This window comes from Canis aureus, chromosome 23, assembly GCF_053574225.1.
Source record: "Canis aureus isolate CA01 chromosome 23, VMU_Caureus_v.1.0, whole genome shotgun sequence".
NCBI classification, from domain to species: domain Eukaryota; kingdom Metazoa; phylum Chordata; class Mammalia; order Carnivora; family Canidae; genus Canis; species Canis aureus.
The window spans coordinates 2,766,866-2,880,867 of NC_135633.1; the positions used below are offsets into that span (position 1 = coordinate 2,766,866).

The 114,002-nt window shown below is 45.4% G+C and overlaps 1 protein-coding gene across 1 annotated transcript; it reads left to right on the forward strand.

Moving 5' to 3' along the window:
• Positions 1–11,352: 11,352 nt before the first annotated feature.
• On the forward strand, positions 11,353–110,815 carry LGR4 (leucine rich repeat containing G protein-coupled receptor 4). The gene is made up of 18 exons (XM_077866158.1): positions 11,353–11,552; positions 65,345–65,416; positions 83,894–83,965; positions 85,220–85,291; positions 92,940–93,155; positions 94,013–94,084; positions 95,827–95,895; positions 96,996–97,067; positions 97,242–97,313; positions 97,711–97,779; positions 99,499–99,570; positions 100,733–100,798; positions 101,498–101,569; positions 103,235–103,306; positions 103,594–103,719; positions 104,613–104,728; positions 104,986–105,069; positions 107,773–110,815. The coding sequence occupies exons 1-18, from the start codon at positions 11,368–11,370 to the stop codon at positions 109,047–109,049; spliced, it is 2,856 nt and encodes a 951-aa protein (XP_077722284.1). The 5' UTR covers positions 11,353–11,367; the 3' UTR covers positions 109,050–110,815.
• Positions 110,816–114,002: the final 3,187 nt, after the last annotated feature.

The following is a 114,002-nucleotide window of genomic DNA, read 5'->3' on the forward strand; positions in this document are numbered from 1 at the left end:
CTGTAGCGGTGAGGTCACGATCTGTGAAGCCCTTAGAACGGCGATCGCTGCGTGTGTTGGCTATTGTTTGCGTGTAAAAGCTTCAGGGAAGTTATTAGCCAAGGGAAGACTGTGGCCACGTAATTAAAACGAGCAAGTTCTTTCTTTTGATGCCTAGGAGTCCGTCCTATCCTTTAAATAATGCTTAAAAACAAGGAATAGGAATAAAAGTTTTGTAAGGAATAAGATTCCTAAGGAATTGTCACATTTCTGTCCACTCGTATCAAAGAAACTAACGGAATTCTAAGTGCAGTTTTAGGGGCGGAGGACTGGGGCCACACTCTGAATGAAAATCATACCAAGTGCAAGTAGGGGATTTGTTCCATCGGAAAGGAATTGGTAAGGACGATAGGACCTGGCTCGAGAGACCGCGGGGCTGCTGGAAAGGGAGCCCGACGAGCAAATAAATGCATCCTGCAAAAGGCATCATGAATTCTCAAAATGCACGGAGAGGTCCCGAGCCGCAGGGGGGTAGTGAGGGGCGCTTGCGGGTCGCTTCCACTTCCTTAGGAGTATTAGCCCCGTACCCGTTCTGGTTCTGCAGTTCAGGGTCTTTGTGATTTTAATGAAGTAGCGACCAGTTTTTGTTTGTTTGTTTGTTTTGGTGCACTTCTTTATTGCGTGGCAGATAGGCTCCACCTGAGGGAATTTTTAAGATTGTAAGGTAAGCCAAAGGTACATTCCTACAGATTCGTTTAGTGAATATTCTTTGATTTTAGATTTTCTTTAAAAAGAGCAGCATGCTTCTATACGGACTGTGAGAGCTCGCCTGGTTCTCGTCAACTGCAGAAGCGCATTTCCCCCCGAGCGCCCTGGGTTCCCTGCCGTCCAGGGGCGTTTGCTCAGCCCGAGCCAGCGGTGCTGCTCCGTCCCGACGGCTGACCCTTGTGCTCGGGAGACGCTCTGCACACCTTGCGATGCCCCTGCTCCCCCGCAGCCGCCCCTCCTCCCGCCCCCCGCTCCCCCTGCAGCCGCCTCCCCCCCCCCCCCCCGGCCGAGGCCGCGCTCTCCGCCCCCCCCACCCCGCCCGGGAGAGCGCGCCGCCGCCGGGCCAGGGAACCTCGAGCCTCAGAGAGTGCTTGGGCGCCCAATAACGTTTGAACCGTCGTTCAAATCATTTTTAAAATGTGCAGACGTTGGGAGAATGGGAGTTGTGTCATAAATGTTTTCGTTTTTAAAAAGATTTTTGAGAGAGACATAATGAGAGCGCCAGTGCCCCGCTTGTGCTCTTGCTCAAATAAAATGTATGTTCATGAGACACCCAGAGAGGGAGGCAGAGACCCAGGCAGAGGGAGAAGCAGGCGCCCTGCGGGGACCCCGATGCGGGACTCGATCCCGGGACCCCGGGGCCGCGGACTGGGGCTCAGCCGCGGAGCGCCCCGGGCGCCCCAGATAAAATATTCTTTAAAAATAAATGTTATAGAGGCCGGAGGGCGGCACTGGCACAACCCCCCACCCCCCACCCCCCACCCCCGCGCGGAGCCGCAGGGGTACCTGCCCCGTCGTTTTCCTCGCAGCCTTTCACGTTTGGCCACAAGAGGGCGCCCGCGGGCTGTCTTTCCCGCTTCGCAGCCCCGGCGCTCCACGCCCCGCCCGGCCGAGGCCCCGTGGGACCAGGCGGGCGGGCGGGCGGGCGGCTGCCCCCCTGCACGCGGTCCCGGGCGCGCCCCCTGCCGGCGGCCCCCGCGGCCTGCAGCCCGGCGGGCCCACCCCGCCCCGCCCCGCCCCGGCCCGCCCCGGCCGGTCTGCCGCCGCTGGCCCAGCCCGACGCTGCCACCGGGGCCGGGGCCGGAGCCGCACCGAAAGGCCCTCCGAGCCTGCGCTGCGTCCCGGAGGGTGGCAGCGGGAGGGCCGCGGGGGAGGAGGGCCGCGGGGGGAGGAGGGCCGCAGGGGAAGAGGGGGGAGAAGGGCCGCGGCGGGGGGAGGGCTGGGGGGGAGGGCCGCGGGTTGGAGGAGGGCCGCGGCGGGGAGGAGGGCGGGGAGGAGGGCCGCGGGGGGAGGGCCGCAGGGGGAGGAAGGCCATTGGAGGAGGAGAGCTGAGCGAGGAGGAGGGCCGCGGGGGAGGAGGGCCGCGGGGGGAGGGCCGCAGAGGGGAGGAGGGTTGAGGGAGGAGGAGGGCCGCGGGGGGGGGGGGAAGGAGGGGGGGGGAAGGAGGGCCGCGGGAGTGGGGAGGAGGGCCGCAGGGGGAGGGCCGCAGGGGAAGGAAGGCCATTGGAGGAGGAGGGCCGCGGGGGGGAGGGCCGCAGGGGGAGAGGGGGGAGGAGGGCCGCGTGGGGAGAAGGGCCGCGTGGGGAGGGCCGCAGAGGGGAGGAGGGTTGAGGGAGGAGGAGGACCGCGGGGGGGGGGAGGAGGGCCGCGGGGTGAGGAGGGCCGCGGGGAGGAGGAGGGTTGAGGCAGGAGGAGGGCCGTGGGAGGAGGGCCGCGGGAGAAGGAAGGCCATTGGAGGAGGAGGGCCGCGGGGGGAGGGCCGCAGGGGGAGGAGGGGGGAGGAGGGCCGCGTGGGGAGAAGGGCCGCGTGGGGAGGGCCGCAGAGGGGAGGAGGGTTGAGGGAGGAGGAGGACCGCGGGGGGGGGGAGGAGGGCCGCGGGGTGAGGAGGGCCGCGGGGGGGAGGAGGGTTGAGGCAGGAGGAGGGCCGTGGGAGGAGGGCCGCGGGAGAAGGAAGGCCATTGGAGGAGGAGGGCCGCGGGGGGAGGGCCGCAGGGGGAGGAGGGGGGAGGAGGGCCGCGTGGGGAGAAGGGCCGCGTGGGGAGGGCCGCAGAGGGGAGGAGGGTTGAGGGAGGAGGAGGGCCGCGGGGGGGGGGGGGAGGAGGGCCGCGGGGTGAGGAGGGCCGCGGGGGAAGGAAGGCCATTGTAGGAAGAGGGCCGCGGGTTGGAGGAGGGCCCCGAGGGGAGGCCGCGGGGGGAGGGAGGAGGGCCCCTGGGAGGAGGGCCGCGGGAGGAGAACCACAGCAGCCGCAAGGGAGGGCCGCGGGAGGAGAACCACAGCAGCCGCAAGGGTGCTGCGCACCTTCTGCGGTCACATAACAGCTTCTGTACAATCTTTGCTTTTAAATGCAAAATCAAATGTATTTTATAAAATTCAAAACTTTGTCACTGAGGAAACTCAAACACTGCCTGCAAGGAAACCAGCCCTCCCTCAGCGTTACCCACAGCCGAGCCTAGGTGGCCGCGGCTGGGCAGAGCGGGGCAGGGCCTGCGGGGCGCAGGGGCTGGTGTCATCTTAGGCCTCCGACTCCCAACCGCATCAGTCGACTGGGCAGTATCTTTGGCTTTCGGCCTCTTCCTTATCTTCCCCGGAGCCCAGACAGGATGTTTGATGGAGAGAAAAGTCCTTTCAGAGAGGACGGGCACGTTCTGTAAATAAACCAAAGACCATCTGAGGCCTTGCGATTACCTCGCTTCGTGGGACAGTAAATGTGTGAAGAATTTTGTCTTTTCCCTACAAATTAAAAACACAGAGTAACCCGACTATAGAGCCACTGGCCCAGGGACGCGCCCCGCTCACTGGCTGACTGTCCCCCACGTGCCAGCCTTCTCCCTCCTGCACGTCGGGGTTTTACACACGTGCTGCACGTGTCCTTGTACTTCTGAGCACTTCCCAGCATCCAGGAGGATGTAACCACACGGCCTGGTGCTTTCTGGAGGTCCACGGGCCCGTGGATGGCCTGGGCTGCTGGTGGGCATGAATGTGCTGCTCCTCGACGGATCCCAGAGTGACACAGACGCTGTGGCCCATTCTGCAGCCTCAGGCAGGTGGTTGAACAAGCCTTTAGGTCCTTTCTAGCCCTAAGTTTTCTAGATTCCATAAATTAAGGTGGACTAGAAGGCGCCTGAAGGGAGGCAGGCCTCGTCAGAGGCTCTTCGGCCGTGGACACGCAACTCGGACCACAGGGAGGCCAAGTGACCGACAGCCCCGCTGGGCTGGACCCGGACAGTGACCAGCACAGCAGCTGGAGACTCAGGAGACAAGGACTCTACGTGGTGAGTGTCCCCCAGACGGGGATGGAAGCGCCCTTCTGACGGAGACTCACCCACCCTCTCGCCCTTCCTTCTCTCCCGGCCTGGAGTCAAACCTGTGTCTCGACCCTCGTCCCACGGCTCCTAGCGTCTCACTCTGCCGTCCCCTCCCCATTTTCCTCAGAAGCATCGCCCTCCATACCCTCCCAGCTCCCCCAGTAGGCCGAGCCATCCTGCCGTCGGGTTTGCTCCCCAGGGAGCCAGCGGGCACAATCTTCTAGCAGAGTGTTGGACACTGGGGTGGGAGACGACCTCGGCATCGGGGACTTTGAGGTACTGAGAGTCCGGGCCCACCCCAGGCCTAGGACATCAGAACCAGTGCACGGGCCAGTTTTAGACATCTTCCTCGGGTGGTTGACGGTGGACTGCCCTGCATTAACCTAAACTCTTTATTCCCTAGCAGAGCAGTCTCAGGAGTAGGAAGGTGGTAAAAATTGCTTGGACAAAAAAAAAAAAAAAAAAAAAAAAAAAAATTCCAGAAAATGTTAGAAATCTTCGCAAGTTTGTGTTATTCTGAAATAAAAGGAGCAAACTGGCCAAGTGACGATAATATGTTTCTCTGTCACCTCAGGGCACCTGGCAGGTTCAGTGGGTAGAACATGTGACTCTTGATCACCGGGGCATGCGTTCGAACCCCGCACTGGCTGTAGAGCTCACTGGAAAGTGTGTGTGTGTGTGTGTGTGTGTGTGTGTGTGTCCATCACCTCAAGGTCCTCCATTCACTCTTTCATATTGAAATTTTTTAACTTTCCTCATTGTCTTCTATGAACTGAATTAATATATTTTAACACTAACATGAAGCTAAAGAGAGATTAATAAATAGTAGTAAGAGTTTGCCGCCCAGGCTCCCAGAGCAGTATTTTTGGCATCTTCCTAACGCCCAACACCACTGACCCAGTCTCCATTGCTTTCTTTGCTCCTTTCTCAGGTAATCTGGAAAATTACAGACAGTTGGTAGTTTGCCTGGGTTTTAAAAAGCGTGGTCTCTGCACCTAACTCTGGGAAACGAACAAGGGGTGGTGGAAAGGGAGGTGGGCGGAGGGTGGGGGTGACTGGGTGATGGGCACTGAGGGGGGCACTCGGCGGGATGAGCACTGGGAGTTACGCTATATGTTGGCAAATTGAACTCCAATACATAAAAGTTAAAAAAATTAAAAAATAAAAATAAAATTTCAATGAGCTTGCTTAAAAATAAAATAAATTGGGGATATATAAAAAAAAAAGCATGGTCTCTGATTTTTTGGTTTGTTTCAAAAAAGATTTTAAAGGCATTTGGGGGATTTGAGGATTGTTCAAGTTTTCATCGTGCTCGCCCCTCCTTGGTGTGAGGAGGTTGTCGTAACTGTCACCGGACAAAAAGAAAGGCCTTGGAATTACCCACGGAGGGCCTGTCCTCGTGGACACAGTCGTCGGCGTGCAAGGCGGGAGCAGGATGTGCAGCGCGTCCTGTCTTCTCTCCCCACCCCCATAGCTTCTCCTGCCGCCTCCTTTTCTCGATTCCTTCCCAAGTCCGTTCCTGCAGACAAAGAAGAGCGTTCCAGGCTATTTCGGGAGCCAGGTACGACCTGGCCCAGGGCTGGTCCTCTGTGTGCGCTTATTTTGTGAGCTGCACACATTTTGCACGTAGTTCTTTGACGTGGCTGTCTCGTGCTATGGTCTTCCTCACGTGTGCAAAGTTTTATTGGGAATCCTGAGAGAGTAAAAAGGAACCCAAGTCAGTGACAGAACTTTATCAACACTTTGGCCCTAACAAATCCTCAGTGTGACTAGGTTATAATCTTTCTAGACTTCCTTTCTGATTTTTTTTTTTTTTTACCTTTACCGTTGCACGGGTCACAGTGCCTGGCTTCTGTAACGCTTTTCCCCTCTGTCTAGGTCGGGCCCAGTACTTTATGCGCTCAGGCCTTGGGAGCCACAGGCGGTTCCGTCATTCAGGAGCTGTTCCCTTGAGTGTCACTCTCCTCTTGGGAGAGATCAGGATGAGAAAATCAGGTTTGCAAGGATTAGGTATGAATAGGCAAATATTTCTGATATTTACCTAAATGTGTGGAAATGTGGGGTCAATATGGGTCTTCAGAACTATTGAAAAGGGTCTCTGACCCCCCGCGATGTCCAACCAGGTCTGGAATCTAAGGACTCTTTGGTGACGTCTTGAAAAGGGCTGGTTTCCAGAAGCCTCGCTGCCTGTCCTCACATCCCAAGGGCTCTCAGTTCTGCACAAATAGCAGTAGACGAAGTGGGCCCAGAAGCCCAAATTTGGCCACAAGTGCAACTGAAGTGATTATTTTTAATATGTCAACAATTTTGGGGCGCCTGGGTGGCTCAGCGGTTAAGCATCTGCCTTGGGCTCAGGTTGTGACCCCAGGGTCAAGTCCCACATCGGGCTCCCCACAGGGAGCCTGCTTCTCCCCCTGCCTGTGTCTCTGCCTCTCTCTGTGTGTCTCTCATGAATGAATAAATAAAATCTTAAAAAAAAAAGTAAAAAATTTCACATTGTTATTTTTTGTGTTTCAAACTGATTGTTGTTGTTTTAAATTATCCCTAAAAAATAGGTCGTATCCACAATAGGACCACTCTAGGGACACTGAGTCATGGAAGAGAAGGACAAGGGGTGAAAGTGCCTATTTAAGACCAGGATGGAAAGCCCGCAAGCCTCTGAACCAGCGTGGGAGCTCTGCTAGCCCCAAATGCAAATGTGGAGGACTCACAGCATAGAGACAGCAGCCCTTGAGGACTCCAATGTTAGCTATAAACCGGATTGCTGATGGGTGTGATAGTCTTTCTTTATTCCCTGAATCTCTCATGTTTGGAAATGTTTATGTACATGTACACATCGATACCCGTTTATACATATATATATGCAAATCAATATGTCTTTAATAAACATGTTCAGCTTATAACTTGGAGTGGCAGGCTTGGCACTCATGCTTTTATAAAGTCAACAGCCATTTTTCATGCGATTGCCTCAGGTCAAAAATTTTGGGGGTGCCTTTTGGATGCAAAATAAGATAAACCTGAGTGCCCAGGACTCTTTGTGGACCATTCATTCCAGAAAGGGGAGCATTTTTTTTTTTTTTTTTTGCCTTGCAATGGGCTCTTCTGAGCTCATTCTGCAATATAAGCTTCAGTATGAGCTCACCACAGAGCCCAGAAATTTGCAAGTGCTTGATCTTAACTTGGAGGAAAAGATGATCACCTTTGAGGTGTGTCCCTGTGAATTTCACATAATCCTGCAAATAGTTTTCCAAAATAATCAGACTTCGATAGGCACTTAGCACCTATAAAACAGGGCTGGGAAACTATGGCCCATGAGCCAGAACTAGTCCAACATCTATTTTTGCCCAAAAAGTCTTATAGGAACACAGCCAGATCTATTTGTTTATATGTCATTTACGGCTGCTTTTATGCTACACTGGCAGAGTTGAATAGTTGTGACAGAGACCATATGGCTGGCAAAGCCCAAAGTATTAACTATCTGGCCCTAAAAATGAAAACAAATATGAACAACCCGATAGAAAACAAACAGGCAAAGGAAATGAATAGGCAATGCAAATGCACAGGAGAGTGCCCTGGAATGTCCAATAACTAGATGAAAAGATGGAGCTGTAATCAGAGAAATTGAACTTTAAACTACACTGAGATTGCATTTCATATGCACCAGATTTGCGAACATTTAGGTCGTGCAACATCAGCTGTTGGTAGGGCATAGAGAAATGGGAATTTTTATTCTCTGCCGTGGGAAGCACAAGTAAGTGCAATCACTTTTGAAAGCAATTTCACAATATCCAATAATGGTGAGTGCACATAATTCACTCCTAGACACACACGCACGCACGCACACATACACGTGTAGCAAGGAAAGGCACGTTAGAGAAGCTGTCACATGCGTGAACAAGGGGACTTGTACACGAATATTCATGGTAGCATTGTTAGAAAAAGTAGAAATGAGTTTAATATTAATAACAGAATGAATAAATACGGGGTGCATCCTTAAAATAGATGCTATGTAATAACGATGAATTAACGACGATGAGATATTTCATGAACACGTATTTCATAAAGCTACCAGGTTGAGTTGACTTGGGAAGTCAACAAAGATTGGAGAGAGGTACAAAGGGAGCTTTGCGTACGTTTGTGGCATTTTTGTATCTTAAGCTGATGGCTGTGAACTCAGATTTTTGTTTTTCCTATAAGTTGGAAATAAGTCATAAAAATGAAATTCTGTATGTTTGAGGCCTTTAATCATTACGGCATAGAGGAGACCCCCCAAGACCTCCCGGTTTTTATTTCCACAGCAGCCCGTGGCCCAGCAGCCAGAGCCTCTTGCAGACACTTATGCAGCCTGGTGAGGAGGTGAGTGGGACCAAAGTCTGGCTTGTCCACTACTCTGTCACCTTGTTGTGCCCGTTGCCCAAGAGCCCCTAGGTGAGCATCGCTCAAAAAGGGGGCCTTTCCCCTGCCCACGCGTGCCCTGTGGAGTGTGCAGAAGCTCTGCAGCCAGGCCGCACGTGCTCTCGCTTAGCCTGTGGGGCTACGCACGCCCTCACCCACCGCAGGGAGGAAGGGGGAAGGGGAGCCTGTCTGGAAACAGAGACTCTGCTGCCTGTTTGCTTGCTAACACATGTTGGCTCATCCTCGTATCTTTCTAGGTCCTTACGGTTCCAGAGCTGATCATTTTTCTCTAGTTATCTGGGTATAGGCTCTAAAAAATTAATTTGTTTTGCTCTCTTAGGACATCTTATCCAAAAAGTGAAGATTAATTGGCCAATTTATCTTCAGTGTAAAGCACATATAGGAACTGTAAGAGATAGTAACGTGCTAACAGCAAGGCCATTGCTGTGGATATTTTGTCTTCTTGGACAAGCTGCAAATTGGAACCCTCTTTTCTTACCTTCTTCACCTGATAGACAATAGGAACTCATCCTTCAGTACAATCTACATCTCTCTTTTCTCCAAAATCTGAATCTCTCCTTTCACCTAAGTTGCCAGCCCTAATATCTCATTCCTTGGAAGCAAAGGACCAATGTGGTTTATGGACTACCCATATCACTTTCACGCAATGTGCATCAAAATGCTGATTTCTGGGCTCCCCCCAAGCCTATTACATCACTTTGCATTTTTAATCAAGCTTTGCATGTGACTCTCAAGCTTCTGGAAGTCTAAAAACCACTACTTTAGAAGAGAGAAAAGTTATTTGGGGCAAAAAAAAAAATCACCCTAATATATAATTCTCATTTTAAAGCAGCATAGGAAAGTGGTATCTCGGCAGGAGAAATTCTGTCCTCTTTCATCGTTGTTATAAAGGAGCGGTCTTAAAAGAATCAAAGAAACCAAATTTACAATGTTTTCTCACTTCACTTTCTCATGGCAGTTGCTAGAAAATAATAGAAACGATTTAGGTGATGGGCGCCAATTTAGGGAAGGCTCTGAGGGCACAAGACAAGGAGCCGGGAGACCGGGAGTCGTCCTGTGATGGTCTTGGGCAGAGCACAGGACTTGAGGGCTTCAGATTTCTCATCTATGAAACCAGGGGCTTGTCCATATATCTTTAAGTTCTCTTTCAGACACACAATCAGAGGAAACATGTCATTCTTAAAAACTGTAAGTCCAAGCACGTTTGTATTTATCCACTCTCTAGCGTATAAATCACTTTATTGTATGTTAGTCATGGACCCAACGGGGCATTGTTTTTTGAAGATAAACTCTCAAATGCAAAGCTGATTGGCAGTGTTCCGTTTCAAACTTCTTAGGTCTGTTTCAACTTATTTCCATTTTCTTTAATTTTACCTAGGTGAGGTGAGTGGTAAACTTCACGGTAGCATCTTCAACCCCACCTGCCTTAAAGCATTCAGGAAAACCATCTTCGACGTAGATAATAAAACAACCCAAAAGGCGCAGTGGAAAGGGAGAGGGGAGGCGCCCATAAGACAGTATTGGGTGCGAATAATGACTTCCACGGGGTTGCGAAGCCACAGAAGTCCACAAGGGGAGGGGATGCTGACCATTACCCGCCCCCAAAGTTGCTGCTGACTTCTCAGTGTTTTCTCCTTTGCAAAAAGTGTGCAGTGTTTGGAAACATCAGCCCCGTGGCCTCTTAGGAGATTCCTGCGTTTGAGGGTTTTAAGGTCCCTGAGAAGGACTCTGGGTGGAGAGCACCCGAACTCCGTGTCCTGGGTGGTTCACTGCTTGCTAAGACCTAGCTCCCCGGTGCCTCTCCACGGAGGTGCACAGAGCTCAGGTGCAGGGAGGGGCCTGGATGCGCGGGCTGCGCTGCTTTGCTGCGGGGCAGAGCCGGAGCCTCGGAGCAAGCCCGCGTGCGTGTCCCAAGAAGGGAGGCTTGTCCCCTCCTCCTCGAGACCTTCTTCCCCTTTGCACAGCTCGCAGGGTCCGCGCCCTCCGGGCCGCGCAGGTCGCCGCTGTAGGGGCTGCCGCCGTGCCCCGGGGCCGGGCCGGGCCGGAGCCCCCCATCCCCCCCATCCCCCCCGCCCCGCCCCGCCCCGCCCCGCCCGGGCCGGCCTCGCGGAGGAGCGTCCCGGGGCCCCGCTGTCACTCACGCGCGGGGACCCGCCCCCGCGGCCCTGCCCCGGCCCTGCCCGCCGATGAGCGCGGCGCCCGCCGGCCAATGGCGCTCCGCGGGCCCGGGCGCTCGGCACCGACCTGGGTGATTTGCATAACCCGGCGGCCCGGGGCCCGCGGCGCGCAGCCCTGCACCGAGCGGGACGCCAGGCGGGGGCGGCGGCGGCGGCGGCGGCGGCGGCGGCGGGGAGCGAGCCCGGGGGTCTGCGCGGGAGCCGGGCGGGGGGCGGGGCGGGGCGGGGCGGGGCGGGATGGCTGCGGGCGGCGCCGCGCGGCGCTGAGGGGCCCGGGGGCCGGGCCGGGGCGGGAGCCATGGCCGAGCGCGGCGCCCGCGGCTGCGCACGGCCGGGCCGGCTGGCCTGAGCCGCGGGAGGAGCGGAGCGGGGCTGCGTCTGCGCTTCCATGGGGCGGCGGGGGGGGCCGCACGCCGGAGCGCCGCGTCCCTGCGCTGCTGCCGCGGGCCGCTGAGCCCGCCGACCACACGCCCGCCCCGGCCCGAGCCCGGGCTGCAGCCGCCGCCGGAGCCCCAGTCCCCGCCGAGCCCGGGCTGCACCCGGAGCCGCAGCCGCAGCCCGAGCTGCACCCGGAGCGCGAGCTGCACCCGGAGCCGCAGCCAGAGCCGGAGCCGCAGCCGGAGCCGCAGCCAGAGCCGGAGCCCGAGCTGCACCCGGAGCCGCAGCCCGAGCCGCAGCCGCAGCCGGAGCCCGAGCCCGCCCGGCCGCCCCGCCGCCGCGATGCCGGGCCCGCTGGGGCTGCTGTGCCTCCTCGCCCTGGGGCTGCGCGGCGCGGCCGAGCCCAGCGGAGCGGCGCCCCCCCTCTGCGCGGCGCCCTGCAGCTGCGACGGCGACCGTCGGGTGGACTGCTCGGGGAAGGGGCTGACGGCCGTGCCCGAGGGCCTGAGCGCCTTCACCCAAGCGCTGTGAGTGCGGGGACGGGGTGCGGGAGGCCGGGGCTGCAGGGACGGGGCGCTGCGGGCGGGGGCGGGGCCACCCGCGTGGGGGCTGCTGGGCGGCGCCCCCGCCTGCCCGGGAGGAGGAAGCCGGAGCCCCCCGCCGCGGGCTCACAGACCCGGCCGCGGGGGGACACCTGCCCCCGCCAGGGCGAGCCCCGCCCGGTGGCCCCGGGCCGCCCCCTCGGGCCAGGGCGCAGGGGCCTCCACCGCGGGGGGCGGCCCAGACCCGGCTCCTGCCCCCCCCGCCCCCCCAGGCCCGAGGTCCAGAAGCGGGAGGAGCCCGAGCAGGTGGGGGCGGCCTCGGCGGAGCCACCCAGAGGGAAGCAGCGCTGGGGGCCGCGGGCGGGCAGGTGCGGGCCGGGCGCTGTGGGCCGCGGAGCCCTCGCCGCGGGAGCGGAGGCTTCCGAAGGGTCCTGGGTGCAGGGACCTCCCCACCCCCCAGCCGAGGCGGGGACCCCCGGAGCAGCCGGCCGCCCGGGTCCTTGCGGTGCCGCCCGGGTCCTTGCGGTGCGGCCCGGGCCTCGCTGCGCCTCCCGGCGGCTGCGCCGAGGCCTCCCTCTGCTGCGCTGCAGCCCGGCCCGCGACTCTGCCTCACCCTCGGCCTCCAGCTCCCCCCCTTTATTTTTCCTGCCTCCCCTGTCACTTAGGGGCTTCAAGTCCTTCTCCTCCCGTAGAGTGAAATTGACTTTTTACCAAAGAAAATCGCTTTTGCGGCAAAGAGCAACTTACCCCCCCCCCCCAGAAGGTACATTGCAAGTGGGCAGGTGGGACTGGGAGTGGGGAAAAGCGAGGCAGGGAGGACGGGGTAGGGGAGACCGGGCTGTTTCTTCCTGTCTCCTGAAGCTTAAGGAATTCATGCAGGAAGAGGTGCCTCTACCTGACGTCCCTCAAGCCTCTCGAGTCCTAGAAAAGCATGTTTTTACTGTCGTGACCAGGAGTAGAGACCTTGTCTAGCCGATTCCTCCGGTTTTGATGAGGAGACTTGTCCAGTGATTAAAAGGGCTCTTTTACACCCATACCTAAAACCACGGTGAAATAACCACACGTCGATGACCGCGCGCTCCTGTCTGCAGAGCATCTTTAGGATGCGCTGGGGGTAGTACAGGGCCACGGTGTCCGCTGGGAGCCTAACAGAACTCAGTGTTGGAGGCTTGGGAAACCCGTGGTCGGCGCCCTGCAGGTTAGAGTGCCCGCTGCCGGGAGCAGGTGTGCTCTCTGTGACCTGCAGCTGCAGCGAGCGGACATCCCCATGATCCTTACTGCATCTCAGCACTCTTCATTCTCAAGAGCATGTATTATGGGACTGCCCCACCTAAAGGGCGTTTCAAGGGCAGTGGGTTTGCATTTTGAGAAAGCAGCTAGTTTGCTGAATCTCCAAAGCCGAGATGAGGCCGGGCAGGGGCCGTGGGTGTGCACCCTCCGATTGCTTTGGGATCACCTGGGATCTTGTTCCAAGTACTTCTGACCTGCTGCCCCATTATAGCTTTAGTGAGCCACAGTGACACACCAAGGGGCTAGACCCATGGTCCCGGACTTTTGTTCGCCGATTCCTAATTTCCGGAGCCTGCACACCCGTGCCTGTTACACGGAAGACTACAGACACAGATACACGTCAAAAAAGATGAGGCTGATGAATCAAAGTTCTTTTATTTGCTTCTCTTGGCTCAGTGGTAGATGGGGTTTCTTCAGCTCCCCTGGGGATGTCTGCATCCCACCTTGGAGACCCTGGGACCGAGCAAGAGCACAGATTTGCTTTTGCTCAGCTTGGGGTCCACGGGGCCTGGTACACAGGAGGCCCTTGAAAACGTTGCAGTGAAGAGAGAATAACTGGAGGCCACACCGAAGGCAGACTCGGGGCTTGGAATTCAGACGCCATTCCCACACAGGATTGCCAAATCCAGCATTCTCAGCATTTAGTCTTTTGTCCAGATTTGAGAAAGCCCCAGAGAGAGGATACTGCTGCTCCTCCTGTAGGCTCGTTTAAACTTGTTCAGTCCAACAGTGTCTGTTTCCTGCTGAAAGCTGCTTTATCCGAGTCTGGGGGCAGAGTCAGACGTAATCCCCAGCATTGTTGACGGGATTCCCGTGTTCACACTGGTGGCTGCACCTGTACTGATTATTTATATTTTGCAAGAGCAGTTCTCAGTCCTGTGTCACAATACGCTGGCTTGTCACAGTCCACCCTGGGGTGTTTTAAGGGAAGTAATCTCACTGGTATTAAAATTCCAAAGTTTATTTTATCAGAGAGATTCAAGGTTATTCCTATAGTAATGGTAACAGGTCACTCTTGGTCACCTGCGCGCCCAGAGTCTTGAGAGAAAGAGATGAAGGCCCAGTGGCGGGGGAGGCGGGGGGAGAGGATTGTGCACGCGTGGCCCCTGGTGTGTGTGTTGCTGCCTCGCCGTGGGGTGCCGTGGATCCGGAGCACAGGTCTCCACACCCTGGAGCATGTCTCATGACCAGTTTTACAATTATTACAGGCTGTGCCTGTGGCTTCATAGAGACCATGGTGGGTCTGAGCCGTGGTCATGGTCCTTACCAGCCACGAAGTAATTTTGTGGCCTCGGGCAAGTTATTGTCCCTTTTATTGGGGGGGGGGCGGAGGGGAGCGTTAACGATTTTCTCGTCTGAAAAATGAAGTAGTTGGATTCACAAGATTATATCTAAGGCCGCCTGCCTGTAGCTTCCAGAAGTTCTATGATTTTGATGATTCTTAATAATTTTAGGATGGCAAGGTGACGATCGTGTCACGATCCTCTCGTCAAAGATCCCAGGAGCACAGAATTTCGTTCTGGGTGAGGTTGCACAAGCCTCTTCATTACCACTCACTTGGAGGAGGAGTTCTTTGTGTTTAGAAGTGTGTGTTAGGAAATTTGCCATGGAGACTTGTTGCAGAATGCATGACTAGCTAAGGCGCTTCCTAGGGTAGAAAGCCCCGCTTGTTTCCTGTGGGTATGGCTTAACGCTCGGAAAAGAAAATCATTCTGTTTCAGTAATTTGGACACTGTACAGAAAGTTACTCAACGTCCTCACTTCCATGTAATTAGTCATGATCTCTCCCACCTTCACCGCGCGTGGGTCCCGTGCACTGGGGCGGGTGGCCGAGCCCTCTGTAAAGAACTGAGGGTCGCCCGAGAGGCTCCGAGGTCTTTTTTAAAAAATGATCTCTTCTGTTTTCTTCTTTTGGAAGCAGCATCTCAGATTCTTCCTCAAGATGTATTTTTTTCACTACCCCAGACACGTTTTTCTTCCCTTCATAGTATCATTTGCCAGCATTTTCCTCTGCTTCCTTCACCCTCTGCTGTATTCTCTGGCCGGTCAGTCATCAGTGGCTAAGGGTCTGCACCAGTTTTTGGGGATACGATTTTGACATCTCTTGATTTCTGAATTAGAATCTTCAAGTTTCAATGTCAGTGTGTAGTGTGTCTTTCTAGAGATCATTAATATCACAGACAAGTGCATTTTGTGCTAAGTTAGGCCAATATTTGAATATCTTTACATTTATTTATTTATTTATTTATTTATTTATTTATTTATTTATTTATTTAAAGGATATTATTTATTTATTCATGAGAGACCCAGAGAGAGAGAGAGAGAGAGAACGAGGCAGAGACACAGGCAGAGGGAGAAGCAGGCTCCATGCAGGGAGCCCGACGTGGGACTTGATCCTGGGACTCCAGGATCACGCCCTGGGCCGAAGGCGGCGCCAAACCGCTGAGCCACCCAGGCGTCCCATATCTTTACGTTTAGATCCTTTATTCTACAAGCCAGCTGAACTACTGGCTGGGTTCTCTTTAAATACAAAGGAAAGAGCGTTCTGCTGGGACTTGGAGAGCTGATTTCCTGACCTGTCAATAAATCACACAAGTGACCTTGAGTGGGTGACATGCTTAACCCCTCGGGGTCTGGGTTTCTTCACCTGTACCACAAGGAAGTAAACAACTCTAACTGCCAAGAGTTTCCTTTCTCTTGAATTAGATTTTTTTTTCTTCTACATTTCTTGCATCCTCTCGGTTGCTTAAGGGAAGCATAGTCTGAATTATGGAATGTGTCACCCACCCAGGAGACTTCTCCAGCCGTCCAGCTCTACTGGAATATTTCCATTGAATGGGGAGCTCACTGCCTCACAAGGCAGCAGTGTGCCGGGTGTGATCTGAACAAAACCCAGGACTTGAACCCATAAATCTCTTATTCGAGGCTCCTTAAGATTTCGCAATAACCGCTAATGTTTTATGATTTCCAATCGAATTAAATGCTAGTGACAGTTACGGTATCACAAGCATTTAGTGTCCAGGCCCTTGGCTCTTACCTTTAGAATTGTAAGGTAACGTTTGACAGCTTAATCTCTTAGGGAAGATCAAAGTTTTGTACTGGTAGGTGGATCCAGGCAAGTTTAGGCATTTTCTTGGCCTCTTTTAGTCTCTCTCTCTCAAATTCTTATTTTAGTCATCTTTAAAATAGTGAAAGTACCAACAGCTACAAGTTTGGATTTTGCTTTCTGGTCTCCGTGTTTGTGCCTATCCTTTCATTCCCACTTTTTCTTATCAATAAATGATGGATATTGGGTTAGATGATGGCAAATGTCCCTCACTGCTTTGAGTTTCTCTGAACCTGTGTAAACGGTTAAGCAGGTAAGGTTCTAGAATCCTTTGGTGATTTATTGAAATTTTTTCCTAAGACTGGCTGTCACTGTTTCTCTATAAAAAATATACAAATTTCCATAAAAGTGCACTATTTGTTGGTGTACTTGGGTTAAAAGTTAAACCCTGCCAGATGTGCCTTTCACTCTAAAAAATGTGACTATTATAACCCAGTGTTCTTGATAAGACAGCTTTGCTCTTTTAATTTTCTAAGCTAGATCTCAAGGTTTTGGCTTTAGGAAGGTGTTAGCCAGCTCGCCTTAACTGTCTCGGGCAGCTTAGGGTTTTGGCAATGCCAGCAGCTTTTCTTATATATGAAAGACTATGGATGACTTTTTCCTTTCCCTCCCTAGCTTTGTTAAGTGAACTGTAGTTTTCTTTTCAGAGCTTCGTTTTTAAGTTCTGCCGGAGAATAAAAGGAAAATACTAGGGCATTTAGCAAATCAGTACTCTTACAGGAAGAGTGTCCGATTTATCTGCCTTTCTAGGCGTTCCTTTTGTGTTGAATTCTTGATGGTCAAACTGAAGGCCACGTAGCACCTTTATGGTCTGAAATTGGGTGAGTTCCAAAATGAGTTTAGAAATCAGTCTTAGCAAGAGACAGATCATGATTTTATAGTTCATAGACATTTAATAACCTCAATTTCTGAAGACTTTAGCAAGTTAGTACTCAAATACCCCTTTTAAATGGCAAGACGTAATTATGTAGTAGTGTACGCTGGATTCACTCCCTCCACAGATACTTGTTCCTTTTTTTTTTTTTTTAATTAATTTATTTATTAGATCGAGAGAGAGCTGGGTGAGGGGTAGAGAGAGACGCAGACTCCCTCCCTGTGCGGGCTCTGTCCCAGGACCCCAGGATCATGACCTGAGCCAAAGGTACCTGCCACCCAGGTGTGTGCCCCCAACCAAGTATTTGTTCTTAAACACTGCATATGGCTGGCATTGTTTTTTTAGCAAGGTTCTTAAAGTGTCGCGAGGTGTGTTGTGTCATGTACAAGCAGTTAAAACTCTGAATGTTTGGCTTGGTTGTTTATACCCTCTAAAGCTTGTTTTGATACCATTATATATTTTAATTGCTGAACACGGTAGCCAGGTCCTCTGGCTCTGCACTAAGCCGGCAGCAAGGTTTGGCATTGGGCATCTCTTTTTTGAGATGCAAGTGGTCGAGGTTCAGGACTGCCCTTCCAACAGTCCAGGTCCAAGAAGCGAACATCTTTAAAAAATGTATTTTTCTGGTTTTCCCAGCTTTTCTGTACCGAAAGGCCATACAGGGAAAGCATTGAATCACCCCCCTCTCCTCCCTGTGGCAACATGTTGGCCCATAAGAATATAAGAATAGCCTTGTATGGAAATATAAACCATAGATATTTTGGGAGGCAGCTGGGCCATTTAGATCCCAGGCTGGTCTGATGTCTGTTCGAGTGAGAAACGTGTGTGTGTGTGTGGGGTGAGGGGGTGGGGGGAGGCATATCTAATATATTTCAACTTATTTAATGATGCTTTATCCTTTATATTTAATTTGTATTTGAGTATTAGAAATCAAGAGAAATGAAAGGTTATATAAGCCCCTTTAGCTAGTTTTTTCTTTTCCTCTATTTTTACAATGGAATGTAGCCTTTTTTTTTTTTCTTTTAACAGAGTCTTACATATAAACATAAAGTTGACCATTGAACGAATGGAAATCTTAGTGTACGCTGACAATAAAATATTTTTGATGCTTGAATCAGATTTCAGAACCTCACACAGAAAATTCAGGAATTAAAATTTCCCCAGTCCTGTACATTTTTAAGGTTTTATTTGGGGAAATTTTCCCTCCGAGAAGAGGGACATAAATTTGGCTGGGGGATGGTAACTTTATCTTGGAGCTGTACTAGGCGGGGCCAAGGAATGAGCCCAGTTTACTTGGGTCCCACTTCCCCATTCCCCCTCAGGCTGTGAAGTTCCTACAGGTCGTTCCTAGTGTGAGCTGCAGGCGGTGACTTAGTACATGTGGGTGACATCAAAGCCTCCCTGAACTTGATTACAACTGCTTTCCTAGGGAGATAGGTGGATGTGCCAATTCTCACTTTCATCATGGTTCTTGTTATTTGTAAAGATTTACTTTTTATTTGTGTGTGAAAGAGAGAGAGAGAGCTCAAGCACAGGGTGGGGGCTGGGGGTGTGTGGAGCACAGAGAAGGGAAGAGAGAGAGAGAGAGAGAGAGAGAGAGAATGAATGTCAAGGAGAGATTCGCAAGCAGAGTACCCGATGGGGGGCTGGATCTCACAACCCTGTGACCCCAAAATCATGACTGAGATCATGACCAGAGCCAAAATCAAGAGTTTGATGCTTAACCGACTGAGTCACTCAGGTGCCCCATGATTCCCGTTTTAAAGGTGCAGGCTAGGGCGTTCGCTTCCAAGTGGGCTATCTTTACTCAGAAACTCTAGGGATTGGGCTGTGTTGTTGATTGACTTCTGGGTTTTCCCCATTTTCCTAAGAGAAAATGTCAAGAGGGCCTTGGAGAAACCATGTGGGTTATCCAAGAAGGGCTTGGCAGACAGGATTTGCCCAGGAGAGAGGAGCCCGGTGGCCACTGCTCTGTTCCTAGAGCGTCACCCTGCTTGTGTGGGAGCCATCCCGGAGGGCTGCTTCTCTGTGGGGGAATTCTCCGGAAAAGGTCACGTGCTCTTCTTGAGTAATTTATACTGGAGGATCTCTGTTCTGAAGTCGGCCAACTCTTGGGGGACCAGCCTGGCCCAGTTGGCCAACCGTGCGACCCTTGACCTCAGGGTGGGGAGTTTAAGCCCCATGTTGGGCATAGAGTTTGCTTAAAAAAATAAAAAATGAAGCCTGCCAAGCCTTTTTGGAGTTGGAGGGAGAGAGAACTATGTCGACTGACCTTTCAGTTTCTCGATGTTCTTGAGGACTGTTCATACGTTCTGGTGTTTTCGGCACTTGATTCACGTAGTCTTTGCATTTTCCAAAGTGATAATTGCCCTTTGATCCTCTGCAGGTTCTCCTTTCTTCACATAAATGGAAGCATACACAGAATTCTTACAAAATATGATCAAAATGAAGAGAATGGGGCCCCTGGGTGGCTCAGTAGACTGGGCGTCTGCCTTCGGCTCAGGTCACGATCTGGGCCTGGGATCCAGTCCCACGTCAGGCTCCATGCTCAGTGGGGAGCCCGCTTCTCCCTCTGTCCCTCCTCCTTGCTTGCGCTCGCCCGCTCTCTCAAATAAATACAACTTAAAAAAAAAAAAAATTAAGGGACTATCAAGTAAATTTAATCCACTTCAAATACCTTAGTATCATGTTTTCAGAACTAGACATTGTGTTTTTGCTGATATTTAGCAGTTTCTCACGATCTCAGTTTTTATCCTTTCTGTGCTGCTTCTACTAGTTCATCTCATTTGATTAGTTTTTTTTTTTTTTTTTAAATCTTAACATTTTTCCTATCTTTGTAACAAAGAAAGATTTTCTTGTTGGCCTTCTGTTCTTTTCAAGGTCACTTTGAGTCCATGGTCACGTAATCCAGCTTTTCTGTCGCTATTCTCGAGTCTTTTTTTTTATAGGCCTATCTTTAGGAGCAGGCCTTCCAAAATGGTCTTGTTTTTGAGAGTCCGGCCCAAAGACTCAAGACCCCCTGAGTTCCCAAATCAGTGTGGGCACCACACTGTAATGTAAGCACTTTGAACATTGGCTTTTCCATCTGCAAAAAGAGGTGACTTTACTTTGTCCCTGAGGGTCACACCTAGGAAACCGCAGCATGACCCGTTTGAGTGACAGCAAGGACCCAACTGGTGGTCATTTCTTTCGGGAGTGATTAAGCAGTTGTGTGTGTGTGTGAAGCCTGTTTCTCTGGTTCCTGGAATGTATGCCAGGTCCAAAGCCTGTTGTCGACTTGACAAGTGAGCCCTTGTGCTAATAGCAAACAGTCTACTTAGCTGGCAGATTTTTTTCATTCAGAAACCCATGAAAGAGTAGTATATACACTCTCGCCAAAATACCTTCTCAAAGGAGGGGCTATTCCCCTTTTACCAGGAAAGCCCGGGGGTGGGGGGGGCAGTTACAGTTTCTGCGGAGGAGGGAGCTCAGGGGAAATTGCGTTTGCTCTCTGCATCCTGCATCTCTGCGGTTGGCCGTGTCTTCCTGAGGCGGCTGGTCAAGGGCAAGGGTGCTGCCCTGACAGGGCACACGGCGGGTCTGCCCAGAGCAAACAGGCGTGCGACCTTAGGCAGCGGCAGGGTGATCTTTAAGAATGTCTTATTTTGTTTGGGGATGGAGAGGCGCAGAGGGAGACGGGGAGAGAATCCCAAGCAGACTCCGTGCTGAGCCTGAGGAGGGGCTCGATCTCAGGACCCAGAGATCACCGCCTGAGCCAAAGCCAAGGGTCGGGTGCTCGACCGGTGGATCCACCCAGGCTCCCCGTCAGTGTGATCTTAAGGTACGAATTCTCTCCTTCCAGCCTTTGGAACAGTGGGGATTCTCATTAAGCCTCATGCCAACGACTGCCTGCCCTACTTTCTCGGAGCCTTCCCCATTTTGGGGATGTAAGATTGACTCTCGTGATTGACAGTTTAGGCGCGTTCTTGTTTCTCCATATCACTTCATTTCTAGAAATATTCAGATTATGAGACAACTTTTTAAGTACTTTAAAAATGGTGTTTTAGGGCAGCCCGAATGGCTCAGTGGTTTAGCGCCTGCCTTCAGCCCAGGGCCTGATCCTGGAGACCCAGGATCGAGTCCCACGTCGGGCTCCCGGTGCATGGAGCCTGCTTCTCCCTCTGCCTTGTCTCTGCCTCTCTCTCTCTCTCTCTGTGTGTGTGTGTCTCTCACGAATAAATAAATTTAAAAAAGAAGATATTTTATTGGATATTTAGATACCTCTGTCTTTTTTTTTTTTTTTTTGCATTTGAGATTAATGCTCAAGTTTTGTGGATAATTTGGGAACTGAAGTCCATTCTTTAAGATCTTCTGTATTTTTAAGAAGTTACGCAGCATTCTTGCTAATAAGCACAGTCAGATCATTCTCAGGAACTTTAAGAACTTTCCTGGGCTTTGACCGAGACCTGATTTGAGAGCGAACGATAAAGCCCCAACGGCGGCTCCAGCGGGTAGCGGCGCTCACGGCCGCTTTAGATGGGCCGAGTGTCTCCAATACAGTTGTGCATTTTCTACCCTGGGTCTCTCTTTCTTTAAACAAAAAAAAAATGTTTGAGATGTTTTTCCCATTACCATCTTGACATCTGCCTGGTTACACATGAATAGCTTGACCCAGGCCCGCCGCGGGGAGACTGCCGTGGCCTTGCTTTCAATAGCCGTGTCACTGACAAAGAAAACATATGGAATATTTCATTCCTGTCCTTCGCGAACAGTCTGGGGCCGTGAGGGCGTGCAGCAGAAGGCTTCGTGCTTCACGGCAGCCTGGCACGTCGTGTGCTCCCCGCGGGATGTGCTGCCAGCCGGCCGACTGTGCTTTCCAAAGCCCTGTTGCATTCTAGAAAGGCGAATCTTGTGTTTCGGATAAATCAGTTTCTAACACCAGCGTGAATGAAGGTTGTGTGAGCTGGTTCCGTGGTGGGTTTCCGACTCGATCACGGATTTCCCCGGGGGAACTTGCGTGGCCGCGGGTGAGTGTGAGTGCAGGACATGTGGATGCTGTGTCCGCGATGGATGCGCGTGCTGGGCACGCGGGCTCGGTTCCCAGTGGAGCGGGCCTCGAGGACCGTCTGCCTCCGCGTGTGCCTTCTTGTCAGCTCCAGCCCAAAGGAGCACTTTCTAGTAACCACGCTCGGCAGCCCCCGGGGCTTCTGCGCCTAGGACCGGCCTTCCACCGGGCACTCTGTCCGGCGTTGGCGGCTCTGCCTTGTGGCATCTGGGTCCAGGGCGCAGAGGCCTGGTGTGGGCCCGCAGGTGTGGCAGGAGAGGCTGAGAACGTGAAAAACGGGTGAATCCACTGTTGTCTTTTTCAGGTCTTCTTTGTTAAAGGAGTTTGCCCTTGGCACCACCCTGGCCAAGGTGGCATTCCGGAAGGAGGAAAAACTAAAGCCTGTGACGTCTCAGGATGAGAAGATGCATGACTTTGGTGGAGATAATGCCATATATATCGTCAGGGTCCTTTCCAACCAAGTTACCCCAGCCTGAAATTCTAGTTTCATTGTTTCTCAGACATGTGGGCTGGTTTTGACAGGAGTTGATTTACCGAAAAGGAAATGGGCTCCTGTATTATCCCAGATAGAGCCAAATACTTAAATGTCAACGTGCATCTTATCTAGAAGGTATTTCTGATGGTTCTTGGTGTCATTACTGAACATTAGCTGTAAAAACAATGTGCTAAGAGCAATCATTGCCTTTCACATTTTCTTATTAAGTGTAATTCCTTTAGTTCTTGATCATCGTAGTCTTGATTTATCTTTACATTTTATTTGTCTCTAGGAAGGTTACATTTTCAAAACCTTAGGTTTCATGGCTCTTCACAAGTGAGTCTTTTTGAGGTCCTCCCTTTTCTTTTAGTGCCTTCCTGTTTTTATCATAAAAAATTAGTTTGATCATCGGTGTTTCATCTTCCTTCTTTGACTATTTAACTCACTTTTCATAACTTTGAATTCATAGGAAAAGTCTCCCAAATCTCTCAATTTTAAAATGCACTCTCTTTTTTTTTTTTTTTTTAAGATTTTATTTATTTATTCATGAGAGACACACAGAGAGAGAGAGGCAGAGACACAGGCAGAGGGAGAAGCAGGCTCCATGCAGGGAGCCTGATGCGGGACTCGATCCCAGGACCCCGGGGTCACCCCGTGGGGTGAAGGCAGATGCTCAACCGCTGAGCCACCCAGGGGCCCCAGTATATACCCTTTTTTAGTGTACAGCTCTGCTAATATTGAAGCGCACAAAGTAACGTAAGCACTATCACAGTCAAGATCTGGAACATTTCCATTCCTCCTCTCCATCCATGTCCTTGGTCATCCTCCCCTCGCCTAGCCCTTGGCAGCTGGTGAACTGTTTTCTACCTTGGGCTCTTACATTGTTTTGCATTTATCAGAATGTCCTATAGATTGAGTGAAACAGGATGTAGTCTTGTGTGTCTGGCTTCCTTTCCTTACCATGGTGCTTTTAAGATTGCACCGTGTGGGACATATGCTATTATGTAATAGTCCTTTTCATCGCTGAGCAGCATTCCATGATACAGCCGTGCCACAATTTATTTGCCCATTCCCCATTTGAGAAACACTTGCTTTGTTTTCTAGTTTTTGGCAATTATTATTTTTAAAAATATTTAATTAATTAATTTATTTATTCACGAGAGACACAGGCAGAGGGAGAAGCTCCCCTGCAGGGAGCCCGACGTGGGACTCGATCCCAGGACCCTGGGGTCACACCCTGGGCTGAAGGCAGATGCTCAACCACTGAGCCACCCAGGCGTCCCTAGTTTTGGGCAATTATAAATAAAGCCAATATTAATATTCACATAGAGATTTCGTGTGAACATAGGTTTTTGTTTCACTTTTGTAAATACCTAGGAGTGAGATCCTGGGTCAGAGGGTAAGTGTATGTTAATAAAATGTTGGCCTAGGTGTTGATGACTTAGAGCTGGAGCAAGGTTTGATATTACTAATTACTTACGGTTTCAACCTATTGTTAGTGTGATATGTATGAAATAATAGCAAAAGGTGTTAAAAACCGAATTTGTTTAAATGCCTGTAAGTTTTAAAGGAGTAGAATTATTATTGTAATTTTTTAAAGTAAGCTCTCCTCCCGACGTGGGGCTTGAGCTCAAAACTCCAAGACCAGGCACCGACCTAGCCAGCCAGGTGCCCCGGAGGAGAATCCTTGGCTCCCTTCTTGGTATCCGACAGCTGCTGTGCTTCCCCCGGTGGAGGCCTTGCGGAGAAATGCCCCCGACGTGGAGCGCTGTGCTCATGGTGACGAAAGTTTGCATTTTTTAGCATGTCCATGTTTGGAAAAGTCTGACTCAAAAAATGGGAATTTGGTGAGGAATTGCTGGGCTTCCTTGTGTATCGGGCATGTTCCACGTGTGAAGTATAATTTCCGGGGTGATCATTCCAGGCCCCTGGCGTGGATCCCGCCTGAGAGCTGCGTATACGGAGATGTGAAAGGGCTCAGTGACGTGCTCCAGCGTCCCACAGCTCGTGGGTGGGAGTTTGTGGAGCTCAGGTGTTGGCTTTTTGTTTGTGCCTCCTGCAGTTTGCTTGGCTAGTTGACAAGTTTACTAGGAGAGGGGAAGGTAAAAAGAGAAGCAAAATGGGGCGAAGCTACAGGTTTTCACAGGGGGGGAAGGATCAGATCGGAAGGAAGGGAAAGCATCCAGCAAAAGCATCCACGTGTGTATGGATAGTGGGAGACGGAGTTGATTTAGGAGAAGCTTACAAAAAATACTATTTACTGCATAAAATTACCTTTTACTCAGGGCAGAATTTTTTTTTTTTTTTTGAAAAGTACATCTCCATCTCTGCTTTTTGTACTTATTCGTTTAAAAGCTTTCGCATTTTCTCTGTTGATGGTGTTTTTCTATGTCAGCAAAATAAATAGCAGTTGTGTGCATTTTGGCTTACCTTTTCTTTCTTCTGTGGCGTCCGCTTACATGGCCTATGAGGATCCATTAGCATGCTCACTTTTCTGCTTCTTAAAGCACAAATTTCTGAATATGCTGCTTTGAACCAAAACCCTGGAGTAAATGAAAAAGTGAAGTGTGCACTATGATGGTTTCCATATAGTGCTCCCCTGCACTCACTGGAATTTCCTGCCTCTCCTGTTGAAGATGTTTTTATAGGGAAGTCAGCATAAAAGTGAATCACCCATGAGCCTTTTTCCCCCCGAGGCATTTCATTTAGTCAACTTGGTATTAATTTAGTTGGTACTCTTTAGTTGACTTGAACACTGTGTTTGTTGATTGTGTGAGCTGATGTTTATTAAGCTGTTAATATTTTACAGACTGGATGGGCTCCTCTTTGGATCTCTGTGCCCTTTTCTTTACCAGCAGGGCTGCTCATGATGGACTCTGTGGCCACAGTTTTGACTTTGAATGGGGTGACGGCCAGCCCCACGCCGGACAGTTATTTGGTGACTCTAAAGGTTTTCTCTTGGAAGCATTTTTTCCCTTTTTCATTCCATTCACAGTGTGGTCTTGGTCTTCCTTGTGATCTGTCTTTCCATTCAGATAAACCGTCATTGTCATCTTGTTATTAACTTCGATGCTAATAATAATAAATGCTATTGAGTTACCAGGTATTCTATGGGAAGTGCTTTACATGCTATCTGTTGAATGCTTTTAAGAAATGTTTTTATTTTTGTTTTTATGGATATTCTTAATGGCCCTCTAAAGCACACGCTGTTGCTCGCTCCATTTTAGAGATGAAGAAACTGCAGGAGAGAGGGCACACAGGTCACGAACAGGGTTTTGTAGATGAGGTATTATTGGATCTCAGTTTTTCAGAGCGGGATTATGCGGTCAAGTGGGTTGTATGCTAGTGTTCTTTGGTGTTCCTTCTGGATGTAGGCATCCATCCGTCTTGTGTGTCAAGGATATCATGAACTGCCCATTTTACAGATGACGAATTAGGTCTGGAGAAGTTAGGTGTGGTTTGTTCTCAGCCTGAAGTGTTCTCAGCCCCTGGGAATATAGACGTGCACCCTTCCAGATCTTACGGGTCATCGCTACAGTGGTGCTAACGCGCTTCTGTGTGTGATGGGCCACTCAGCAAAGAGGCGAGGTCTTTCTTTCGATTTAGGAAACAAAAAGTCCATCTCTTCCCCAATCCCAGGACATACATTTACATGTTTATAGGCTCCATACCTATTTATTACTTGCTAAACCTTTCAGTTACGTAAATCGTCACACCAAATGCTTGCATATGTTTTTCAGACTCTCCCTCCTCAGTCTACTTCTTTTAAGACTAATCGAGAACAGGAGCCCCTGGGTGGCTCAGTTGGTTGAGCGTCTGCCTTTGGCTCAGGTCATGATCCTGGGGTCCTGGGACCAAGAGCCAGGGTGTCAGGCTCCCTGCTCCCCTGGCAGTCTGATTCTCCCTCTGCCCCTCCCCCTGCTTGTGCGTGCTGCTTGCTCTCGCAAGTAAATAAAATCTTTTTTTTTTTTTTTTTAATTTTTATTTATTTATGATAGTCACAGAGAGAGAGAGAGGCAGAGACACAGGCAGAGGGAGAAGCAGGCTCCATGCACCGGGAGCCCGATGTGGGATTTGATCCTGGGTCTCCAGGATCGCGCCCTAGGCCAAAGGCAGGCGCCAAACCGCTGCGCCACCCAGGGATCCCTAAATAAAATCTTTAAAAAAAAAAAAAAGACCAGTTGAAGACAGTTGATCTCATTTAAATTCTTTGTGTAACAGAGCAGAAGTCCACTTATATTTAATTGTATGACTTACCTAGAACTTGGTAACCCTCCGGGGTATGTTAAAACAAAGTACAAAATTAACAAAATAAAGCACATTAACACGAAAGACGGTCTTTTCTTTGAATATATAAACCTTTAGCATTTACTTTTTATTTGTAAAGATTTTATTTATTTATTCATGAGCGACAGAGAGAGAGAGAGAGAGAGAGAGAGAGGCAGAGACCGAGGCAGAGGGAGAAGCAGGCTCCATGCAGGAAGCCTGATGCGGACTGGATCCCAGGCCCCCGGGGGTCACACCCTGAGCCAAAGGCAGATGCTTAATCACTGAGCCCCTCAGGTGGCCCTAAACATTTAACATTTAAAAAGACTTTTGACTTGAGTTGCTTGTGGCTTGCACTTGGCAAATGTAAAATTTTCTGTGCTCTTTCCTTGTGTTTTTGTACGGTCTTTCATGGGTCCAGTACTTTGTTGAAATTGTAGGAGATGGTTGTTTTGTGGAGGTGAATTAAAAGGTTTCATACAAGTAATTTTACCAGTTCAACACTGTTTTTTGAGACCCACTATTTGTGTAATGGCTCATGAGATCAGTGGTCTTTCAACTTTAAAATGGTAATTATTGAGATAAGTCAATATTCAAAAAATTAATTAATTTAACCTTGACTGAGTGCTTCATGTGTTAGGAACTGTTCTTGGTGCTGGAGACAGTGATGAGACCGCACACCTGCCCTCATGTAATTTACCTAGCTTGGGATGGGATAGTGGTGGTGGACCGTTAAGGGATAAATACGATAAACCTGAGGTCAGGTAGTATTAAGTACTGTGAAAAAAATAACGGGGGGTGAAGGGGACTCGCTATTTAAGTAGGGCCGTCAGAGAAGGCTTGAACGGGATGATTAAGATAATTACTGATTAAGATGCCATTTATTGGAATGTGAACCATCTTAAGCAATGGCAAAACAAGACATAAAAGTTCCTCCTCACCCCATCGTGATGATTAAAACACAAAAAGAATAAAATCGATATGCCATCATCAACTGGTATATCAATGCCATGGAATAGTACACAGCGGTAAAAAATGAGATTATTGCGTCATGCCATGGATAGATTGCAAGGATCTTATGGGTAGATTACAAGGCTCTTGGGGGTAGATTGCAAGGATCTTATGGGTAGATTACAAGGCTCTTGGGGGGTAGATTGCAAGGATCTTATGGGTAGATTACAAGGCTTTTGGGGGTAGATTGCAAGGCTCTTGGGGATGGATTGCAAAGATCTTATGGATAGATTACAAGGCTCTTGGGGGGTAGATTGCAAGGATCTTATGGGTAGATTACAAGGCTTTTGGGGGTAGATTGCAAGGCTCTTGGGGATGGATTGCAAGGATTTTATGGATAGATTACAAGGCTCTTGGGGGTAGATTGCAAGGATCTTATGGGTAGATTACAAGGCTCTTAGGAGTAGATTGCAAGGATATTGTGGGTAGATTGCAAGGCCCTTGGGGGTAGATTGCAAGGCTCTTGGGGATGGATTGCAAGGATCTTATGGATATATTACAAGGCTCTTGGGGGTAGATTGCAAGGATTTTATGGGTAGATTACAAGGATTTTATGGGTAGATTACAAGGCTCTTGGGGGTAGATTACAAGGATCTTATGGGTAGATTGCAAGGATCTTATGGGTAGATTACAAGGCTCTTCGGGGTAGATTGCAAGGATTTTATGGGTAGATTACAAGGATTTTATGGGTAGATTACAAGGCTCTTGGGGGTAGATTACAAGGCTCTTGGGGGTAGATTGCAAGGATCTTATGGGTAGATTGCAAGGATCTTATGGGTAGATTACAAGGCTCTTGGGGGTAGATTGCAAGGATCTTATGGGTAGATTGCAAGGCTCTTGGGGGTAGATTACAAGGCTCTTGGGGGTGGATTGCAAAGATCTTACGCTGAGTGGAAAAGCCAATCTCAGTAGGTTGCATATGCTGAATGTTTTCATTTAAAACACTATAGAAATGACAAAATTCTATAAATGGAGAAAGGTCAGGGGTTGCTAGGGTTAGAGGTGGGAGGGCAGCGGTGTGACCTAAAGCGGGAGCAGGAGGGAGTGGTGCAGGAGCAATGGCAAAGGCGTGTCTCTGTTTCATTTTGCTTCGTTTTTATGTAGGTACAGTAGATCTGCAGCCTACAGCAAGGAACGGAGGGGGGGACAACATGTTCCCTGAGAGTATTTTTTTTTTTTTTTTGATTTCACGGCAGCACATGATGGGAAGTTCTATTTCCTTTTCCAAGTGGAAGTTTGTGGAATTGAAAGTGTCTGTTTTCTTCGAGGAATCGAAAACATTCTGCCGGGAGGAATTGGAGGCATTCATTCCACCCAGGGCTTCATTTCAGGTAGAGCCATATGCCCGCGTTGCCGTTGTGGCAGTGGAGCGGTTCCTTGTGATTATAGTGGTGACCGCGTGAATCCGTACGTGTGATTAAGAAATGAGTGCACGTAAAAAGTGGTGAAATCTGAGTAGGGTCAGTAGTTAATAGTGAACCAAAGTAAATTTCCTGGTTTAGCTAATGTATTATGCTTATGTAAGATGCTGCCGTTCGGAAAAGCTGGCTCAAAGATGCACAGGAACTCTGTACTGGTTTTGTAAATTTTGATGAGTCTGAAGGCGTTTAAAAACAGCAACAGGGTGCCTGGGTGGCTCAGTCGGTTAAGCATCTACCTTTGGCTCAAGTCATGATCTCAGGGCCCTGGGAGCAGCTGAGTCAGGCTCTCAGCTCAGTGGGGAGTCCGCTTCTCCCCCCCTCCCCCACTTGTGCACATGTGCTCGCCCTCTCTCTCTCAGATAAAATCTTTAAAAATAACAATAACAACAACAGATACACCAAATCAATTTAGGTCTTGAGAAATCTTTGTCTTGGCCTCACTCATTTTTTTTTTTTAAAGATTTTATTTATTTATTCATGAGAGACACAGAGAGAGGCAGAGGCATAGGCAGAGGGAGAAGCAGGCTCCCTGTGGGGAGCCCGACCTGGGACTCGATCCCGGGACCTGAAGGCAGATGCTCAACCACTGAGCCCCCCAGGGGCCCCCGGCCTCACTCCTTAAATAACAGGGGAAAACGGAGTCTCTGAAGTGAGACGATAAACTGAGGTTGCAGAATAAAAACTCTGAATCTAGATTTTTTATATGTTTATTTTTAAGTTTTGTCAGTGAACAGACATGCAGTACTGGCTTCAGGGGTGGAACTCAGGGATTCGTCACTAACCTACAGCAGCCAGCGCTCATCACAAGTGCCCTCCTTAACACCCACCCCATCTAGCCCACCCCCACCCACCTCCCGCCGTGAACCCTCAGTTTGTTCTCTATCCTTAAGAGTCTCTTATGGCTTGTTTCCTTCTCTCCTTTTTTTTTTCTTTTCCCCCTTTCCATATGTTCATCTGTTTTCTGAAATTCCACATATGAGTGAAATCATATGGTATTTGTCTTTCTCTGACTGACTTATTTCACTTAGCATAATACCCTCTAGTTCCATCTACGTTGTTGCAAATGGCAAGTGAATCCAGACTTTTTGGCTTTTAGGTCAACATTATTTTGCTCCCTTAGAACACAGCCAGTTTTAATTGCTATTGAGCAGTTGTTGGGACATTATGCATGTGCCATCTTTCGCCCCAGCTTCCTTAAGTCCCCTCCGTGTGTGTGTGTGTGTGTGTGTGTGTGTGTGAGAGAGAGAGAATTCTCTTCTATGACCTGCAGCTTAGAAAAGTGTAAGATAAGATAGAAAGTATGCATTGGGTTTATCATTTAAGTGGTTTTAGCCATATATTGGAGTAAAGCCCCGATGCCTGTCCCATTGAGGGATTTGGTTTCGGAGCACTTGGTATAGTCCAAGTAGCATGGGGATGATGTTGGATCTCTGCCTGTGAATTAGTAGCTGAGTGGTGTTTTACTTCTGATGATTCAGTATATTTGCCTTAATTGCTGGATTAACCAATTTCTTGCCTCCCACAAAAAGCACACACATTTGTGTAAAGAGAGGGTACATGAATGAAGTTTTAGGGACTAATTTTTGTGGTATTTAAACAACAATAGTCTAGATTACCCACAACCTTAATTTCCTTTCATGAGTCCTATAGATGGGCTTTGTCACCATTTACACTTGATTACTTCATTGTTAACCCCAGTGATGTGATTTAGCGTGCAAAGACTTAATTATTCCTTTCTGGCCTAGTGAGAAATTTCCTTCCAATAATTGCCTCCACTGTCCTTTAGCCTCTTAAGCATTTAGTTTGTTTGGAACAACATGGTTGCTCAGAAAGCATTTCCATGCCCAGCAGTGCCTGGAGCTGTCTCTGAGCCATAATTTATACCTTTGACGTAATGGCTTAGGTCTCCGTTCTCGCGCAGTGTGACTGGGGGATGCTCTTCGTTAGAGCAGGGGGGTGATACATGGGCCTGAGGTTGCAGGAAGCCAACCAAGCTCATGACTGAACGACACTGAAGAGTTCTCTTGCGGTCTCTCTTTCTCAATTTAACATTTCCTTATTTTAACTGAGCACTTATGCCAACTTTGGAAATAACATTAGATTCTAAAAAAAAAAAACAAAAAAAAGCTTTAGTGTTTGAAAGAAATGTTTTTGCAAGGCAGCCCCACGCAGTCCTGGTGTAGAAGGGATCACTGTCCCTGTCCACGTGAGCATCAGGCCTGCTGGATGAAATGGAAAGGTCTAAGCAGGGTTGGCAAAGATGGGTCTTCGTTTCCCTTTGATTTTTGCTATAGGCGTTGCATCTGGAGCCCTACAGCAAGGAGTGGAGATGAGAGGACAAGTTTCCGTGAGAGTATTTTTTATTTCACGGCAACAACATTACGGGAAATTCTGTTTCATTTTCCAAGTAGAGGTTTGTGGAATTGAAAGTGTCTATTTTCTGCAAGGAATTGAAAACCCTCTGCCAGGAGAAGTTGAAAGTATTAATTCTGCCCAGGGCCTTATGTCAAGTAGAGTAAAATTCCCATGTCTCTATAGGCAGTTTGAGGCTCCTTTTAAAATCCCTGGGGGTGCGGAGGGGGACAGCATAGTTTCAGCACCTTACTCCTAAAGCCTCTGTCACCCAGCTTTAAAATTCTATCCCTTTGCATTCCTTAAACAATATTAACCGCTCCACGTTTCCCAGAGAAGTTCTAGAACAACAATGGCATCATAGGGTAATTGGATATTCTATAATAAAAATACTTACGTGCCCTTCTGTTGTTGGAGGTACAGCTGATTCATTAGAAAGTAAACTATCAGATTCATCACACTAATTAGAAATGTTTCTACAGGAGGTGTCTTATGTAGTAGCCAGGTTCCACCTTTTCATTTCCATGCTTTATAAGACGTTTTTGGCTTAAATGACCAGTTTTTAGGAAAACAACTCATTGTGTTAACATAAGAAATAAAGGAGCGCTTGAGAGATGTAGGTAACGAAACGGTTGTAATTGTTGAAAAATTGTTCGGGATGCACAACAGAAACCATCGAAGCCCTTCCGTAATGTATTACCTGCCATAGTTTTAGAGTTTAAAATACTCAGCATAATCCAGAGATTTGCCCTTTGATATCTGTAAAGACTATCTCCAGTAATAGCATTTCGCTCATAAATGACACTTTCAAAATTTCACACAATGATCGAAATAGATTTCTGTTAAACTCTATTCTGATACAATAATAAATTCAATATTATCCTTTTTAAAGTCTCAGCGATGGTTTGAAGATTCAGTATATTTAAGTACGCATTGATTATTTTACAGACAGCTAATTAAATATTTGGACACTGTTAAGAGGATGGATGCCACTTTCTTGGATGAAGATAATCAGACTCTTGACATAGATCGATTTGTTGTTACAGCGTAGTTAACCTACAGTCATTAGATATTGCCACCTAGGTGAGATAGCCTCCCTCCGTTTGTTAAATGGAAATGGAAAAATAAGAAAAATAATAAGAAAAGCAAAAATAAGAAAATAAGAAAAACTAAGAAAATAAGAAAAGCAACCGAAATTTATCATGGTGGGGTTTCTTGGTTTTTTTTGAATTTGAAATATCCATGAGAGACGGCAAAGGATGCTTGTTGGTGATCTAGTCTGGTGAGAGGAGGTAAGAGGCCGCGCGTCCCTGCTTGTCTTCGGGGGGCTTGCTCCAGTTGTTGGCTTAAGGAGACCATTTCTGTTGGTCTGTGGCTACTCGCCCCTAAAGAGAATGGGATGCAGTAAATCTGTCTTGATGTTGGCAAATGCAAGTAGATGTAGATTAAGAATCTCATGAAATAAGTGTTTTATGACAAAAGGATTTGGGTCATGAACAAGTGTGTAGCAAAATCATTTTGGTTCCATGACTTCTTTTTAACTAAAGAATAACTGAAACTCTGGATAATTTATTTTAAATCAGTAAGGGTTTGTATTTTTTTTTATTTTTATCTTTTTTTTTAGTAAGGGTTTTTAAAATCAGTAGTGATTTCGTTGAAGTCAGTCTTAACTGACTAAACTTGCAACATTAACTAAATTAAATTAACTAAGTTTGCAACATTTTAAACAAGTGATTTCTGTACTTCATGATAAAATCTTTGAAAAGAGCATAATGGAAACAATGATTTTGCTACACATTTGTTCATGACCCAGATTTTAAAATTTCATGCGTAAGTAGTTTAGATTCTTACAGTGCTCCAGACAGCAATAACTGTTCTCCCAGAACCAGAGGGCATGGACCTGTAACCATCGCTTGCGCTATATTAACATGGAGCAGTAGTAAGCGTTACAGGGTTCATCGAGGTCTATAAAATATAACATCCTTAAACTCTTACTTCCTTTAGCTAAATGAGCCACATTGGTTGTACATAGTCTTTAAAATATTTGATGGTTTAGGGATCCCTGGGTGGCGCAGCGGTTTAGCGTCTGCCTTTGGCCCAGGGCGCGATCCTGGAGACCCGGGATTGAATCCCATATCGGGCTCCTGGTGCATGGAGCCTGCTTCTCCCTCTGCCTATGTCTCCGCCTCTCTCTCTCTCTCTCTCTCTGTGTGACTATCATAAATAAATAAAAATTAAAAAAAATAAAATATTTGATGGTTTAATATACTGTTGAGAAAATGCACGTTGTGAAACACAATCAGCCATGGATGTAATGGTCCTATATTTCTAGTGCCGCATGCTCAGAATTGCTGGTAAGCTTTTTGAGGGCGGGAATCAGATCTCATCCAACATGTCTTTAGCTATTCCCTTGCCTATATTTGTGCTTGGCATGAAACATGCCTTTTTTTTTTTTTAAGAGAGCGAGAGAGGGGGGTTGGGAGGGGCAGAGGGAGAGGTAGAAGCAGACTCCCTGCTGAGCCCTGAGTCTGTGAGATCAGGACCTGAGCTGAAAGCAGATGCCTAACCGCCTAACCGGCTGAGCCGCCCAGCACCCAGAAGGAGACAGATTCTGGAGCAGGCTCCCTGCTGAGTGCGGAGACCCAAGCGGGGCTCCGTGTCACGACCCTGAGATCAGGACCTGAGCTGAAATCAAGAGTCAGATGCTTAACTGGGTCACCCAGGCACCCCTCGCATGAAGCATACTCTTCAATGTCACCTAAATTGAAGGATGTGGAAAGATTACCTTTGGGGATTGTATTTTACTCATGACTTTTTATTAAAACTAAACTCGCTTAGCAGAAGTTGTTACCATGAACATGGAGTACCTGTTATCCCTCCAGCTGTGCTCCCTTGTTCACTGGGGGAGAAAAGATACAGATTCTGCTTCCATTTTTTTTTAAAGATTTTATTTATTTATTCATGATAGACATAGAGAGAGAGAGGTAGAGACACAGGCAGAGGGAGAAGCAGGCTCCATGCAGGGAGCCCGACGTGAGACTCGATCCCAGGACTCCAGGATCACGCCCTGGGCCGAGAGCAGGCGCTAAACCGCTGAGCTCCCCCAGCGATCCCTCTGCTTCCATTTTTAAACATGGGTCATACCGTCCTTTTTTTTTTTTTTTTTTTTTTTTTAAGATTTATGTATTTGAGAGAGAGTGTGCACGTGCTTGCACAGCTTGGGGGAGGGGCAGGAGGAGAGAAACCCAAGTAGACTCTTTGCTGAGTGTGTGGAGCCGTAGGCCTGGCTCGATCTCAGGACGCTGGGATCGTGACCTCAGCGAAATCAGGAATTAGACGCTTAGCTGACCGAGCCACCCAGGCGCCCCAACACTGGTCACACTCTCGATATGCACCTGGCGTCGGGCAAAGAGCTTTACGATTACATTGTGGCCGGATCGTCACATCAGCTGTACTCTTTATCCTCATTTTAAGCTGACAACTGTACGTGGCAGGCCGCATGCTTTATGGTCTGTAAGCAGGGCGGGAACCCCAGTGGCCTTACTGCAGAGCCCGTGATCCTGCAGTCCACCACGCTGGCTCCCACGGACCGTGCTGATGTGCTGTGCTGGGGAAGACGGCCCTAGACCCACCCACGGGGCGGCCTGCCGGGGGGCGGGGTGAACAAAGCCCGTGGGAGCAAAGAGGAAAGGGACTGCAGTGCTGTGGGGAGCTGGGAGGCTTCGCAGCAGAGGTGACATTTGAGCTGGGTCATTCAGTCTTCTGCGGGGCAGCTGCCCAGGCCGCCTCGTTTGAAATAAGCACATTTACAAGAGAATAGTAGAGCACATTCCACTTGATGGATTGGATTGACAGTTTGGAAGTAACTCCCCAGAATGATGGCTTTGTTAGGTATTTATTCTCCGAGAACCCTACCTGCCACTCCCCTTTGGTGAATTGTGGCAAGAAAGCTGTCACATTAAGCCGTCACTCAGGATATTTGCAAGAGGGGGAGGGAGGAACAAATTATGGGCAGAACTAGATATTTTCAGAACGGCCTAAAACCCGGAAAGATTGTATTTCAGAGTATTTGAAAGCGAACACAACAGCCTTTTTTAAGTCGTGCAAAAAAGAAGATTGAATAATGAAAACTTAATTAGGCTATGGATATTTTTAAAGCTAGACATTCTGATTCTTATCCACCGTAATTATGTGAAGCTTTGGGAAGGGCCAGGATGGGGGGCGGGGGCGGTGGGATCTTGGAGGCAGAAATCAGTTCTAGAACTGTACAAAGTTTTTAGAGATTGTCTAAAGGGAAAATGCTTGATCTTTTTCTACGATTTTTAAGGAACGTGTACGAAGTAGGTTCAGTCATGACTCGCGTTACCCCTCGTCCCTGTTGTCTAGTTGTTTGCTCAAAAACTTGTCTCCCGCGTTGTGCGGTTTCTTTGAATGTGTGTGTGTGTGTTAAGCTATTGAGGGGCTTGAGAGACCCGTCGAGGTCTTTCTAAATTATGTCCGCTAACAGTTTTATTTCTGGGGAGATGGTTGTGTGACGCTTCTTGGAGTTGGCACTCCTCTCCTCCCCCACCCCGCTTTCCCCACCTCCCTTCCGCACAAGCCCTTATTCACCCTCCGCTCCCCAAGCCCGAAATGGAAAGAACTTGCTTTGTTACTGATGATAATATTTAAGCTCTAAAATTTTAACAGTATTTCAGTTGCAAATAAATGGAAATTGTGTATTCTGTTTAATGTGTTTCAGAAAATCCCTGCTATTTTTTTTTTTCTTTAAATACAAGAAAACAGGCGTGTAATGCCTCATTGAAAAAAGCCTGTAGGGGTGCTTTGTGCAGGTCTTAATTAAGGGCTTTGAAAGACCAAACAAAAGGAAAAAGGAAAATGCTACAGGGTTATTGTTATTCCACCCCATTGGCTCAGCTAGCTGACCATCCATTGGAGCATTTTGTCCATTTTGAAACTGAATGACACTTTTGTTCGTGATTAACAGAGGTGAAAGAAGCCAATTATTGGGCCGTCTTTTTCCATAGAGCAGCTGCTGTTGGATTTAACTGCAGGCAAATATGGCCTTTTACTACCACAAGGATGTTGTGATGACAGTTTATTTTTATAGAACTATGTGGTGGAAAACAAAATCTGTCTGACTCCTGTTATGAATATGCCCTGGAATTTATCATGAAAGGGTGATTTTAATGTTCTCGCTGCGCCACAGTTCTCTTTTCCACGATAACGTCTATGTGTGTGTGTGCGTGTAATACACATCTGCACACATGCTTAGACGGCTTTTTATGTCTGAGATCACAACGTGATGGTCATCGACGTGTTAGTATGCACATCTGTAAGCTGCTTCAGCGTTTCCCCCACTGCTCGTTCAAGTTGCGGCGTAATTAGTAGAAGACAGAGTGCTGTTGCCTGGGTCTCCAGGTTTTGATGCGTGGACTGTTTAGGTGGGACAGATGGGTCTCAGAGACACCTACCCCTTCCTGCAGACTTCTGGCCTCTCCCCCTCTGTGGTAGGAATGTAACGGGAGAGGACTCTGGCGTTGGATGAATGTGTAGTAACGGGGTGTAGCTGGGGGAGGGCCCCAGGGGCTCTCAGATCCACCCTACTCTGATATGCTCCTAGTGTGGGGCAGGGGGTGGGCTTTTGGGGTCCCAGGGGTCAGCCAGGACTTTCCCTCTGTAAGACTCCACGTTTTGCTTTTTATGCTGGTGCCGTGGACAAAGCACCCTGTCCAGTCTCCTTGGGCAAGTTTCTTCTCCTTCTTCAGCCTATCCCCTTAGTTGGTGTTTAAAATGCCCGTCTTTCCTAGTGATTGTGAGGATTCAATGACTGAGTGTGTGTGTGTGTGTGTGTGTGTGTGTGTCTAGCACCGTGCCGTGCATGCGGAAAACGTGTGATGTGCGTGAATTCCCTTCCTCTTTTGCAAGGTGGCTCCTAATTCCTACATCTGAAGCCAAGGGGCAAGAATCTAAGAACTTGGCTTCTTACCCAATTAGTTTTGTTCTTACCAGATTTCCAAGTAGCAGAGGGCTGAGGTTCCAGGGATAATTTAATGAGATTAAATGGTTTCCCCCTGCAGCCTTCTCTTCCTCTTTGGCCTAGGACGCAACCATCATGACCCCGCCGTGCATCGTGGAGCATCTGCCAACAGCCTGCAATATTGACTTGGTCTTTGAGAGCCGTTGTCACAGGTCACAGTTCAGGTCTTCTCAGGCCTGGCTCTGTCTTGCTCCGTAATCCTGGGAAAGCTCAACTTCTGCGTTTCTTTATGGGCAGCATAGCAGTAATAACACTGAACTCGTTACCTGCTCTCAGGTATGTTTTGAAAGATGATGACGTCATAGGCAGTTTTTAAAGGACTTTATAGAAGCCACTGCATTAAAATGGAGAGGTGAGGTCCGCAAAATACGTGTTTGTGACTCACTACGTAAGTGAGTTGTGTAGCTGCATGGGATTCAGTTTCAGCTGAGCACGGCGTTTACTGAGGTTCAGTTTGTTAGCTCCTGGAGTCTGCAGAAGCATTTTCATCCCCCGGGGAAAGTGAGTCATTTTGCTAGGATTGTAGACTTCCCGGAAGACGTGGTGTTGGAGCTGGTTTGTGCCCCTTATCTCCTGACTTGACTTCTCATTCCTCCTCTCCATGCCAAATCCGTGCCCCATGTTCTCCAAAACTCTCCTTGGGCTGATGCTCTCTCCTACCCCCACAGCCTCTTCACTGGTTCTTCCTTGAGGACACTGCTTCCCTGCAGCCTTTGGGTTATGTGTTGCTCATTTTCTCATGCCATTAAAATCTTAGCATTGGAGTTTTTGCCACTCCTCACCGCTGCCTGTAGGTCCCTAAGCTCCCCTCTTCTCGTACAACCTCTGTCCCTCCTGCGGTGTGCGACCCCTCACTAGTACTGTCATCTACTGGCTTCTCTGTTGGTCCCCGGCAGGAAAGACTTGGGGGCACCTGGGTGGCTCAGTTGGTTACGCGTCCCACTCTTGATTTCAGCCCAGGTCACGATCTTGGAGTCCTGGGATGGAGCCCCGTGTCAGGCTCCTCATTGAGCAGGGAATCTGCTTGGAGACTCTCTCTTACTCTTTCCCCCCTCTCTATTTAATAAGAGAGGTCAATCAGCCAATCAATCTTTAAAAGGAAAAAGAAAAGAATTAGGTCCTAGCTCACGGTCTTCTCATTTCTGCTGCCCCTACAGGACCATGAGTTGTATTATTTACCCCACATGGGTAATCTTCTCGATGCTCTCCCTCTCGGTTCATTTCTCTCTGTTGTGCTGGGGAGCCTGTGTGTCTCCACCGTGCTGGGGGGCTTGTGTGTCTCCATCGTGCTGGGGGGCCTGTGTGTCTCCATCGTGCTGGGGGGCCTGTGTGTCTCTGTCGTGCTGGGGAGCCTGTGTGTCTCCACCGTGCTGGGGGGCTTGTGTGTCTCCATCGTGCTGGGGAGCCTGTGTGTCTCCATCGTGCTGGGGAGCCTGTGTGTCTCCATCGTGCTGGGGGGCCTGTGTGTCTCTGTCGTGCTGGGGAGCCTGTGTGTCTCCGTCGTGCTGGGGAGCCTGTGTGTCTCCACCGTGCTGGGGAGCCTGTGTGTCTCCATCGTGCTGGGGAGCCTGTGTGTCTCTGTCGTGCTGGGGAGCCTGTGTCTCTCTGTTGTGCTGGGGAGGCTGTGTGTCTCCATCGTGCTGGGGGGCCTGTGTGTCTCCATCGTGCTGGGGGGCCTGTGTGTCTCCATCGTGCTGGGGGGCCTGTGTGTCTCCATCGTGCTGGGGGGCCTGTGTGTCTCCATCGTGCTGGGGGGCCTGTGTGTCTCCGTCGTGCTGGGGGGCCTGTGTGTCTCCGTCGTGCTGGGGGGCCTGTGTGTCTCCATCGTGCTGGGGAGCCTGTGTGTCTCCATCGTGCTGGGGAGCCTGTGTGTCTCCATCATGCTGGGGAGCCTGTTTCTCTCCGTTGTGCTGGGGAGCCCTGCTTAGTCATCTTTGCTACTTTTTTGGTGAAGTACCCAGTTGGTCCCAAGCTGAGTACTTACCACCCACGCCGCAGGGGAATACAAGGCGACTCATCGTTTGAGGAGGTACTTACTGTTAGAGAAGTGCTTTGTTGGGGAATGAGCTTCCCATGATGATGCTGTGTGGTCTTACTCAGATCGTGGAGCCTTCTGGGCTTCTGGCTGCCTCCTCTAGATAATGACACTGCTTGGCTATGTGATACCCATTTTTTTTTCTAGCCCTACACATTACATAATACTAAAACTAATTTGTTCTAATTCTCCATTTCCTTAGTTATGTCACTTTAGACAAGTCAGGTGATCTGGGCCTTGGTTTCCTCACTTTTAAAAAGGGACGCTGCCTAGCTCTTCCTGCTTCACAAGGTCGTGGAGAAATACAAGCAATAGCAGGAGGATAAAACTGCTTTTTTGTAAGGTCTATAGGCAGTTGGGTCCCTGTAATGTGTATTTGAATCACCAGGAGAAGGGCTAAGTATAACTCAGATAGCCACCCTCTGCCCAGGTTTTTGATTCAGTAGACCTGGGGTAGGGCCTGATAACATGCACTTCTAATAAATTCTTAGGCAAGGGGATCCCTGGGTGGCCCAGCGGTTTAGTGCCTGCCTTCACCCCAGGGCATGATCCTGGAGTCCTGGGATCGAGTCCCACATCGGGCTCCCTGCATGGAGCCTGCTTCTCCCTCTGCCTCTCTCTCTCTCTCTCTCTGTGTGTGTGTGTGTGTCTCTCTCATGAATAAATAAATAAAATCTTTAAAAAAAATAAAATTCATAGGCGATACTATGCTGCCCATCCTGAGAGCCCACTTTGAGAACCACTGCTTTCAGGAGTCCTAGGTTTGTGAAAGATTGCCTCATCACCCTCTCGCACAGCTTTATGTAGTACTTCTTAGTTAAAAATCAGGAGAAGCCTAAAGTTCTTTGTGGGATCAAGGACACATTAATTGGAATTCAGACTCTTTCTGAGTGTCTTGGGCTGCTTGTCCTGTAGGTAAGTATGTCAAGCTACATTTCTCCAAGAATTAACTCCTAGAAATGACTGAGTTTGGGCCAAATATTCACTGTCCCCTGTTAATACCAGAATCTTTTCCATAAATACAGGATTGCAAAAATCCTAAAACTCTTTTTTCTGGAAGAAGGTACCACAGAGAAAACTCCAAATGTTATGTGGGATTATCTCTATCAGGTTTCACAGACTGGAGTCAGGTGGCTTTCAGAGTGGGTTTGGAGTGGTGCGCCTGGCAGGCGTAGTCGGTAGAGCATGTGAGTCTTGGTCTTGGGGTTGTACGTTCAAGCCCCATGTCGGGGGCAGAGAGTACTTTAAAATTTTTAAAAAGATTTATTTATTTGAGAGAGAAAGAACTAGTGAAAACGACAACGAGCAGGAGGAAGCAGAGGGAGAAGCAGGCTCCCTGCTCAGCTCGATGCCAGGCCTGACTGAGCTAAAGGCAGATGCTTAACCAACTGAACCACCAGGGTACCCCGAGATTGATTTTATTTAATTTTTTTAACTTAAAATCTTTATTTATGTATTTAATTTTTTTTAAATATTATTTTTTAAAAGAATGGATTTAGGGAATGGTCATCTGCTGGGCATGCAGATGTATTTCTTTGTATGCTCTTCACACCCCTTCACCCTGGTTAAGATGCATTGTAGAAATTGTTCCTCAAGGAAAATAGGTGACTATTCAGATTTTTAAAAAATTTTTGTTTATCTATTTATATATTTTTTTACTATTCAGATTTAAAAAAAAAATCATTCCCTAGGGTTTCTTTAAGAGTACTCTGATTTGGGATCCCTGGGTGGCACAGCGGTTTGGCGCCTGCCTTTGGCCTGGGGCGCAATCCTGGAGACCCGGGATTGAATCCCACGTCGGGCTCCCTGCATGGAGCCTGCTTCTCCCTCTGCCTGTGTCTCTGCCTCTCTGTCTCTCTCTGTGTGACTATCATGAATAAATAAATAACATCTTTTTTTTTTTTAAAAAAAAGAGTTCTCTGATTTTAAAAGTATTGGTTCGCTACCTGCTTCATGAAAGGGCCAGGGTATAGGAAAGAAGGAGAGCAGAGAGAGGTAGACAGAGGAAGACTTCAGAAACTGGTGGTCAGAATGCACTTGAAGGAACGTAAAATGGTGCAGCTACTATGCTAGTTCCTCAAAAATTTTAAAACGAACCATATGATCCAGCAGTTCTCCTGCAAATGTACCCCAAAGATTTGAAAGCAGAGCCCTGAAGAGATATTTGCACACGTATTCATGGGAGCCTTGTTCACAATAGTCAGAAGCAGAAGCCACCCAAGTGCCCATCGATCCAGATGGATAAACCAAATGTGGCGTGTACGCACAGTGGGATCGCATCCAGCCTCAAATCCTGGCACGTATTCTTGCGTGGATGAACTCTGAGGACTTTCTGTTCAGTGAAGCAAGCCAGTCACAAAAGGACAAATTCTGGATGGTTCCATTCATATGAGGGTGCCTAGAGGAGTCAGATTCCCAGCGCCGGTAGGACGGTGGTTGTCAGGGGCTGGGGGTGGTAGGTAGTAGGGAACGGAGGATTATTATCGAAGGAGTACGGAGTTTCAGTTTGGAAAGGTGAAAAAAAGTTTTGTGGATGGATGGTGGTGGCGGTTGCACGGCAGCGGGAATTTGCTTCGTGCCACTCTACGGCATGCTTAGAAACGGTTAAAATGATGCCATGTATGGTACATACAACATCTTTACCATGAAAACGTCAGGATTTGGCTGCCAGAGCCTTTCAGCCTTAGCCTTGGCATTTTGCACTAGGTGATCTTTATCGTGGGAGTCTGTATTATGGGAGTTCTCCCGAGAAACAGAACCCAGGAGGATATGACTTTATGAGAGACTGACTCTTCTCTAGAGGCTGAGAAGTCCCAAGAGACGCAGTTGCCAAGCTAGAGATGCAGGAGAGCTAACAGCATAGGTCCAGTCTGAGTCTGCATTCCGGGGCAGGAGGAGACCGATGTCCCAGTGTGAAGTTGGGCGGAGGCAACCGTTGACCCTTACTCTACATTCCTGTTCTGTTCAGGCCTTCGACAGCTAAGGTGAGGCCCACCCACTCTGGGCAGAGCAAGCAACTTTATTCAATCCGCAGATTCAAATCCAGAATAATGTGTAACTACCTCTCCGGGCACCCTGGGGCCTAGTCACATCGACACACACAGTTAACCGTCACAGGGCCCGTCCGTGCATTGTACGAGGTTTAGCACCATCCCTCGCCTCCATTCACCAGATGCCAGTAACAACCCCACCTCTCCAGTTGTGGGGATAACTAAAAATATCTCCAGACCCTGCCCCATGTCTCCCCAGGGGACAACATTGCCCTTGGTTGAGAATCATCGCTCTCCATTCTTCAGATCTTAGGTAAGGAAAATAGATGTTCTTTGTAGATTTGCATTTGTTTGGCTATCTTTCTCGTCGTCTTCTGATTTAGATTTTGTGTGTGATACACATTAGTTACCAGTTTGTTGTGGAAGGAATGTAGGAAATGCTGAGACCTAGATTCTGGTTTCGATTCTGGGGGTGTGGGCTTTGAAAAAAGCAATTGTCTCATTTTGGGGCTTAGATTTATTCATCAGTACAAGCTCTGGGGGCAGGGGTGGGGTTGGATGAGCTAGGTCATCTCTGTGGCTTCATTTAGCATCAACACACACAAAACATCCGACTCAGAGGAGATTTAGGTAAAAATCCATAGACTTGAGCGGTGGGAGCATCTTTTCCCCGTGCCTAGCGTGACGAGGACTGGAAGGACAGACTTCATTGCTCTTCTTTGCAGGAAATACCTGCCCAGGTGACATTCAGTAAAAACAGCCACTCTTTCTCAGTTTTAACTCACTGTTTATTTAAAAGCACTCTGTAGAGAGTGCATTTTTATGGAGACACATTGCTTTTAATGATTGCTCCTAGGTACCATTTTGAAACTTTTTTCAATGCTAGAAAATAGCATGTCATAGCTTGTCATTGGTCTGTGCACCATGCATGGATAATCATGATTTTTTTTCAAAACAGCAATTGATTAAAGAAAAAAAAAAGGCCCAAACAGTAGGGTTCCTTGGCTATTTTTTTAAGGAAGACATTACTAAGATGCAAAATCAGTTTTAAAATAAAGAACGAGTGTGTGTATATTTGGACTAACTTACATGTTTACATTGGTTGTCCTGGCTCAGCCACATAAGTGGCAGTTTGCACTCTGGGCCAAACATTTTAGCCTGGCCATCCCCCAAATTGAAGAGCCATTCCAACTTCTATGGCTCATCTTGCTGCCTAAATATTGGGTGGAAACGAGGGAAGAACCAAAATAAAATGGGGGAGGGGGGCTGGTATTTGAAATTAAAACTAGTTAGTAACCAAATCTGCAGATGTGCCAGGTTTTTTAGTGTCTCCCCCTCAGCCTCCCAAACACCTCCACCCGCCCCCACACCCGCCCCCCTCCTGGTTATAGTGCAAAGACTCGGGTACATCATACAGATACAGGGTTTGCAAACACATGATATTTAGGCCTGGATGTTTATGGTCCTTTCTCAAGTGTGTGACGGTTGCAGGATAGCATTGGGAACAAACAACATCGTTAATACCCGCGACAAGGGTAAGCGGTCTAGTAGTGATTTTTCACTACCGTGTTGTAAACTATAATTATGAAAATTGTAGGGCTCCTAGGAAACATCTTTACTGCTATCAGACATTTTCCTGAGATTTTCTTTTCTCCACCCCCCACCCCTGACCCAGGATGAAAAATTATGGAGGAAAAACTGTGCCATACATATTGTAGTTATGTAAGTGACTTCGCTTTTCACCAAAACGAATGAAACTCCCATTCTTAGAAGATAAATTTCCTGGGTACGTAGATGGTTTTAGAACATTTCTTAGAATAATTTTTTAGTGCTTGACAGTTTTTTTTTTTTTTTAAGTGTTTGTTTATTTATTCATGAGGGGCACAGAGAGAGAGGCAGAGACACAGAGACACAGTCCCCGATGGAGGACTCGATCCCAGGACCCCAGGGTCATGCCCCGGGCCCAAGGCAGGTGCTAAACTGCTGAGCCACCCAGGGATCCCCTGTGCCTCCTTTTAAAATAAGTTGATGGGTGTGTTGCACATGTTTTAGAACATGGTTTCCCCAGGTGTGTGGGATTCGGGGCTGTATTGGCGGGCGGTACCAGATTCCCCGGGCCGGCGCTGTCTCGTTCCCTAAGAGGCCTCAGCAGCCACAGGGATGACAGGTACACGTCTTGGGGGAAAGTCCACGTCGAGGAGAATTAGGTTGGGTTGTGGGGGAAGCAGCAGAGGGGCGTCCCACGTGAGGGGTCGAGGGCGGTGTGCCTCACAGTACCTGGCTGGCGGGCCAGTGCGTTTACCTGGACCCGTGTGGTTTGATGGGTCTGTAAACACGATGCAGATTAACTTTTAGGAAAATAAAGTGGGAAAAAAAGAAAAAAAAATACAATGGAAAAATACCAACCCAAAGTTTTCTTCTTTTTTGGGGGGGGGGCATAAAATGACTTTATGGAGTTGCTCGGATGTGAACTCTTCGGTATCTGCTGGTCTCTCGGGGCACGTGAGCAGTTCATGGACCCGTCCCCGTGTTGAGTGGCACTGGTCTAGGTGCGCAGAAGTGGGGACACCTGGGCTGGGGTGCGGGGACGGGGGGGCCACCCGGGTCTGGGCGCACAGCGGGGTCGAGGGGGTGGTGACTGAGAGGGTGTCTCGACCCTGGGGGGGAAGCTTAGCTTTGGCACCGTGAGCGGCGGGAGCCCTTGCAGGCCTGTGCCGCGCTGTAGGCTGCTCCTGGGGCGTCCACATACTGGCTCCTGTGTGAGCTCTTCTGTATCTAAAACTCCTTTGTGGGGACCCTGGGGGGCCCAGCGGTTTAGCACTGCCTGCGGCCCAGGGCGTGATCCTAGAGTCCTGGGATCGAGTCCCCCATCGGGCTCCCTGCAGGGAGCCTGCTTCTCCCTCTGCCTGTGTCTCTGTCCCTCTCTCTCTCTCTCTGTGTCTCTCATGAATAAATACATAAAATCTTCAAAAATAGAATAGAATAAAATTAATAAAATAAAATAAAATATAAAATAAAATAAAAATAAAATAATGAAATAAACTCCCTTGTTTCCTGTCCACTACTCTTCCGTGGTTTCTGGTTTTCTTCGTTTCCCTCTGTTGGTGTCACTCAGGTAGCAGCAGTGGCCGCCTTGCATTTGCCGGGGCCTTGGCCGGGCCGGACGCTCCTGGGCAGAGCAGGCTGGCCCTTTCCGCACGCCCCCGTCCCGCTGCTTTCCCACCGTCTGTGCAGGTGCATTCCACTGCACGAGGCTTCTGGGAGGCGTGTAACTTTCTAGGCAAAATACGGTTGATCCCTGAACAACACTGGTTGTATTTTCATGAAAAGGCATTTTTTTCTTCCTTACGATTTTCTTAATAATGTTCTCTCTTCAAGGCGCCTGGGTGGCTCAGTTGATTAAGTGGCCGACTCTTGATTTTGGCTCAGGCCATGATCACGGGGTTGTGAGATCGAGCCCCGATTCGGGGTCCGTGCCGGGAGCGGAGCCTGCTTAAGGTTCTCCGTCTCCCTCTGCCTCTCTATCCCCACCCCCCATGATGTTTTCTCTTCTCTGGCTTCCTTTATTGTAAGAATAAAGTATTTACTACATGTAACATAAAAACTGTGTTTTTAAACTTGACTGTTTATGCTACTGGTAAAGCTCTGGTCAACAGGAGGCTATTAGCCGTCAAGTGGGGTGTCCGACGTCGTTCTTGGATCTTTGTGTGGGGAGCAGGGGGGGAGGTTGGTGCCCCTAACTAACCCCTGTGTTGTTTTAGGGTCAACTGTACTTGTTTTGTTGCTGAGCACTTGGAAAGCAAGGTCAAACATGGGGATTGGGAGGAAAAGGCTGTGTGGACGGGGGTAATTAGGGGACTGTAGAGACAGCCCATCTGGGGTAGCATCAGATCTCCTGATGCACGGAGCGCCTTCCTATTTGTGCTCGACGGAGGGACAGAGCTTTGCTATATAGAGCGTTATTTTGGTCTTGAACCACCGTGACCGAGAATTCGCCCAAGACCTGAGGCTAATGAGCCATAGGACACGGGCATGATGTTGACAGCCCACGTGTAGGGAGCAAGTGGAAGGGATAAGGATGGCAGCAGGGAGACCCGCTTGGTGGCCGCTCTGGTGGGGAGAGAGGGTGGGCGTGGATGAGGGATTAGGGTGGGGAGGGAAGGACGGAGCTGTTGTGCTGTTTACCACAGCGTTGGAGCTCCTCGTGGGGGCCCAGCACAGTGAAAAAGAGCTATTGGGGATCCCCGGGGTGGCTCGGCGGTTTAGCGCCTGCCTTCGGCCCAGGGCATCCTGGAGACCTGGGATCAAGTCCTGCGTCGGGCTCCCCGCATGGAGCCTGCTTCTCCCTCTGCCTGGGTCTCTGCCTCTCTGTGTCTCCCATGAATGAATAAATAAATAAATCTTAAAAAAAAAAAAAAAAGAAAGAAAGAAAACGAGCTGTTATCAAGAGCTGCTCGGATGCCTGGCCCTCTGTCCGGCCGGGGGACCCCTCGCCCGCTGGGGCACTTAGCCACCGGGACAGCTCGTCCTGAGAGCTCTGGTTTAGCTGCATTACCGTGGAGCATAATCTGTGTGTGTGTCATTGCTTAATTGTTGGCATGTAGTGACTCAACTGGTAATTTGAATTAATAGACGGTGCCTATAAGCACACTATTGTTCTTCTTAGATCTCGATGGAGCTTTGATTGGCACTTAAGTGATGGTGTATTTGAATTAATTACCGTAGCTGAGCCGGAGCTGGGAAAACACATTAGGAACAAAATAGATAGTTGTGACGAGGGGTGGAAGGAACACATGCGAGGTGGGAGTGAGCCGGGGTTGGAGGCGGGTGGAGGGACCCGAGGGGTGCCCTGTGCTCGGAGCCCCCCCACCCCCGGGGGCCCCTGCGGGAGGCCCAGGCGCGCCGTCGCCCTCGCCCCGTGTGTCCCTGTGCGTCGGGTCCCAGCCCAGGCGGTTCCACCTCAGGCGGGCTCTTGCTCACATGTTTACACACATCCTCTTTAAACCTCCTGTTCCTTTTCCTTTTCTCTTTTAAATCTTGCCCAGTTACCTAAGGAGATTCTCTCCCTTTGTTCTCTTCCCAGAGCCCGAATAAAAGGGGGGCAGAATTCTCGTTATGGTTAATATTCATGAGATTCACGCCGCGATAAGCCTATTGACAAATGATCTAATTACCAAATCCCGTGGCTAATATAGTTGCTGATGACTTGGCAGCCTGGGACAGGGGAGTGCCCGGCTCGGCGACACGTCCCCGGACTGCGCCGCCCTCCCTGACCGTCCCTCCCTGCTGGGCCCTCGCGTCCTCTTGGCTGTGCGCCCCCCTCGCTGGGCCGGGCCCGGGCATCCCTGCCCAGCGCTGCGGACCAAGCACCGGCTCCCTGCCACGGTCACCCTTGGTCCCTTGGTTCTCGGGCCCTAGTCGCGAGGCCCCGCTGCCCTGCCTCTCGAAGGCTCTTCCCTTCCTTTCCCCTCTGCCCCCGGGCGACGGCCTTGCCTCCAGGCCTCAGCACCCCTCCAGCGGCTCCCCGCCTCCACCCCTCCTCCGCAGGCCCCCTCGGGCCACCCATGTCTGTCCCCTGGGAGTGCCAGGCCCCCAGGGGGTGCTCACACAATGCCAGCGTGATCTTACCTTATTCTAAAAAGGAATTTAAGATCGCCTCTAAGGGTGGAGCATAAAATACAGAATCGGTGCCTGAGAAGACCAGGAGCATCGCAGGCTAGGAGCACCTGGGGCCAGGAGCATCCTGGGTTAGGAGCATCCCAGGCCAGGAGCATCGTAGGCTTGGAGCGCCCTGGGCTAGGAGCAACCCGGGCCAGGAGCATCGCAGGCCAGAAGCTTCAAGGGCCAGGAACATTGTGGGCTAAGAGTGTCCCAGGAAGGAGCGTCCCAGGTAGGAGTGTCCTGAGCTAGGAGCATGGCGGGCCAGGAGCATCGTGGGCTAAGAGTGTCCTGGGCTAAGAGCATCACGGGCTAGGAGCATCCTGGGCCAGGAGCGTCATGGGCTAGGAGCATCCCGGGCCAGGAGCATCCCAGAGTCCCATCCGGATAGGAACTGACCCCGGCACACTGGAGCCCCGGCAGCTGCTCCCGTGATGCTCATGGCGAGAAGGGCCAGGGTACGGGTTGGGGTACCCGGTAGGCAGGGCGTGGGTCCACATGGTCCTCGGGGGGGAAAGGCCACGCCTGCGGGAGGAACACAGCTGTCTCGGACTGGTCGGAGGAGCTGTTCCCCCAAGGGCCCCGGGAAAGGGAGTGTGGCGCGGCCCCGCACGCTGTGACCTTCGCGCCCTCCTACAGTGTCCCTGGCTGGTGTCCCCAGTGCCGCCGCCCCTCCGCCAGCCAGTGGAGGATGCCGCCTGCCATCTCAGTAAGGGGGGGTCCGACTGTAGACAACGTACCCATCCACCAGGGATGGGTAAATCCGCCTTCCTTATGTTCCTTTAAAAAAAGTGTTCCAGAGCCTCTTGTTTCTGCCTCAAACTCGTTCTTACGTGGTCGTGTCCTCGTAGTCTGGGCCTGCGCTGTCATTCTGGGTTTGCCCCCCACCTCAGCTCTGCGTCCCGGCCGGCCCAGGGCACTTGCCGCTTCCTGACTGGTCTGTCCTCTCGAATCCACCTGCATGCAGGCTGTTCCTTTAGCTTTGGAGGACCTTCTCTACCTTTTTACCTGGTTTGCATTCAGCTCCCCTTCCCCTTTTATTTTTATTATTTTTTTAAGATCACAGGGACAGTTTATCCATCCTGCCAACAAAGATTTGTGCATCAATAAGAGCAATAGGTACAAATTCTTTAAGTTCGACTGATGTATCACCACTGATGCATCCACATCTTGTAGAGGTATCTAGAATTCCACTTTAGCAGTTTGCCTCATTTTAAACTTACAACTTCAAGGACCAATATTCTTAATAAGTAAGAAGAGATTTTTCATCCATGTGCTTGGTTGAGTACAGGTAGTATCGGTTTATTTGTTTCTGTGTTTTGTTTGTGACATTCGTTCATCAGTTGAACTACAGCGAGGGGCTCTGCCGACTGCTTACCCATTAACCTCAGAATCTAAGCACCATTGAACACATTGCTCCTGGGGAAGTTGTTTTCCCAAGATCAAGGGCATATTGCCGAAAGCGTCACTGCCGCATGCTCCAGCTTGGGAGAGTAGAAAGATCCCTGGACTTGGATTTATCCTTCTTATTTTTTTAAAGATTATTTATTTTTGAGAGAGAGCACGTAAGCATGAGAGTTGGGGGAAGGGCAGAGGGAGAGGGAGAGAGAGAATCCCCAGCAGAGTCCCTGCTAAGTGTGGAGCCAAACACGGGGCTCGACCCCCCGACCTTGAGATCATGACCTCAGCCAAAATCAAGAGCTGGACGCTCAACGGACTGAGCCACCCAGGCGCCCTTAGAATTTATCTTTTTGATTTTGACCTTGGTTCTTTAATTATTTAACCCTCCTGGGCCTTAGTTGCCTCATTATTAAAATGAGATGGTGAGATTAGATGGTGATCAGGTGATGTAATCACAAAATAATAATTGCAGAGTTTGATTGAGTTTTGGCTGTGGGCTAGTTGTTGCTAGGCTGGGCACTGGCTGAAGTCACATCATCTAACCCTCACAACGATGTTCTGAAATCAGAAGTGTTATCACCATTTCGTTGAGGAAACTGAGGCACGTATAGAGATTAAGGGACTTGCCCAGGGTTATATAGCTGATGAGTGAGCAGAGCTGTGCTCAAACCTAGGGCATTTGGTTTGGCTTCTGGGGAAGCATTTAACCACTATGCTTTCTAGTTCAGTGGTTCCATGAGATGCTATTTTTAGGACACAGCCTGTATTTTAAAATTTTGAGGAAGAAAAATTAGTTTTACTGAAATCCAAATTTACATCATTCCTCCCAAGCTATTTTTAAGTCCCAGAACTTGTATTTAAATGAATGTTTTTCTCTCTTTCTTGCCTTTTCCCAAATGTGTTTGCATGTAGGGTTATTATTTGGTTACAGCAATAGGCTTTGGGAGGAAATCTGTCATTAACACTCTTTGCTCTCCATAAGAAATATTGTGTTCCTGATTGTTCCATAATCGAGTCAATTATAAAATTTGTAAAAAAGAGGGTATGTTCTGTGTTCTTTCTTTCTTCCCTCTCACAACCAGGGCATTGACTTCCTTTAGATTACTGGAAAATTAAGTCTTTTTTAAAATTTATTTTTTTGGAAATGCTAAGTATGTATTTGCTACCATGACCATTAAAGCATTTAACACAGTGTCTGGCATGCCATTCACTCAACTGTGGCCACACAGTATGCCACAGGCTTGGGCACAGTAGTGAGCAAAGCACACACCCTGCCCTAGTAGAGCATATGGTCCAGCTGGAGGAACAGCAAGTTGATCACAGCAATATTTACAAACTCTACAGAAGTTTGATAACTTGTTTTTCATATTATTATCCATATAGTATTATATAGAGGAGGAATTAGCTTTTTATTCAAACCTTCCCCAATCCAAACCAAGATTTCCACTTCTTCCCATCACAAACCATTCGACATCATTCACTCAAACCTACTGCTGTTAGTGGGATGATCATTTCATATATCATCCCAATGACTGTACCTCTGAGAGGGAAAAGGAGTACCATGAATAGTGTGCTGAGACAATGGTTGTAAACTGGGGTTGTCCCAGGCAGGCTGGGGTTTATTGGCATCTTGCTTATTGGTATCTGAATTGACTTTCCAATCTTACAATCTTTTTTTAAAAAATATTTTATTTATTTATTCATGAGAGACACAGAGAGAGGCAGAGACAGAGGCAGAGGGAGAAGCAGGCTCCATGCAGGGAGCCTGATATGGGACTCGATCCCAGGCCCTGGGGCCACGCCCTGAGCCGAAGGGAGGCACTCAACTGCTGAGCCACCCAGGGATCCCAACAATCTTTTATTATAGGTCAAGCTCTTTTTGGAGTGTGTGTGTGTGTGTGTGTGTGTGTGTGTGTGAAGTCAGAAGTGTGTATCTGGTTTCACTGGGGGTTAAGGTATTAAGTGTTCTCTTTCTTATAGGAGTTTATTTTCTAAGATATTATTTCTTCTCTCCTTACCAATTAATAACTCTTCCAACAAACATTGTCAACCTTAGAACTGACGGATAATCTTCAACAAACAACCTAAAGCAATTAATCTGAATGTATTTTGGAGTTCCTAGAGTATATCTGTGAGTGTCTCTCTCTCTTTTTTAATAACCAAATTTCAGGGTAGCCCATTGTTCTCTGTCCAAGGTAAAAAATAAAGAACCGTATGATCCATGTTGATTGCAGAAAATAAAAAGAATTTAAGTTTTGTTTCCGAGATTGTTTAGAACTTAAAGACTTGCTACAAATGGAGCTGTCCAGGAGTATTATAAAACCAAATTTGAGGATCTTTGCTCAAAGATTGAGGACTACCTCAGATTGGATGGCATAGCTTCTCCTATAGTGAATAGATCATTAGTGGCTGTAATGACTTGTTAAGTCATTCCCAAGGGAATATCTTGAATAACTTTTTATAAACCATCATTATCAATGTCTGTTGTCTTATAGTCAACAGAAATGATTGAGTCATCTCAGTTACAATTTTGAGTCATTCCTTTAAGGATAGAATATGTTTTATAAGCCTTTTTAAAAATGGCCATCAGAGGGGAGAAAGGAGAGTATGTGGTATGTGTGTTTGTGAGGGGTATTTATTTCATGCCTCATAACCTGAAGGGAAGCACTTGCCCCACAAGGCCTGCATTAAAGGGTTGCTGAAATCTCAGCCTGTCTCTGAGTTTAGGCCTAGACCTCATCTTTTAGAATTTTCTTGTTTCATTATTATGAGGTCAGTGCCTCAGTGTCTTAGAAATTAGAGCTTTTCTTGCTTAGGATGATTGTTGAATGTACAAACACTGATTTATCATGTGCTTGTAGAAATCCCCATAGAGAGAAGAATGGATGAACACAGAGTTTCAAGAAAGCTAGACAATATTTAAGTGCCAATTAGAGCCGAAGAATACAATAACAGAAGTGAGAAATACGCCACGGGGAATAAATAACTGGGTAGATGATACAGAAGCTGGACTAATGATCTGGAAGGCAGGTTAATAGAAATCACCCAAACTGAACTTCAAAAAGAAAAAAGAATTTTTAAAAAGGAAGATAGTTTAAGAGTCTTCCGGGACAACATGAAGCATATTAACATTCATACCACAGGGACCCAGAAGAAGAGCGAGGGAAAGGGGCAGAAAACTTATTTGGAGAAACAGTAGTTCTGAAAACTTCCTTAGTTTGAGGAAGGAAACAGACATTTGCGTCCAGGAATCACAGAGAGCCCCAAACAAGATGAACCCAAAGAGATCTACACCAAAATACATTATAGTCAAAATGTAAAAACAAAAACAAAAACAAAAAAAAAAACAACTAAAAATAATTCTGAAAGCATGAAGAGAAAGTAGTTAGTTACGTATAAGGGAACCCCATGATGGGCCATCAGCCAGTTTTTCAGCTCAAATGCAGGCCAGAGGGAGTGGCATGATATATTAAACGTGCTGAAAGGAAAAAACTTAAAGTCAAGAATACTCTACCCAGCAGGTTATCATTCAGAATTGAAGGGAAGATCAAGAGTTTCCCAGACAAGCAAAGGCTGAAGCAGTTCATCACTACTAACCCAGCTTTACAAGAAATATTAGAAGGGACTTCTTTAAGTGGAAACAGAAAGGCCATAAATAGAAAAAAGAGAATATGTGAAAGAAAACAATCTCATCGGTGAAGCAAATATATAGCAAAGATAGTGGATCAGTCACTTAAAAAGCTAGTATGAAGTTCAAACAATGACAAAATTGGCATAATCACTATTATCACAATAAGGGATACACAAAAAGATGTAAAATATACTGCCCCAAATAAAAACATATACATACCTATCAATAATTACTTTAAATGTAAGTGGACTAGCATCCAACTCTCAGTTTCAGTTCAGGTCATGATCTCAGGGTCGTGAGATTGAGCCCCGCGTCAGGTTCCATGCTCAGCCTAAGAGTCTCTCTCTGCCTTTTCCTCACTCGTGCACATATACTCTCTCTCTTAAAAAAAAATAAAAATTAAAAAATTAAAAAGTGGACTAAATGCCTTTTAAAAAAAAGTTTATTTATTTTTAAAGTAACCTCTACACCCAATGTGGGGCTTGAACTCATGACTCTGAGATCAAGAGATCAAGATCTCATATTCTTCCAACTGAGCCAGCCAGGCACCCTATAGTTTATTTATTTATTATAAGTGGACTAATTGCTTTAATCGAAAGACACAGGGAGGCTGAATGGATAAAAAACAAGTCCCATCTGTATGCTCCCTACCAGAGACTCACCTGAGATCTAAAGACACACAGGCTGGAAGTAAGGGGATGGAAAAAGATATTTCATGTAATCAGAAACAAAAATAAAGCTGGGATAGTAATACGTGTATCAGACAAAATAGCAAGAGACAAGGGAATTACATAATAAAAGGACTAATCTGGGATCCCTGGGTGGCGCAGCGGTTTGGCGCCTGCCTTTGGCCCAGGGCGCGATCCTGGAGACCCGGGATCGAATCCCACGTCGGGCTCCCGGTGCATGGAGCCTGCTTCTCCTTCTGCCTATGTCTCTGCCTCTCTCTCTCTCTCTCTCTCTGTGTGTGACTATCATAAATAAATTAAAAAAATTAAAAAAAAAATAAAAGGACTAATCCAACCAGAGTATGTGACACATGTCAATATAGCATATGAAGCAATATTAGCAGACACAAAGGGAGAGAGTGACAGTAGTACAGTCATAGTAGACACCTCAACAGCCCACTTACATCAATGGAGGATAATATGACAAAATTCATAAGGAAACACTGGCCTTAACCCAGACGGACTGAGTAGCTATGTACAGAGCCTTGTGTTCAAAAACTTCTTAAGTGCACACGAACCATTTCCCAGGATAGACCGCACGTTAGGTCAGAAAACAAGCCTCAGTAAATCTAAGAAGGTTGAAGACATCTCCAGCATCTTTTCCTACCACAACAGAATGAAACTAGAAATCGATTACAAGGAGAAAACTGGAAGAGACGCAAACATGTAGAGAGTAAACAGCATTGCTGCTGAACCACCAATGGGTCGATGAAGGGATCAAAGAAGAAATTAAAAACAAACAAACAAACAAAAATGCCATGAGACCAGAGAAAATTGAAAACACAATGGTCCAAAATCTATGGAGTATATAGCAAAGCAATTCCAAGAGGGAAGTTTATAGGTGAAGGAAGACTTTCAAGTTTGCTAAATGCATTGAGCCGATCTTGTGCTGGGAAAGCAGCTGTAGTTGTGACTCCATCGAGGGGCGGGTGGAGAATAAAAATTACTTGACGGGATGAGCACTGGGTGTTCTGTATGTTGGCAAATTGAACACCAATAAAAAATAAATTTATTATTAAAAAAAATAAGTATTTGGCTTTAATAGCCAAACCCTTGAATTCGTGGTTCTGACTATATTTCACAGACGATATATGTGAACTTGAGACGTGGCAGTCAGTAAGGCAGAAACACACGCTGAAACCAGAATTTCCCGAAACAGTACTTACTGTTATTACATTTGATGTATTCTGATTTTTTTTTTCTATCCTATTCTAGTCTTTCCTATTTAAATGTGGAAAAAAAAAGTTGGCTATGGTCCATTAAAATGATTTCATAACCCATTAATTGGTTGTGAGTTGAAGTTCAAAAAAAATGCGCGTCTAAACAGAAGTTTTCGTGGGTGTGCGCGTTTGAAGGCAGGGCCATGAAGTAATGTTTTCCTATCAGTGGTGTTAATAAGTGTAGCCATAATAAAACATAAACCGTTTAGTTAATTAGAATATTTACCATAATAAATGCTGTTGGATTGATTTCTTTATGAATAGTGCATTTTGTCTGCTAGGATGAAGTAATTGAGTGTTTCCAATCTGCCCAGCTGACAATCCGTACAATACTTCTTGTTGGAGTTAAATGGACTATTGAAATACCATTCTGTCTGTGTGTCTTGGCTGGTAATGAGCACTGTTTTGTCATCGTTAGGGTTACCAGAACAGCTGTTGACACCCGAAGAATGCCTGAGAACACCCGTTAAGTAGCAAGAAAACAAGGAATATTAGAGGTTAACCCTTGTCTGTTCCATGGGATGCCAGATGCTAGTATACTTGATCAAGCTATAGAAAGAAATGTTCTTTTTCTCTTTGGCATTCATTTTTTTTCTTGGCCATTTAGTAAACGTTAACTTCCAGATTTCAAGCATTTTACATTTTTCTCTTTACACTCGAAAACCAGGCTGCGTTTAAAAAGGCAAAAACAAAAACAAACCCTCCAGAAACAAGTGGAACAACTTGTTTCGATATTAGAAAATATTGAATTAGCCTAACTATTTTTTATTTTGTAAAGTTACCCCTTGAAGGATGTATAATTTCAGCCACACCTGCCTTTCGTCGTGGTGTGGTATTTTCACACCAGCGTTTTGTGCTGTCTCTTTACCAACTCGTTGGGTTAGCATCTCCTTGAAGAACACACCCTTAAATGTCTCCTAGGCTGCATTGCTTCATTGAGAGCATAAACAATTACAGCATAAAATATTACCTTTGGAAATGAAGTCATGCGTCTTTCTTAATTGCTGAACCCTTGTAATTCTGAAGGGGGTATGTTTTAAAAGTCTGTGCTCATTCACACACTTGCTAACACAAGCAAATGTGCCTGCGCATATAGGAAAAACATGAATCTAAGAGTTGCTTATTTTCTACTGATTATGCATGGAATGTGCAGAATCAGGAATGCCAAAGTAGGCGTCGTAATGATAGATTCGGAAAGGACCTGAGAACTAGTGAGTGCACGTTATTTTAGAGTCAGGGAAACCACGTTCCAGAAGGGCTGAATTTCTTCTTTCCCTCCTTTCCTTCCACTGTCCTCTACGGCTGCCAGAGTGATCTTTCTGCAGCAGACGTGACCTGCTTAAGCTTCCTCTGGCAGCAACGAGTTCTGGAGGTCACATCCACGAGGCTTTTGGGGTTGGACTTTCTGCTCGTCTTGGTAGCCTCTCTCGCCACCTGCAGCCATGCTTTTAATGTTCAAGTTCCTGGAGAGGGTTCTCTCTTTGACCACTCTGGCTTTGTCTCAGTAGACCGTGCTTTCAGGTGTCATCGTCCCTGGGCCTGGAAGGCACCTCCACCCCAACAGACAATCATCTAGTTCAGAGTCTTAAGGTTTTTTTTTCCTTTTCCCCATGAATCCAGTGAAGACTACATCTTACACCGTGAACCAGTATATGTGCAAAAATCCAAATGATTGTTGTGAAACAATACTGGTTCTTCTGTGTGATGTATTGACTTGATACTCACTCTTCATTATATTTTTTTAGATGCCATATTCCCCTTGCTAAATAGATTCCATCTCCCTCTTTGCGCTACCAGCTTGCTTTGGGAAGGTTAGAAGTGTTTGGGGAATGTTTTTAGTTGCACTAATTAGTGCGCTGGCGTGAACAGGGTTGCCAAGTGCCCTATAGTGAGCAAGGTTGTCTTGAATAATGAAGAATTATCCTGCTCGACATGCCAGTTGCGTCTCTGCTGAGAAGCAGTGCCAACCTAATGAGTGAGAGCACAGATTGAAATAGCAGCCCTCGATAGAGTAATATCTGGCCTTTGCACCTTGGCACAACAGCCTTGCCTTTGGAAGCCTTTCTCCAGTTCCAAGTTTGGTTGATCATCTTCCCGTGCTGCGCCACACATACCACAATGTTTACTTGTCGTTTAGTGTTGCCTTTCTACTGTCTCAGAGTGCTCTTCGGGTAAACGCTGTCTTGTCTTCATATACCCGGGACCCAGCACACAGGCACAGACCTACTGGGTGCTTAGTAAAGAGAGAATGAAGAGGTTTGGCCCAATGTCCCGCTGTAAGTGGATAGCAGAGGTTGGAAAAACAAAGCGAATGAAAAAGCAACACCACAAAACCGCGTCTTTCCTGACTCTGAAGCCAGCTCTGTGCGTGACATTTTGGATGAAGCTGGCAAAGAGGACCTCTGGCCACAGAATTAGTTCTTTTTCCTGTGGGAGAAATGTAAGGGGGTGATATATTTGCCCTTATTTATCAAAGGCAGGTGTTGAGGTTTAAGCTACACCCAGCAAACTCTCACGTTTTAATAAACAGTTCTAAGAGTTGTGATGCATATGATCATACGACCATCATGGAAACCAAGATGCAGAGCTTTTCCACCACGCCAGAAAGTTCTCCTGTGCCCGTTTTCTCCCACTCCATCCTCCCAGCTCTTGGCCACCAGCGACCCGCTTTCTGTCTCTACAAGTTCGCCGTTTCCCGTACGCCGTATGAGTGGAATGCAGTGCGTAGCCTTTGGAGGCAGGCTTTGATTTCACGTAAGGTATTTGAGATGCATCCGTGCTCCTGCTTGTATCAGTAGTCTCCTCGTTGCTCGTGTTATTCCGTCGTGTAGATCCACCAGAGTTTCTTTATCCATTCACCCGTTGAAGGCTCCTTGGGGTGCTTCCAGTTTTGACAGTCATATGTCATACCATCTGACAGCGTTGCTGAGTCAGATGGTCATAAGGACATGTTTAATTTTATAAGAAACTGCCAAACTGTTTTCCAAAGTGGTGGTACCATTTTGCATGCCCACCAGCAGCAGCGTAGGAGAGTTCCCGCTGTTCCATATCCTTGTCACCACTCGGCATTTTCAACTTTCTTTCCTTTTTTTTTTTCCCCTATATTTTAGCCATTCTGATAATTATGTGGTGTGTATCTTGTGATTTATTTTGCATTTCTCTACTGGCTAATGTTGAACATCTTTTTTTTTTTTTAATTTATTTATGATAGTCACACAGAGAGAGAGAGAGAGGCAGAGACACAAGCAGAGGGAGAAGCAGGCTCCATGCACTGGGATCCCAACGTGGGATTCGATCCCGGGTCTCTAGGATCGCGCCCTGGGCCAAAGGCAGGCGCTAAACCTCTGCGCCACCCAGGGATCCTGAACATCTTTTTTTTTTTTTTTTTAATTTTTATTTATTTATGATAGTCACAGAGAGAGAGAGAGAGGGAGGCAGAGAGAGAAGCAGGCTCCATGCACCGGGAGCCCGACGTGGGATTCGATCCCGGGTCTCCAGGATCGCGCCCTGGGCCAAAGGCAGGCGCCAAACCGCTGCGCCACCCAGGGATCCCTGAACATCTTGTTTTTAATGTGCTTTTTGACGTTGGTATCATCATCTCTGACGAAGTGTCAGTTCAAATCTTTTTTTGCCCACCTAAAAATCACGTTTATTTTCTCAATGAGTTTTGAGAGCTCTTTCTGTATTGTAAATCCCTTTTTCGCGAGTGTTTTGCAAGTCTTTTCCTTCAGTCTGTTTCATGTCTTTTTCATTTTCTTAGCAATGGCAGTATAATCATTAATCGAAAAATTCTAAAAGAGCCTGAAGTGGAAGTTGTAATCCACTGGAATAGATGATCATAAAATGAATTACTCATTCTTCTATCTCCAATAGCACAAAGTTTGCCTTTTTTTTTAAGATTTGAGGTTGGCATTTTCTCTAGACTTTCTATATTATTAGGAAGGTTATATGCCAGGATATTCAAGTACTTTAAATAGATAAGGACTTTACAAGGTGATAGCTTTTCTCTGCAGTAATTAAAATTTATTTTTCAGTGTCATAGTTTAACCACTATGGTGGATTGTAGCAGATACCTTCTTAAGGACTGCAGGCCTGCAGGGAAGCAAGTTTTGGATTCTTTCTGCTGGAAAGCACTGTGTCTTTGTATTTGCAACACCAAGGAAGGCTCCAGATCACATGGAGCCAATTTCTCTTCCTGCCTAAAACTGTAGTAGAAATGTTCCACATGGCATGAGAAGGGTGTCTATTGTGATATCTACTTGGACTCTAGTAGTGCTAAAACATGTAAGGTCAGGAAAATATCTCTGGAGCAAAATCTGAGTGAAATGGCATAGAAACTGTTTTGGCCTCATTTCTACAGTGCAAACAGCAGCATCTTCACATATCCATAGCTGCTCGGATTGCTTTCATGGTGCAATAATGCATATTTTCAAGATGCACACAATCAAGAAAAAGAAAATAACTGTGAACACATCTTTTGATACAAAAACCTCACCACCCTAGCACATTGCCTTGTACATACGTGGCTAATGTTAAATGGGTGGCATGTATCTCCTTTTACAGGAAAATTTCTAATTAACCTTTTTTTTTTTTTTTTTCCCTTTTGGCATGCTGGCTTTCACTAGCAAAGACTTTCTCATCCCATGTATATGGCGTGCCAAAAACAGCATCAAGATATGTCAAATAATAATGTGTGTACTCTTATTAAAATGTAAAACTTCAGAAAAGTTTTTATTTCATTTTGCACATGAAGAGTCAATCTTAGGTGCCAGTAGGTAAACATGTCCAGAACTATATGATATTTGTAAAAATATGCACCAAACATAGAAAAAACCCTGTGATGATACCGATGAAATATGGCAGCAGTTAGGTCTGGGGAGCTGAGTGGATACTGTGGGTGTCCTTCTCTGTATTTCAGTTTGGGAAAAAAAACTAATAACGTAGATCACTTTTGTTATAAAGAGAGGGAGAGCGAGAGCAGGAGATTGCTTGCCTAAGGATATGGAATCGTGTCAGAAAAGGAATGAACCTTCATAGGCTTTGAGTAGAACCTTGGTGTTCTATGTGTGTCGGCACTACTGGTGGACACCAGAGAGACCTTCCCTTCAAATTTGTTCCACCAGAAGCATTTTTCACCTTTAGTTTTTTTGGTTTCTGTCCATACTGGAGACATCCGTGAACCGAAGATGGACCTGAAACGTTTGCTTACCTCCAAAAGACCCTAGAGAAGTCCTTGGGATGGTATTCACTGTCAATATATGTTTGTCGAGTTTAAAGACACAACCATCTCCTAGAGAACACGTAGAGGAGCCCCGTGTTCTCTGGCACCTGTGTGTCGTTTAGTGACTTTAAACTGCCGGGTAGCGTCTGAGATATGATCAACAGTGTGGTAGTAGCAGTACGGTTTTATCTAGTACAAATAGGAGGGCTTATTCAAATGTAGATAACATTGGGTCAATCACAGTCTATTGAAAATTAAATAATCCTATGGCAGGAGGCCCAGGCCCAGCGAGCATGCAATGGCGGAGTCCCTGGTGGTACACGCTTGGCCGTCAGCAAACAGGTTAGGTGGCTTCTGGAGCATTTTACGGGGATTTTAAAAAGGTACCTTGTTGAAACATGATGTTCCTCTTTACTCTGTAGGTACTTTAGAAGTAGTGAATTTTATGAGGGGAGAAAAGATGAGAGTTTAACCACTAGGGAGATGTAGCAGTTTCAATTAAACAATTGTACCCTTTAAATTTTAACGTTGAAGCCAGTGACTGCTGGCATCAGAGCATTCAGCTTTATTTTTCTAGTGAGGCCATGTGCTTTTGGGTTTCTGATCTCTGTGGTAAGAGCTTGGGAGTGTTGCACGGTGTCGGTGTAACATGCAGACAGATGTCCTGTTCCGGTTGGTGTACTTGGAGAGAGCGACGTATGAAGAAGTCGGTTACGGAACAAGTACGCGTAGAAACATAGAGTCAAGCTCCCCATTGGAGGTTCTGGGTTCTCTTCCCTGGTTATCACTAAACCGTGTGAAGTCATCTTCGGCTTTTTGAACATGGCTCCTCTTCCCTTGTCCTTCCAAAAATTTCCTGTAAGAATATAATTTCCTTTCCTGCCCCCCCCCACCCCTCCCCTTTCTTTTGGGTGCTTGACCCTGTCAACACCTGGGCCTCAACTCTTTTCTTTTAAAATGAAGTATTTGACTTCAAAGGGCTCTTCTGGCTCAAAAATCCTGGCTCCCGGAGTTCTGGAGTGTAGAGTCTAGTTCTGTAGTTGGAATGACTCCCGGTTCTAGGTCCACCAGGTGGTGTGATGCTTGGCCTGCCAGCCTCCGCTGCTCCCGACTCCGCCAGCCTCCAGGAGCAGCAAACATACGGATGATAGTAGCTGGTACCTCATCACTTACCTCGTTTCTTGCGTGTAGCTTGACATTTTCTGATCTTGAGCGGCCTACAAGGTTTTAGTTATTCCTGCCTCTCTCTCTCTCTCTCTCTCTCTCTCTCTTTTCTTTTCCCAAATGAAGAAGCTAGGGCTTAGGAAAGATGAACAGCTTGCCCAAGGTCACCCAGTAGGTAGATCTTGGTCTGTGTGGTGCGTGGCCTGTGCACTTCCAGCTCCATCAGGCTGACTCCAGACAAGGCCATCCACTCTCTCGGAAGTGCCCTCGGAGGCGTTTGTGAGCTGGTGGTGCTCTGACCTTGCTTGGTTTGTTTTCTAGGTGATATTTATGTTCTTCATGGGGCCCCAGGACGGCACATCAGTGGGTTTGATTTTCAGAGGTTACTGCTAAGATTGCGTTGCTCCTGTGAATGTCAAACCACCGATCTCGAGGCTTATCTTTTAGCCGAACATTTTCTGTACAAAATATTTTTGACTTATGTGTTTTAAAACTTCAAATGGGGCAGCCCCAGTGGCTCAGCAGTTTAGCGCCGCCTTTGGCCTGGGGTGTGATCCTGGAGACCCGGGATCGAGTCCTGCATCGGGCTCCCTGCGTGGAGCCTGCTTCTCCCTCTGCCTGTGTCTCTGCCTCTCTCTCTCTGTGTCTGTCATGAATAAATAAATAAAATCTTAAAAATAAAAAAAAATAAAAATAAAATAAAAATTCATATGACTTGTGAGGCTGAGATGTTTGTAATGATGGCATAGGGCTTCCATCTGCAAATGGTGACGGTTAACTTATCATCCCAAGCATCCTTTCCAACCATAAGCTCTGTTGTCGGTGTCGGTGATGTCAGGTCTGGAATCTTCTCTAAGGCTTCTCTGTAGGTTGTTTATCACCATTAGCCCTCATTATTTTAAATGAGTACCCACCCACCTTATAATCTGTAACCACATGTTTTCAGAGCTTCTCTGGAGATAACATCTTGTAGGCTCCCCCTTCTTCTTCTTCTTCTTCTTCTTGTTTTCTTCTTCCTTATTCCCAGATGTTTTGTTTAATGCCCAGAAAATATGAGGGGAAACACCTATAAGGATAGAACCTCTCTAGGTGTGTGAAATTCAGAACATTTTGGAAATAAGTGTTAACCCCCGAATTCGAAGCTTTGAAACAAAACCTCACCACATGTTTAAAACATATTAGTGTGTAAATATGGAACCCTACTAATTGCATTTATAGCTCCCAGCAAAACTACCTGTCATGTCTTGTTACTCTGAGGGGTAAAAATGAGAGAATTGCATAGGTGTATATGTTTTAAAAAATTGGAACGCAGAGAATAGTGTGGTGTAATTTCTAATTATGTGCCTTTTTATGGTGACGCGAGTAATCAGTTTTTCTGTTACTGCGCTATTCACCTGAATTCAGGTGTGCCAAACTTTGGAAAACTGTATGGAGTGCTGCCTTCTGTCAAGTAATAAATTGTGGTTGCCCTCCTTTCTCCATTTATTGAAATGGCTAAAGAGCCTCAAAGTTGTGTGATATTTTACAGAGTCACTGCTTACTCAGATTATTATTTTGCCTTACAGTGTGACTAAACGTTTTGTTGTATTCTTAAGAATGATTTTATTGGTTAAGGGTAAATGGGTTTCCAGCGGGAATGACTCAGTGGTTTTATGATGGCAAACTAATAAGTCTTTAAATTTCGTGTTATGGTAAATTTTTCCGAAACATACCTTTTCCAACAAAAATGAGCCTCATATATTTTCATCAGGGAGGATGGTCCCCTCCGTGAAAACTATGGGAAAATGTGAATCATAGAAGTATACAGTTTGAGGCTGGGAAGCCCCTCAACCCATCAGCTCAGTGCTCTCATTTTACAGATGAGTAAACTGAGGCCCAAGACTACACGGTGGCTAGGTGGCGGTACCAGGAGCTGAGCCTGCTTCCTCAGACTCCCATTTTGGTACTGTTTCATCAGTATCTTGCTTGAGTGCTTATGAAAAACAAAGGGTTTTCCTTCCCCTGCCCAAGGAGATCGATCCCTGATTAAAGTACCATGCAGGGCCTGTGTTCAAAAATAATTTTTTGAGATGTATAGTAATTTTGTTTTTCTTATAAGTTATCTTTATCAGAATTTGAGCTGTGTTCAATGGTAAAATTTTAGAGTGCATGGGAATCTCTGTGGACATTGGATTCACCTCTCGAACAGTTTCATGCTCAAAGACATTTATATGAATTTGGTCCCTCCCTTTCTAAAGCTATTTATAATTCGTTTTTTTTTTTTTTTTTTTTTTTTTGAATGAGCAAAAGTGCTCTCACCGAGATTCGCGGATGATCATAGCAAGATCTTGGGGGCAGCATCCCTCTGGCTTTTATCCTTGGTAGGACCGTGGGTTTGCTTTGTATCTTGACTATCACTGGAGAGAAGTAACTGGATCTGCATGATACTTGGGAAGACTCAGTGGACAGTCAAAATCAGGGACTCTGGAGTTCACGTTACCTGTGACACCATCCGTTGGGTGCCTTGGGGAGGTCCCGTACCCCAGGAAGCCCCAGTTTTCCCATTTGAAAAGGGAGATCCCATATGGGGTCGTCACCACGGTTTCAGTGTTCTTTGCCCCTAGCTGCTACTGCTGGGGCTGGTTTTGTGCCTGCTGTCGCTGTCATTCCCCAGCCAGGCAGGTTTCCAGTCATGCCATGGGAAGGGCTCCGAAAGAGGGGAGCAGATTCCATTTCCAAGGTTTAGTGAGTGGGAAAGATGGGGAGAAGCAGTTCACCTACCTTGGTACTGCAGGTGTCCACTTAAAAAAAAAAAAAAATTCCAGGTGACCAAATTAATCAACATCACAGTGGTTTGTGTGTGGCTGTTAGCTGATTTTCGGTGCTTTATTGTTAGCTGATTTCTCTTCTACCTTCCTACGTCCATGTGTCTAACCTAGTGATGAGGCCATCCCCGTGGTGACTTTTCTTGGTGGTTTTGAGAGAGGAGAGACCCGCCGGCCCAGCTGCAGACAAGGGCCAGAGGCACCTGCGGGGAGGCGGTGGCCCAGGTGGCCCAGGGCTCCCAGGCCTTCCCCGCTGAGGCCGCCTTGATCAGCCTTTTCCCGGGGTCCCCCTACCACGGCGTGTGGGAAGAGAAAACCGGTTGAGAAGGCAGTTGCCAGGGAAGAAGGAAATGGTTAACGAAGTATTTTTTAAGCTGTTTGAACTAGTTAATTGTCAAGTCCTATCATCCAGCGAGTTCTCTCCTTTCTGCTGCTTCTCGAGGGAAAAACTGGAACTGGACAGCATACCTGTCGTGTACGCACATGTCTCTAGGCTGCATCTGTGTGTAGGCCAAAAATGAAATCCCCTTACAGCTATTACCTGGAGGACTTTTATAGGTTTTGCAGAAAATATGACTGGAATACAGCTAGGACCTGTTTTATTGTCCCTGACAGCGCCTTAAGAAGCCACCCTTGCCTGCAAATCTTTGATCATACCCCGGGGTATGCATTTGTTTATTTTTATCAGGTACAGCACTTTGAATCCCAGAGCACTGTGAAGTCAAACTAGCCCACTCGTTGGAGGCAGTTGGAGGCATTTTTCTTTCTTTCTTTCTTTTTTCTCCAAGAAAACTTAAGGTGGGAAAGGAAAACCCAGTATCTGGGTACATTTCTATGTTCATTACTAAATTGTGGAACATCATCTATAAGTAAAGGTTTAACTTTGCATTGGGAAGTCACGTTTTGACTATCCCTGTGTCTGACTTGTGTGCTCATGTTTCTCATTTCTTTACAGAATGTCAGCATCTAATTATTTTTCTGTTGAATTAAGTTCCTTAAGTCTAATATCACTGAGTCAAAAATCTTCTTAACTTTGTGTTTTCCAGGGATATCAGTATGAACAACATTACTCAATTACCAGAAGATGCATTTAAGAACTTCCCTTTTCTAGAGGAGCTGTAAGTAATGTTTTGAAAAATGTATTTTATTTATGTGTTTGTTTCTCTCAATCTCTTTGGAAGCTCTTACAAGAGAGAGAGTCTAATGTTTCTTCGGGGGCATTCAGATAGCTTACTTTCAGTGAGCTTTGCGCAGAGGAAATCATGTTTTTCTTTTTTTCTTTTTTCTTTTTTTTTTTTTTCGGGGAAAGAAACTTGATTTTTTTTTTCAAGCGGTGTAATTGCTGAAGTTATTTTTGAAAGCCAGAACTAAAAATATTACTTTCATAGGAATTTTTTGCTACAATTATTATAACCATGAATGCTACAGTGACACAAGTTAATTACAGTGTTATCCTGAGATAACAAGCTGGGGTAATTACCATTGTTGCCAAAGGAGTTGCTGTGTGGGTAACACAACCATAAAAAAAATAATACGTGGAATTTTCGGGTCATGATGCAGGAGATGGTATTGTTGCAAGTGAGCAGAAAACTGAGAGTGTAAGTCCCCTTAGACATTTGCACATGACTTTTAAGGATGGGGAGAAGGCATGGAAAATCATCTCAGTCTCTTAGGACACCTTTAAGAATGTTTCTGGACTTGTCAGGTGCAGCTCACACTTCCAGTTGAACAATTTACATTGTGGAAAAATTCTTCCCATCTGTTTTAACCTCCATTTCATTTTGCTTTCCACACTTTTTTTTTTTTTTTGAAGTTTGTGATCAAAATAGTCACAATTACATTTTAAAGTAATTGGAAATGATGCATTATTTTTAATTTCAATGTTTTTGTTTTATTTATTTATTTATTTATTTATTTATTTATTTATTTATTTATTTTGGAGATTATGCATTATATTAAGATTCCAGGTGAAAAAAAAATAAAATCAGATTTAAATCAAGTTAAATACAGGTTTTTTTAGTGGCCAGGCTAATGGATTATATAATATGTGTACGTAAGAAGGTGACAGTTTGATACTAAGAACATCAAAGACATACAGCCCTGAAGGAATCTAAATTCATCTCACAGATCGTATCCTACAGCCCAGCTGTTGAATAGTAGATCCACGTCAGTGAATGCTTCCTACCAAGCTCAGCCTCTCCCCCAACATGGGGAACAGGAATCAAATATAAGCCACACAGGTTAGATGTGCTCCATTGCTTCTGACAAGAGCATTGAAATAGCAGTTAAGGATTTAATAAAGTTTAGGTGAAATTTTTCTTCCCACACTACTTAGCTGAACACCATGTTCCCACAGCAAAAACTGAACAGAGATTATTTGCCACTTTCTAAGCTTGTGAACTGGGTCAAGTTACTTAACCTCCCTCTGCTCAGTTTCTTTGTCTATAAGGTACAGATAGCAACAGTCCCCCTCATAGTATTCTGGTGAAGACAGAATGAATTAATAGATGTTAAATGCTTGGGACAGTGCATGAAACAGAGCAAGTGTTATGTAAATAGCCAGTATTTATTTTACTATTTTAAAAGGGCGCAAGAAAAGAAAGAAAAGCAGTGGAATATATAATACTAAATGTTACCTTTGGGTAAAAAAATTAAGTGTATATTTTATTTTTGCCTCCCTTTTTTTCTTACAGTGAACATTAGTTATTTTGTAGTAAATGGTTATTCATTTTCTTATTGAGATGCAGTTGACTAACTTCAGGTGTTCAACATAATGATTTGTGTATACTATGAAATTATCACCACAATCAGTCTAGTTTATGTCCATCACCATTAGTTACACCTTTATTCTTGTGATGAGAACTTTCAAGATTTACTTTCTTAACCACTTTCAAATATGTAATACAGTATTATTAACTGTAGACAATGTGCTGTACCTTACATCCCCATGACTTATTTATTTTGTAATTGGAAGTTGGCTCCTTTTGACCCTCTTCATCCATTTTGCCCACCACTTCCTAATTATTCATTTTTAATTAAATTTTAATTTTTTTTTTTTTTATTTATTCATGATAGTCACAGAGAGAGAGAGAGAGAGAGAGAGAGAGGCAGAGACACAGGCAGAGGGAGAAGCAGGCTCCATGCACCGGGAGCCCGACGTGGGATTCGATCCCGGGTCTCCAGGATCGCGCCCTGGGCCAAAGGCAGGCGCCAAACCGCTGCGCCACCCAGGGATCCCCATTTTTAATTAAATTTTAAATTAAGAAGGAGTGAACTATGTGTTTGAAGCCCCCACCTCCTCACTCCCACCAGCTGAGCTGTTCAAGATGCTTTACCTATTTATTTTTTCCTTATTATTTATATCTTTATAAGTATTTACTATATAAATATATTTATTTATTTATAGAGTTTTAGACTTCAGGATTAGTCTCCCTTTGCAGAATTATGCAACGAAAGGACATTTACAAGTGGCTGTTCATCTGTTGTGTAACCACTGTGGGATGTGTGATGCACCAGATAGGAGATGGAGAGGCTCTCCTTGCTCTAGGTGCAGCGATTGGGTGCAGACCACCTTCATTGATGCCATGGAGCGCCAGCTCCATTCTGAGGGATTTTGCAGTGAGGGCCTGGATATCGAGTGAAACATGCTTAGTCTCCACTTTGTGAAGTTCACATCTTGGATTTCTTAAAATCTCAAATGTCAAGCTCATGAATTCTGTTAATTGAGACTTTTCATTGGAACCAAATTGCATTTGACTGCGAGTTCTTTGTAGGTAGGTCACATCCTTTCTATATTCTGCTTTGGCAGTGATGGAGCCCATCAAATCTAGCCAGTACATCTTATCCAAATATTGGATGGGATTTCAAAAATGATTTAAGTTAGGAGAGCTAATGGGTGTTTTTGAAGAATACTTCAGAATAGTCTTTAATACTCTGGGAATACTTCAGGCATTTAAAGGAATTTTTTTTCCATGTTAATAAAAGCATGGTAAAGAGCCCATTTTTTCCTTTATAAAACATTGTAGTTGATTTTGACATTCCAAAATGATGCTGCCATGACTATTGTAATATTTCATAAACAGTGTAACCATTTATCCAGAAGTCATCTGGAAGTCATTTAAGAGTGATTGTGAAGCTGAAGTGCCCTGAGTCGAAATGAATGATTTGCTGACGTTTTTAGTTTTTAGTTTAGTTTTTTTTTTTTTCCCATTATAATTAATGAGGCGCATTTTACAAGATGTGACTGGGTTGGCCGCATTTTATATGTTGATACAGAATGCTTGGACTAGTAGGTGGAATCATTTCCCAATAATACATAAGAAGTGTTTATAGATACTTAAACATCTACTTATTCTTTCAACAAATATTGTATCCTGCTCTGTGCCAGGTTCTGTAGTAGGTACCAGGGGTACAGAGATAATTAAGTATGGTCTCTGTCCTTGGAGGTGACAGTAGGTCTGTGGCCTTGCTGCCTAATGCCATAGCCATTAGCCATAAGTAGCTATTTAGTTTTAGATTTAAAATTATTAAAATTAAATAAAAAGTCCAGTTCCTTAGCTAAGCTAGCCATCTTTCGAGTACTCAGCAGCCCCCCGGGGGTAGGGGCTATTGTATTTGACAGTATAGACAATAGAGCATTCAGAGCACTGCAGAAAGTTCAGTTGTACAACATTGGTCTAGAGGAAGATATGGAAGTAACACTTGGTATAGCGTGATGAAGACAGAGAAGTGTGTGTAAGGTCAGCGAAAGCCTAAAGTAATATGTTTACTCGAGTTTGTAGGATTTGGGCAAAGCTTCCTCGAATAGCTTCAGCAGAGTCTTGAAAGACTTGAAAGGCTTGAATTCTCAGATGGGAATAAGGATGGATGCCCCAGGAAGAACCGTGTAACATGTGCAAAGACATAGACCATAGACGTAGACATTTCAGAAGTGTTAAAACATCCGTAGTAACAGTTACTCTTCATGAAATGGACAGAAGTGTGATACATTGAAAGATAGAGAAGTATCAGGATATGTGGCCAGATCATAAAGGGACTTTTTAAGCCAAACAGTTTAGACTTAATCCTGAAGGAACGAAATTGGATATAGGGGCGAGCAGTAGGGAAAAGACTAGATGCCATTCACAGATCCCCCCCACCCCTTTCTGGGAATACAAAAATATTCTAATCCAACATCAGAAACTTTGGAACAGTCTCTTGATTTTTGCCTCCTGGTTTCCTACTCTAGCATGGAACTCCTCACAGGAGTGTTTTAAACGGAAAATGGAATAATTTATGTAAAAGTGCTTTGTGGCCTTACAAAGTACTATATCCACAGGAGGAAGGGCGAGTTCAGTAATCTTCATAAACATTGCAGTCTTTGTTTTTCTTGAAGTATTTCAGGGGGAGGTTATTTTGCTTGGGGATGGACATTGGAATGGGTCAGTATAGGTTTCTGTTAGCAACGTCAAAGGAAAAAGCCAGAGTTCTTAGAAAATATTCACTTAGCATTCACAGAATCTAGTCTGATGTGATTATGAGCACAACTATTTTCAGCTTTCCTTCAGACCTGCAGGGCACTGGTAGGCATTTGGGGAATGGCTGAAATGTGGAGTCGTGAACATGATTTAATTAGAAACAACAGAGGGGGGAATATCCAACCGCTTTTCCATAGGCTGCCACCAAAAAGTCCATGGATGTTACTTTGAGTTTAGATGTTGAAAAAGCAGTTAGAAACCGTTGCCAGCTTTGGCGCTTGCACAGTGTATTGTTTAATACATTCTAGAAGATGAGGATAATTCCATTTGTTTCAAGAAGCGCTTTGACTTTGGAAGGCTCACAATGCTAAAGTAAGACTTAGGTCTCCGAGCACTGTTCAAGCTCACTCATCATCTTTCTCATCGGTAGGACAGTTAATTCTAAATTAGGGCATTACCGTGCAAGAAGAGGACTAGTGAGTAATTTGAACAGGGAGATTTCAAATCCGGTACAAGCAGTGGGTCAAAACCCCATAGTTTCAAATAGTTTAATCTGGCCTATTTACATATCGAACGTGCTTTTATATAGGTATGTATGTGTAAATATGTGCATATGCGCGCACACACACGTTAACATTTCAGACTTATGAACTGTTGCAAGCGTAAAGAATGTTCGCGTGTACCATTTAGTCAGAGTTCCCAAATTCCCCAAATGTTAACATTCTCTTTCCATATACACGCACACAATAGGAGAGCTAAAATACATATGTACGTTTTTTACCCCTAAACCATTTGAGAGTAAGTTGCGGTCATAATTCCCCTTTACCACTGCATACGGCATTGTTACTCCAAACACAAAGATATTCATTTAAATGACTGCAGTACAGTTGCCAAACTCAGAAAAATAGCGTTGATGTCTATTATTATCTGATCTGTAATTCTCATTCAAGTTTAACAGCTGTTCCATAGATAATTCTCTATAGCAGAAGAAAAATAAAATTCTGGTCCATTATACGATCGAGAGCCACAAGTTATATCTGATTGTTGTGTCTTGATAATTTATTTTAAGTTTCAAAAATCATTTTTTTCCCCCAGAAAATGTGAGTTTCTCAGTGGCTCTGGTGGTATTTGATAGTTAAAAAAATACTCTGTTCTTGGTAGCATTCTCTTGCTCCACCTTATAGTGCTCTGTTGGGATGGTTTGGTAGGAAAGATAATTGCTCTTACTGTTGGGAAGTACGCAGTGAGCTCTCAGAGGGACACTGCTTGTCTGGTTCATGTAAATTCCGAGTGTCACTTGGAAAACTCTCAGATTAGGGAGTAAGGGTGTAAAAAGAAAAATAAGAAGAGAACTTGCACTAATTGGGCCAGCTTCCCCCAGAACAGATGTTGTTTTGTTTTTATTCATAAACTGCTGAGCTGTATTCAGTCCCATTTTGCTGATGAGGAAGCGGAGGTTTTCCTCCGAGAGGTTAAGTAACTTGCCGAGGTTACATAGCACGTTAGTCATGGACCTGGCTCTCCTCCCAGGCTATGCCTCTGTGGATGTGGAGAGCATGGGGAAAGACTTGTAAGGCAATTTGTTAATTCAACAAACTTTTGTTAGGTAGAGCAGGGTGTTCAGTGTTAAATTAAATGGGATCCTTGCCTTCGAGGGAGATGAGTGGTGTATTAGAGTTTGGGGAGTTCAGAGAAGAAACAAAGTCTCTCTTATTAAAAAAGATTAGGGAAGACTTCATCCAAGAGTTGGTATTTCTGGGGAGTCTTGAGGGATGGTAGGAATTAATTCCTAAGGAGATGTGGAAGAGGGAGTGTGAGCAAAGATATAAAGACTGGTACAGGTGTTAGGAATGGCGATTGGCTTGCTTGTAGGGCTGAGTTCCTGAAAGGAAGTTAGGAGAAAGAAACCTAGAAAGGAGTTAGGGGCCAGACTGAAGCTCCAATCCTGTGCCTCTTTCCTGGCAGACTAATGAGGAGATTCAACTTTTGCATGACTATTGAAAGCTTTTTGAGCTAAGAAATGACTTGACCAGATATGACCTTCAGTAAAGGTGATCTCACCACACCTAGTAGGATGTTTGTGATTGAGACAGTGCAGAGAGACAAATGGAGATGCTGATGGCAATGGTCCAGATGAGAATGAGGGGAATCTGAATTAGGGCACCTAGGGAACCTCTGCAAAAGATGCATGGAAATAGAATCAAGAGGACATCTCATCTGGAATGATGGGGTGACATCTGTAACACTTTCACGTAGGATTCCCAGGAGTCTGGTGTGCTTTGATAAAAGATACAACATTCAGACGTTATAGAAAGGGCAATTGTCTTGGAAGAGAAGCTATTATCCTTGAATACACATATGGAATTTAGGTGGGATATGAGTAGGGGGTCTCTGGAGATATAGGCATGGAGTCCAGAATAGAGATTCGTGGGTATAGATTATAGAATTAGAGTACTATGGGTATATATTTGGGAGTCTTTTATTTTAAGGTGATTACTGGAAACATGAGATTGAAAGAGCTTGCCAAGAGAGCGAGGGTAAAAGAAAAGGGAAGGAAGCCAAAGACAACTCCTTGGGAAACACTTGAATCCGGGTGTGGGAAGAAGACCAAGTGCCAGAGGAGCAGGAGAACTAGGGCAGAACTGTGCCCCAGGAGCTGTGGGAGGAGAGATTTTTCACAAGAAAAGAAGGATCAACATTGACAGGCTGGAGAAAGGTGCCTGTGGCCAGATATTGAGAAAAGGCCTTGAATTTAAGTTTTTTAAAGAATCATTTCAGTGGGGTTGTGAGATTGACTTTGGGGTCAGGAAGTGCATGAAGAGGCAGACATTTGGGGCCTGCTGTAGGTGGTTTTGGTTTTGGGAGAATAGCTAAAGCTTGGGATATGTACTGTATTTGACAGGAGTCCCCAGGGGTTAAGAGACAGAAACCCAGCTGAGGCATAATAGAGGATTCATTGTTTCATGTAGAACTAGAAATTCCAGAGGTGGAGTTGGCTACAGATGGTACTGGATCTCAAGGTTTAAAAGTCATGAGAGTCTTCTTATGTCTCCATTTCTTAACTTTGTCTCTAATTTTGTGTTTTGGCTTCATTCTTTCCTGTTGCAAATAGGCTGTCTCCATATGGAGGGAAACCCAGGTGTAGGAAGAAGACCAAGTGGCAGCCCTAAGCACGTCTTTGCATCTTGAGATCCAAAATGAGTTTTCTAAAGTCTTCCTTGTGCTTTCAGCAGAAAAATCGTAGGAGGACTCTGGTTAGCCAGACTTACCTCATGTGCTTGTCCTTGAACCAGTTACTTTGTTTGGGATGGCAGGGTCCAGTGTGGCTTATGAATTGCTCCCCCCCACCCACTGGGACTACTTGAGGTGGACAGTCCTCCCGGAGGAAGCCGAAGGGAGAAGAAAGACTGGCAGAAAGAAAGCATAGTTATCTCAGCCGATTAGAATCTAGTAACTAGACACATTGTTGGAAATGTTTGTTTAATTGGGTCAATCCGAAATGAACAAAGGATCAGTGAAGAATATAGAAAGGTCTCAGTTAAAGCCTAGGTAATATTATAGTGGAACCAATGGGTTCTGTAGCTTTGTCCTCCAGTGCTTTGCAGTTCAGCAGTAGAGGTGATGAAACGTGGGGTGTACTCAGATTTTGGATTTGATAAGTCAGGACTTCATAGGGGAGTAGGGGAAATCAACCAGGAGAATTCAAGCAGTTCATTGTTAAAAGACTTGACATGGGATTCCGAACGTGTAGAGATGCAACTAGAAACCGGTTTGTTGGTTTACTTATGTATTTTTAAAATTTAAAAAAAATCTAAAAAATATTTTATTTATTTATTCATGAGAGACAGAGAGAGAGAGGCAGAGACACAGGCAGAGGGAGAAGCAGGCTCCATGCAGGGAGCCTGATGTGGGACTCGATCCCGGGACTCCAGGATCGTGCCTTGGGCCGAAGGCAGGTGCTAAACCGCTGAGCCACCCAGGTGTCCCTACTTATGTATTTTAATCAAGGCTATTTTTTTGTCCTTTGATTAAAAATAGTAATGACTTGAAGTAAGTGAACACATATTTGGTTTTCTACTAGCATAATTTAATTTCCCAGTGAGGAAATAGGCTAAGTCATTTCTTCCATGTATTGTCCATTCTTAATCAATCCATGCTTGTTTAACACAGTATTATATGCTTTAGTGGAACCTTTTATTCAGAATCTGTGTATTATTTTCTTCTAATAGGTATTTTCACTTCCTCTTAGTTTGGATTATGTTTATATCATAGATAATGTTGGAGGTGCTAAAAAGTCTGTATTATAGGCACACTGAACTTTTTAATAAAATGTTCATAAAATTAACAGATACTCAATTTTTAAAATCTGGATCCTTATAAAAATAAGGTAGAAAGAGAAGAGAGGAAAAAGTAAGTACCCATTATCTCCAACGTAAATGGCTTACACACCTAAGGTGCACGTGCATGCATGCACACACACACGTATCTATGGAACTATTTTGGTGCATTGCAAAGTCATCAGGGATGGAGGTTCTGATGCTCTGCATTTCTCATTCATTCTATAGCTACCATCTCAAGATCACAAAATGACTGTCTACATACGCTGTAGCCATCATGACCCGGTTCTCAACAATAGGAAAGATGAAGGAGGAAAGAAAGAGGGGAATATTTCCCAGTAGTCAGCTTCAAGAAGCCATCTTAAGCCTCCCATATAAACTTCTGCTCACATCTCATTGGCTAGGACTTAGTTACGTGGGCAGACTAACTATGGGATGCGGGGAAGTATGGCTTTTGAACTGGGCATATTGCTGTCTAGACCAAAATCTCAAGGTTCTATTACTAGGTAAGAAGGGAAGAATGGTCATTGGTTGGGCAGTTGGTTAAAGTACGTTTGGCTGCAAGAAACAAATTAAATTTGGAGTAGCTTCAACAGTAAGGAAATGTACTATCTTGCATAACGAGAAGACCTCCCCTAGAGCTGGTTAATGGAGTTAGGTCACATCCTCAGGAACCCAGTTTCTTTGCCTTCCTACTCTGCTCCTCTGGTTCAGGTAGCACCGGGGTTGCAGTCACTTCACAAAGTCTATTTAGATGGGGTAGCATCCAGAAAGAGAAGAGAGTCATCCCTTCTATTGTATCCCCATTTAGGAGGAAAGCTACCTTTCCCAGAAACCCCCAGCTGACTTCCTGTAGCCAGAGCTGGGGTCACAGGTCCAACCCTAAACCAGCCACTGGAATGGGATCAGTATCACTGATTAAAAGCAGTCGAAATTTACTCATTGAGCGGCGTCATGTGAAGGAGGTGATCTTTTCGAATGAACCCAGGCTATGCCAGGAAGGCATGGATATTTGCTAAGCATGATTCCTCTCTCTCCTCTTCACGTCTTACCCATTTCATAGGGTCCATTTTGAGCCCTTTCTGCCATAGGGAGCCTTCCTGGTCTTGCTTTTCCAAGTTCCTCTTGCACTTTTCTTTGCTCCTCTCTACGAAGCGCTGGAGTGCGTGCCCTGTTACTCGGTGCTCAAGGTGCGTCAGTGTGCACGTGTCTCGGCAACTCCTCTGCCTTTCCTCTGAGGGCTCCTATTTGGGGCCTGTTGTCACCCACTCCAGTATGACCTGGTGAAGGTAACCGCATTTTTTGAGCTTGAAATTGAGGCAGGAGTTAAGACAGGATTTCTTCTTCATTTTGAATTTATTGATGTTAGAAACTACCAGACTATATAAAAACTAAATTCTCCTGAAGTTTTATGGTTAATGAATTATCCTTATTTAAAAGAAATGAAATGGGACGTTTCCTGGGAAAGCACAGTACTTACTTTGCCAAACCTATGGTGCTTCGCCTAGAGTCAAAGGTCAATATTTGCTGGTAGATGTTAGTTGTAAAACTTCTTTTTTTTTTTTTAGTTGTAAAACTTCTTAAAAGCGGTAACATATTTCCTCATCTGGGTGGATATTGCGTGTGTTTATTGCCAGAGGTTGTCAGGATAACTTTGCCCAGGAAATGTAACCATTGCCAGGGGTTTTATTGATCTACCTGTGATATATGTGGGTATATTCAAATAGATAAATGAAATAATTTCCCCCTTCTCAAGCAAATCTACTTTAAAAACCTTGGGAATTTAAGAAGGGTTCTTAATACCTGTGTGTTCTTAAAACATATTCAGTTTTTACGTGCACTTACATAAAAGTTATATGAAGATATAAAACTCTTCCTGGTTTGTGAAGAAATAGGGTGAGTAAAACACTGTTAGCTGACTCAGGACTCTGATACACGGTATCAGATGAAGTTTATTTAACCTTGATAAGAAGAATGTCCAAGGGGAGCTATTTACTTGTTAGCCCTTCTATTTACTAAGAAAATAACTACATCCTTTGGTTCTCTTAAAGCCATTCATAGAAAATACACAAAGCAACAGTGTTCTGTTTCTGGAATTTGCATTATTTTACCTTATTCACCTTGTTTTATTTCTAGGATTTACATTATTTAGCTGTGGTATAGGACCTTGGGCAAGGCACGAAGGAAACAGAGACACTTTGTTCTGTTTTAAAAGACAGCAGAGCTGGGGGTCCCTGGGTGGCTCAGCAGTTGACTGCCTGCCTTCAGGATTGCGTCCCACGTCGGGCTCCCTGCATGGAGCCTGCTTCTCCCTCTGCCTGTGTCTCTGCCTCTCTCTCTCTCTCTCTCATGAATAAATAAATAAATAAATAAAATATTTAACAAATAAAAAAAAAACAGCGGAGGGATGTGATAACGAGGGTGAGTATATAGGATAATTAAAATGAAAGGGTGCTAAGGTGACGTCACTTTTTGTCTATATATTTCACATTTACATATTTATTTTAGAGAGAGCACGGTAGGAAGTGCAGAGGGAGAGGGAGAGAATCTGAAGCAGACTCTGCCCTGGGTACGGAGCCAGTTGCAAGGGCTCCATCTCATGACCCTGAGATCATGACCTGAGTCAAAACCAAGAGTCAGACGTTCAACCAACTGAGCTGCCCCAACTTTTTGTCAATATATATTGATACTAAATATCTCTAACTGGAAACCAGTGTACCTCTTGGGGTCTTTCACAGGAGGCCGCAGAGTTCCAAGCACATAGCGGGGCCTTAACACATAAATACATGGTTGGGGACTTGGGTGAGGGGTGTGCATGACCATGGTTTTTGCTTGTACTTTAATACGGTTGCCGACATGGTAGGGCCTGCAGGTTTCGGGTTCTCTTTCATGAGGGGGTGCCCCTCGCCTCCGGTTAGACACTCCCTGCGGCCGTGCTCGCCCGGTCAGCCTTGGCCTAGAAATGCCTCCTGTGGAGGCGCAGGCCGCCCGGGGTTGTGTCTGGGGCGCCCACCTGCCTCACAGGGCTCGGCGGCAGGGCAGGCCGGGCGGCCGGACGTATTGGGGCGCAGCCTGCCGTAGTTCCCATGTGCAGGTCCCGTGTGCCAGGTGGGGAAAGGTAGGTGTCGGACGGAGTGCCGAGGGGGGAGAGGAGGCCCCGGAAGGGAAGGGTGGTGCTTACCGCGCTTTTCGGTCAGGGCTCGAGGGCAGCGGGGCGCCGGGCCCTGGTCACCTCCTCTGCCCGAGGAAGGCAGCGGGCGCGGGGGGTGGGGGCTTTGGCACCCTCGACCCTGACGTCTCCCAGTGTGCTAGAGGGATTGCCCTGAGTGAAGCTCTCTGTTGTTGGGACGCGAGCGAGCTCGGGGCCGGGGCCTGGCTGCTGCAGTTGCCTAACTCCCGCCTTCTCCACGCCAGGCTCCTCACAACAGCTGCTGGAAGCTGCTGCGCCCTCATCCGCCCTCCTCCTGGCTCGGTCCATATGTCCAGTCAGTGTGTACATTGTAGTCCTGAGTCACTGGGTCTTGGCCAGAATTCCAGCCAAATGGCTACAGTGAAGTTTCTGTGGCAGGCCAGAAGAAACCCAAATCCAGGCATTTCTTAGAGAAATAACACCAACTGTGTTTTTTGTTTTTTTTTTTAATCTGTTTCACACTTGCCTCTCTCGTTCCTTTAAATTGCTTCCCAAGTGAAGAAATGCCAGCCTGATTCCGCACATTTCTCGAAAGTATGAACCGTCTGGCGCAGATGACATAGTAGAATGTGGCCTGCTTGTTCGTACCCACCGTTAATCTGTGCCCACTTAGCCAGCGCTGTCCCTGCTTCCCCCTCCTGGGACCGACGGCAGACAGAAAATATCATGTAGCATATGCATTAAGAAGAGAGGATATAATCGAAGACCCTAGCTTCCCCTGGAAAGAGCCGCTAATGTGAGCCCGTGGACCTTATGAATAATAAATGCGTACGAAACAGATTCATAAAGACATTACACACTGAGCCACTTGTATCCTGCTTCCTGGAATGGCTCCAAATCCAGTGGGAGAGCGGAAGTCTGACGGCTTGCCCTTTCCCCATCCTCCGCCCTTTCTCTGTCTCTCCCCTCCCTGTCGTTGCTCTCTCTGCTTCTGAGACTGTTGCAACAAGCAGAATAAATAGGAGTTGCCTTGAGGTAGACTGTGTCCCCATTTGAAGTCCTGCTAGACTTGTTCCAGCTCTGTGTGATCATGTGCACGGCCCAGAGTGTGTCCAGATGATCCTGTTGACCTGTGGGCTGGCGTTCCCGTGTTTCGGGCCCACCCTCCACTTCCCTAAGAAAGTGCACTCCCGGAATATGTTAAGAAGGAAAATTGTTGCCATAGCACTTTAAAATCTAGCCAAGTGGTTCTTTCATGTCGGGAGACTGGGGGGCAGTAGGGGAGCAGAAATGAAACGAGAGGAGAAAACTTGCAGAAAAGAGAAGATAAACAGGAAGCTTTCCCCACCCTTTCAGTAGCAGTCGAGTCCCGAGTCCTGCTGGGGCTTAGTTGCGGCATTATGGCAAATACCAAGTGTCTGCAGCGCGTAGGGCCCCGTGCAAGGGAAGACAAAATGAGTACGACTCGGTCCCTGCCCATAAGGGACATATAGTACGGCTTGAGGGGATGTGGCCAGTTTGTAGTAACGAGAGGCAGAATAAGATGTGTGCCCCGTGAGAGCTTCGTCTAATACCGGTGGAATCAAAGGAAGCTGCTAGCACGATGGTTTCGTATTTGTGGCAGTATCCAACTTGGACAGTACTGATGAGTAATGTTTCACTTGGCAGAGACCGGAGTCAGGGTATTTCAGGCGAAGGAAGTGTCATGAGCAAAGAATCAGAGATGGGAAGGCATGGCGTGCTAAGCCGTAGGACACGGGGCGCGTTGTGGGATCAGGTAAGCAAGGCAGAGACGATCCACGGTGGAATTCCAGCTAAGTCAGCAGGGAAAAAAAAGCCTTTGGGAAAATGCTCAGAGTTGTGCTTTTTTAAGATGTGGCTCCCACAGTGTTATAATTAAGTGGTTGAGGCAGGAGTCTTGCGGAGGTTCATGGCAGTAATCTGGTGGAGGGTGGAGGGGAATTGGGGGCTTAGACTCAGGTGACGGCAGGAAGAGGAAGAGTGAATGGATTGAAACCTTGCAAGGAGGCTCTTGGTCTTTGGAGAGAGGAGCTTCAGGGCGCAGAGGGGAAGGAAGTGATGTCTGGGACCTTGTCCCCTTAGCATGCAGAAAATTGTACCATGTCCACCTTTCTGTTCTTACACTGCTCCCATTGGAACAGTAGTAATAATGTATATCTGTGTATCCTCACTTAGCGAATTAAACGGGTTTTCTGGGGCCAGCCAATACATCCTCTCTTTTTCCATGAGAGTTTGCATTAAAAGAAGCACAACCAAGACTCCTCTACGTCCCAAATAAAGTCCCAGTGAGTTTTAGGGCCCGCCCTCACCCTGGGATCCCATCCTTAGCCCCTTTCCCACTGCTCATCTCTGGCTGTGGAAAGGATGGCACTGGTGGTCTGTTGGAAATTCCTCCATGGCTGCATTCGGGAGCTCTTAGGTCCACAGGCCCTACTCGGGGCTCCAGGCTACCAGGGGAGAGCGTCGATGCTCAGAGCAAGGCTATTGCCCAAGTCCACTCTGTTCCACCTCTCGGGGAGGTATTTCCCAACTTCTTGGTGACACACCAGGGGCATTGACGTGAATAAGCAGTGGCGCTGGAATGCTGGCTCCTCCGCCTCCCCTCCGTGCGCCGTCCGCCAAGTCACCTAGCCCCCCAGGGACTCGGGGAAACGGGGCCACGGCAATGAGATGATTCAAATGGAAGAATGTCCGTAAGCCGTGGATCTCCGGGCCTGCGACTCCTGTGGGCTCATTCCATAGGCCTCTTTCCTTTCAGAGCTCTTGGGACTTTGTCCCTAACCCTGTTACTTATTCACTTCGCTCTCCCCGGATCTGAGGTTTTGATGCGAGGCGTCCCCAGCGTCTACTGCAAGAAATTCTGGCTCACGAAAGAAGCAAAATGGGATGGGACTTTGGGGCACGCGGCTGCTGGATCTGGAGAGCCTTCTCCAAGCTGTCGTGTTTAGGATTCATGAACGCGACAGCTCGGGAAGCGTGTGTTGATGCGGCCCTACAGGCTCCACACGATACGTTTACTGTAGTTAAGAAATGGGACTGCCGCGGCAGTGTGCGGTAGGGTCCCCTCTCGGCTCCGTTGGCACCATCCACTGCATCCTCCAAGGGTTTATCTCCGGAGAGTGGGCCTGTATTTTGGCAAAAACCACACGAAGGGAGCTCATTTGGTCATTTCTGTTAACGATAAGTAGTGGAGGAAGAGAGGCTACTTCTTGAAGCTCAGTTACTCTAGTTTTCCCTTGGCCTATAAAGGGGGCAGGGATTTGGGAAGAGGGAGCAAGGATCTTGGCTGAGGTGGTAAACAGTCTTTTTTGTTGACAAGTAAAGGTAATCAGGTGCTCTGCATTTTGTTATTTTTTAAAACACTCTTTCATGCGGCCCTAGTGTAATAGATTGAGCTCAAGGAAAGCTCATAGATACGGGGACATTAAAAACTAATGTTAGAGAGAAAAATCACGAATCCTGTAACAACGTCAGTCTGTTTATGGTGTTTGTCTTTTACTGGACCTGAGCTTTTCTTTTTTTGATCTTTTAAAAAATTATATTTAAGTAATCTCTGCATGCAGTGTTTGGCGGGGTTCAAACTTACAGCCCTGAGATCAATAGTCTCCTGTGCTTCCAACTGGGCCCGCCGTGTGCCACCCACCCCCCCCCCCGCCTTTTTTTTTTTTTTTTTTAAGATTTTATTTTTGAGTATAATCTCTACAGCCAACACGGGGCTTGAACTTACAACCCCGAGATCAAGAATAGTATGCTCTACTGACGGAGCCAGCCGGGTGCCCCAGACTCGAGCTGTTTAAGGCAGATCTTTGAGATAACCCGGGCAGCAGCCATAGTCACATGATTACTTGCAGCCCTGCGGGGAAAGAAGGCTATGGCCCCGTACGGTATGATTTGATTTTTTTTTTTTTGAAATGTGATCTTTTTTTTTTTTTTTTTTTACTTATTTAAAGATTTTATTTATTTATTTGAGAGAGAGAGAGAGGGAGATCACAAGCAGGGAGGAGGGGCAGAGGGAGAAGCGGGCTCCCAGGACCCCGGGATATGCCTGAACCGAAGGCAGATGCTTAGCCGACTGAGCCACCCAGGCCCCCAGAAATGTGATCTTTTAAATATTCCCTTTACGGCATGAGCATTATTAATTGAATCTTAATTAGTAAATCTGAGATATAGAAAGGCCTCTTCTATATCTCAGATATAGAGAGAGCTTGCACCAAGTGTGCATTAGGGTAGACAGTGGGGGCTGGGGGCTGTGGCATCGGAATGGCGAGTATTTTCAATGGGGAAAATTCTCAGAAAACGGTTTCTGACTGATGAGTTGGCGTGTTGGTGGGTAGTAACACAAGTGTGAGATGCATGCCCGATCGGGGCACTGCTTGTGCTTGACCTAAAAGGCCAATGTGCAAGGAACAACCAGTAGGTTGTAGCCTGTGTTTACGAGTTCTAGGCGTGTTCACGAAAACTGAAGTCTTCGCGGGAAGTAACGCTGGAGTCGGGTATTCGAGGAGCGAAGGGGAGGTTGGGGGGTAAAGCACGGGAAGACCAGCGGTGGCGCTGGCTAGGCTAGAACCCAGAGGGTTGCTGAGGACAAATCACTTTAAATATTTTTAACCTTCAGGAGGTATTAAGACTGTCTTTTTCAGTCTCTCACTTTACATATGGTGAACCTTGGGAGGTAAAAGGCCGAGAGCCTGATGGTACAAAGTAAGCAATTTTGAGTCTGGATCTTGGGAAGCCTTGAAAGGTATGAGGGTGCCCGGTGTGTGGTGAGAGGGCTTTTTAGGAGGAATTTAGTTCAGGTCGACCCTGTGCGACACCCGTGGTGTTGCCTGAGAAGCCAGTGTCGTGATCCTTGCTACCGAAGAAGTAATTTTACGTAGTCACTCTTGGTTTCTGAGTCCCCTGGTTCTCCACCCGCACCGGCACCGTCCCGTTGCCCAACACACACCTTCAGGCCACATCCCTACGGTAAGGCTAGGTAAGGACCAAGCGGGGTCCTTTCCAGGGCTATTTGCATTTTAACTGGGACAAAGAGTTCTAGAGAAAATAACGCGTCTACAAAGTAGTTTCAGGCCTCAGTGACTTCAGATGAAGGAGCGTTTCTTGTGTCCCTAAAATCAGGGAGTACTAGAGGGGTGGATTGGAAGGCGAGGGGGACCAGAGGTCTAGGAGGAGCATGTCGTACCCCTGGTGCTTAGTAGACCCTCATGTTTGTTGATGAACGAACGAAACTTTTCAGTGAACGAGTGACTCGATGAAGGTGGCTCCGAGGTGCAGGCTGCTTGCAGGGAGGAGAGGGAGGGATGAAAACGGAACCTTTAAAGGAGGGATTAGAGACTCCTAACTCTGGCACACGAACAAGGGGTGGTGGAAGGGGAGGTGGGCGGGGGTGGGGTGACTGGGTGACGGGCACTGAGGGGGGCACTTGACGGGATGAGCACTGGGTGTTATGCTATATGTTGGCAAATCGAAGTCCAATAAAAAGAAATTTAAAAAAAATTAAGGAGGGATTACTAGGACTTGATGATGCTAGGGCACGTGATGCTAGGGCACAGGGAGGGAGAGCACTTTAAAAAAAAGCAACTTACAGATACGAAACCTGTTGCTGGGGGAAGTGCCCCTGGTGAAACCAGGCCGTGTTGAGGGATGGGGCGGGGGGTGTGGTCCTGTGTCCTTAACGTCCAGGCACACGGCCCTCGTTCCTAAGTCCGGCTTGGAGACCTCCCTCCAGCCCACCTGTGTACAGGTTACTCACTCGAGCTGCTGCCTTACGTCCCGCTCCTTGTCCCTAAAGTCCTGTGCAGCTTCTCCTCCCGTTTCTGTGTGCCTGGGAAGTGGGGCACGGCAGGAACTGTGGGCTCAGACTGTCTTACAAAAGGACCCCAGGAATTCTGGTCTTTTCCTTACTCACCCTTACTCCCTGTTACATTTGTCACTTTAGAATTTCTTTAGGAAAACCTTTCTCAAAAACACCCCATACATACATACACGTCTGTGTGTGCATACACACGGGTGCACACCCCCCTGCCCCCGAATGTGCCTGTTTGAATTATTGTGGTGGGAGTTAAAAGAAAAAATTGCAGACATATATCTCATTGGGAGAATCTTATACACACACACATATGCCTTTGCTTGGAAAATCCTGCTTATAGTGACTTTCACTTTTCGCTTCCCTTTTGCACAGAGTACGCCCGCCCTTGGTAATGGAGAGATAACAGGCTGACTTGCCTCCGGGAGGCATTCCTCCTTAACAGACTGGTTTGCTCTGATCTGTATAAACACTCCTGCCTGCTGACCAGTGGTCTGTATTTATGAGGCACTTGGAAAACACTGCAAGCTGCAGAGAGTGACCATGAATAGCAAACTTAATTTGGTTTAATGTGTTTTGGCTTGCTTGACCTCACCAGAATAAAAATGTGCCTGTTTGAATTATTGTATTGGGAGTCTAAAAAAAAAAAAAAATTCTAGAGACATTTATCTCATTGGGAGAATCTTGGGATCGCTTTAGCAAAGGTTTAAGTCCATGTTGAATGTCAGACAGACTTGAGAAATGTTTAACATAGAGCTTTAATCACAGATTAGTTTATTGTGAGTTCTGAATTTTAAGAGCCTGAATTACAATTTTTTTTTTTCTTGCTACTTTTTTCCCCCTAGACGATTGGCTGGCAACGACCTTTCTTTTATCCACCCAAAGGCCTTGTCTGGGTTGAAAGAACTCAAAGTTCTGTAAGTAATGCAATTTTAGAGTTTCACAGCTGGCTGTGTATTTTCTTTTTGCATAGTCAACATGCTTGGAGCTAGGGTAAGCACAGTTTCTTTTAGTTCAGGATTAAAAGATTTAAGGAGTGGCCAATGGGTAGTGTGGGAGGCGAGGGCTGATTTAGGCAACCTTGGGTCTAGATAACAAAAGTTAAAACTCTAAATAATAGGTGTTCTGACCTTCAGTGCATTACAGTTGAATGTATTAGGCTTTTTGTGGGGCTAATGGATTGAATCAAAATCATATTTAAGCTTTACTGGTAGAGCTGTTTCTACTTACCGGATAGCTGTAAGAACTTTGAATTAGCTGACCCCAAAGGGAGAAAAAGGCTTACAAAAGCTCGAAATGTTAAAATAGTTTTTTAAAGCCAAAAGGAATTAAGACGTCTATAATTCACAGAGTCTGTGAGGGACCAGGAAATAAATTCCTGGCAGTGGGTAGGGGTTTGGACCATGGCAGATGAACAGGTGAACTGACTGCCACTACCTTGCTGGGCAATCCTCTGCAAGTCACTGGACCTCTCTGGTTCGGTGAGTTCTGTGGCTTTTACCCTTCCATTCTGTGGTCGTGATTCCTGTCAAGCAGTCACTGTATTAGTATGACTAGAAGAGGCTTAGACAACAGCAGTGAAGACCTCATTTTCAGTACCAGTAAATGCCTCTCTTCTCTCTAACCGTTACATACAGTTGAAGCCCTTTTTTTCTGCTCCGGGCCCTCCATTCACTAAGGACGTGTCTGCTGCTCCCTAAGAGCTCAGGGTCTGCAGTCTTCTTGGAAAAATTGGCTTTACCTAATGCCCGTGTTTCTGGGCTCTGCTTTATTCCAGCTTGAAAAGGCACTAGGGGCTCCAGCCGGTTTGCTTGTTCTACCTCCCAGTTAACTTGTTACACTTCCTAATTAACCTTAACCGTCCCTAGGGTGATGAATATTAATTAGGGTGTCTTAGTTCCTGAGAGTGAAAGATCCCTGGAAACGTGTATTACCAGTAGGTCTGTGTCCAGAGATGGCTTGGGATAGCGGCTTCGGTTTCATTGCGGGCTTTATAGCAAATGCTTCTTGCTTTTTTTGCACTTCTCTTTCCTTGGGTGCTTTCCACCTTGACCTCTCCTCCTTTCCTGCCTTTGGAAATATTTTTTTGGATAGAAAGGGCTCTGAATTCTTCTAAGAAAAAAAAATAGTAACAATTGCTTTTTATTCACTAACCAAAAATTTCCTTCCAGAACCCTGCAGAACAATCAGTTGAAAACAGTACCCAGTGAAGCCATTCGAGGACTGAGTGCTTTGCAGTCTTTGTAAGTAAGCTTTTTTGGTTTCCTGCGTTCTTAGATCATTAGTAGACCCCTCTGGCTGCTAACGGTGAAAAGACGTGCAGTCCCAGGAAAAGGGGAGATTTATTCTCTCATCTGGGATGAAACTGGGGATGGCCAGGTGCTGCTATCAAAATGCCATATGGTGAGGGACAAGGACATGGTTCCGTTGACCCCCCCCTCGTCTCAGGTGCTGGGAGAGACGTTACCACCATACACCGCCAGGTATGATTCCCGGAGCTTGTGCATGGCAGGGGATGGCCACCCCTCCAGGACCAGAGTTACGTGTGTACAGAAGGTCTAAGCGTCTTGTGCCGTGATGGTCGGGAAACGCCAACAGCCACAGAGACGTTTCTGTTTTGGGCAGCCCCGATAATCAGAACCAACTGATTATAATTCCCCATCCGTGGGCCTTGCACTCACATTGGACGTGGTAACTTAGTCTCTTGCACTGCCTTCTTCCCAAGTTTTTCTTTTTGAAGAGGGTTTGGTTTTAAGTGGAGTGTTCAAGATGTTAACTTTTGGTTTTTACCATGTTCAAAAGCTTGGTTTTCGTTCATTTCAAAAGCTTTTTTTTTTTTTTTTTCTTTTTAAGATTTTTTTTAGGGAGAGAGCGTGCATGCAAGCAGGTGAGAGTGAGCGGGGTCAGGGGCAGAGGGAGGGAGAGAGAGAGCGAGCGAGCCTAGGGAGACTCTGCTGAGCCCAGAGCCCTACACGGGGCTCGGTTCCATGACCCTGAGATCATGACCTGAGCGGACATCAAGAGTCAGACGCTCAACTGACTGAGCCACACAGGCGCCCTAAACGCTTTTTCTCTTTTTATTTATTTTATTTATTTTATTTATTTTGTTTTTATTTTTTTCGTAAACGCTTTTTCATATAGCACTTCACTTTGTTCTTTTTTGCATCGTTTCCCATATGTATGTACGTACGTACATGATCCGAGAACAGTAATCGCTGCTCCCGCTGTTCTGATGCCCCTACCCCACCCCTCCCTTCCCCCTCCGGTGGGGCGATCCAGTAGGCAGCAGTGGCGTCCCAGCGGCCATGCAACATCCATAGAAGACTTTGAAGAAGCAACTGTTTTTATATTAAACCAACATTTCTTAATGACTAGAATGAATATTATAAGCTAGTGTTGTTAAGGCTACAACTTTATAGTTTTTCTCATGTTTGGGACTAGAAGACCCAACCCCTCTATCTCCAGGGGCATCTTAACAGAAGAGAGTGTGGAGCGCTGAACTGATGCATGTGGGGATTGCGGTTCGTTTCCTGCCAAGATTAAGAAAAGCCATTAGCGTCTTTATCGGGCTCGTCTGGGTTTGGATCTCCACTTTGCCACTTGCTAGCTGTGGGAGGTTGTGCAAGTTACCTAAAGTTCTCCATACAGTAGTGTGTTCGTTACTTGCCATATACTTTCATGCACGAACAGCACTTATAGCAATATCTGACGTGTGGCATCTACTGATGATAATAATGAAATATTTTATTGGTGCTTCCTTTTGGTTATTAGTTTATCCAATTTATATAAACCAGGTGACGGGGATGGCTGAAAGTAACGAAAAAGTATTCATTAATTTGTTTTTATTTCTTTGGAAAAGTATTCTTTTAAACGAGGAGCTTGGTTCGTTAGCCTGTCATTGTACCAGAGTAAGGAACGCCCGCGTACGCTGCATCGGCGCGTGTCCCGATTCCATGTACAGCGGGAGGAAGGCGTAGTTTCTCAAAGTGTGGCACTTTGTCCGCTTGCATCGGAAGTACCAGCTTCTGTTAAAATGCAGACCCCTACGCCATCTCCTCGAAGTAATGGTATTTTCTCTTTAAAGGTAGGACGCTATAGGAAGCTGTATTTAAAAAAAATTTCCCCAGGTAATTCTTATGTACATGGAATCACTCTGAATTAAAACAGAATTTAATTCACACGTATATGTTCTGGGTTACACAATTAGATTTTAACTTTATCATGTAGTCGTGTATTCTAATCTGCCCCATTCGTCTTTTTTTTTTTAAAGGGTATACTGCTGCCCTATGTACTGTTCTTTTTTTTTTTAAAGGCTTTATTTATTTATTCATGAGAGACACACAGAGAGAAAGAGCCAGAGACCCAGGCAGAGGGAGAAGCAGGCTCCATGCAGGGAGCCTGACGTGGGACTCGATCCCGGGTCTCCAGGATCATGCCCTGGGCCGAAGGTGGCGCTAAACTGCTGGGCCACCTGGGCTGCCCACGTCTTTCTTTTTATTGCCCTTTGAAATAACTTCGAATGTAGGCTTTTGTAGGAAACGCCTGTAGTAGAAGATTTGATTGAAAATGTTTGAACTGCTTGTCTCATCTGCTTGCTGATATAAAACCATTTTTAACCCCCCCCCCAAAAAAACACATCACTGGAAATTAGACGACCTTATCATTTAGATTAGATAATCTCCTGGTTAATGAGAAATGAATGTGAAATTAAAATGTGGACTAATACAGGGGTGACTGAGGGGCTCAGTTGATTGCGCGTCTGACCCTTGATTTTGGCTCCGGTCGTGATCTGGGGGTCATGAGCTCCAGTCCTGTGTTGGGTTCCAAGCTCAGGGCAGTGTGCTGGAGAATCTCTCCCTGTCCCTCTCCCCTCCCCTGCTTGCTCTCTCTCTCCCTCTCTCTCAAATAAGTAAACCTTTCAAAAATATATGTGCCAATAAAACATATCCTACGCTGTAAAGGTCAAACTTTAAAATGTATCTAATGTCATCAAAAGAGAGTATCCAAGGTATTCACCATTTAATTTCAAGTTTAAATAGAAGTTTAATTAAAGGCACAAATATATTAAGTCGCTAATTTTGCCACAGTGCCAAGTTACGGAGCGTAGGATATGTTATTTGCCATAACCATGTGCGTAGACTCTGAGGAGACTCTTTCAGTGAATCCATTGAGACATGTGACTTTGTCACCTCTACACACTTTGTGACCTTGGACACATGTACCCAGAGGGAACCATCCTACCCCCTCAGACCTGAATTCATTAGACGTTTCAAATAGTCATTTTCTTGTGCTTCTTCAGAGTTCATTTCACTTCAAGAACTTCATGCAGAATTGTTCTTATTTCCCAAGACTAAAGGATCAAAATATTCGCTCGTTTGGCCTGGTTTGGAAGGCTGAGAAAGGCAAAGCTAAAATCTTTGAGTTTTATTTTATTTTATTTTATTTTATTTTTTTATTTTTTATTTTTTAAATCTTTGAGTTTTAGAACAGAAAAACTACCAGGAAAACATACAAATAGACTGTGGACGAGAAGCGCGTAAAGCCCACGTGACATTTGTTGATCGTGGAGATGATCTTGAAGTGCTTTTCACGGTAGTTTTCTCCCTGTAATAGTTTTAAAAAGCACGTTGTGCGCATCACTTGTTGAGTGAATTGCGTGGTTTAAATTCTCTCCAAAATTGGGAGAGGGGTAGAGGTGGAGAGGAGTCAAAGCAAACTATTTAAAAAAAGGGGGGGGGGGCACGGGGACCTTTATCTGCATCAGAAACACAGGGAGCCGTGTCAGGCCTGTTTCACCCAAGAAGGAAACGCACTCGGGTTTGTTAGCTTAGTGGGTGTAGCAGTCAAGTCAGATACAATTGAAATTTTGTCGTGGTGTCAAACAGTCTTATCGGCCCCTCGAGTTCAGTTTGCAAATCTGATCTTCAGACCTGAATTACATGAAAGATTTCCTTGTGGTTCCAAGCAGTGCTTTCAGGGAGCAAAGGTTGCGGGGCTGAAACCAACCTGAGGTGCTTGTGCACGACGAGCACCAGGAACCCTCAAAGGGAGCTGGCGGAGCTCGTGCAAAGGGCCTGTGGAGCACGCTGTGGAAGTGTGTCTGGATTGGCTCCACCGGATTTGTTTTTTTGCCCCTTAAGTTAGGTTACACGTACATTGAACAGTAAAGGAGGATTTCAAGGACTGAAATTCCTAGGTTTTCCACAATAACGTGTTATCCTGACAATTTGTACTTGAAACTGGTAACAAAATACACCACTCTATAGGGAAAGCTCTTGATGACACAGGATGGATGTTGGTAACAGACATTTGTCCGCAAAATCTGCATATGGACTTGTTGTCACTTCATTTAAGGCACGAAAAAAAAAAGCGTGTGAGTCTCGGTAGGATAAGAAACAGGCTTTTGAGAATAGGGAATAGAAGCACATTTTAAAGACAGAAATGGTAAGGGAATTCAGTTAGGGCAATGTTAACCCTTTAACACCTGAGGTACACTTCAGTAATCGTTCTCTGCTGCCAGGGGACCGGCCCACGTCACCCCCTGACCGGTGACATACCGGCTGCTGCTGTGCATCTCGTGAATCAGTGGTGGTATTTTCTTGTCTCTTAGGATGAATATTAAATATGCAGGTCATGGGTACAAAGTCCTGATTCTAAGACGGTGTCTCTGTGAAACACTGATCTTGGTGGAGCCGCAGACTACATTTTTAAAAAAAAATTTATTTATTCACGAGAGACACACAGGGAGAGAGAGAGAGAGGCGGAGACACAGGCAGAGGGAGAAGCAGGCTCCAGGCAGGGAGCCCGATGTGGGACTCGATCCTGGGACTCCAGGATCACACCTGGGCTGAAGGCGGCGCTAAACTGCTGAGCCACCCGGGCTGCCCCGACTCTTTACATTTATGAATGTGCCCCCAACATCCGCATGTGGATTTAGGTGTAAGGCTTGACCATGGGATCACCACCCATCCTTTTTACCTCACTTAGCTCCTTATTTACGTGCCTCATTTTCCCAGAATTCTTCCTTAGATGCAACTTTACCATTTGGGGACGTTTTTAGCACAGAGGAAATTGTGCCAGTGCATGGGCTGTTGTATCACTGTCTTGCACAGGAGATAATTTCCTTGCTATCCGAGCTCAGAACCTGCGTGGGTATCTTGCCCTGAGCCAAGGCCATCTCTTTCTACGGCGGCACATGGCACAGTGTCCTGCAGGAGGGTAAATGGTGTACCGAATACTGAAATCAGGCTGGAAGGGTGGGGATGGCCCTCCTTACAAGACTTTGCCACGTCTTAATGAAAGTGTAGTGTTTTGGCACTCCACTGAATTGAAGGCCTTTCTCCCTTTAGGGCTTCGTTCTGGTGGAGAGTTGTATGCGAAAGGCCGTGAGCCTTGCTCATTATCCTGTTGCATAGGAATGCACGTGATCATCAATACCACGGCATAGGCAATTTAAACTTTTAAGCTGCTCCAATGCTGAGAAACTGGAAAGGCACTTCCATTTGTACAATTAAGATACAATCTAAGTCCCTTGCCTGGCCTCATGGGGTCTATATGACTTGGTCCCCCATTTGCACCTCCAGCTAGGTCTGCCCTGGACCCTCCACACCTTCCTTGTGTGTTCGCGTCACGCTGACCTTCTGGGACTTGCTGGGACCACAGCCCACTGGTTTCCACGGAGTCTCCGCCCTCTGGGTTGCAGTTGGAGTAGCTCCTTTGTAGAGATGCTTTTCCTGACCAGTGCATTTGAAGGAGCTACCCTCCCCCCAGTAATAGCCTTATGAGTCTATTTATTTATTTCATAGCGCTCCGTAGGCATTCTGTAGTCACTTTTGTGGGCCATTCTCCATTGGAATGCCCATCTCGTGAGGGACAGGCCTCATGTCTGAATTGACCATTTTTTTTTTATCTTTTGTGCCTGACAAGATGCACAGGTTAGATGCTTTGAATAAAGTGCAGAAGCTTAAATTAACGACAAGTGGAATGTAATTGCATTAACTATGTAGTTACATTATATGGTTGATTATATGATTATATGTCCAGTGTCTCTCTTCCCCTAAGTGGAAACTCCGGAAGGTTGTGGAGTGTGTGTGTGTGTGTGTGTGTGTGTGTGTCTGTGTGTGTGTGTGAGACAGAGACAGAGAGGGAGAGAGAGAATGCTATCTACCTATTACAGCCCATCTCCTAAGCCGCTCCACAGCCAGGACTGTGCGTCTGTATGTCGACGATGCCTGTCTCTTCTCCGGGGTTGGTGCGAGAGAGTCTAAGGAATAAACAGGATGGAAAATGCCTGTTTCTAAAGGGATTCTTACGGCAGCTGCTCAGTTCCTGCCCTGTTACTCTTTAGTGCTTATCTCGACTTTATCAAAAAGCAGCTACCATCAGATCCTCACCAGGACCAAGGGTCCTTAACCCCCGCTAATCCGGGCCGGGAGCAGGTGGTTGGACCCAGGCGCAGCATTTGCCTGCAGGGGAAAGGGGCAATTATATGGCAGGCCTGAGCCCAGGCGGCCGGGAAACGGGAGGCACAGGCACCCCTCTCAAAGTCCGAAATTCCTGAACTCGACAGCTGCCGCAATCCATGTCTTTAAAAGCAGGCTGTCATTTTGACTTTTCACGTTTTTCGTGTTCCCTGATTTTCTCCAAGGGGGTCCACGCCTGGAAGGTAGGAGTCTAAGTGGTGAAGCTGTGTCAGCAAGGGATTCGTGCACACAGCTGGGATTTGCCCGGCGCACACTGTCAGGTTGTCCCCGTGTCAGGAAGCGATCATCCCAACAATTACGCCTCGTGGTGCAGCCAGCAACACTCAGGACAGAATTTTCCCAGATTTTTAGATGGAGACTAATTTTTTTAAGTTTGGGTAATCCTATTGGCAAGGTGTCTTTCATTCTAGAATTTTGGGAGAATTAAAAGAAGCCTTAAGGCCAAAATGACATCGATGGGAGGGAGCTGTTGAGTTTTTCCTGTGGACGGTTTGTTCTTTTCTTAGTAACTGTTAATTTTGAACTTAGTGCTAAGAGAGGAGGAGAAGGTTATTTGACCGGGACATGACACTTACAGTTTTAACTTGGTTGGTGGCAAGAAGGATCGTTAAAAATCTCTTGAAATGATTTATTGCTGTAAACATTTTTTGGGGGTAAATATTTCCTTATTTTCCCCTCCTTTGGTACAAGTCTAAATAGCAATTAATGTCAGATATTGGTTGTGATGTAAAATTTTAAGTATAGTAGCTTATTTACTCAGCTTAGGTTTTTTTCTTTCTTTTTCTTTTCTTTTCTTTCTTTCTTTCTTTCTTTCTTTCTTTCTTTCTTTCTTTCTTTCTTTCTTTCTTTTTCTCCTTCCTTCCTACCTTCCTTCTCTTTCTCTTTCTTTCTCTCTTTCTCTTTCTTTCTTTCTTTCTTTCTTTCTTTCTTTCTTTCTTTCTTCCTCCTTTCCTTTCTTTTCCTTTCCTTTTTCCTTTTTCCTTTTTCCTTTTTCCTTTTTCCTTTTTCCTTTTTCCTTTTTCCTTTTTTTTTCCTTTCCTTGAAATAGATTCCAAAACATGAAATTCTAGCTTGGCCTTCTTGAGAATTTTCTTCCTTTTTTTTTTTTTTTTTTTTTTTAAGAAACCTCATTTTACTGTAAAGTTAGTTTAGCCAGAGATTCTCGAAAGATTGAGATTTGCATTCATCCCTTTGTTATGTAAGAAGGGAAAGAACAGACTTCCACACTGTGGTCTCGGAAAAGCGGCTCGATTTTATGAGACTTTCTAGAGAAATTGAAGAAAGAAGGAATGCCACGACTCTGGTCATTTTTGTAACTCCCTTCTGTTTTGGAAACTGGGAGGTGTGTGGGACTTGGCTCGTGCTGCTAGAATCCGTTCTCGAACGAGGTTGTTTCTGTCTCTGTCAGGCGTCTAGATGCCAACCATATTACCTCAGTCCCCGAGGACAGTTTTGAGGGGCTCGCTCAGTTACGACACCTGTGGCTGGACGACAACAGCTTGACGGAGGTGCCTGTGCATCCTCTCAGCAACCTGCCCACCCTGCAGGCCCTCACCCTGGCTCTCAACAAAATCTCAAGCATCCCCGACTATGCGTTTACCAACCTCTCGAGCCTGGTGGTTCTGTAAGTATCACCCCCTTAAACACCGTATATTGGGGGGGGCAGGCACAGATTTCTCGTGACACATTATTATGAAAGCACCTCACCTTTGAGGGTGCTGTTGAAGAGATACTTGGTCTGGGGGAGTTGCTTTTTCTTTTTTACGAAATTAAACATGCTGACTTCTTAAAAACACAAGGTAGGCTAATTAAAAAACCAACGTCTGCTCACTGTTGAATCGTTCTAAACCACGTGGCCTTTTGTAACCATAAGGAGAAATGGGGACGTTTAGCAAATGCTTGGACAGCTTTTACTTAACGTACCAGTGATGTCCTCGGCGTGAGGAGAAGCCGCATTGTTTGAGGCACTCACAGAAGAGAAGCTTCAGTGATATTTCAGGTTTCGACCAACTTGTCTGTTCAAAGAATATATATGATTCTCTGTGTTTTTAATCTTTGAAAACGTGGACATTAAAAAACGGCATTTCTTTTAAAATCTGACACTGGCTGTCAGTGGTGGGAGGCGATGCGCTCCCTCCGGGCTACTTCCCACCTCCTCCCAAGGGGAGCTCGCCAGAATTTCACTTTAGATCATGAAAGGCTCATCAGAGCTTTGGTTCTGATATGGGTAAATATTAAAGAATTTTCAATGTGTGTACCATTTTCCCGCCAGAGATGCTTTCCCTCTTCTTTGGCATTCTGTGTTTGGCGAGGCCGAGTCTGTGCAGCAATGTCAAGAGAGGTGCTATTTGCTGTTTCCACCAGTCAAGGGTTGAAATGCTTACCTACATGGTTCCTTTAAGAGGCTATTTAGGCTTAAAAAATATTATCGTAGTTGCTACTGGTTGATGTAAAAGTCACTTCGGTGCTTTTTTTCCATAGGCATCTTCATAACAATAAAATTAAAAACCTGGGTCAGCACTGTTTCGATGGACTAGATAACCTGGAGACCTTGTAAGTTGATTCCTGTTTCAGGTGGTTACATTGCGATATGGATGATGTGCTTTTGTATTTCGTTTCAGAAAAGGGGAAAATGATGGTCTTGAGTTTGGCTCACTATGAATTGGCTTTTTTGTTTTTTTATTAACTGGCTTTAATACGTGATTAAAATCTTGCCATCAAGTAACACGGTTAGGAATACTAATCTCGCGCATGGTTAAAAATGTTGCACCAGTTTGAATTTGGTATTTCTTTCAAAAATACATGTAAAAAGCAGCTCACTCTGCTGGTATGTCTACTTTCTAAAAAAAATGTTAGTTTTGTTAAAATATATGAGAGACAGTTTTGGAACACTGAACCTTATAAAATTAATTCTGGAAAAAAATCTTACCTGGTTATTAACCCTGGGTTTGAATATTTTCTCTGCTTTCTTGTATGCTAAATGAAGTAAAGCTTTCCATTAGGATACTTTTATTGTTGTTCCTGTTAAAGTATTTGAATTGTACGTACATTGCACCACCGTTTGAGCCAAAGGCATCGGACAGCTATGTGTAATTAAGAGGAGGCGTCTTTATTTTTGTTGTTTTAGCTTATTTTAGTTGTCTTCATTAGAAGATTTGTAGGATTTGCTATTGTGGTATAGTAAATAAGTCAGAATATGTCCCCGTTTGTTGGGTTAATGACATTTGATTGGAATGCTCAGCGTTTGTAATATTTTGTTTAGGTGAACGTTCTGGTTAGCTGTCAGTTAACGAGAAGACGTAGAATCTTTTAGTTCCTTATTAATCTACTTTCCTGTCTAAACCACGGAAGGATAGTGAGCACCAGTGGATATTTGAAGGTGGAAGTTCTTGAAGAAGATAGTTCCAAGCTCAGTTATCCTTTACTAAGTATGTAAATGTCAGCGTAACAGAAGACCAGATGGATCTTCGGATGCTGGACCGCGTATACTCTTCCAATTATATTGCCATGGAGACTCTTCTTCCCGGCTGAATTTTTTATTTGCCACTTCTCTTCCTATGTAGAAAAGGAAAATAAAATAGGTCCCTCAAGAGCTGGACTTTTGATTTTATGTTACTCTCATTCTGAAATCGACCATGATAATCATAGGCCAACATTCTCTTAAGGTTATAAAAGAAACGAAAACTTAAACCCTCAGAATTAAGACTTTTAAGTACAGATCATTGTAGCTTTTCTCTGCGCTAATTAATGTAACGTTTTCAACATTTTATAACCTACTTCACGGCAATAGTGCTGTGGAGCCATTATCGACCTTCCCCTTGTTCGTACTTCTGTCAGGTCATCCACCCGATAGGAGGGCTGAGGTCCTCTGCCCTCATGCTAGAATTTCAGGAAGCCATTCTAAACCCCAAACAGAAACTTTGGTTTCAGACCAAAGTTCTAAATATTCATTTAGAAATGGATATTCCATAGATTTTGTTTTATGGTAACTTTCCTGAGAAATGTCATTCAGAATTGTTTATTTAATGCACCAGCCATGTGTGATTGGGAATTCCTTGACCTTGTGAAATTAACTCAAAACTATCATGAATGATGAATTATGATTCTTTTTTTCTATTCAGAATTCTAAGAGAAGGTGCAAGTTAAACCACAGAGTTTGAAATGGCACTATGGTTGGGAAGGAGAGACTACCCTGCAGAGGATGTGTTTTTTTAAGGAATACATTCATACCAAATGCCTTAAAAATTATGACTACTCTTCAGTGTTCTTATATGTTTCCCCCATTTTTTTCCTAGGGACTTGAATTATAACAACTTGGGGGAATTTCCTCAGGCTATTAAAGCCCTTCCTAGCCTAAAAGAGCTGTGAGTATTGTTTTGCTCTCTCTGTATTTTCATATCCTTAGAATTCACCACCTGATGTTCCAGCAGTGAGATTTGAAAACCTCTTTGCTCCATATGACACAATACACAAACACACACAAACACACATAGGCTCATACAGACTGGATGACGTTAGCGCAGACGGTTTTGGGCTTGGATCTCTGAAACAAGAGCCATAATGTATGGTCCTTGCCAGCTAGAAGCCTGGCGTCTTGGGGGCACTGGGGAGGCCTACTGTGTAGGACAGAGAACACTTCCTCGGTAGAAATAAGCGCTAAATGAAGAGGGTAAATGAATCATTCCAGAAAAAGGCCTCCCTGAGAACCGGGGTCATCAGAAAAGGTAGCGTTAAAGAGAAAGAATTTGACTAGAGTTAAAAGGGTAGATGTGTGTGTGTGTGTATTTATTCGTTTATTTATTGTAAAGATTTTATTTATTTATTTTAGTGAGAGAGGGAGTTCGAGCAGCGGGGAAGGGGCAGAGGGAGAGCGAGACTCTCAAGCAGACTCCACGCCTGGTGCAGAGCCTGGTTACAGGGCTCGACCACATGTCCTGAAATCATGACCTGAGCTGAAGTCGACACTCTGACATTTAACAGACTGAGCCTCCCACGTGCCCCAAAAGGGTGGAAATATTTAAATAAATGAAAGGCTAAGGGGGCATTTTAGACATTGGCTCTGTCAAGGGCAGAGGCAGGAATACCCATGGCCTCACAGGGCTTGTGTGTCGTGCGTTGGTGGCAAATCCTCTGAAGCTCTTTGCTTAAGGATTAAATGCAGGTGCCAGAGGAATATAGAGGTCAAAACCCCTTAAGATTCTCACTCATGGTCTGAAGTTCTTTGTTGACACAGCAACTGCTCAGCGCGTAAGAGAGCCCTGAGCGATACCGGGGTAAGCCTGGGTTGAAGAAGAATTAGGTATATGGCCCCGGAAAGTATGAGATGGAATTGAAACTTCTGTTTCCTCACGCTTCTGGGACTCTCATGTGTTCCACATCTTGCTGAGCGGGGCTAGACACTCGGGTTTTAGCTCACCTCACAACAGGACATGCATTTCAAGATGTTCTTCTCCTCCCTGTTTAGGTTATTTCATAGTAATTCTATTTCTGTTATCCCCGATGGAGCCTTTGATGGCAATCCACTCTTAAGAACGATGTAAGTAGTTTTGCTTCACTATAAAATCATGTAAAGCATGTCTGTATGATGCCAGACATCTCAGTGAAAAATGAAAATTCAGGCTTTTAGATATATGGACTTTGTGACCATAAAGGTAGTGTTGGATGGCTTGCGAACATAGGAAAACTTTACTTTTTTTGGATATTTTTACAGACATTTGTATGATAATCCTCTGTCTTTTGTGGGGAACTCAGCATTTCACAATTTATCTGATCTGCATTCCTTGTAAGTATTACACAAATTTTATTTTTTTATTTTTATTCTTTTTTTTTAGCATTATACAAATTTTAATATTATGCAGTTTCTTAATATTTATGCAGTTTCTTTAATGGAAAACTAGGATGTATCACTATCTCATTGTTGCTCCAGAAGACAAAAATCTTTTATTTATTTTTTTTCCCTTGGATGAAAGTCCAAAGGACAATTCTGAAGATTTGTGAGGCTTATTTATGTGAACACTTAGCCTAATTATCACAGTTTCAGGTACATTCAAGAATTGAAACTGATTTTGTTTTTGGGTATAGTAGTACTATAATATTGAACTGTTTAAAAAACAAAATGAAAACATTATCTATGAAAGCCCTTTATTTTAAATTCCCTTTTCTTTCCTAATTTCTTGAAGAGTCATTCGGGGTGCAAGCATGGTGCAGCAGTTCCCCAACCTGACTGGAACTGTCCATCTGGAGAGTCTGTAAGTGTGGCTGTTTGAAGAGGGGTAGTACGAAAGTAACACGCGGACCTCCTCGTGGGGTGCCAGTGCTTTTTGATGATGATGATGGGTTTGGGTTGGTTCCTGCACTCTCTGTGAATGGCATGCATAGAGATGGATATATATGGATATTAGATCTGAGGAGTTCACTGAAAATACAAGGCAGTAAGCAAACACCAGATTTGAGGCAGTGCTTTGGGAACTCACAAGTGGCGCAGCTGATGTAGGGTGTCCGAGGAAGCTTTAGGGAGGAAGGGTGACGTTTTATTTTATTTTATTTTATTTTATTTTATTTTATTTTATTTTATTTTATTTTATTTTATTTTATTTATTTTATTTATTTTATTTTATTTTATTTTTAAGATTTTTATTTATTTATTCATGAGATACAGAGAGAGAGAGAGAGAGAGAGGCAGAGAGAGAGGCAAAGACACAGGCAGAGGGAGAAGCAGGCTCCATGCAAGGAGCCTGATGTGGGACTCGATCCCGGACTCCAGGATCACACCCTGGGCTGAAGGCAAGGGCTAAACCGCTGAGCCACCCAGGGATCCCCAGGAAGGGTAACATTTTCAAAATTGAATACTCTCAGGTTTCCCAGAGTTGGGTCTTCTATTAGAAAGGCAAAATGGGGAATACTGAGCATTTCCTCAGGGATCGTATAGAGCTAGACTTGCACGTGTTTAACGGAATGCGGTGTGACCTGGAGACATCGGGGAGATCATTTGGGTCACAGTTAAAATGGCAGCCTTTGAACATTGAACACGTGGTTATGGCAGATCTTCCCAGTGGATGGTCTGTGAATGGGGTACGTATGGGTCCGAGCGTTTGCTGACCTTGCAGGCAGCCAGGAGAAGCACGAGGTGGCTAAGGGTCTCCAGCCACAAGGAGCCTTAGCAGAGGGGGTCACATTAATGTTACAGTTTTCACGTATGCCAAGAGGTAAAGAGAAAGAGGTCAGGAACACAGGGCTCAGGGGTTTAAACTTGACTGTTCAGGATGTGTTGAGTATGTTATAGCAGGTGGCGTGAGGAGGGTAGCAGGGACCCGAGATGGGAAGAACCACAAGGAGGCCCTGGGAATAATCCCCTTGCTAAGCGAACACCTTCACCACCACTGGCGTTCCCCCTGTGTGGCCTGAGACCCCTCCACCCCTCTGTGCATCATTTCACGCGTGATCTGCGCAGCCGCAGTAGCAGTGAAGAGGGGGTCAGATGCTGGAAGCAGCCCCAAGGGGAAAGCACAGGACTCGGTGTTGACCGCAGGTGGGAACATGGAAAGGGAGCGGGGAAGAGAGGACATTTCCGAATGGTGAGTTGGGTTGCCTGAAAACACAGAAACAAAGTCCGGGGCGCAGGATGCTAAGTTGCCTTGGCTGTTTGGGTGTGAGGCCGTGTTGCAGGGGATTGTAGTCAGGCTGTGGCCGTGGATTACCGTTGTCGTTGGCCCACGTGAGAAGGCAGTCTTGTCTCGTCGTCTGGGCAATATCAACATCTTGTGTCACAAGCTTTTCGGCCTTCCTATGCAAATGAGACCCATAAAGGAGGGCTAATCCCACATGCCTGACCTCAAGGAGTCGGTAGGTGGTGGGATACAGACTCTGGTTCATCTGCAATCATGGGTGTCTTTGTGTACGTGAGAATCGCGTTTTGTTTACCATCTCAACTTGGGACCATTTCTTAGATGAACAATGTTTTTCCACAGGACCTTGACAGGCACAAAGATAAGCAGCATATCCAGTAACTTGTGCCAAGAACAAAAGATGCTTAGGACTTTGTAAGTCGGGTCCCTCTTCCCTTCCCATACCTTTTCTTTTTATACCGAGTTTTATTTTTGATAAGCTGTTTTCATTGGCTGATTTTAAGGTAGAATTATGTCTTCTTTGTTCCCTTTATGTAAATGAGCAGTTTTTTAGTGACCTTTGGGTCGGTCATGTATATTTCAATTTGGTTTTAAGGTTATATGGATGTCACACATCTTGTGACTTTTACTTTGAACAGAGTAAAACCAGACAGGCTCTTCCTTGGTATTTTTCTTACTTGGACTCCCTGTCCTTCTTCGAGATGCCTCAGGAGAGTCAGCTCTCCACAATTTTCTCTCTCATCCATAGCCTAAGCAGAGCCCAAATCTTTCTTGGGTCAGGAACCAGCTAAGCATGGAGCTTTCCAAAAACTTTAAACTCTCCTGGAAATTAAAAGTAAATAAAGGATGTCAAAATGTCACAAGAACAAACAATGAAGTTACTAAGTTGTTAACAAGCATTCAGCGGAGAGAGTAACGAAATAAGTGACTGATTGATTAGGCAAATCATTAAATGCTCTGGAGCATCAAGCATCGTGATCACTACTGAGGAAACACTGCAGTGGGATTAGCTGAGTTATTGAGTCTTCAAATTTAAGAAAATTTTTCTGAAAATGCGAGCTCTGCATACCACTCTTCACAGCTTTATTATTAAATAACAACAGAGAAATTATTTATCATATAAACAGTACTATAAAGATATAAATTAAAAACCACATAAATTACCACTGAGACATTATTTTTATGGATTTTCCATATTATATGTTTATGTATTTCTTTTCTATGCTTAATGTTTTTTAATTTTATTTAAAAATTTTTAAAAAATTTAAGTGTTTTTAATATATTTTATATTGTCTATACTCAATATTATGTACATGAAGTTTGCAAATCTTAAGCCTGTTCTATCACTAAGGTACTCTAGAAGGTTACAAGAAAAAAAAAATAGTTGCTTTTTTTCAGCGCTCTCTTTATTTTAGATCTTCTTACCTGGACTCTCTGAGTATAGCTCTTTTAATTTAGTATTCTGTTACTAAATACTAAGTATAGTATTTGATACTTTGATACTCCTGAGTATAGCTCTTTTAACTTAGTATTCTGATAACGTAGAAATTAATTTGTTAATTTTCGTTGTTTTAAGGGACTTGTCTTACAACAATATAAAAGACCTTCCAAGCTTTGATGGTTGCCATGCTCTGGAAGAAATGTAAGTGGGTCTTTGATATATACTCTTTTTGCTGTGGTTTATTGTTGATTCATCGAATGAACATGTTCTATTTTAAGTAATGGCTTTACTATTAAGAATTCAGAAATATTAAGGAAAGACATGCGTATAGTCAAGTGTTCCTGTGAATAAATGTCAAATCGTACTAGGTATGGTCGTGCAGCCAGCGTATATTGGGTACTTATCGGGCATTCTGTGAGATTTCATGGGCGGAGGGCTGTGTACACCAAAAAACACACAAATAAAACCTGTTCTTGGCTATTGAGGGAAACCAAACGTGGACACCTACTGTGTACCTATAAGCTCTGGTGGAAGTTGGTTTGGAGCAGGGAGAGGAGGGGGGTTCATTCTCCCTTTCCTGATCCCTTTCTTCCTACAGCATTTGGTATGGTTGTCTTGTCCTGAGTCCTTTTTTTTTTTTTTTTTTTTTACCATGTGGCCTTCCTGCTCTCCTGAGTGAGGTTGCTAAGGAATTTAGTTAGTACACGTTAATTCCCAGTATCCATTGGGATGGAATACCAATTAGTCCAACCCTTTGGTGTTACAACCGAGGAAATGGCAGTTCTCTTTACTTTCAACGAGATTAATCAGTGTTAATCAGGAATTTAAACTGAGAAAATGTTGAAGAGATGTTCTCTTTCAAATTCAAAAAAATATATATATATATATTTTTTTTTTTAGTTCTCTGCAACGTAATCAGATCCACCAAATAAAAGAAGGTACTTTTCAAGGCCTGGTCTCTCTGCGGATCCTGTAAGTTTCTCTTTGATTATTTAGAAACAAATACAATTTTTGTCCACCTATAAATTAATACATTATAATTCCCATAAGTGATACACTTAAAGATGCAATTTATTATGTATAAGTATTGTTCAAATTATACCACATGGTGCTTTATCAATAATCTGCTTTCAGTATTTTTTTTTTAACCTTTCACTTTTTATTTAGTAATTTTTACCTTAGCTGATTTATGATACCGTACATTGGTAGGTGAAAAAGCGTGATGTGCGTATAACCTGAGAAATGGAGCTTGTTTGTTTTCTCGTGGTACTAATGAGGTTTGCAAGTGCATTAGGGCAGCGAGAGGCAAAGGGTCCAGTCTGCCTCCGATTTTGGCAAGTTAGGTTTTATTGGAACAAAGCCTTGCCCTTTCGTGTAAGCGTTGTCCAGGGCTGCTTTTACCATACTGTGGCAGAGTTGACTAGTAAGGGGCCATATGACCTAATGGTGAAAATATTTACCCCCTGGCCCTCCACACAAGAAATTTGCTGACCCTTGCACTGGGGTATGTATCATAACAAATATAGCTAATAATATGCAGCAGAAGCACTCATTGGAAAAAATGTATTTGTATTTGAGTGTGTATTTGTGCCAAATACTCTATTAAGCACTTGGAGATAGAGAGGTGGCTAAGACAGGCCTTGTCCCCGCCTTCACAGAACCTCAGTGCAGGAAACACAACACACTGAAATACAGTGAGCATTTTTAAAATAACAGAGCAAATTTGGAAATTTGAAGATGGAGTGAAATTACATGTATTGAATCCTATCTTCCAGTAGCTCTCCAGTAAGACATTGAAAATGCTTTCTACTAGAAAATATTTTGTTAGAGGTTGGGATCCTTCCTTGTGCCTGACAGGCTTGCCGTGTGTGGGTCTGGGCAGTAGCGAGGAAGGGGGCTGGCTCCTAGCTGCCATCACTTCTGGAGCGCTGATAAGCGACAACAATGAAAAGCTGGCCTTTCCATGATTCGGAACCAAGTTTGTCCGGCTGTCTGTTATCTGGGAGATGCGTAATGGAATGACTTTATCCAGCCTCTGAATTTCCATCAAGGCTCCGTCTAAGTGTGGTTGCAGATTATTTCTCTGTGTTACTAATTTCTCAGGGTGTGTTTTTGAATATAGTACAGCTCTGGTGTTGATATGATTTTTATTTCCTGCTCAGGGGGGAAAAGAATGATATCTGAAGCCCTTCTGGAATGCTCTTGTTTACATATTGATTGTTTGTCTTCCGTGGGGGCCTTATCACTGACCTTTGAGAAGGCAAATAGTATGAAACCTGTTTTTATTTTCAGCTTTGTCAGGAGCTGAGTTTTTCTTCGCCTACTAAATAGTGCCAAAGGTTATATCACATCATTTATATTTTTGAACTGGTACCAGAATGATAAGGTGGAGAAAATTCACAACTGTTTTAAAACAGATGCCAGCTAGAATTACTGAGCCGCGGAACCCATTCCAAGAAATAGATTTTTGTGAAGGGGGGGAGGGATTGAACATAAACACGAAGTTGTTGGACAAGATTAATAAGATTTGTTATCTTATCAGGGATACTGTGACTACTTCAGATTCCAAAGTATAGTCAAACTAACTGCAATTTGAATTTATTTGGAAAGATTAACATGCTCCTCTTGCCCTTGCAGAGATCTGAGTAGGAACCAGATCCATGAAATTCACAACAGAGCTTTTGCCAAGCTTGGGTCAATAACTAACCTGTAAGTTGATGATTTTATGCAGTCATACCGTGAAGGTGATGCATAATCTACAGAAACTTGTGTCTTAACATTGTCCTACGGAAGTATTTTCCTGTTCGGTTGCTCCCTTGCGTAAATGCGAACCTGCATTGATAGGGTAATGCCTTCTTAGATGGCAATATGAATGCCAGGCCTGTTGTTTCAGCACAGCTGAACTTCCTCTTGGGGCTCTAATATTTATGATGTTTACACACGTACAGATGTTCTTGCATCTTAGGAGTTAATGTGAGCTCTCATTCACATTTCAGAGATATAAGTTTCAATGAATTAACTTCATTTCCTACGGAAGGCCTCAGTGGACTAAATCAGCTGAAACTTGTTGGCAACTTGAAGCTAAAAGAAGCCTTGGCAGCAAAAGATTTTGTTAATCTCAGGTGTGTTTTTGCTTATTTTTCTTTTTTGTTGAACCTATGGCGAGCCCCTAAATTATAGAGTATGCTGGTTTTTTGCTGTGGTTCCCAGATTTTCTGGGAGGCTATAATTTAAGAGTATTTTCTACCTCAGTCCTCACAAATTTGGTAAAAAGTAGAACACAAGCATTATTTCCTAGATTTTGAGATCATGAATTGGAGCCCTTGAGACTGTCAGGGAGATAACATAGCCATTCATCAGACTGGCTTTTTTTTTTTTTTTTTTTTTAACTTTTTACAGCAGATTTGTCACTAACACTGTAGCAGGAACCACATAAATGTGAACCTACAGAAAACTGACACAATGCTATATTTCACAAAGACATTTTGATATAATAGAGACAGGACTTGCGGATAGTACTGTGGGAGAAGAGAATAAATATTTTTACTATACTTTGTGAACAGAATAAATTCATTTAATGGTAAAAAGTTGTAAATGATCTGAGACATTACTTTTAACTGAAACTACGAGTATCATGATAAATTAGGCATGGTTTATTCATGGGTTAAAGGAGTCTGATAAGATTTCACTTTAAACTGCTGTATTACTGCTAAATTTTATTTTATTTTTATTTTTTATTTTTTTTACTGCTAAATTTTAAATATGGGTTGTTTTAAAATCAGTTTTTAAAAGCTTATATCAGATGAAGAGAGGAAGTCAGGGTTGTCATCTGACACCAGAGTCTTTTCACAGATGGGGATACTGAGGCCCCAGAGAGGCTAGTGGCCAGCGTTTAAAGCATGTGACAGTCAGGTCTTTCTGACTCCCGGGGCTCTTAAAGCTGGAAGTACTTTCTACAAAACAAAAGCATCTGTGTGAGGTTGTTATTCAATGTAGGTTTTACCATTTTTTCCAGGTCTTTATCAGTACCATATGCTTATCAGTGTTGTGCATTTTGGGGTTGTGACTCGTATGCACATTCAAACACGGAAGATACCAGCCTCCAAGACCACAGTGTGGCAAAGGAGAAAGGCAAGTGCATGTACTTTTAAGAACAGAACACTCTCGATGCCGCTGATTAAAGTCTCTCCTATTGTAATCGTTTGTGAAGGACAGATATGAAATACGTGAGAAAATGGCATTTGCTGTGTTACTGGCATCCTTAATATGTTACAAAGCCTCATGGAGGCTGACCTTAGGTCATGGACAAGAGAGAAGACTGCAGAAAAGTGTGGTTCTTTTCGATTGCATAAAGCTTGAATTAAACACAGTTCATGTCATCTATTCAGGTCCCACCGATGTAGCCGGTGTCACGAGCAGTGCAGAAAATGAAGAACATAGTCAAATAATTATCCACTGTACGCCCTCCACAGGTATGCCCTGCACATCTTGCCGCAGTTTCTTGCTTTCAGTGAATGTTAGGCAAACATATCTGAAAGTTGTGGGGAGAGATGTGATCTTTGTAACAGGAGTGGGACTGGATGATGTCATAAGGCCTCTGCCTTGAAGCGTGGTCTGTGTACCAGGAGCTCAGGCATCTCTTACAGAAGCTCGGTCCCAGGCTCACTGACTTGGGGTCTCGGTGTTCATAAGCTCTCCAGCAGGTTGTGTGCATTCAAAACGGAGAGGCAGTTTCTGAGCGCTTCTTGAACTCTAGGGCTAGTTCTGAAAGTTACTACCTGCAAGGATTTTTAGTGTTATATATATATCTTTTAATGCAACCTTGCTTTTCCTTTTCTTTCTACTCTATTTCATTGAACTTTAGTAGACTTGGGAAAGTTACAAAAATGAGACCGCATATTTGGTTGTGACGTAACGTTGGATTATGACTCATCTCTCAGGGAAGATGGATTTGGAATTCTACTGTGAAAGAAAAATAATTGGCCACCTTGTGTGCTATGAAGTAGAGTCTTTTTTTTTTTTTTAAGATTTTATTTATTTACTTATTTGAGAGAGAGCGAGTGAGAGAGCACAGGCAGGGGGAGGGGCAGAGGGAGAGGGAGAAGCAGACCCCCTGCTGAGCAGGGAGCCTGATGTGGGGCTGGATCCCAGGACCCTAAGGTCATCACTTGAGCCAAAGGCAGATGCTTAACCAGCTGAGCCCCCTGGCCTCCCTGAATCGTGAGCTTTTTAAGGGGCTGTGTTTGTATTCTTTTTAATACTTAGTACAGTGCCTTGTGGAGAATGAGCTTAAGGTGACCAGATGAGCGAATGGAATTGGCAAGATCATTTCAGTTTAGGCAATGTATTTGGTCTCTGAATGAATTGTTGGAAGTTAAGAGGGTGCAGCTCGCTGCCTCCCCGGCCTTCCTGGGGTCCTTGTGTTGGAGAATGTGCCTAAGGACCCGACATCCCAATGGGAAGGGAAGAGCTTGGTTACAGGGGAGACTAGTCCTGAAGGGGCTGCAGCCGAGAGATCCGCGGCAGGCCTGCCCCCCCACTCGGTTGTAACTACGCACAGACACCCACGGGCTCAGTCAGAAGCAGGAGGTAGTGACGCATGGGGTCCTCCTGTTAGAACAAGAGGACGCAGCAGCTTTTCAAAGACAGAGACCTGGGTGGAGCCTGCTTCCCAGGCTTGTAGGGGAAAGTACCTCCACCTGCCAAACACTTGCAGAAGGGTGTCCTGTTCTCAAGCCAGAGGAGCCTACTCCCTCCTTCCTCGAAGGAGGATGAATTCAGATACAGAGAGAAAAGCAAAAGCTTCCTCTTAACATTCCCTGAGGGAGGAATAAAAATATTAATTACTTGATCAAAAGAATTTTTTTAAAGGTTCTTGTGATATTTGGAAATCAGGGATATAGGCGTTACAGAGCTGGCTCGCTAGGTCTGTGAATGTTTCAGTGATCTAAATGGTTTTATGGGACGGCTCCAGGGTCATGACAGTTCCGAAGGATAAATCAGAACATGTGTTTAGGCAACTGTAACACATAGTTTTCTTGTGCTCTGTAAACAACATTTCGTTTTTCTTTACTAATTTTAAAATAAAATAGCTGTCATTTGTGACATAACTAGCCTGCCGGAGTCCGTTACTAGAACATACAATTTAGTTACTAAATTAGTTCCTGCAATCCTAGTGTAAGTTGCACGGGGCCTCAGTGGATATAGCTTCGTATGCATTTAACATCCAGCGTGGTTTTGCCCTCCCTCCACTGTCTTATTGAATAACCTTTATCAGGTCAATCGAACACTTTGACATCTCAGTTTCTCTGGATGAAAAGTGGGTATAATAATGTCTATCTTCACCTACTTCATCAGGTTGCCCTTGAAAGTCATAAGAAATGTGGGAAAAAATAGTCATATACATACATATGTGTAGATTAATAGTTTTTAAAAGCTGTATCAGCACTAGGAAGGAGGAAGAAAAGGACCTCGTATTCATTGAAGGCCAACAATGTACCTAGTGACCTGCTTAGGTACCTCATGTATATAATTTTACTTAAGCTACATGGTGCTGTGAATTAGGCATTATTATCCAGGAGCGAGAAAATGAAATGTAGAGGGTTAAGCTGCTTTCTCAAGAGCAGCAAGTTATGAACCCTAAATTAAAACCCTCGTTTAGGGTCACCTGGGTGGCTCAGCGGTTTGGCACCTGCCTTCAGCTGAGGGCGTGACCCCGGGGTCCTGGGATCGAGTCCCCCCATCGGGTTCCCTGTAGGGAGCCTGCTTCTCCCTCGGCCTGTGTCTCTGCCTCTCTCTGGGTGTCTCTCATGAATAAATGAATAAAATCTTTTTAAAAATTAAAAAAAAAAACCCTAGTTTATGTGATTCCACGCCTTCAGTTTACCAAGTACTTTTCACGTATAAGACACTGTACTATATATATATATATATATATATATATATATATATATATATATGCATATCCCTGTATGGCTTTACTGAATATTTAATAAATAGCCTAGTCCAATGACTAGAATAGCTAAGAAACAGTAATTTTAAAAATTTGGTTCAATTCAGTTTTGGTAGCAGATTTAATTATCCTAAATGGACTGCCTTTACTTTTTCTCTGAACCTATAGCATATGGGAATATGGTGTTTTCTAAATTGTCTTTTATTTCTCTCTCTTGTTTTAGGTGCTTTTAAGCCCTGTGAATATTTACTGGGAAGTTGGATGATCCGTCTTACTGTGTGGTTCATTTTCTTGGTCGCATTGTCTTTCAACCTGCTTGTCATTATAACCACATTTGCCTCTTGTTCATCTCTGCCTTCCTCCAAATTGTTCATAGGCCTGATTTCTGTATCCAACTTATTCATGGGAGCTTACACCGGCATCTTAACTTTTCTGGATGCCGTGTCCTGGGGCAGGTTTGCTGAATTTGGCATTTGGTGGGAGATCGGCAGTGGGTGCAGAATAGCGGGGTTCCTTGCTATTTTCTCCTCAGAAAGTGCCATATTTCTATTGATGTTGGCAGCTGTGGAAAGAAGCTTATCTGTCAAAGATATGATGAAAAATGGGAAAAGCAATCATCTGAAACAGTTCCGGATTGCTGCCCTTTTTGCTTTTCTGGGAGCTGCAGCGGCAGGCTGTTTTCCACTTTTCCATAGAGGGGAATACTCTGCATCACCGCTGTGCTTGCCATTCCCCACAGGAGAAACGCCCTCGTTAGGATTTACTGTAACCTTAGTGCTATTAAACTCGTTAGCATTTTTATTAATGGCCATTATCTACACAAAACTTTACTGCAACCTGGAAAAAGAGGACCTTTCAGAGAACTCGCATTCTAGCATGATTAAGCATGTCGCCTGGCTCATCTTCACCAATTGCATCTTTTTCTGCCCCGTTGCGTTTTTCTCATTTGCGCCGTTGATCACTGCAATCTCCATCAGCCCTGAAATAATGAAGTCTGTTACGCTGATATTTTTCCCGTTGCCCGCTTGCCTGAATCCAGTCCTCTATGTTTTCTTCAACCCAAAGTTTAAAGAAGACTGGAAGTTACTGAAGCGACACATCACCAAGAAAAGCGGCTCGGTGTCAGTCTCCATCAGTAGCCAAGCAGGCTGTGTGGACCAGGATTTCTACTATGACTGTGGCATGTACTCGCATTTGCAGGGTAACCTGACTGTGTGTGACTGCTGTGAATCCTTTCTTTTGACAAAGCCAGTGTCCTGCAAACACTTAATAAAATCACACAGCTGTCCTGCGTTGGCCGTGGGTTCTTGCCAAAGACCAGACAGCTATTGGTCTGACTGTGGCACGCAATCGGCCCACTCCGATTATGCGGATGAAGAAGACTCCTTCGTCTCCGACAGTTCTGACCAGGTGCAGGCCTGTGGACGAGCCTGCTTCTATCAGAGTCGAGGATTCCCTTTGGTGCGCTATGCTTACAATCTACCACGAGTTAAAGACTGAACTGATGTGTCTGTAACTGTTTCCCCCCCCATGAACCAAAATCCCAGCATTTATAGACTGAACCCTAGTCTCATCTTTCATCTGGGAAGCACTTCTGTGATCACTGCCTGGTGTGTCACTTAGAAGGAGGAGAGGGTGGCAGTTTATTTCTTAAACCAGACGTTTTCGAAGAACAAGTGCCTAAACTGTCAATCGATGAAAAAAAAAAAATGCAATGTCCAAGCAATGTGTGGTCTCTTTGGAACCAATTTGTAACTTGAAAAGATTTTGTGTGTATCGTAGCAATATAACATTAGGCTTTCCTGATCCATAAGGAGCAAATTGATACCTATCTCTGAATTAAGCACAAGATGAAGAACAGCTGTTAATATTTTTTTAAGAATATTTTAAAATGTGATTTTATGTAACTAAGAAAAAAATCCTTCTCATTTTACCTAATGTTGCATTATTAATCTCAGGACAACTTACTGCAGGGCCAAAAAAAAGGGATTGTCTCCCAGGTAGAGCTGTGAGAGTAGAGGAATAGGCATCGTCACCTTATTGCATTTTCTGGTCCCATCTTTGACATAATAGAATCATAAATTTTGTTTGACTTATAAACCTAAAACCTGGAGATGTTTTTAAAACAATATTAACAACTGTTAGATTCTTAAAGAATAGCTCAACTTTTGTTTTCAGTCATTACACATTTCTTTGGTGAGATCACAGTGATTTTTTTTCCTCTATGTCTTGTGACCACACTAGAAAAAAGTAAAGGACTAATTGTTGTGTGGGTTTGGTAGAGATTTGGATAAGCTACTAACTAATATGGGATTTCAGTAGTATCTGAGGGATTTGATGGCTCCGTGGGATGTTCTCATGAATAAACATTTCTTAATGTCATTGGCTGTACCAACATCTTCCAATTTTGTTGGTATGTTGTCTACGTAGAGTGTGAACTACACAGAAGGTAAACAGTGGTAAATTATTGTATCAGTTTGGAAGAAATTGGGAGTAATTATGACGCAAAGCACTTATAATTATTTCTTAGTGAGCTGGATTCTCCGGAACCTGTGCTATTACAAGGTAGCTTCCATATAGTTTTTCCTTACTGTGATTTAAATACAGAAGAGCCTATGCAACAGTTCAGATGCTGTGTTCTTGCGAGACAAAACAAATGTTTTATTAAAGAAAAAAATGAATAAGCTTAGGCCTATGTCTTCAGCAATTAGAATTTTTACTTGATTCTTATCTACGGACTTTTGACATGTCGCTATGTGGAGTCTTAAAGTCATAAATGTTCAGTACGTTTTTTGAACAATATGCTAAATCGATAGCAAACCCACTGCCATATTAGTTATTCAGGATATACTAAAAGACATTAAGCTAGATTGCAGTTTAATAATTAAACTGTATATACTGTGCATATAATGAATTTTTATCTTATGTAAATTATTTTTAGAACACAAGTTGGGAAATGTGGCTTCTGTTCATTTCGTTTAATTAAAGCTACCTCCTAAACTATAGTGGCTGCCAGTAGCAGAATGTTAAATTGTGGTTTATATACTTTTTTGCATTGTAAATAGTCTTGGTTGTACATTGTCCGTGTAATAAAAACAGAATCTTTGTATATCAAAATCATGTAGTTTGTATAAAATGCGGGAGGGATTTATTTACAGTGTGTTGTAATTTTGTAAGGCCAACTATTCACAAGTTTTTAAAGTTGCTATCATGTTTGTATATTTACACATCTGATAAATATTAAATCATAACTTGGTAAAAAAAAATGTAACTAAAGGTTTTTCTTTCTCCAAAAGTCAAGTCACATAAAACTTTGCATTCATTTAAAATATAGAATAGCAGATACGTAAACTATGTGGTAAATTGTGCTGTAGACGTAGTGGGAGATACACTATGATACGCAGTGTTTTGAATTACTGAAGTTCTAGAAATCTGGCAATCTGTTTTGCCTTAATGTGTAACGAGGTATGATCATGAATCTGCTTAACATTAAAGTAAGCAAATTAAAACATTTTTTGAGTGAAGAGTATTAGAAGAAATGTTTGAAGAACACTTTGCTGAAATTTAGAGATAAGTCTGAACCCTACACATGGAAAACAAATTGTGAAATTTAAGAGAACAGATCTTTATTGAAAAGCAAGTGATTGGACGGAGGGAGGAGGGGGCTGACTGGCTCAGTAGGCGGTGCGTGCCACTCTCGATCTCAGGGTCTTGGGTCTGAGCCCCACATTGGGTGTAGAGATTACTTAGAAATAAAATCTTAAAAACAACAACAATAAATGATTGGGGCTCCCGGCTGGCTTAGTGGGTGGAGTGTGCGACTGGCGATCTTGGGTTGTAAGTTCCAGCCCCATGTTGAATGTAGCAATTACCTAAAAATAAATAATAGATAGGGGATCCCTGGGTGGCACAGCGGTTTGGCGCCTGCCTTCGGCCCAGGGTGCGATCCTGGGGACCCAGGATCGAATCCCACGTCGGGCTCCCGGTGCATGGAGCCTGCTTCTCCCTCTGCCTGTGTCTCTGCCTCTCTCTCTCTCTCTCTCTGTGACTATCATAAAATAAAAATAATAATAATAATAAATCTTTAAAAAAATCCTCTTTTAAAAAATAAATAATAGATAAAAGCAAACAATTTAAAATCCCACTTGTTACCAAATGTAGTCAGTTGCCCAAATGCTTAGATCTAAATATTCACAATCATGAAGCCCTTGTTTTACAGATGAGAAAATAGGCAGCTTGATGAAATTTAAGTGAATACCTAAGTCACACACAACAAATTAGAAACCAAATCAGCACCCAGTGCCTCTTAATTTGAGACCTAGCTTTTTGGTTTCGTTCATTTGTTTTAAACTTAAGTATATGTCTGGAATTCCCATAACAAAAAGGAGAATAGTATAATTACTCCTCCCATCCCTTCGGCCTTCAGCCCAGGTACCCATCACCCAAATGTGGCAATTATCAACAGCACAGGGTAAGTCTTGTTTCAACTCCACCCCATTCACTAGCTCCTTCTAATTCGTATGCCCCCTTGGATTAGTATTATTTTTTAAAGATTTACTTATTTATTTGGGGGGGGGGGCAGTTTTAAGCAGGGTCCCTGCTGAGCACAAAGCCAGACACAGGCCCGGGCCCAGACCTTTGAAACCATGACCTGAGCCGAAACTGAGATTTGACGCCCCACCCACCGCGCTACTCAGGGGGCACATGCCCCTTGAATTATTTTGAAGTGGACCTAAGACATGTTTCATCTGTAAATATTTCAATATGTCCAGGGACAAATTTTTAAGTTGCTTAATATATTGCTACAAGGCTAACGGTGTTATTTTTGTAACAAAGTCAGGGATTTTTAAGCCAAAGTTACTCTATACAAGGTTTTACAAAGCTAGCAAAAAATATAAATTCATCTCAAATATATACTGTCAAAGTAAAAAAAAAAAATGAGTAGTGAGAAGTTACTAAATTAATATCCACAAACTTAAGGGGAGAGGCCTCCTTTTAAGCTTATTTATACGTTTATATATAATTCTACCAAACTTGAGGGGCGCCTGGGTGGCTCAGTTTGTAAAGTGTCTGCCTTTAGCTCGGGTCATGATCTCAGGGTCCTGGGATCCAGCCCCCCTACCTCGGCTCAGCGGGGAGTCTGTTGTCCCTCTCCTCAAGCCCCCCACCCTCGTACTGTCTCTCAAATAAACAAAAGAGGAAATTTTTTAAAAAAATTCTACCCAACTTGATTATGGCCTCGGCGTCTCAGCAATGACAAGGCCCTGCAAGAAGGGAGACCGTGGGACTCCATCGTGTTCCAGCAGCAGCACCAGGCCCATGCACTGCTGCGTGGGGAGTCCCAGTGCTGCCACAGCTAGTGCAGGGCTTGGTCATCACGAGGATGCTGAGGCATCAAGGAGAGGACATCCTTTGTTTTGTGAGACATTTTGAGGAGGCAGAGAGGTGCACGACCTCTTAGCTTCCTACACCAAGAGGGTGAGAAGTGCAAGTTTGGGAGTTTAAACGACCCAATTTATCATTTACTGTTTTCTCGGTCACGTCCTGTGCCAGAAACTTTGGCTTTCCTAAGTCCTGACTCACTGCTTTGCAACAGGGGAAGAACCTGCCTCCCAGTCGTATTATCGCATTAATTCTCACAGCTTCTGAACACTTGTTTAAGGAGACCCAGTGAGTAAGAGGAAAATCACTGGTTCGAATCCTGGTCCTTTATTATTATTTTTTTTTATTTTTATTTTTATTTTATTGTATTTATTTTTTCCAGGTCCTTTTTTAAACTAGGACTTGTGCTCCTTCCTATTTTGCTTCGGGCCTGTCTTTGGGAAGAGCCCACGTTAAGTTTCCTATGAAGCCCTGGAGGGGCCCTTGGCCTTTCGATGCTGTTACTGATTCCGGGAAGGTTCTCCCAAGCGGTTTTAGCCAGATTTGCCAAAACCGAGTAACTGGGGGAGAGAATGTGACCCACGAAGGCATTTCATTTCTTCATCAATTTTATCACTCGGTGAAACTGGTCCAATTTCCTCCCGTTTTCATTTTGTCGTGATTGCCGATCTTCACCAAATTAAGGGCGCACCGAGACCGAGTCAGCCACGTGCTGCTCCACAGCGCTGCGGGCCGCTGCGCCTCCCGCGCATCTCGTCGTCCTGCGTCCGGTTCTGCGGGTGTAGACGGCAGCCGGGGCTTCGCAAGGCGGGTCAGCCGCGGGGGCTGGGCGCGACCCCCGCCTGCGTCCGCGCCGCTCCGGGCCCCGGGAGCGCGCATTCGGGCTGCGCAGAAGCCGCAGTTCGGGCGCTGGAGGAAGGCACCGGCTTCGTCGTCCGCCGCCTCCTCCCGCCTGCCTGCGTGCCTGGCCCAGGACCTGGGGGCACACGCTCCTCCCGAGGCCCCCCCGGGGGTCACACAGTACTGCGGCTGCGCGCCGTGCGGGGGGCGGGCAGGTGCGGGGGGCGGGCA

Bases quoted from the DNA above. Each gene is read 5' to 3' on its own strand.
- LGR4 (XM_077866158.1), top strand. From the start codon at position 11,368: ATGCCGGGCCCGCTGGGGCTGCTGTGCCTCCTCGCCCTGGGGCTGCGC. The intron at 94,085-95,826 runs GTAAGTTGATTC...TTTTTTTCCTAG, and splicing joins CTAGATAACCTGGAGACCTT to GGACTTGAATTATAACAACT. The intron at 97,068-97,241 runs GTAAGTAGTTTT...ATATTTTTACAG, and splicing joins AATCCACTCTTAAGAACGAT to ACATTTGTATGATAATCCTC.